This window comes from Oryx dammah, unplaced genomic scaffold (assembly GCF_014754425.2).
Source record: "Oryx dammah isolate SB20612 unplaced genomic scaffold, SCBI_Odam_1.1 HiC_scaffold_25, whole genome shotgun sequence".
In the NCBI taxonomy this organism is placed as follows: Eukaryota; Metazoa; Chordata; class Mammalia; order Artiodactyla; family Bovidae; genus Oryx; species Oryx dammah.
The window spans coordinates 48416576-48539472 of NW_024070209.1; the positions used below are offsets into that span (position 1 = coordinate 48416576).

At 45.0% G+C, this 122897-nt stretch overlaps 4 protein-coding genes, 1 non-coding gene and 1 pseudogene across 8 annotated transcripts; 4 read left to right on the forward strand and 2 right to left on the reverse strand.

Moving 5' to 3' along the window:
• Nucleotides 1-13979: 13979 nt before the first annotated feature.
• Nucleotides 13980-25105, forward strand: LOC120852265 (annotated as a pseudogene).
• A 5494-nt stretch (nt 25106-30599) lies between these two features.
• Nucleotides 30600-34962, reverse strand: LOC120851511 (antimicrobial peptide NK-lysin-like). The gene is made up of 5 exons (XM_040224330.1): nt 34911-34962; nt 33857-33960; nt 33282-33383; nt 31725-31893; nt 30600-30767 (listed from the first exon to the last, which is right to left on the reverse strand). Exons 1-5 carry the CDS (start codon nt 34960-34962, stop codon nt 30757-30759), a joined length of 438 nt encoding a protein of 145 aa, XP_040080264.1. The 3' UTR covers nt 30600-30756.
• A 23264-nt stretch (nt 34963-58226) lies between these two features.
• Nucleotides 58227-71546, forward strand: SFTPB (surfactant protein B). 4 transcript variants are annotated; one of them, XM_040224300.1, is made up of 11 exons: nt 58227-58307; nt 58885-59015; nt 59376-59447; nt 59787-59912; nt 61565-61717; nt 61929-62018; nt 66014-66197; nt 66320-66480; nt 67295-67375; nt 68138-68222; nt 68341-71546. In XM_040224300.1, exons 1-10 carry the CDS (start codon nt 58244-58246, stop codon nt 68198-68200), a joined length of 1125 nt encoding a protein of 374 aa, XP_040080234.1. In that variant the 5' UTR covers nt 58227-58243; the 3' UTR covers nt 68201-68222; nt 68341-71546. The 4 variants fall into 4 exon arrangements, with proteins under 4 accessions (XP_040080234.1, XP_040080235.1, XP_040080237.1 ...); XM_040224301.1 differs by having other exon boundaries at nt 70827-71546; XM_040224303.1 differs by having other exon boundaries at nt 66083-66197.
• Nucleotides 71547-83805: 12259 nt separating this feature from the next.
• On the reverse strand, nt 83806-120016 carry USP39 (ubiquitin specific peptidase 39). The gene is made up of 13 exons (XM_040224287.1): nt 119695-120016; nt 115552-115621; nt 112349-112443; nt 110788-110924; nt 108726-108878; nt 104069-104294; nt 102659-102736; nt 101562-101629; nt 100491-100679; nt 92484-92626; nt 86826-86961; nt 85243-85329; nt 83806-84293 (listed from the first exon to the last, which is right to left on the reverse strand). Exons 1-13 carry the CDS (start codon nt 119960-119962, stop codon nt 84246-84248), a joined length of 1698 nt encoding a protein of 565 aa, XP_040080221.1. The 5' UTR covers nt 119963-120016; the 3' UTR covers nt 83806-84245.
• Nucleotides 87525-87597, forward strand: TRNAG-CCC. Its single transcript has one exon. It is a non-coding gene; the product is annotated as a tRNA-Gly (tRNA).
• On the forward strand, nt 95909-96628 carry LOC120851504 (60S ribosomal protein L9-like). The gene has a single exon (XM_040224321.1). It carries the CDS (start codon nt 95944-95946, stop codon nt 96487-96489), a length of 546 nt encoding a protein of 181 aa, XP_040080255.1. The 5' UTR covers nt 95909-95943; the 3' UTR covers nt 96490-96628.
• Nucleotides 120017-122897: the final 2881 nt, after the last annotated feature.

Below are 122897 nucleotides of genomic sequence, written 5' to 3' on the forward strand. Positions count from 1 at the left end.
TGAGTGAACTCCGGGAGGTGGTGATGGACAGGGAGGCCTGGCAGGCTGCGATTCATGGGGTCGCAGAGTTGGACACGACTGAGCGACTGAACTGAACCGAACCGAACACTGCCATTACCTACAAGTTTACTGTACTTTCACCACGTTAGATATTATCATAGTCTTTCTTCTGCAAATGTAATGAGTAGAAATAGTAAATACGTTTAATCTCCACTTATGACCATAAATTGTTTAATATTTTCCCAAATATTTATTTACTGTTAATAGGATTTATTTACTGTTAATCCCTAGTAGGATTCCCTATTTTGGGGAGGAGGACTTTCCTAGTGGTCCAGTGGTTAAGAATCTACCTCACAGTGCAAGGAATCTGTGTTCGATCCCTGGTCAGGGAACTGTTGCACAAGCCACTGAGCAGCTGCTGCTGCTGCTGCTGCAAGTCGCTTCAGTCGTGTCCGACTCTGTGAGACCCCACAGAAGGCAGGCCACCAGGCTCCCCCGACCCTGGCATTCTCCAGGCAAGAACACTGGAGTGAGTTGCCATTTGCTTCTCCAATGCATGAAAGTGAAAAGTGAAAGTGAAGTCGCTCAGTCGTGTCTGACTCTTAGCGCCCTCATGGACTGCAGCCTACCAGGCCCCTCCATCCATGGGATTTTTCCAGGTAAGAGTACTGGAGTGGGGTGCCATTGCCTTCTCCGACTGAGCAGCTAAGCCCTCCCAAACACAACTAGAGAGTCCCTGCATAACAAAAAATGATCTCATATGATGCAATGAAGTTCCTGCAACTGAGACCAGAGGCAGCCAAATAAATAAATATCTACATATTTTTTTTTAAACTTTTTATTTGGGGGAATTATCTTTCTTATTTTGACTTTTGTCCCTTGACCATTATCTATTAGACTCTATTATTTTTTTTTAATTTCTAGGGATTCTTTATGTAATAAGTATATTAATGGTGTGATTAAAATACTCCACTTAAAGCAAGAGTAAACATTAAAAAAATAATAAAAAATAAAACACGCCAAATGCTGTGTCACTTCATAGCTTACCTTTAAATGTTGGTGACATTTTTCTTTTGTTTAGAAATGTTTCATTTTCTATAGTCAAACACATCTTTTCTTTATGACATGTTTTTTCAGTTTAGAAAGTTGTCATGTCATTACTGCCTTTTATCTAAAAAAATTTTTTTTTCAAATTTTTGCTGTTACCTAGGTTTTTAATGTGGTATTTTAATTCTCTGGAGCTTTAATAAGATATGTGAGAATCAAATTTTATTCTTTACAAAATGATATATTCAGTTAGTTTAAATTGTTGATGGTATATTTTCCCTGGTTTCCCTGATTTTCTGCTGATTTGAATTTATTCTTTTATCATATATCAAGTTACCTTTAATAAAATCAAATTCTGAGCTATTTCTTCTGTCCCACTGGTCTGAATATCTAGTGTCCTATTTAATACCACATTGTTTAACTACCGCAACTTTCTTTTCAGATTTTTCTTTGATAGTACTTTACTTTAAAAGTGTACTTCAAAAAACAAGAAAAAGTATCTTTTAAATATTTTATATACTTTAATACTTTATTTTCTAAAAGTATGTATAAAGTATATTTTGCATGTGTGTGTGTGCATAGTTGCGTCGAACTCTTAGCGACCCCGTGGCCTGTAGCCCGCCAGGCTCCTCTCTTCATGGAATTTTCCCGGGCAAGAACACTGGAGTGGGTTGCCATTTCCCACTCCAAGGGATCTTCCCGACCCAGGGATCAAACCTGAGTCTCTTGCATCTCCTGCACTGGCAGGCGGATTCTTTGCCACTGTGTTAATACTAAATACTAAAGATAACAATGTAGAAATTTTTTTTACTAATAAACTATCCAATGAAATTCTCATACCAAATTTTGTTAGAACTAAAAATTAATATGGGACAAATTCATCTCTTTACAGTCTCTTTTCCAACCATAAGCATACTATGACTTTCAGTTTTTCCATCTTCCTTTATACCACTCAAAAAAACTTTTAGGAATAACTCAGACTCAGGGACACTGAGCTCCATTGAGTGGCCAGAGATGGTGACTGCAAAGCACGACCCCCACCCCCTCATCCCCTCGGTCACAGTAGGGACCCACCACCTTCCGAGAAAGGTGCAGCTTAGAGGCACTGCGCTCGAACAGTCCCACACTTGACTCATGACTCTAAGCTTACGCATGGGGCATTTTCGTATAATGAAATGAAATGGTAGAAAAACAAAGAGATCATTAGAGGCAGTAAAGCTGAAATAAATGGACAGATCATCAGCCCACTGGAGAGAGTAGGTGGTGAAAAACAGAATGAAGCAAGGTTTTATATTTCACCAGGCCACCTGAAATTTAACTAACAAATGACTGCTGTACAAAACAAAAACAAAGAAACAAAAAACCTGCTCTTTCTTTAGAGAGCTGCTCTATTCAGTTCCAATTACATGAAATAAATCAGCCCCTTGAGGTTAACTGTCTGCTTTTCTTGATTATACTTGGAAAAATATTAAATAGCCTCACACTCGGAATAAGAAGGGAAAAAAATACCCACCAAAATTGTATGGAGTATTTTGCTTTTCACTGGTCTTCATTGATCTTTTTCTTCTGTAAACATTTCTATTGTATCTTATTTCAGGAATTTAGTACTTTAAGGCATTAGATTCACTGAGTACTATGTCTGCCTATTTATCCAAATTTTTTCCTTGACTAACAGCTTTTTGCAGCCACGAGTTCTCCAGTTTTCTTTTTATTTATTTATTTATTTATTCGTGAATTTATTTACTTGGCTGTGCCAGATCTTAGCTGCAGCATGTGAACTCTTAGTTGTGCCATGCAGAATCTTTAGCTGCAGCAAGTGGGATCTAGTTCCCTGACAAGGGATTGAACCCCAGCCCCCAGCATTGGGAGAATGGGGTCTTAGCCACTGGACCATCATGGAAGTCTCTCCAATTTTCCTGATAGCATGTATAGATTATTACCCGAATTTCTCTAAAGTCATCAAGTTTCTGTTTATGTCAACACTTTGTTTTATTTTTATCTACAGTATTTTAATTTGAATTTCAGTCCTTGCTTTTGTTTTGAGAGCTCCAACTATCTACTAAAACCTGAAGACACAGTGTGTTTAATCTTATCAATGTTATTTTGATTTCAGCATTTAGGGCTGCTGCTGCTGCTGCTGCTAAGTCGCTTCAGTCGTGTCCGACTCTGTGCGACCTCATAGACGGCAGCCCACCAGGCTCCCCCGTCCCTGGGATTCTCCAGGCAAGAACACTGTAGTGGGTTTCCATTTCCTTCTCCAGTGCATGAAAGTGAAAAGTGAAAGTGAAGTCACTCAGTTGTGTCCGACTCTGAACAACCCTATGGACTGCAGCCCACCAGGCTCCTCCATACTGCCTGTCATTTTCCATGGTGACGATTTTATTTATGACATAACCTCTGGTCAGAAGTCATAATCCTTTTATAGGCTATTTAAGGTAACTTCCCATATGAAGGAGACTATCTTATCTTCCCTTTTTATCCCACTCCAATTATAATGAGAGCTCTAAAAAATACTCTTGTCCAAGCTCATTATCTGTGTTCTTGGTACCTGGTAACCACCAGTGCTACTTCAAGTAGTCATCCTTTTACTGAAAGTATAGTCTCTAGCATATTTGAAGAGGAACATTCTTTGGTTCTACTTTGTCAATAGTTTTCTTACTGCTACAGTGGATTGGTTTAATTGTCACAAGCTTAACTTAGACATCATTTTGGGCTTCCCTGGTGGTCTAGTGGTTAAAAATTGGCCTTCCAATGCAGGGGGTGTGGGTTCAATCCCTGGTGACAGAATTGTGATCCCACATGAGGGTCAGCTAAGCCCCGAGCCACAGCTACTGAGCCTGAGCGCTCTAGGACCTGTGCTCCGCAATAAGAGAAGACTGAGCAACACACTTAGACAAAAAAAAAAAGACTGCACACCACAACAAAGACCCTGCACAGTCAAAAAATCCAGCACAGCCAAAACAAAGGAACACCACATTACTCGTGGTTCCATTTGTCAACTAGAAATGCAGCTTTGTCCACTTATAATTCATAATCTTGAGCAAATTGAAAATAATCAATAATATATCAGAGAAATGCAAATCAAAACCACAATGAGGTACCGCCTCACACTGATCAGAATGGCTGCTATCAAAAAGCTTACAAACAATAAATGCTGGTGAGGGTGCAGAGAAAAGGGAACCCTCTTACACTGTTGGTGGGAATGCAAACTAGTACAGCCGCTATGGAGAACAGTGTGGAGATTCCTTAAGAAACTGGAAATAGACCTGCCATACAACCCAGCAATCCCACTACTGGGCATACATAATGAGGAAACCAGAAGTGAAAGACACACGTGTACCCCAATGTTCATCGCAGCACTGTTTATAATAGCCAGGACATGGAAGCAACCTAGATGTCCATCAGCAGATGAATGGTAAGAAAGCTGTGGTACATATATACAAAGGACTATTACTCAGCCATTAAAAAGAATGCATTTGAATCAGTTCTAATGAGGTGGATGAAACTGGAGCCTATTATACAGAGTGAAGTAAGTCAGAAAGAAAAACACCAATACAGTATATTAACTCATATATATGGAATTTAGAAAGATGGTAACAATGACTCTACTTGCAAGACAGCAAAAGAGACACAGATGTGAAAAACAGACTTTTGGACTCTGTGGGAGAAGGCGAGGGTGGGATGATTTGAGAGAATAGCATTGAAACATGTATATTACCATATGTGAAATAGATCGCCAGTCCAGGTTTGATGCATGAGACATGGTGGTCAGGGCTGGTGCACTGGGATGACCTTGAGGGATGGGATGGGGAGGGAGGTGGGACGGGGGTTCAGGATGGGGGACACATGTACACCCATGGCTGATTCATATCAATGTATGGCAAAAACCACTACAATATTGTAAAGTAATTAGCCTCCAATTAAAATAAATTAATTAATAAAAAAGAAAATAATAATTTTTTATATTTTAACAACTTAGTTTTAACATTAAAACTAATCAAAACTTATAACAATAAGAATCATAATTATTACATGAGTTAGAATGATGACTCAGCACATACAAAAATGAACTGAACTGTAGTTTTTCCCCCATTAACTTTCATACCTTTTCATAATGCATCTTTTGGGGCCATGATACTATTTATTAAATAATGCTTTCCTTTAAAAACAAAATAATTTCAAGATAGTGTTTATATCCGTTCAGGAACATTGTACATTACAAATGCTAATTTGTTGTTAACGCAAAAGTAAAATGAGTTAACTTCTGTTAACTTTTAACTTTGCTGAAGTTAAATGAGTTGATTTCTGGCTATACTGATGTTTGTACTACCCAAAAAACTTGGATGCAAACTGTTCTGTAAATATGAGATTTATGCAAACTTTGGAAATGATCTTTTAAAACATTTTAATCAAAAATTTTATCATGGATCTACTGTATAGCACAATGAACTATATTCAATATCTTATAATAACCTATTATAGAAAAGAATCTGAAATAGATTGTATGTATATTTATAACTGAACCACTTTGCTGTATATACACAACATTGTATATCAACTAAATGTCAATTTAAAAAATCTTTTTTAAACCTCTCAGCAGCAGCTTACCACTCAAAATATAAACGTGAGAGAGGAAAACAAGACAAAGCCACCTTGGGTGGCTATTATGCTTAGACTCTCTCACCTTCTTTTTTTTTCCTTCCTTCTATCTGGAGAGGTTAGAAAGTTAGCAACACTTCCCAGAATTCATTGCAACTTGGGTCTGGATGCGAAACCGTGTCTACAGTTAGATGCACTGATATGGGATTTGGGAGGCTAACCCCAATACCATCTTTCTATTCTCTTTTGACTATTTTGGCTGCTGGCAAGCAAGGTCATGGAAGTGTGACAGTTGGAGGCAAGAGTATTTCCAGTATCAAAAGTCTTCTTGAATTTGGCTTTCTAATCCCTGGACAGCAATTTATTTCTGGATGTGGGTTCTTGAACTCTGAGCTTCAGAACCAGCTTCAAGTTGCCTTTAGCATCAACTATTGAGAATAACTTCTGAATTTTTCAAGGCCCAATTCAGAACCTACTTCTTTAGTCCTACATACGATTTTTAAGGATCTAATTCCCTGTGTAAAATCCTCCCAGAAAAGAAAGTAGGAGTGGGTGGGATCTAATTTATTCTGCCAAAGAGGGGCTTCTCTATACCTGTACCTGCACTGTGTCCTGTGTATCTTCAGGAAACCCTGAGAGTGTGGCACACACACACACACACTCACGTAGTTTTGTCCTCTTAACCCCATGGTTTAAACTGCCAGGTAGGCGGTTAACGAGGATGTGGCTTTAGCTTTGAAGAGTAGATCAGTCTTAGGGGTGACAAACTATCTCAGAAGCACAAACGCTCGTCCTTCCCACCACCTCCCCTATCTATTAATAGATGGAACTTCTCCGTGTCCTTTATTAATGTGTCTGCATTTTGCTCCCAGAAGCCCCTGACCCATGGAGCATTGTCTTCACGGACACCCTTATACAATAGGCTACAGAATCACTTCTATTTTCTATGTCAGCCCATGGCTATATTAGTTTTCTCTTGTTGCTGTGACAGTTATTACAAACATAGTGCCTTAAAACCACACCCATATAGACCCTCCAGGGAGCTCAGGGCTTCTAAGGTATGAGCCACCCATCTCCTTGCATGGCCCTTTAATAAACCTCTCTCTGCTCCAAACTCACAAACAAACAAGCAAAAAGCACCCCTTTAATGATCCGACAACTCTGTAGGTCAGAAGTCTGAGTGGGTTCAGTTGGTTCCTCTGCTATGGGTCTCATCAGGCCAAAATCAAGGCGTTGGCTGGGTGGAAGCTTTTCTGGAAAGAATCCACTTCCAAAGTCATTCAGGTTGTTGGCAGAATTCAGTCCCCCGTGGTTGTAGGACTGAAGTTTCCTTTTCCTTGCTGGCTGTCATCTGAAGTTCGTTCTCATCTTCTAGAGGCCACTGGCATTTCCTGACTCATGGCCTTCTCTGTCCAGATCAAGACTTTCTCACGCTTTGAATCCCTCTGAGGCTCTCTTTGCGTCATCTTCCAGTCTTTCACTTGACATGCACCTACTGACATAGATACACAGGCCATCCTGCCTGTTCTTTCTTCTTCTCTCCTTGGGTCCCCATTTCAGCACCTACAGTTGGGCAGTCCCTCCTTTGCTTTATTATCCATGAGTTCATGTTATGCGTTTTAATTTTATTTATAAACTGCATGAGGGAAGTTACATTTTTTAATGAAATGTATAAGGAAAACAAATAAAAGCTTCTACTGTCCCACCTTCACATAGACTCTCTCCTCAGAGTAAACTACTGCTAAAACTCTTTTTTCTATTTCCATACAAGCATAGCACATACACATTGCTCTATTCTCAATTATGAAATGTAAAGCATATTCATAAAAGTGCACAAAACAAAATGGACAATTGTTTATTAGGAAGCAGATAGGTGCATAATCACAACCCAGGCCAAGAATGCTGCCTGCACCCAGAAGCATCTTAACTTCCAGACCCTCTTCCCCTAAGCTAATACAACCCTAACCTTAATGATAATCCTATCCTTGCTTCTCTATAGTTTTACCATCTGGGCACATACTCTTAAACGCAATAGTTCTCTCTTCTCTGGTTTGGAAACATGTATAAATAAATCACAAACAATGGATCCTCTGGTGTGACTGTTCTGGGGGAGCATACTACATGGCATCCTAGTTCCCCAACCAGGGATCAGCTCCATCCACCCCCGCACCGGAAGCATGGGCAACCACAGGAACGCCAGGGAAGCCCCATGTCTAACTTCTTTTAATTAGCATTAAGGTATGTGAGATTTACCCACGCTGTTGTGTGTATGAAGAGTTTGTTCCTTTCCATTGCTGAGTACCATTCCCTTGCATGAATATGCCATACTTCATCCATTCTCCATTGATGGTTGTGTGAGTTGTCATCAGTTCTGACCTACAGATATACACTGAATTCCTTCCTTTTTCCCAACTTTATGAGATATAATTAAAGTATACTCACCAGCATACATCTGAAGTGCACACCTTCTATCACTTTTGACACATGTATATATGGGTGAAAATGTTATGGCAGTTGCGAAAGTGAATTTGTTCATCACCACCTTGTGTCCTTTTGGGTAGATGAATGGATGGATGGAGGGGAGGGATGGGGGGAGAGAGGGATGAATGGATAGATGGATGAATGGCAGACAGACAGGAAGGAGCCTCATGTGGCATAGTTTCCTTTTACTGTTTTGAATGTTGGCTTCCCTCGTGGCTCAGACAGTAAGAAATCCACCTGCAATGCAGGCAATATGGGTTCAAACACTGAGTCAGGAAGATCCCCTGGAGAAGGGAATGGCTTTCCACTCCAGTATTCTTGCCTGGAGAATTCCATGAGCAGAGGAGCACAGACCATAGTCCATGAGGTCACACAGGATCGGACCCAGCTGAGCAACTAACACACACAGTTTGGATGTACTTCCCTCAATATCTTCTAAAAATCGACGTTATAGTGACAGTTCATGCATAAGCTGACTCTGTGGACCCGTCCTGGTACCTGGGAAGCCTGTTGACACTGGAAGCTTGACTGGTGCTTGATAAATTACAAGCCTGCCTTGCTTTGTGTCTCAGACAGGAGCTCCTGAACACACCACTGTTGCCAGTGAAAGACAGATCAGATGGACAGGACAGACTCTGAAACCTCTCCTGCTTGTTGCTGATCAGAGCTCAGGACACACTCGCAACCACACAGCCACCACCATCTGAGTCACACTTCAGGGTGTGATAAAAAGAGAGATTAGCAATCTCTCACGGACTCAGCAGACCTCATCTGGATTGCCCATAACCAGTTTCTCAAGCTCCCAGGCTGTAAGAGGGGCCCAGTCTTCACTGAGGCCTCTCTTTCAGAAATTCATTTTCTTATCATCACCCTTCCTCCCTTGTAGCCACCTTTTACTCATCTTCATTTCACTTCACAGTCACTGGCAACTTCCATCTCTGGCTTCTAAGGTTGATGAGACCTTGGATCCAGAAACCATCTAAATGGGGTTCTCACAGTCCACTCTGAGCCCTCACCTGGACCCCTTCCCCATCCTCACATCTACTAGTTCCATCCCGGAATCACCCAGTGACCCCAGCTTCCCCTGCAGCTCACTTAAACAGTGACCTCTGCCATTGGGTGACCTGGTACCTGACCCTTGCCACACCCACCACATGTGGCAGGACAGGGGACGCTGCTGTCATTCTTCTGGAATTCTATTCCCCAGCCCAACCTTTCAGGTTTGGGCATTCAGTCTTCTTACCATTGACTCACACCAATCCTGCCTCACCACATAATTAAAATAGGTTAAAATCTACAGTAACTTGAATTGTTCTCAAATAGCTTCTTATTTGCTAGTATACCTGAGGAGTGAGGGAACCTTTCCTTTCTTTTGTTTCAATGTTTTTTAAGTATAGAGACAATGGGTGATGATCAAACATAACTCTACCAAGAAATAGCTTCAATCAGTACCATCAGCCAGTCGATACACTACTTGTCTTTAGATTTTTTTTTTTTAATTATTACTCACTGTGAGTAAATTTGAGAGGGTGACATTTATGCATCACAGAACTCCTACAAATTGCCCTCCAGCTATTTCTGTGACTCTATCACTTACAAGTCAGGCCAACTGCAGTGTGTGTGGCCACGCTGGGTATCACCTTTCCCTGAGGGTACTTAGTGATGGGTACTGTTCCTTCTGGGCGTTCCACGTGGCACTTGTTGTAAAGAACCCACCTGCCAAAGCAGGAGACTTAAGAGATGCTAGTTCGATCCCTAGGTTCTGAAGATCCCCTGGAGAAGGTCATGGCAACCCACTCCAGTATTCTTGCCTGGAGAATCCCATGGACAGAGGAGCCTGGTGGGCTACAGTCCATGGGGTTTCAAAGAGTGGGACATGGCTAAGATAATTCAGCACAGCACAGCTGTTTGTTCTGCACTGCTACCAGGACCTGCTGGCTGCCATCTATAGTATGCCAGGGCTTCAAAGCTGGGCCCCTGAGATCCCGAGGCACCAAGGGTTCTATCCTGAAGTGAGGAAAAGCTCTTGCACTACTACGGCTTCTCCATCTTTTAGGAGACATGAACCAGCATGTCCCAAGTCTTTTATGTTTTATTTTAATTTATTTGGCTGCATCAGGTCTTAGTTGTGGCATGCGGGATCTTCATTGCATCGGGTGGGACCTTTCGACACAGTGATCGTGCTCTTTAGTTGTGGCACACGGGCTCCCGAGTGCGGGGGATTCAGCAGTCATGGCGCACGGGCTTAGTTGCTCTGAGGCATGCGGGATCTTAGTTCCCTAACCAGGGATCAACCCAGTGTCCCCTGCACAGGGAGGCGTATTCTTAACCATTAGACCACTAGGGAAGTCCCTGTCCCAGGGGGTTTAGCTGAAGCATCTCTTCCAGTGTTTACTTACAGACATTCTGTCCCTGGGACTTGGACAAGGGTCCCTGGGGGCGGGGCTGGGCGCAGACCTGGCTGTTTTCAGATTTGTCTTAACATGGCACGCTGGAGCTCTGCTACAGACTAGAGTTTCCAGCTGCTTCCTTCTTCCCTGAGAAGGTGGACTCTCCCAGCAGCTGCTCAGGTAGCCTCTGGATAGTCCCCCCAACCAGTCAGTAGGACACACCCTGAACCAGAAGCCCTGCCTCAATCCCCATCAATGTTGTTGCTATTGTTTAGTTAGTAAGCCTTGTCCGACTCTTTCTGACCCCATGGACTGCAGCACGCCAGGCCTCCCTGTCCCTCACTGTCTCCCAGAGTTTGCCCAAGTTCATGTCCATTGAATCAGTGATGCCATCCAACCATCTCATCTTATGTCACCCCCTTCTCCTCTCATCTTCAAACTTTCCCTGAATCAGGGTATTTTCCAATGAGTCAGTCAGCTCTTCCCATCAGGTAGCCAAAGTATTGGAGCTTCAGCTTCAGCATCAGTCCTTCCAATGAGTATTCAGGGTTGATTTCCACATCCATTTTTCCAGCAAATACTAATGAATGTCTACTCCTTTCCACATGTCCCACCAGGCACTGAGGATAGGAAAGTGAGTAACCTGGGCCTGCCTGCATGGAGTTTACATTCTACTGGGAAAGAAGACAACAACCATGCATGTAAGTGTGAACAGAAGAAACAATATTTAAGATGCCATGAAGCAGGCTTCCCTGGTGGCTCAGTGGTAAAGAATTCACCTGCCAACGCACGAGACACAGGTTCAATACCTGGTCTGGGAAGATCCCACATGCCATGGAGCAATGATGCCCATGTCACAACTACTGAAGCCCGTGCACACTAGGGCCAGTGCTTCACAGACAGAAAAGCCGTGGCAATGAGAAAGCCACATACCACAACTAGAGAAATGCTCTCGCAGCAATGAAGACCCAGCGCAGCAAATAAACAAATAAACTTATTTTTTAAAATGCTGAGAGTCCCGGGTATCCAGTGTTGCAAGAAGTAACAGGAGGGAACTCCCTGGCTGTCCAGTGGTTAAGATTCAGCACTTCCACTGCAGAGAGCTTGGGTTTGATTCCTGGACAGGGAACTAAGATCCCACATTCCCTGTGATGTGACCAAAAAAAAAACCAAAGAGGCTTAAAAAAATATCTGCCTGCAGTGAAGAAGCACCTTCCTCATTAGGGCACAGCCACATGTATGGTGTGTGGAACCTGGGATGCACAGAGACTGAACCCCCTGGGTGCTCCATGTTCAGTGTATTAAAGCCACCAGGGAAGGTGTAGCGCCACCTCCGCACCTACTGGTCAGAGGTGGAATTGCATGCCATGTCCTCCTGTGTGGCTGGGGCCCTGCCAAGTCTGGACAGTGGTCAAGTCAAACAAGGGCAATATCAAAGCATGTCCAAACTACCGTACAATTGCACTCATTTCACATGCTAGCAAGGAAATGCTTAAAATCCTTCAAGCTAGGCTTCAATAGTACATGAAGAGAGAAATCCAAGGTGTCCAAGATGGATTTAGAAAAGGCAAAGGAACTAGAGATCAAATTGTCAACATTCACTGTATCATAGAGAAAGCAAAGGAATTCCAGAAAAACATCTACTGCTGCTTCATTGACCAAAGCTTTGACTGTGTGGATCACAACAAACTGTGGAGGATTCTCAGAGATGGATATATCAGACCACCTTACCTGCCTCCTAAGAAACCTATATGCAAGTCAAGAAGCAACAGTTAGAGCCAGTTAGAGCCAGACAGGAACAACGGACTGGTTCAAAATTGGGAAAGGAGAATGTCAAGGCTGTATATTGTCACCCTGCTTATTTAACTTTCATGCAGAGTCCATCATGGGAAATGCTGGGCTCAGTGAATCACAAGCTGAAATCAAGATTGTTTGGAGAAATACCAGCAATCCTGGATATGCAGATGATACCACTCTAATGGCAGGAGGCAAAGAGGAACTGTTATAAAAAGCCTCTTGATGAGGGTGAAAGAGGAGAGTGAAAAAGCTGGCCTGAAACTCAACATCAGTAAAATTAAAATCATGGCATCCGGTCCCATCACTTCATGGCAAATAGAAAGGGAAAAAGTGGTGGCAGTGACAGATTTTTATTTTCTTGTTCTTCAAAATCACCGCAGACAATGTCTGCAGCCATGAAATTCAAAGACACGTGTTCCTTGGAAGGAAAGCTATGACAAACCTAGACAGAGTATTAAAAAGCAGAGTCACCACTTTGCCAACAAATGTCCATTTAGTCAAAGCTATGGTTTTTCCAGTGGTCATTTACAGATGTAAGAGTTGGACTGTAAAGAAGTTGAGTGATAAAGAATTGATGCTTTTGAAATATGGTGCTGGGGAAGACTCTTGTGAGTCCCTTGGACTGCAAGGAGATCAAACCAATCAATCCTAAAAGAAATCAACCTTGAATATTCATTGGAAGGACTGATACCAAAGCTGAAATTCCAACACTTTGGCCACCTAATGCAAAGAATTGACTCATTGGAAAAGACCCTGATGCTGGGAAAGATTGAAGGTAAAAGGGGAAGAGGGCAGCAGAGGACGAAATGGCTAGATAGAATTACCAACTCAATGAGCATTAATTTGAGCAAATTCTGAGAGACAGTGGAGGACAGAGGAGCTTGGCGTGCTACAATCAATGAGGTCTCAGAGAGTCAGACACAACCTAGCAACTGAACAACAGCAAACCATCTGCCAGCTGACAACTTCTGATAAGAACACGGAAAACCTGAGTTCACTGGACAAAATTAGGCCACCTTTATGAAAAGAGAAGGGAGTGGTGGAATTTCAAGTGTTTACTCAACTCATAGGAAAAGCCTAGTGATTACCTACGTGCTTTTGCAACATTCTTCAAATTTGTTCCGGAAACCGAGTCGGGTCAAGCTCACTGCATCCTAGGATGGAGGAAATGGTCAACATGGTCAGGTTCTTCATTTTCCTATCACCAGCCATTTCTAGTGTATGCAGAACTTTCTCATCCTGCTGTTCCTAAGGACACATGCCCAGCTTATTTACTATGCTGGACATTTATCCTAAGTTACAAGGGAACCCAAACCTCCATCGCTTGAGAAAGGCAGCATTTGTAGAGATAGCTCAGACTGCCTACGTTCAAACCCCAAATCTGAAAAGGCTGTGGGAGCTTGGCATGTCTTTTCATCTCTTCATGTCTCAACCTCCACGTTTGCAAAACTAGCTTCAGAATCAATATGTGGGAAGCATTTAGCATTGGAAACACAGTTACTCCACGTCACTATCTTCCTGACCTTGCTGTGACATCAGCCACCAAACAAGCAACCAAACCCTAAGCAGCCAACTGCAGCTACAAGACCTGCCTTCTCTTGTTTATCTGCAGTCACACTTGTCCAGATAAAACACTGAAGGGATTTCAGCTTCTGGCCTAGCACCATGAGCTGCTCCCCAGTGAAACTGGTAAAAATTGTTTTAAAAACAACTATTTAAAGTCTCTAGAAACTGACCTAGAGAGCAAATGAAAAACAAAAATTCGTTCAAAAAAATCTATTGGACGTCCCTGGTGGTACAGTGAATAAGAATCCTCCTGCCAATGTAGGGGACACAAGTTCGATCCCTGGTCTGGGAAGGTTACACATGCAACAGGCAACTAAAGTCCGTGCACTAAAACTGTTAGGGAACGCACACTGGCTGAAACTGCCCACCATGGCCAGGCACTATAGTAACCATTTGCACAAGTTGTTTTACAACAGGAGGTCCTGGTAAGGAACATGGAACTAATAAGTCACCACCAAGCAAAGAGTTTGGGAAAGGTCAAAAAGAGACTCCACATGTCCAACCACCTCCCAGAATCATTCTCACTGTATCCATCTTGGATGAACAAGGCTTGCACTACCAGGAAGGGCTCTTGAGTCTGAATGATTGGCTAAAGACAAACGAGAAACTAATTGCATCACCATAAAACCCGAGACTGTGAGCCACTGTGGCAGAGCAGTTTTCCTGGGTTCGGTTACCCTACTGCTCTCCCCCCAGGTGCCCTTTCCCAATAAAATATCTTGCTTTGTCAGCACATGTGTCTCCTCGGACAATTTATTTCCAAGTGTTAGACAAGAGCCCAGTTTCGGGCCCTGGAAGGGGTCCCCTTTCCTGCAACAAAACTACTGAAGCTTGTGCACCTAGAACCCAAGTTCTGCGACAAAAGAAGCCACCGCAATGAGAAGCCTGTGCACCGCAATGATAGTAGCCCCTGCACATCACAACTAGAGAAAGCCTTTGCACAGCAATGAAGACCCAGCAGAGCCATAAATAAATAAAATAAATAAATGAATTAAATTCAGTTCAGTTCAGTCGCTCAGTCATGTCCGACTCTTTGTGACCCCGTGAATCGCAGCACACCAGGCCTCCCTGTCCATCACCAACTCCCGGAGTTCACTCAGACTCATGTCCATCTAGTCGGTGATGCCATCCAACCATCTCATCCTCTGTCGTTCCCTTCTCCTCCTGCCCCTAATCTCTTCCAGCATCAGAGTCTTTTCCAATGAGTCCGTTCCTCACATCAGGTGGCCAAAGTATTGGAATTTCAGCTTCAACATCAGTCCTTCTAATAAATATTCAGGACTGATCTCCTTTAGGATGGACTGGTTGGATCTCCTTGCAGTCCAACAGACTCTCAAGAGTCTTCTCCAACACCACAGTTCAAAAGCATCAATTCTTCGGCGCTCAGCTTTCTTCAAAGTCCAACTCTCACATCCATACATGACCACTGGAAAAACCATAGCCTTGACTAGACGGACCTTTGTTGGCAAAGTAATGTCTCTGCTTTTTAATATACTGTCTAGGTTGGTCATAACTTTCCTTCCAAGGAGTAAGTGTCTTTTAATTTCATGGCTGCAGTCACCATCTGCAGTGATTTTGGAGCCCAAAAAAATAAAGTCTGACACTGTTTCCACTGTTTCCACTATTTCCCCATCTTCCAATGAAGTGATGGGACCACATGCCATGATCTTCGTTTTCTGAATGTTGAGCCTTAAGCCAACTTTTTCACTCTCCTCTTTCACTTTCATCAAGAGGCTCTTTAGTTCCTCTTCACTTTCTGCCATAAGGGTGGTGTCATCCGCATATCTGAGGTGATTGATATTTCTCCCAGCAATCTTGATTCCAGCTTGTGCTTCCTCCAGCCTAGCATTTCTCATGATGTACTCTGCATAGAAGTTAAAGAAGCAGGGTGACAATATACAGCCTTGACATACTCCTTTTCCTATTTGGAACCAGTCTGTTGTTCCATGTCCAGTTCTAACTGTTGCTTCCTGACCTGCATATGGGTTTCTCAAGAGGCAGGTCAGGTGGTCTGGTATTCCCATCTCTTTCAGAATTTTCCACAGTTTATTGTGATCCACACAGTCAAAGGCTTTGGCATAGTCAATAAAGCAGAAACAGATGTTTTTCTGGAACTCTCGCTTTTTCGATGATCCAGAGGATGCTGGCAATTTGATCTCTGGTTCCTCTGCCTTTTCTAAAACCAGCTTGAACATCTGGAAGTTTACGGTTCATGTATTGCTGTATTCCCCCCAAAAAAGAAAATCTTGTAAAATTCAGTAAGAACTACACAAGTCTGTGGTATTTGAAGCAAAACTCACCTTCTCCCCCTTCTTCCCATCTCGGTAAGATGGTAGCTTCCCTAGCGGTACAATGAATAAGAATCCACTCCAGACTAAGAATGTTGCCACCAAAGCCTTGGCTTTCTCTACCCCTGACCGAGACTCCATGTTGAGTGTGGCATGAATGAAAATACTGAGGCCACAGTTTCTTTTGCTCCAGTTCACGGAAAGCAGGAAATTCCTAAAGGAGAGCAAAACCTGGGGCTGCTGCCCTCCTGCTCCACTGAGCACTCAGCTCCCAGAGTAGAGGTGTCACAAAGAGAGAAGCACATCCTTGTCCCCACCTCCAGCACCCAAGCCTTGGCTCAGAGATTTCTGCCATAAGAAAGAAGCAAGCTAGAAACAGAGAGCTCCAAATCCCACCCTAAAAAACTGACCTCAATACCCCAGTGTTCATTGCAGCATTATTTACAATAGCTAGGACAGGGAACAAACCTAGATGTCTATCAACAGATGAATAGATAAAGAAGCTATGGTACATATACACAATGGACTCTTACTCAGCCATAAAAAAGGAAAGCTGAATAATAGAGCTATAAAAAAGTTCTAATGAGGTGAATGAACCTAGAGTCTATTATACGGAGTGAAGTAAATCAGAAAGAGAAAACAAATGTCGTATATCAATGCATGTATATGGAATCTAGAAAGATGGTACTAATGAACCTATTTGCAAGGAAGCAATGGAAACACAGATATAGACAACAGACTTGTGAATACAGGAGAGGGTGGGACGAATGGAAAGAGTAGCATGGAAATGTATACACTACCATATGTGAAATAGATAGCCAGTGGGAATTTGCTGTATGACTCAGGGAGCTCAAACTGATGCTCTGTGGCAGCCTAGAGGGGTGGGATGGAGTGGGAGGTGGGAGGGAGGTTCCAGAGGGAGGGGATAGATGTATACCTACGGCTGATTCATGTTGATGTATGGCAGAAACCAATACAATATTGTAAAGCAATTACTTTCAATTAAAAATTAAATTTTTAAAAAGGAAGACAAACTGACTTCATTTGGAACCACGTGTGGAGAGATTTAAGCTTCAAAGTGCTCTTAAAAACAGTAGAAGTTGTGGTAAGAGACATTTGGAAGGAGAAGGAGAATGATAGCTTCCTTGGAGACATGAAGCTAAACTCTAAGTGGCTAATTTGCTGGAGAGAAAACACAGAAAAAGCTGTGAAGAGGCCTCCTTTGATCTGAGAAAAGTCTCCAACATTGACCTCTGGTACTATCAAAGGATTTGGGTTTGGTTAGACTTCACTGTAAAGCAATTTATCCCCTGGAGCATTGTTGAAAACAGTAGAGCAGTCAGCCAGGAGTTTGTGGAGATTCACAAGAGATGTTTTGAGAGAAAGAGACAGAGAACCCTGCCCAGACCTCTGTCATCACAGGATAGCCGTGGGCATGCTCAAGGTTGCACCCCTTGAGGTGCAACATCTGAGGCTTCACACTATGAGGGGTGGAGGTACCTCACTAAAATTATTCAGTCACTAAACAACAAGCAATTCATCTCTAAAAGACAATAACATACCTGGGGAGATGAGAGTGAACAGTATGAACAGTAGCCATATTTGCTATAATAATATGTAATATTTGCATGTTATCTAAGATACCCAGTTTCCAACAACAACAAAAGATTAAAAGACATAAAGAAATAGGAAAGAATAGGGAATTCCCTGGTGGTCCTGTGATTAGGTGCTTTCACTACCAGGGCCTGGATTCAATCGCTGGTCAGGTAACTTAGATCCCAAATGCCAAGCCTGTGTGCTGCAACTAGAGAAACCCTACATACCACAGTGAAGACCCAGGGCAGCCAAAAATAAATAAATAAATAAACAGGAGATTCCCTTATGGCTCAGCTGGTAAAGAATCCACCTGCAATGCGGGAGACCTGGGTTCGGAAGGTTGGGAAGATCCCCTGGAGAGGTGCAAGGCTACCCACTCCCAGTATTCTGGCCTGGAGAATTCCATGGACTATATAGTCCATGGGGTCGCAAAGAGTCGGACATGACTGAACAACTTTCACTTTCACAGACTTTAGAAAAAATAAATAAAGATTGTATAGAAATTGATTACATCAAGAATAGAGAATTCACATACTTATGGCCAATTAATCCACAACAAAGTAGGCAAGAATATACAATGGAGAAGACAGTCTCTTCAACAAGAGGTGCTGGGAAAACTGGACAGCTACATGAAAAAGAATAAAATAGAACATTCTCATTCTGTCACATACACAAAAATAAACTCAAATGAATTAAAAACCTAAATGTAAAATCAGATACTACAAAATTCCTAGAGGAAAATGTAGGCAGAATATTCTTTGACAATAATTGCAGCAGTACCCTTAAAAAACTAGCAATAAATCTACCACATGACCCAGGAACCGTGTTACTGGGCTTCTGCTCTGAGAAAACCATAATTGAAAAAAATACATATACTCCAATGTTCATAGCAGTACTGTTTACAATAGCTAGGACATGGAAGCAACCTAGACATCCACAACAGATGAATGGATAATGGAGATGCAGTACATCCATGGAGAAAGCAATGGCACCCCACGCCAGTACTCTTGCCTGGAAAATCCCATGGATGGAGGAGCCTGGTAGGCTGCAGTCCATGGGGTCGCTAAGAGTCGGACGTGACTGAACGACGTCACTTTCACTTTTCACTTTCATGCATTGGAGAAGGAAATGGCAACCCACTCCAGTGTTCTTGCCTGGAGAATCCCAGGGACAGGGTAGCCTGGTGGGTTGCCGTCTATGGGGTCGCACAGAGTCAGACACGACTGAAGCGAATTAGCAGCAGCAGCAGCAGCAGCAGTAGCAGTACATCCATACAATGGAATATTCAGTTCAGTTCAGTTCAGTTCAGTCACTCAGTCGTGTCCAACTCTTTGCGACCCCATGAATCGCAGCACGCCAGGCCTCCCTGTCCATCACCAACTCCCGGAGTTCACTCAGACTCACGTCCATCGAGTCCGTGCTGCCATCCAGCCATCTCATCCTCGGTCGTCCCCTTCTCCTCCTGCCCCCAATCCCTCCCAGCATCAGAGTCCTTTCCAATGAGTCAACTCTTTGCATGAGGTGGCCAAAGTACTGGAGTTTCAGCTTTAGCATCATTCCTTCCAAAGAAATCCCAGGATTGATCTCCTTCAGAATGGACTTATTGGATCTCCTTGCAGTCCAACGGACCCTCAAGAGTCTTCTCCAACACCACAGTTCAAAAGCATCAATTCTTTGGCACTCAGCCTTCTTCATAGTCCAACTCTCACATCCATACATGACCACAGGAAAAACCATAGCCTTGACTAGATGGACCTTAGTTGGCAAAGTAATGTCTCTGCTTTTGAATATACTGTCTAGTTTAGTCATAACTTTTCTTCCAAGGAGTAAGCATCTTTTAATTTCATGGCTGCAGTCACCATCTGCAGTGATTTTGGAGCCCCCCAAAATAAAGTCTGACACTGTTTCCACTGTTTCCCCATCTATTTCCTATGAAGTGATGGGACCACATGCCATGATCTTCGTTTTCTGAATATTGAGCTTTAAGCCAACTTTTTCGCTCTTCTCTTTCACTTTCATCAAGAGGCTTTTTAGCTCCTCTTCACTTTCTGCCATAAGGGTGGTGTCATCTGAATATCTGAGGTGATTGAGATTTCTCCCGGCAATCTTGATTCCAGCTTGTGTTTCTTCCAGTCCAGCATTTCTCATGATGTACTCTGCATATAAATTAAAGAAGCAGGGTGACAATATACAGCCTTGACATACTCCTTTTCCTATTTGGAACCAGTCTGTTGTTCCATGTCCAGTTCTAACTGTTGCTTCTTGACCTGCATTCAGATTTCTCAAGAGGCAGGTCAGGTGGTCTGGTATTCCCATCTCTTTCAGAATTTTCCACAGTTTATTGTGATCCACACAGTCAAAGGCTTTGGCATAGTCAATAAAGCAGAAATAGATGTTTTTCTGGAACTCTCTTGCTTTTTTGATGATCCAGTGGATGTTGGCAATTTGATCTCTGGTTCCTCTGCCTTTTCTAAAACCAGCTTGAACATCAGGGAGTTCACGGTTCATGTATTGCTGAAGCCTGGCTTGGAGAATATTACTCAGCCATAAAAAAGAACAAATTTGAGTCAGTTCTAGTGAGGTAGGCGAACCTAGAGCCTGTAATACAGAATGAAGTAAGTCAGAAAGAGAAAAATAAGTACAGTATATTGACACATATATATGGAATCTAGAAAAATGATATTGATGAACCTATTTGCAGGGAAAGAATGGAGATGCAGACCTAGATTGTGGACTTGTGGACACAGAGCTGGCGGGAGAGGGTGGGAAGAATGAAGAAAGTAGCATCAGCATGTATACACTATCAGGTGTTGCTGTCTAGCACAGAAAGCCTGGTCTGTCAGCCTGTGATGAGCAGGAGGGATGGGATGCGGGAGGGAAGGGACCCTAGGGAAGAAGGGCTTGTATGTGTCCTTATGGCTGATTTGCGTTGTTGTAAGGCAGAAACCAACACAGCACAGTAAAATTTTAAATAAAAAGAAAGAATAAAAAATTACAGCCCTCGTTTTTTGAATCCATCTCCTAGAGTAACGGAAACAAAAGCAAAAATAAACAAATGGGACCTAATTAAAATTGATTGCAGAGCAAAAGAAACCATAAGCAAAGTGAAAAGACAACCTATGGAATGGGAGAAAATATTTGTAAATGATGCAAACAACAAGAGCTTAATTTCCAAGATATACAAACAGATTATACAGCTCAAAAAAAAAAAAACTGAATCAAAAAGTAAGCATAGGACCTAAATAGACATTTTCCCAAGGGAGTCACACAGATGGCTAACAGGCACAAGGAAACTTGCTCAACATGACTGATTATTAGAGAAATGCAACACAAAACTACAGTGAGGAATCACCTCACACTGGTCAGAATTTATTGTTGATGTTCAGTTGCTAAGTCGTGTCTGGCGGTTTGCCACCCCATGGACTGAAGCATGCAAGGCTTCCCTGTCCTTCACTGTCTCCCAGAGTTTGCTCAAATTAATGTCTATTCAGTCTGTGATGCTATCCAACCATCTTATCCTGTCGTCCCCTCTGCCTCCTTTCCTGAATCTTTCCCATCATCAGGGTCTTTTCCAAGGCGTCAGCTCTTCACATCAGGAGGCCAAAGTATTGGTGTTTCAGCTTCAGCGTCAGTCCTTCCAATGAATACTCAGAACTGATTTCCTTTAGGATTGACTGGTTTGATCTCCTTGCTGTCCAAAGGACTCTCAAGACTCTTCTCCAGCACCACATATGAAAGTGTCAATTCCTTGGGTCTCAATCATTTTTATGGTCCAACAGTCATATCATACATGACTACTGGAAAAGCCATAGCTTTGACTATATGTACTGTCAGCAAAGTAGTGTCTCTGCTTTTTAATGTGCTATTTAGATTTGTCATAGCTTTCCTTCCAAGGTGGTAGTGGTTTAGTTGCTAAGTCGTGTCCGACTCGTGAAACCCCATGGACTGTAGCCTGCCAGGCTCCTCTGTCCATTGGATTTTCCAGGCAAGAATACTGGAGTGGGTTGCCATTTCCTTCTCCAGGGGATCTTCCCAATCCAGGGATCGAATACGGGTCTCCTGCATTGCAGACAGATTCTTTATTGACTGAGCTGCAAGGGAAGCCCTTCCAAGGAGCAAGCGTCTTTTAATTTCATGACTATAGTCACTATCCACAGTGATTTTGGAGCCCAGGAAAAGAAAATCTGTCACCGCTTCCACTTTTTCTCCTTCTATTTGCCACGAAGTGATAGGACCAGATACCATGATCTTAGTTTTTTGAATGTTGAGTTTTAAGCCAGCTTTTTTATTCTCCTCTTTCATCTTCATCAAGAGGTACTTTAGTTCCTCTTAACTTTCTGCCATTTGAGTTGTATCATCTCCATATCTGAAGTTGTTGATATTTCTCCTGGCAATCTTGATTCCAACTTATGATTCATTCAGCCCAGAATTTCCCATAATGGACTCTGCATAAAAGTTAAATAAGCCAGGTGACAATATACAGCCTTGATGTATTCCTTTCCCAATTTTGAACCAGTCTGTTGTTACATGTCTGGTTGCTAACCAGACAGTCCATATAGTCAAAGTTATGGCTTTTCAAGTAGTCATATATGATATGACTGTTGGACCACAAAAATGATTGAGAGCCAAGGAATTGACACTTTCATACTGTGGTGCTGGGGGAGGCTCTTGAGAGTCCCTTGGACAGCAAGGAGATCAAACCAGTCAATCCTAAAGGAACAGTTCCAAGTCTTAACTGTTGCTTCTTGACCTGCATACAGGTTTCTCAGAAGACAGATAGATGGTCTACTATTCCCATCTCTTTAAGAGTTTTCTAAAGTTTGTTGTGATCATGCAGTCAAAGGCTTTCTCACAGTAAATGAAGCAGAAATAGATGTTTTTTGGGAATTCTCTTACTTTTTCTATGATCCAATGAATGTTGGCAGTTTGATCTCTGCCTTTTCTAAATTCGCCTTGTACATCTAGAAATTCTCTGTTCACATACTGCTGAAGTCTAGCTTAAAGGATTTTGAATCTTACCTTCTAGCGTGTGAAATGTGCGCAACTGTACGGTGGTTTGAACATTTTTTGGCATTGTCCTTCTTGGGATTGGAATGAAAACTGACCATTTCCAGTCTTGTGGCCACTCCTTTTTCCAAATTTGGTGGCATATTGAGTGTAGCACTTTAACAGCGTCATCTTTTAGAATTTGAAATAGCTCAGCTGTAATTCCATCACCTCCACTAACTTTGTTCATAGTAATGCTTCCTAGGGCCCACTTGACTTCACATACCATGATTTCTGGCTCTAGGTGAATGACCACACCATTGTGCTTATCCAGGCCACTAAAACCTTTTTTGTAGAGTTCTTCTGTGTATTCTTGCCATCTCTTCTTAATCTCTTCTGCTTCTGTTAGGTCATTACCAATTCTGTTCTTTATTATGCCCATCCTTGCAAGAAATATTCCCTTGGTATCTCTAGTTTTCTTGAAGAGATCTTTAATCTTTCCCATTCTATTGTTTTCCTCTATTTCTTTGCATTGTTCATTTAAGAAGGCTTTCTTACCTCTCCTTGCTGGTCAGAATGGCCATCATCAAAAAGTCTACAAGTAATAAATGCTGCTGCTGCTGCTACTGCTGCTAAGTCACTTCAGTCGTGTCCGACTCTGTGCGACCCCATAGACGGCAGCCCACCAGGCTCCCCCGTCCCTGGGATTCTCCAGGCAAGAACACTGGAGTAGGTTGCCATTTCCTTCTCCAATGCATGAAAGTGAAAAGTGAAAGTGAAGTCGCTCAGTCATGTCCGACTTTTAGTGACCCCATGGACTGCAGCCTACCAGGCTCCTCCATCCATGGGATTTTCCAGGCAAGAGTACTGGAGTGGGTTGCCATTGCCTTCTCCTGGAGAGTGTATAAAAAAAAAAGGAACCCTCCTATACTGTTGGCTGGAATGTAAATTGGTATAGCCACTATGGAGAACATTATGGATGTTCCTTAAGAAACTAAAAATAGAGTTACCATATAATCCAGTGAACCCACTTCTGAGTATATATATCCAGAAAAGACAAAAACTCTAATTCAAAATATAACATGCACTCTAATGTTCATAGAACACTATTTACAATAGCCAAGGCATGGAAACAACCTAAATGTCCACTAACAAATGAATAAAGTAGATGTGATACACACACACACACACACACACACACTGGAATATTACTCAGCCATAAAAAAGAATAAAGTAATGCCATTTGCAGCAACATGAATGGACTTAGAGATTATCATACTAAATGTAGTAAGTCAAACAGAGAAAGACAAACATAATATGATGCCACCTATATGTGTAATTCAAAATATGATACAACTTTCTGCCCGTGAGTAATCATCTTTGAAGGTTCCCCTCTCCACTGCCATCTAAGTCAGAGTCAAAGTCTAAGTCAGTCTTCCAAAGAGCCAGAAGGAAGCTCTTCATTGGAGGATTGAGCTTTGAAACAACAAATGAAAGTCTGAGGAGCCATTCTGAGCAAAGAGAAACACTCACAGACTGTGTGGTAATGAAGGATCTGAACACCACGCCCTCCAGAGGCTTTGGGTCTGTCACATACATCACTGTGGAGGAGGTTAATGCAGCCAGGAGGGCAAGGTCACACAAGATGGATGGAAGATTTGTGGAACCAAAGAGGGCCATCTCAAGAGAACATTCTCAAAGGCCTGGTGCCCATGTAACTGTGAAAAAGATTTTTGTTGGTGGCATTAAAGAAAACACCGAGGAACATCACCTGAGAGATTATTTTGAACAGTATAGGAAAACTGAAGTGATTGAAATCATGACTGACCGAGGCAGTGGCAAAAGAGAGGCTTTGCATTCATAACCTTTGATGACCATGACTCCATAGATAAGACTGGCATTCAGAAATGCTACACTGTGAATGGCCACAACTGTGAAGTAAGGAAAGCCCTGTCTAAGCCAGAGATCGCTAGTGCTTCATCCAGCCAAAGAGGTCGAAGTGGATCTGGAAACTTTGGTGATGGTTGTGGAGGTGGTTTTGGAGGGAATGACAATGTTGGTCATGGAGTGGCCGAGGTGGCTTTGGTGACAGCCATGATGGTGGTAGATACAGTGGGGATGGCTAGAATGAATTTGGTAATGATGGAAGCAGTTTGGAGGTGACAGAAGCTACAGTGATTTTGGCAATTATGACAATCAACCTTCAATTTTGGACTCATGAAAGAAGGAAATTTTGGAAGCAGAAGTTCTAGCCCCTATGGTGGTGGAGGCCAATACTTTGACAAACCACAAAAGCAAGGTGGCTATGGAGGTTCCAGCAGCAGCAGTAGCTATAGTAAGGGCAGAAAGTTTTAATTATTGCCAGGAAACAAAGCTTAGCCAGAGAAGAGAGCCAGAGAAGTGACACGGAAGCTGCAGGTTACAACAGATTTGTGAACTCAGCCAAGGACAGTGGTGGCAGGGCCTCCCTGATGCAAAGAAGGTATGTTTTAGACAATACTCGTCTGTATGGGCAAAAAACTCAAGAACCATACTGTGACTAATCATGTGTGCATGCTAAGTTGCTTCAGTCATGTCCAGTTCTGTGCAACCCTACGCACTGTAGCGCACCAAGCTCCTCTGTCCATGGGGTTCTCCAGGCAAGAATACTGGAGCAGGTTGCCATGCCCTTCTCCTTGATCAAACCCATGTCTGTGGGCAGGCAGGTTCTTTACCACTAGCGCCACCTCAGAAGCCCTTTGGCTAATTGTTCTGTTCAGCTCAGTTCACTCAGTTGTGTCCAACTCTTTGTGACCCTATGGACTGCAGCATGTCAGGCTTCTCTGTCCATCACCAACTCCTGGAGCTTGCTCAAACTCATATCCATCGAGTCAGTGATGCCATCCAGCCATCTCATCCTCTGTCATCCCCTTCTCCTACCTTCAATCTTTCCCAGTACCAGGGTCTTTTCCAATAAATCAGTTCTTCGCATCAGGTGGCCAAAGTATTTTGGCTTCAACTTCAGAATCAGTCCTTCTAATGAATATTCAGGACTGATTTCCTTTATGATTGACTGGTTTGATTGCCTTAGGGTTCAAGGGACTTTCAAGAGTCTTCTCCAACACCACAGTTCAAAGCATCAATTCTTTAGCACTCAGCTTTCTTTACTCTTATATCCATATGAGAAAAACTGTAGCTTTGACTAATTGTATAATAGGTTAACTTAGTTTCTGTTCTGTGGAAAGTGTAAAGTATGCCAAAAAAGGATTTTAATGTGGATTTCTTTTCTTTTTTTTTTTTGCATCCATGCTGTTAATTACTAAATGTAATAGTCTGATCGTGACACTGAATAAATGTGTCTCTTTTTTTTAATGTGCCATGTAAAGTTAGTTTACCAAAAGCCAGTTTGGTAAACTACCCCAACAGTGTGAAGTTGGAATTCCTTCAGGGTGATCCCAAGTTTAATTCAAAATTTATTTACAACCTGCTTTGTTGGAGAAGTTGTTGTCTTTAGAACCTTGATGTAGTTGAACTGACAGTTACTGTGTTGTGACATGAGTTCACCATTAAAAGGTTCACCCACTCAAAGTCATGGAGTTTTTTGGTTGTTAATGATCATTGGCACATCCTATGCAATATACATAAATTGAATTATGATATCAGATAAAGTTATAGACGGGAATGAAGCTAGTGTATCAACCTTGTATCGTGTAATCAGTAAAACATTTAGTATCCTGTTGAAAAAAAAAATAAAAGAATAAAATATGATACAAATTGGCAGAATCCACCTGCCAATGCAGGGGACATGGGCTCCATCCCAAGTCCTAGAAGATTTCACATGCTGCAGGGCAGCTAAGCCCGTGTGCCGCAACTACGGAGCCTATGCTCTAGGGCCTGTGCTCGGCAGCAAGAGAAGCCCCTGCAATGAGAAGCCCATGCATTGCTACTAGAGAGCAGTCCACACAATCTGCAACTAGAAAAAGCTCATGTGCAGCAATGAAGACCCAGTGCAACCAAAAATAATTAAGCAAGAAATAATGAAAAATAAAATGTGGTACAAATGAACTTACAGAAATAGACCAAAGATAAAAAGAGAAGATACTCAAGTTATTAGACTCAGAAATAGAAGAAGGGACATTATGACTGGCCCTACAGAGAGGAAAAGGATTATCCCTACTATGAACAGCCTCCAAACACCTGGGTCCAGCCCGCAGGTCAAACTGGAGTCAGGTCTTTTTGATGACACCCTTACCACCATCTATGCATTTGCTAAGGCCAAATGACTACAAGCCATTTATTTTCACCTTTAAATAATTTCAAATTTAGAGAAAAGTTGCAAGACTAGTACAAAGAGTTTCTGTTAACCTTAACCGTATTCCCACTGTTCGCATTTTGCCACAGGTCTGTGGTGTGTGTCTTTCTGTGTGCTGCTGCTGTTGTTCCGACGCTAAGTGGTGTCTGACTCTTTTGCAGCCTCATGGACTGTAGCCCTCCTGGTTCCTCTGTCCATAGGATTTTGCAGGCAAGAATGCTGGAGTGGGTTGCCATTTCTGTCTCCAGTGGATTTTCCCAGCCCAGGGATTGAACCCACATTTCCTGCATTGGCGGGGAAGTTCTTCACCACTGAGCCACCAAGGAAGCCCCTTTTCTGTGTGAACATATCACGACTGCTTCTAAATCATTTGACAGTAAATTGTAGAAAATGGTGCCTTACATCCCCTCTTGATACTTCAGTGTGTATTTCCTTACAAGGACAATCTCATACATAACTTAGTACAACCATCAAATTCAGAAAACTAACATTAACACAATATTAGCATCACAGACTCCAGTCACATTTCATAGATTGTCCCAAATAGTGTCTTTTATAGGTCTGGATCCCAAACAAGATCATGTATTGCAATTAGATCAATGTATTTCTTAGTTTCCTTTGATCTGGAGCAGTTCTTCAGTCTTTCCTTGTCTTTCTTGATCTTGGCATTTTTGGAAAGTATAGGGCAGCTACTATGTAAAATATCAGTTTGAGCTCATCTAATCTTTCCTGATGATTTATGCTTATTGTCAGAAATGAGTTGTACATTCTTCTCATTGCATTACATCATGAACCCCATGATACTGACTTGTCCATTAGTAGCATCCCCTGTCTGCTAAGTTTCTCTGCTGTCAAGTTAACTAATAATGGAAGTTGCTTTCTTTCCTTGGCCATGCCTCAAGGTTTCCAGGATCCTATTTCCCTGACCAGGGATCAAACTCAGGCCCACTGGAGTGAAAGTGCTGAGTCCTAACCACTGAACTGCCAAGGAAAACCCAGAAATTAATTAATTCCAATAGACTCCATTCTTTCATTGCTGAGGGTGGGGGTTCTATCCCTCGTTCAGGAACTGAGATCCCTCAAGCTGCATGGTGCAGCCAAAAAAAAAAAAAATCTAATTAATAAGTATTTTGTGAGATAAACTTTATAACTATGTCTACATTTATTCATTGGCATTCTGCTATAGGGTAACACTTTCCATTTTCCCTTGCTTATTAAATTATCATTTATATGACTTCATTGGGCTTCCCTGGGAGCTCAACTGGTAAAGGATCCTCCTGCAATGCAGGAGACTCCCATTTGAGTCCTGGGTCAGGAAGATCCCCTGGCGAAAGGATAAGCTACCCACTCCAGTATTCTTGGGCTTCCCTTGTGGCTCAGATGGTAAAGAATTGGCGCATAATGCAAGAGACCTGGGTTCAATCCCTGGGTTGGGAAGATCCCCTGGGGAAGGAAACAGCTACCCACTTCAGTATTCTTGCCTAGATGGACAGAGGAGATTGGCAGGCTACAGTCCATGGGGTCACAAAGAGTCAGACATGACTAAGAGACTTTCACTTTCATGGATTCTAACTTATTCAGTGGGTTATAATCTATTATTGTCATTGTCTTTTTTGATACTCAAATTGCTCCAGATTTCATCATTTGAACTCTTTCTCTGATTGAACTCTTTATTTTCCCCTCTTTGAGCCTCAATCTCTTCCCAAAATTTCATGTCCATTCTCAACCAAATGATTTGGGTGGGCTGGACTCCATCTCAGCCACAGGCATGTACCCTGACTTGGCTTATGCTAACCATTGTATGCCATGCCCCTAGACACACTGGTTGGTTCAAGATGGGCAGCTGACCCCTTTGTAGATAAAAACCGGGAGATGTCTGATGGGATTTCTGGGAAAGAAGTTTCTTTTCCCTTCTAAGGGAGCTACTAAAAGAGAGGCTACTAAAGAACTCTCTGTCTCCTGTTGACACACTGGAAAAATGGCAAGTTTTGATCTAATGCAGCCATTCCTGCTGCCAAGAAGGAAGCTGGCCTGAGGTCAATTTTAGTATATAGAGGTGGGAAGAAAAAAGAAAGTGGTAGGACCACAGGAATGAAGCTCTGGTGACACCACACATTTCTGGATCATTCTGTGCCTGAAGCTCTGTGGACTGATTAAGTATTGGCGCTATTAAATTACCTTTTTAATTTAAGCCAGAATGAGCTAAAACTTCAGTTGCTGGAAGGCAAAAGTGCCCTAAATAATACACTCCCCTAAAACAGCAAAAAAAGGCTGCCTGGGAATTCCCTGAAGGCCCAGTGATTAGGACTCTGTGCTTCCACTGCAGGGGGCACGGGGTTTGAACCCTGGCTGGGGAACTAAAATCCTGCAAGCCTCAGTTCAGTTCAGTTCAGTCGCTCAGTCATATCTGACTCTTTGTGACCCCATGAACTGCAGCACCCCAGGCCTCCCTGTCCATCACCAACTCCTGGAGTTCACCCAAACTCAAGGCACAGCCAAAAAAAAAAAAAAAGGAGAAGGCTGCCTTCTGTGAGAAGTGAAAGGCTAAGTTTCAGTTCCTAATATCCAGAAGAACTCTAACCCTAAGAGTGAAAAACCTAGCTTGAAACGTAACATTCAAAAAATTAAGATCATGGCATCCCGGTCTCATCACTTCATGGCAAATAGATGAGGAAAAAAATGGAAACAGTGACAGACTTTATTTTCTTGGGCTCCAAAATCACTGAGGACAGTGACTGCAGCCTTGAAATTAAAAGATGTTTGCTCCTTGAAAGAAAATCTATGACCAACTTAGCATCTTAAAAAGCAGAGACATCACTTTGCTGACAAAGGTCCGTATAGTCAAAGCTGTGGTTTTTCCATTACTCATGTACAGATGTGAGAGTTGAACAATAAAGAAGACTGAGCACGGAAGAACTGACGCTTTCAAATAGTGGTGCTGGAGAAGACTCTTGAGAATCCCTTGGACATCAGGGAGATCCAACCAGTCAATCTGAAAGGAAATCACCTCTGAATTTTCACTGGAAGGACTGATGCTGAAGCTGAAGCTCTAATACTTTGACCACCTGATGCAAAGAGCCAACTTATTAGAAAAGACCCTGATGCTGGGAAAGACTGAGGGCAGGAGGAGAAGGGGACGACAGAGGATGAGATGGTTGGATGACATCACTGATTCAATGGATATGAGTTGAGCAAGCTCCAGAATATAGTGAAGGGCAGGGAAGCCTGGCATGCTACAGTCCGTGCGATGGCAGAGTCGAACACAACTGATCAACTGAACAACAGCAAAACCCTCTCCCGGCTGGTTTCCCCAGCTGGTCTGAGAGCTCCTGGGGGTATAGTCGTGGGGCACTCCAGGTTCTTGGACTGACTTGCAGCACAATAAGTATTTCGTGACCATATGCGTGAGAGCGGCTAAGCTGTCTTGTTCACCACTAAATCCCTAATATCTAGAATCACAGGTGGACATACAGCATGTTTACTGAATGAACTCATGAGTCAGATGAGCGTGCCCCTCCTCTGAAACCCAGCAAAGGAAAAGAAGCTGCAAAAATTCTTGCTTAATATTTTATTCTCCTGAGCGGGGAAGGCAGTAGAAGGAGTTAGATAAGAGAAACTAGACGGAAGACTCCTGGATTCAGGAAGGAAGGAGCCGATGGAGGATGCTGGAGTTTCTGTGCTTCTTCCCCAGGGTGGGGTTGGGGGACCCAGGGGCTCAGATGAGACCTGGTGTGGAGAGAAGAGACAGCAACGGGCAGGTGTGTGGGGTCTCTAGAGGGGATGGGGACTTAGAGCCACCTGTCCTTGTGGTACACATGCAGTGTCCCCTCCTGGAAGCCCTTCAGGAGCCTGTGTGGGTGGTGGGGCTTTGAAGGTAAAAGCCACAGGAAATGGTGGGGACCTCATACTAACAGGCGATCTGCAAGCATCAGGCTGCAAAGCATCAGGGAGAGTGGATGAGCTGCCAGATCTGAACTGAGGACCCCTTCCCCGGCCCATCTCTTGTAGCCATTGCCTGAAATCTCCAGGCATGGCCTGGGCAGCCCTAGCCCTCCCCCAACCCCATGAGACTCCTCCAGCCCAGCTCTTAGGCCCCTATGACATGGAGAAGGATGTGGCCTTGGCTCCCATTCTGGGGTCAGGGCTGGGCTGGGAGGTTGGAGTTCGATCAGGGCTCTGATGTCTCCAGTATCTTAGTCTCAGGCCATTTCCTTGGTGTCAACCTTGTCATACATGATGGTCTTATTCAGTCCTCACCCCAACCTCAGAAACAGGAGTCATTATCCCCCTTTCACGGGTGAGAAAACTGAAGCTCAAATAGGTTAAGCTACTTGCCCAAGGTCACGCAGCTGAGGAGAAATGGGGACCTGATTTTACTCCAGGACTGTTTGCGGGAGGGTGGGGAGCGGCAGGGGGAGGTTGCCTCAGGCTGTTAGGAGTTTTTCTCAAATGTTTGAGAAAGGACTTTGGTAGGAGCCAAAGTCCACCTACCCATCTGCTCCGCGCAGTCCCTATTGGGAGTGGTTGGAGTGATGTGTCCTGTGGCAAGAAAGCTGGGAGGGGCAGCTGTGAGCTGCTTAGGAAGTTCTCTCTGACAGGTGCCTTCCTGTGTTTTTAAACTCTATTGCACATTCATGGGGAGGCTATCAGGAAATAACTCCCTGCTGTTGCCTCTGCACGTACCTGCCTTGCCCTTGCACAGCATGATGTCCCTACAGATGGCCTGAGGCTTCTTCCTAGCTATGATGTCCTCAGAGATGCGATGGAGAAACTTCTTCACGATCTTTTTGCAACGCCTGCTCAGCAGCCCCATCTTGCTGCACACCTTGGAGGTCGCACGGATGATGACATTCTGGAGCAGCAGCGCCGTGGTAGGAAACAGGCCTCAGGTGAACGCTGCCTGGCATGGCCTTTCTGCAGGCCCTGGCAGCTTTGGTCCCCAGACGGGTCTGGCAATGGGACCAGTGGCCAGGGAGCTGGTGCCTGGTGGCCACCGGAGCGGGGACTGGAGAGACAAGTCTCAGCCCCTATTCCTCATCCCTGAGTCCTGGCCCAAGCCTAACCAGCAGGGGTTCCGGAAAAGACAATTGGTCCTGCCGAGTCTCAGCTCCTATATACCCGGGCCCTGTCTTCTGGTGGAGAGTGGTGCCCAGACCCACTTTAAAGGCTCTTCCTACATAGCTTCTGGGTTCAGGGCCTGACTGGTACTGGGTTGGGGGAGGGGGGTGCAGTGGGTTAGGAGGGAATCTGAACTTGAAGCCTTGGTTCATTGATTTTGGAATATCTTATCCTGCCATCCCAGTGGAAGAGGATAAATCTGAGGATCCCGGGATGAAGACAGAGGGCTGAGCAGGTCGAGGGAGCTAAGGGGGGCTGGGGGAGAGTGAAACTATGATTCTTGTGATGATACATCCACTTCTTAAGGATTAAGTTGGAGCTAGGTACATCCCACTTTTCGGCTCCTTTAAAAGACCTAGGCAGGATTTCCCTGGTGGCTCATGGTGAAGAATCCGCCTGCCAGTACAGGAAAGGATCTGAGATCCAGGAGGACCTCACATGCTGGGGAGCAAGGAAGCTGGTGCACCACATCCACTGAGCCTGTGCTCTAGAGCCCGGGAGCCACAACTACTGAGCCCACGCGTCTCAACTACTGAGGCCCGCATGCTGAGAGCCGCTGCTCCGCAACAGGCAGAGCCACCGCAGTAAGAAACCTGAGCACCCCAGTGACAGAGTAGCCCCCACTCAGAGCAACTAGAGAGAAAGTCTGAGAGGCAACCAAGACCCAGCACAGTCAAATAAATACATTAATAAAATCATCTGTTTAAAAAAAGCCCTAGGCAACTTGGGTTGCCTAGGTGAGAAAACTGATGCTCACAAAGTGTTTATGACTTGTCCAAACCATACAGCTCAGATGTGGGGAACCTGGGACTTACCTTTCCTGACTCAGGCTTGGTCTGGACCAACCTCCTAGAGCCATATCCTGGATATGAATGGGAGGTCCCTACCTTCTCTGGGGACAGGTTCCATTCAAGAACTTGATGGAAACCACACACCCTTCCTCCCACTTTCATACTCCCAGGATGCCACAAGTTGAGGGAATTCTCCAAAGTCCATTGGCACACATCTGAGGAGCCCACAGACCGTCAGCCATTCCGGCAGCCCTCCTCACCATCCCCCACCCTCCCCACCCCCTCAGGGGCACCTCTCCACCCACCAGGCTCCACAAGCCTCCAGTCTCACCTTGCTGGGCTTATTTCCCACGATGTACTTCAACTTCTGCATCATCTTCTGACAAAGACCACAGAATGGGTTCAGCTCCTCTCTTTGGAGCACCAGGTCACCCTATTAGGAAAGGAAGTCTCTCAGAGTGGTCTCTCAGACACCCCAACCTTGGAAGGGCACCAGGAAGGGGCCCTTGGGGGCTTTCAAGGCCAGTAGGATGACCCATGATCTGTCTGTCCAAATGAGGACCTGAGCCAGACTGGCTGGCCCTGCCCATCTCTCTGCCTGTCTTAGAGGGGCTGAGAGACCCCACGACCTGCCCCCACACCCACAGCACCGTCCCCAGCCCAGCATCTGCCCCTCTGCTGTTCTACCGTCAGACAAGGAGGAGGCTCTTGGGGAGGGCCCAGCCACCAGTGTAGCCCCTACCCCACAGTCAGGTACCAGTGTGAATAAAACCAGCATCTTCAGCTCCCAGCCCTGCCTCCCCACCCCCTGACCAGTTCAGTCTCCAGACCCTCGCCCCTGGGACCACCCAGGGAGGAGAGGAAGGAGAGGAATGGTGGGGGTGCAGCAGGAAGCCATCCGCATACCTGGGGATCCTCCGGGGCCAGGCCCTGGCACAACTCGTCTCCATCGCACAGATGGGCCGTCGCCTGGTCGTGGCGCTCAGGAGTCAGACCGGAAAAGGCCAGCCCTGGGGAAGAAACAGCATCAGCAGACCTCCACAGACAGAGGGAGAGGAGAAGTCACTGCTTCTGGCTGGGGAGAGCCCAGGAGGCAGCTGGTGCCCAGGATGGGGAGGCAGCCTTGTGAGGGGACCCCAGGGCCTCCTGCCCTGCTCTACCCTGGGGCTGCTCTGACCCACTGTCAGGAGAAACACACACTCTCAAGTTCCTTGGAGAGCAAAGAGGATAAGCTCCCCAGCCATCACCATTGCACCACCCTCTCTGTCTCTCTGTTTCTCCGTCTTGTCTGTCTTTCTCTGTGTGTGTGTGTCTCTCTCTCACACACACACACAGAGATTTAGGGCCCGTCTAAAAGGAAACTTCCCTCATCTTCTTTTAAGGGATTGTTTTTCTTTTTCTCTTTTCTTAAAAAATAAAAAAAACCCACCTCATGTCAGATGGCCCAACCCAACCAGCTTTCCCCTCCAGAAGGGTCCTTACGCTCAGCTAAGTCATTAGAGCTTACAGTGAGCCTGGGCACGGGGAGAGAGGAGGTATGGGGACAAGGGAGTGAATCTGAACAATGAGAGGTCCCCATTCACTCAGATACCCTGTCATCACCCTGGCCATTGTGGGCCAGAAGAAACGTCAGACCCACTGGTGGGTCAGTTGTCTTCATGACGCAGACGAAGAACCAGCGGCCCAGGAAGGGAAAGGGAGCCCCCTGGGCCCCATAGCCTGAGCAGGAGAGTTGGGACCAGACCCCTGGCTGGGGCTCCCTTCTCTCCCACTGGCTCTCTCTCCCCATTGGCCAGGTCACTGCCAGGCCAGGCTAAACCTGGCTCTGAGGGTAAGGCCCAGGCTCCGGTGATGGTGAGAAGGCTGTGGGACCTGAGGTGACCTTGGGTCCAAAAGCCTGAGAAAGCAGGGCTGGGAGCAGAAGCAACTGTCGGGATCTACCCTGAGGGAACATCCTCACCTGGGGCAACCAGGAGCACCGAGGCGATGAGCAGAACGGCCCAAGAGGTCATGGTGGGCAGCTGCCCAGGCTCCCTCCACAGCCTGTTTTATAGAGTCTGGGAACTTGGCAATCTGACCAGGCAGGGTCCTTTTCCTCTTATCAGCCATCTCCCATGTCACTGGGTTTACCACAAAAAAAGTGCCAGTCTGTGGAGAAGTGGGAGGAGGAGTGTACCTCAGAGCTTCCACACACCCCTCTCCACCCGCCCTGCCCAGTACTAGAACTTTCTGAGCAGAGCCGGGTGTTGATGAAGAGCATTGGCCGCCATGAGGCCCACCCTGCCCTGATGTGGTAACGGGAGGAGAAGTCCCCACTACCGAGGGGTCAGGTAGGGCCCTTGGCCAGGTAAGCATCCGTGCCCCCTGCCTCATCTCTCCCTCCCACCCCAGAGGCCCAGGCTGGTGTCACTACATCATCCTTCTCCTCATATCCCGGGTCTCCTTCCAGCCATTTAAGCCAGTGTAGCACTACCTGATTCAGATGTAGAAAAAAGTTGCCCTCAGAGAAGATCCTGACAGCTCCTCCTCCCAGCCCTGCATTCTCCAGCTTCATGGACCCTGATCATGAGCTCCATGGACACCCTGGGTCCCCTAGACCCACACCAGCCTTCTCACCATCATCAAGGAGGCCAGGCCTTTCCCTCAGAGCTGGGTTCAGCCCAGCCTGGCAGTGACCTGGCCCATGGGCAGAGAGAGCTGGTGGGAAGGATGAGAGCCCCAGCCAGGGTCTGGTCCCAACTTCCGGGCCTCTGAAGAGTCATCTGTGTCATAAAGGCCATTGGCCTTCATCTGTAAGAAAAATACAGGCTACCCAGTTAAATTTGAGTTTCCCTGGTGGCTCAGATGGTAAAGCATCTGCCCGCAATATTGGGAAGATCCCCTGGAGAAGGAAATGGCAACCCCCTCCAGTATTCTTGCCTGGAAAATCCCATGGACAGAGGAGCCTGGTAGGCTACAGTTCATGGGGTCACAAAGAGTCGGACATGACTGGGATTTCACTTTCACTTTCATCCAGTTAAATTTGAGTATTAGATAAAATTAATTTCTTAGTATCCATATGTCCCAAATACTGCATGGAATATACTTACACTGAAAAATATTTGCTGTTTACCTGAAATTCAAATTAAACTGGGCATGCCATAGTTTGTCTGACAACCTTAAGTCGACTTCTCCGTGGTTCAGATGAGGAAACTGAGTGAACGGGAGGGCCTGACAGGAGCCACAGGGCTGACAGGAGGCATTGTAGGGACTAGAAGCCCCCTTCGTCTCCTTCAGGCCTTTCACCTCCAGCTGCTGGAGTGGCAGAGGTGCCCAGCCAGGACAAATCAGCACCCCCTTCAGCACCTCCCACCCTCAATCCCCCTGTGCGTGCGTGCTCAGTTGCTTCAGGCATGTCTGACTCTCTGTGGCCCCATGGACTGCAGCCTACCAGGCTCCTCTGTCCATGGGATTCTCTGGGCAAGAACACTGGAGTGGGTTGCCATGGCCTCCTCTAGGGGATCTTCCCTGCCCAGGGACCTTCCCGACCCAGGGATCTTCCTGACCCAGGGATCAAGCCTGCGTCTCCTGCATCTCCCGCACTGCAGACGGATTCTTTGGCACCGAATTGTGGGGGAATCCCAACCCCCCTTTAGTGTAATCTCTAATAAGCCACCTCCTCCCACCTCCCTAGGAATCCCATCAATGTCTGAGTCCCAGGCATCAGCTGAGCCTCTTCCTCTAAAATGTTGTATGTTGGGACTTCCCTGGAGGTCCAGTGGCTAAGACTCCATGGTCCCAATGCAGGAGGGGCAGGTTTGAGCCCTGGTCCGGGAACTAGATCCCACGTGCTGCAACTAAGACCCAGCATAGGCAAATAAATAAAAATAAAAATAAATAAAATGTTAAAATGCTGCATATTTCCTGAGCCCATGCAAGGCCAAGCTCTCCACTGAGCTTCTACTGAGAAGAATAAGAATGGAGTCCCAAGGCAGGCTAGCCTCTTATGAACTTTGGGTGCCTTAAGCAAGATACTTCATCTCTTAGCTGCCCTGGCCCCTTATCTGTAAAAATGTATTTAGTGTTGTCTCCTCGGAGGGCCCCAAGGTGGTGTGTTTGTGTGTCTGAGGAAGCTTGGTAGCCTGAGATGTGCTGGCACGTACAGGCTGTTAATGTGAACTAGAGGATAACCCCAACATGGGTTCTGTAAATGCTGGTTCTGTGGGAGATTAGTAGGTGCTGTCAAGGGGAGTGGGAGGTGGGGCTCCAGTCCTCATGTGAAAATGCAGGGCTAGAAGATTCCACAGGTTTAGGTGCTTGCCATGGGACTTCTCAGCACCTTTACCATAATAGGGTGGGCTGTGGATCCTGAGCTGAGTTCTCAGCCTTTCCCAACAACTTTGGCCACAAAATCTTTTGATCAAGAAGGATTTGAGGGACTGAGTGATGGTAGCTGATCCAGCCACCTTCTCAGGCCTGTGTGACCAGGAAGGTCACTGGCCTAGCAGCTTCTGGAGCCCAAGCAGCAATCTTCATGAAAACAAGAAAGAGACAGACAGACATGCTCCACCGCAGATGGTGACTGACTCTCTGCAACTGTGAGTGACTGTGGGGGCCCGGACCCTGACTGTCCTCTCTGTGAGGAGAAGAGCTGGGGTCCTCCTCACTGCCACTTCTTTTCCTCTTGAAGAGTCGAGAATGGGGGAAGCACTCACAGTGCTGCAGCCCACGATGAACGGGACTGAACTGAGAAGGGTGGGGATCCCCTGAGTCCTTTCAGGTTGTTCACCCCAACCCCAGGGAAGCAGACACACTCACACCAACTCACACACTTACACAGGGTTACACAAACTGACAGCCACACACTCTCCAAAGCACTCACAAACTGATACACTCACACACACCCTCCTGGACACCCACATATTCACATATATTCACACTAATTCACAGCCACACACTTTCAAATACTCTAATTCACACACACACATAGAAACACACCATCTTTATTCCTACCTGTATGGAAGCCACTGAATGTCAGACTAAAGAGCAAGGAATTTAAGCATTTTCAGCACTTTTGATCTCTTATTTTTTTATTTTTTATTGAAAACACTTTACTCAGATAAGAAAGAAACAATTAATGAGACTACTTATAAGTTCACCAAGCAGATTTATAGGAATATTGACAGATGACAGATGACACTGGACTCATAGTGGGGATCATTCTGAAATTTATAGAAATATTGAATCTCTATGTTCAGTTCAGTCCAGTTGCTCAGTTGTGTCCGACTCTTTGTGACCCCATGGACTGCAACACACCAGGCCTCCCTGTCCATCACCAGCTCCCGGAGTTCACCCAAACCGATGCACATTGAGTCAGTGATGCCATCCAACCATCTCATCCTCTGTTGTCCCCTTCTCCTCCCACCTTCAATCTTTCCCAGATCAGGGTCTTTCAAATGAGTCACCTCTTCACATCAGGTGGCCAAAGTATTGGAGTTTCAGCTTCAGCATCAGTCCTTCCAATGAATATTCAGGACTGATTTGCTTAAGGATGGACTGGTTGGATCTCCTTGCAGTCCAAGAGGCTCTCAAGAGTTTCCTCCAACACCACAGTTCAAAAGCATCAATTCTTCAGCGCTCAGCTTTCTTTATAGTCCAACTCTAACATCCATACATGGCCGCTGGAAAAACCATAGTCTTGACTAGATGGACCTTTGTTGGCAAAGTAATGTCTCTGCTTTTTAATATGCTATCTAGGTTGGTCATAACTTTCCTTCCAAGGACTAAGCATCTTTTAATTTCATGGCTGCAGTCACCATCTGCAGTGATTTGGGAGCCCCCCAAAATAAAGTCTGACACTGTTTCTACTGTTTCCCCATCTATTTACCATGAAGTAAGATGCCATGATTTTAGTTTTCTGAATGTTGAGCTTTAAGTCAACTTTTTCACTCTCCTCTTTCACTTTCATCAAGAGGTTCTTTAGTTCCTCTTCACTCTCTGCCATAAGGGTGGTGTCATCTCCATGTCCGAGGTTATTGATATTTCTCCCGGCAATATTGATTCCAGCTTGTGCTTCCTCCAGCCCAGAGTGTCTCATGATGTACTCTGCATATAAGTTAAAGAAGCAGGGTGACAATATACAGCCTTGACATACTCCTTTTCCTATTTGGAACAAGTCTTCTGTTCCATGTCCACTTCTAACTGTTGCTTCCTAACCTGCTTACAGATTTTTCAAGAGGCAGGTCAGGTGGTCTGGTATTCGCATCTCTTTCAGAATTTTCCACAGTTTATTGTGGTCCACACAGTCAAAGGCTTTGGCATAGTCAATAAAGCAGAAATAGACTTTTTTCTGGAACTCTCTTGCTTTTTTGATGATCCAGTGGATGTTGGCAATTTGATGTCCGGTTCCTCTGCTTTTTGTAAAACCAGCTTGAACATCTAGAATTTCACGGTTCACGTATTGCTGAAGCCTGGCTTGGAGAATTTTGAGCATCACTTTACTAACCTGTGAGATGAATGCAATTGTGTGGTAGTTTGAGCATTCTTTGGCATTGCCTTTCTTTGGGATTGGAATGAAAATTTACCTTTCCTAGTCCTGTGACCACTGCTGAGTTTCCCAAATTTGCTGGCATATTGAGTGCAGCACTTTCACAGAATCATCTTTCAGGATTTGAAATAGCTCAACTGGAATTCCATCACCTCCACTAGCTTTGTTCGTAGTGATGCTTCCCACTTGACTTCACATTCCAGGATGTCTAGCTCTAGATGAGTGATCACACCATCATGATTATCTGAGTGGTGGAGATCTTTTTTGTACAGTTCTTCTGTGTATTCTTGCCACCTCTTCTTAATATCTTCTGCTTCTGTTAGCTCCGTACCATTTCTGTCCTTTATTGAGCCCATCTTTGCATGAGATGTTCCCTTGGTATCTCTAATTTTCTTGAAGAGATCTCTAGTCTTTCCCATTCTGTTGTTTTCCTCTATTTCTTTGCACTGATCACTGAGGAAGGCTTTCTTATCTCTCCTTGCTATTCTTTGGAACTCTGCTAACATAGTGTTGTAGGTCAATTATACTTCAAAAACAAACTGTTAGAAAAAAGAGATTAGATTTGTGGTTACCAGAGGCTGGGGTGGTAGGGTAAGGGGTGGGATTGGGTGAAGATGGTCAGAAGGTACAAATGTCCAGTTATAAGATAAGTAAATATTAGGGATGTAAGGTACAATCTGATAAAGATAATGAATACTGCTGTGCATTATAAATGAAAATTGTAAAGACAGTAAATCCTAAGAGCTCTTATTACAAATAAAAAATTTTTTCTATTTATTGTTGTATTTATATGAGATGATGGATATTCACTAACCTGTTGTGATAATAATTTTATGATGAATGTAAATCAAATCCTTATGTTGTATACCTTAAACTTATATAATGCTATATGTCAAATATATCTCAATAAAACTGGAAATTAACTAATTATAAAAGATTTGTAGAAATACCCATTTACACTTTTAAATGCATATATTTATACATAAATATATGTTTATATATAATTTTATACCATAAAATGGTTTTTAAGTAGCTTTCTTTAAATTTTCTTTTAAATTTTTTTGACAGCACGGGGTGTCCATTGCTGCATGTGGGCTTTCTCTAGTTGCAGCAAGCAAAGCCTGGTGCATGGGTTTCTCATTGCAGTGGCTTCTCTTGTTGAGGAGCACAGGCTCTAGGGCAGGGGTTTTGTGGGTGTGGCACATGGGCTTAGTTGCCCCCTGCATGTGGAATCTTTCCAGACCGGCGATTGAACCTGAAACTCTTACGTCTCTTGCATTGGCAGGCGGGTTCTTTACCACGAGCACCACCTGGCTTCTGCTGTCTGATCCGTCCTTAATTCCTAAGTCCATATAGTCATCTGATATCAAACTGGTTCACCTCATATAAGGAAATAAGGACTCAGAGAGGTCCAGTGAATTTTCCAAGGACACACAGCTCAAATCCAATAGGTCTGGGGATTTGAACTCAGACTCCAAAGTCTAAGTTCCTCCCCAGTCCATATTGGCCCTAACTCTAGGTTTCCAGGCTACAGCTGCTTCCCCTATGGCCAACAGGTCAGGTACTACCCCCAACCCCCACTCACAAGCCTCCTCTTTTCTCACCACATGAAGAGACCATGGTGTATGTGTGAAGACCACATTAGTAAAGGGGGAAAAGCCCAAGAAGGTGACTCATGTCTTTCTTTGCCATATTCAGTAAATACACATATCAGTAAATACACACATATACAAATATCTTTGGGGAATTCAGTAAGATCAGATATTCCAGCAAGTCCTTTTCTGGGGTGCTAAGGGGTATGGACAAGGGGTCCTGGGGTCCTAAGTGACAAGAACCTAGCACAAGTCCACAAGTCCTATCTGTTTGTGGTCGTGGGGGTCCCATGGACCAGCCCATTGCAAGTCAATTTTCTTCAAGAAATCTTTGCTTTCCCCAGTGTCATGAAGATATCCTCTTGTTTCTTCTAGCAGTTTTATAGTTTTCTACATTTAGGTCTATGATTCATCTCAAATGAGCTGGGTTGAAATTCTGTTGCTTCAGATCAATTTGTTGAAAAGATTTTCATTTTCCCATTGAATTGCTTTGACATCTGGGTCAGAAATCAGATGACTGTATAAATGTGGGTCTCTTCATAGGTTCTTTATCACAGCAAGTACTGCATTAATAATAATAGCAAAACACTCTGATTCTTTTAAACGGGCACAATATTTGAACAGTCACTTCATAAAGGAAGAATAGCCAATAAAAATTTGAAAAAGTGTTAAATACCATAACTCATGAGGGAATTCTATATTAAAACTACCATGAAATGATGGCATCAAAATGGCTACAATTAAAACAACAAGGTCTCTCTTACGTGTGGAATCTGGAAAGGAAACAATCAAAAGAAAACAAACAAACAAAAAAAAACAGAACTCATAGAAACAGAGAACAGATCAGTGGCTGCCAGAAGCACGATGTGGGGAGAGGTCAAAATAGGGACTTTGTACTTTTAAGCATTTAGTCAGTTCAGTTCAGTTTAGTCGCTCAGTCATGTCCAACTCTTTGCAACCCCATGAACCACACACACCAGGCCTCCCTGTTATCACCAACTCCCAGAGTCCACCCAAACCCAAGTCCATTGAGTTGGCGATGCCATCCAACCATCTTATCCTCTGTCATCCCCTTCTCCTCCTGCCGTCAATCTTTCCCAGCATCAGGGTTTTTTCAAATGAGTCAGCTCTTCACATCAGGTGGCCAAAGTATTGGAGTTTCAGCTTCAACATCAGTCCCTCCAATGAACACCCAGGACTGATCTCCTTTAGGATGGACTGGTTGGATCTGGTTGGCAGACCAAGGGACTCTCAAGAGCCTTCTCCAACACCACAGTTCAAAAGCATCAATTCTTCGGCGCTCAGCTTTCTTCACAGTTCAACTCTCACATAACCACAGGAAAAACCATAGCCTTGACTAGATGGACCTTTGTTGGCAAAGTAATGTCTCTGCTTTTTAATGTGCTGTCTAGGTTGGTCATAACTTTCCTTCCAAGGAGTAAGCGTCTTTTAATTTCATGGCTGCAATCACCATCTGCAGTGATTTTGGAGCCCAGAAAAATAAAGTCAGCCACTGTTTCCACTGTTTCCCCATCTATTTCCCATGAAGTGATGGGACTGAATGCCATGATCTTTATTTTCTGAATGTTGAGCTTTAAGCCAACTTTTTCACTCTCCTCTTTCACTTTCATCAAGAGGCTCTTTAGTTCTTCTTCATTTTCTGCCATAAGGGTGGTGTCATCTGCATGTCCGAGGTTATTGATATTTCTCCCAGCAATCTTGATTCCAGCTTGTGCTTCTTCCAGCCCAGCGTTTCTCATGATGTACTCTGCATATAAGTTAAATAAGTAGGGTGATAATATACAGCATTGACGTACTCCTTTTCCTATTTGGAACCAGTCTGTTGTTCCATGTCCAGTTCTAACTTTTAAGCACTAGGTTTACTAAATAGTATATCTGCCTCTTTACTCAAATTATCTCCTTGAGTTACAGCTTTTCGCAGCTGTAAGTTTTCCAGTTTTCCTTTTATTTAAAGATATATTTATTTATTTGCTTGGCTGTCTAGGTCTTCCTTGCAGCATATGAAACTCTAAGTTGTGCCATGAACAATCTCTGGCTGCAGCAAATGGGATCTAGTTCCCTGACCAAGCATCAAACCCAGGCCCCATGCGTTGGGAGAACAGGTTCTTAGCCACTGGACATAGTGGAAGTCCCTCCAGTTTTCCTGATAGCTTGTATTGCATTTCTCTAAGATCATAACGTTTCCATTTATGTCGAAACTTACTTTGATTTCTGTACAGTATTTTAATTTGGTTCTCAGTTCAGTTCAGTCCAGTTGCTCAGTTGTGTCCGACTCTTTGTGACCCCATGGACTGCAGCACATCAGGCCTCCCTGTCCATCACCAACTCCCAGAGTCTACTCAAACTCATGTCCATTGAGTCAGTGATGCCATCCAACCATCTCATCCTCTGTTGTCCCCTTCTCCTCCCACCTTCAATCTTTCCCAGCAACAGGGTCTTTCAAATGAATCAGCTCTTCACATCAGGTGGCCAAAGTATTGGAGTTTCAGCCTCAGCATCAGTCCTTCCAATGAATATTCAGGACTGATTTGCTTAAGGATGGATTGGTTGGATCTCCTTGCAGTCCAAGGAACTCTCAAGAGTCTCCTCCAACACCACAGTTCAAAAGCATCAATTCTTCTGTGCTCAGCTTTCTTTATAGTCCAACTCTCACATCCATACATGACTACTGGAAAAATCATAACTTTGATTTTTCTATTTGGTTGTTCAGTTCAGTTCAGTCACTCAGTCGTGTCCGACTCTTTGTGACCCCATGAATCGCAGCACACCAGGCCTCCCTGTCCATCACCATCTCCCAGAGTTTACTCACACTCACGTCCATCGAGTCAGTGATGCCATCCAACCATCTCATCCTTTGTCGACCCCTTCTCCTCCTGCCCCCAATCCCTCCCAGCATCAGAGTCTTTTCCAATGAGTCAACTCTTTGCATGAGGTGGCCAAAGTATTGGAGTTTCAGCTTCAGCATCATTCCCTCCAAAGAAATCCCAGGGCTGATCTCCTTTAGAATGGACAGATTGGATCTCCTTGCAGTCCAAGGGACTCTCAAGAGTCTCACAGTTCAAAAGCATCAGTTCTTCGGCGCTCAGCTTTCTTCACAGTCCAACTCTCACAGCCATACATGACCACTGGAAAAACCATAGCCTTGACTAGACGGACCTTTGTTGACAAAGTAATGTCTCTGCTTTTGAATATGCTATCTAGGTTGGTCATAACTTTTCTTCCAAGGAGTAAGCATCTTTTAATTTCATGGCTGCAGTCACCATCTGCAGTGATTTTGGAGCCCCCAAAAATAAAGTCTGACACTGTTTCCACTGTTTCGCCATCTATTTCCCATGAAGTGATGGGACCAGATGCCGTGATCTTAGTTTTCTGAATTTCTTTAAGCCAAATTTTTCACTCTCCTCTTTCATTTTCAAGAGGCTTTTTAGTTCCCCTTCACTTTCTACCATAAGGGTGGTGTCATCTACATATCTGAGGTTATTGATATTTCTCCCGGCAATCTTGATTCCAGCTTGTGTTCCTTCCAGCTCAGCGTTTCTCATGATGTACTCTGCATATAAGTTAAATAAGCAGGGTGACAATATACAGCCTTGACATACTCCTTTTCCTATTTGGAAGTAGTCTGTTGTTCCATGTCCAGTTCTAACTGTTGCTTCCTGACCTGCATATAGGTTTCTCAAGAGGCAGGCCAGGTTGTAGAGGGCTCTAAATAAAATTTTATTTTATTTAGTTCTTGCTTGTTTGGGGAGCTCCAATTATGTATTAAAATCTGAAGACACAGTTTTTTAGTCTTTGTCAGCATTCAAGGCTACTGCCTGTCATTTTCCATGGTGATGACTTTATCTATGACTTATAACCTCTGATCAGAAGTTATGATCCTTGGACAGGCTATTGAGGATAACTTCCTGTATATATGATGACTATTCTCTCTTTTCCCTTTTTATCCCTCTCCAATTATAATGTAAGCTCTAAAAAATACTCTTGTCCAAGCTTATTATCTGTTTTCTTGGTACCTGGTAACCATCTGTGCTACTTCAGGTAGTCATCTTTTTACTGAAAGTACAGATTCCAGCATATTTGAAGAGGAACATATTGGTTCTACTTTGTCAATAGTTTTCTTACTGCTACAGTCAATTGGTTTAATTGTCACAAGATTAATTTAAGAGACATCATACTGGACTTTCCTGGTGGTCCAGTGGTTAATAATTTGTCTTCCAATGCAGAGGATGTGGGTTCAATCCCTGGTCAGGGAACTAAGATTCCATGGTCTACAAGGTAACTAAGCCCTTGGGCCACAACTACTGAGCCTGAGCCCTCTAGAGCCCATGCTCCACAATAAGAGAAGCCTGAGCAACACAACTAGACAAAAAAAAGAAAAAACCACACACTTCAATGGTGACCCAGAACATTTAAAAAAAAAAAAAAAGAGGGAGAGAGAGAGAGAGAAACAAAACATTATTTGCAGTTCCATTTGTCAACTGGAAACTCTGCTCTGTCCACTTTTAATTCATAATCTTGAGCAAATTGAAAAGTCAGTAATAATTCTTTTATATTGTAACAACTCAGTTTTAATATTAAAGCTAATCAAAACTTACAACTACAACAAAATCATAATTTTTAAGTGAGTTAGAATGAAGACACAGGACATACAAAAATGAACTGAACTGTTGCTTTTCCCCTCTAACTTTTATACCTCTTTATAATTCATATTTTAAGACTTTGATACTATTCATTAAATAATGCTTTCCTTTCAAAACATGATAATTCCAAGAAACAGTCTATACCTGTCCAGGAACATTGTATATTACAAATGATAATTTGTAATGAGTTAAATGAGTTAATTTTGTTAACTTTTAACTTTATTAAAGTTAAATGAGTTAATTTTTGGATATACTGATATTTGTGTTACCCAGAAAACTACTGAATGCAAACTGTTATGTAAATATGAGATTCACTGCAGACTTACTGCAGCCCACCAGGCCCCTCTGTCCGTGGGATTCTCCAGGCAAGAACACTGGAGTGGTTTGCCATTTCCCTCTCAAAAGGAACTATAGAAAGAAAGAAAGTGACGTCACTCAGTCACGTCCATCTCTTTGTGACCCCATGGACTGTAGCCTACCAGGCACCCCAATCCATGGAATTTTCCAAGCAAGACTGCAGGAGTGGGTTCATTTCCTTCTCTGACCTACAGTATAGCACAAGGATTTATATTAAATATCTTGCAATAACCTATTACCAAAAAGAATCTGAAAAAATAGATATCTATGTATATGTATGGAGAAAGCAATGGCACCCCACTCCAGTACTCTTGCCTGGAGAATCCCAGGGATGAAGGAGCTTGGTGGGCTGCTGTCTATGGGGTCGCACAGAGTCAGACACGACTGAAGCGACTTAGCAGTAGCAGCAGCATGTATATGTATAACAAAAACTGCTGTACACCTGAAACACTGTATATCAGTTCTGACAAAGTGCAAGGGTTAGTCATTCAGTCATGTCCAACTCTTTATGACCCATGGACTGTAGCCCACCAGACTCTTCTGTCCGTGGGATTCTCCAGGCAAGAATGCTGGAGTGGCTAGCCATTTCCTTCTCCAGAGGATCCTCCCAACATAGGGATCAAACCTGGATTTTGTGCATTGCAGGTAGATTTTTTTCACCATCTGAGCCACCAGGGAAACCCATATCAACTCTATTTCAATTTAAAAAAAAAAAAAAACAACTTTTAAACCTCTCAACAGCAGCTTACCACTCAAAATATAAATGTGAGAGAGGAAAACCAGACAAAGACAGCTTTGGGTGGCTATTATGGTTAGACTCTCTCACCTCCTCTTTTACCTTCTTTTAACCTAAAAAGGTTGGAAAGTTACACCAACACTTACCAGAATTCACTGCAACTTGGGTCTGGGTGTGAAGCCATGTCTACAATTAGATGCACTGACGTGCATTTGGGACACTGACCCCAAGACCATCTCTCTATTCTCTTTTGACGATTTTGGCTGCTGGCAAGCAAAGTCATAGAAGTGTGACATTTGGGGGCAGGAGCATTTCCAGTACCAGAAGTCTTCTTAAATTGGCTTTCCAATCCCTGGATGGCAGTTTTTGATGTGTATTCTTGAACTCTGGGCTGTAGAACCAGCTTGAAATTGTCTTCAGAAACAATTGTTGAAGGTAAGTTCTTAAAGTTCCAGGAGTATTCCTTGAAGCCCATTTCAGAGCCTGTTTCTTCAGTCCCACAACCATTTTTAAGGATCCAAATCCCTGTGTTAAGTCCCCTACTCTCAAACTACGTGGGATGTTTCTCTTTCTGGCATTGAACACTGACTGACCTAACTTTCATAATCCCAGTAAGTCTTCCAGAGAAGAGAGGAGAAGTGGGTAGGGTCTAATGAACTCTGCCAAAGACAGGCTTCTCTGGACTTGCACTGTGTCCTCCATGTCTTCAGTGGACCCTGAAGGTGTGGTATACACACACACACACACACACACACACACACACACAGAGTTTTGTCCTCATAACCCTGTGGTTTAAACTGCCAACTCTTGACCACATGCTTAACAAGCATGTGGCTGAAGTTTTGAAGAGTAGATCAGTGTTTGAGGTGATAAATCATCTTAGAAGGACGAATGCTCATCCTTTGCACCACTTCCCCGTCCATCTGAGCCAGTGGGGTTGACAGTGCAGCCTCTCAGCCAATGTCCTTCATTAATCTGTCTCCATTTTGCTCCCCGAAGCCCTTGACCAATGGAACATTGTCTTCAGGACCCCCTTATTAGTTGTTGTTCAGTTGCTAAGTCGTTTCTGACTCTGTTACCCGTGGACTACAGCACATCAGGCTTCCTTGTCCTTCACTATCTCCCAGAGTTTGCTCAAACTCATGTTCATCAAGCTTGTGATGCCATCCAACCATCTCATCCTCTGTCACCCCCTTCTCCTCCTGCCCTCAATCTTTCCCAGCATCAGGGTCTTTTCCAATGAGTCGGCTCTTCTCATCAGGTGGCCAAAGTATTAGAGCTTCAGCTTCACAAAAGGCATTCTAATGAATAGTCAGGGTTGATTTCCTTTAGGATTGACTGGTTTGATCTCCTCGCTGTCCAAGGGACTCTCAAGAGTCTTCTCCAGCACACAATTTGAAAGTATCAATTCGTTGGTGCTCAGACTTCCTTATGGTCCTACTCTCACATCTATTTTCTTGGGCTCCAAGATCACTGCAGATGGTGACTACAGCCATGAAATTAATAGACGCTTGCTCCTTGGAAGAAAAGCTAAGACAAACCTAGACAGCATATTAAAAAGCAGAGACATCACTTTGCCATAAATGTCCATATAGTCAAATCTATGGTTTTTCCAGTAGTCATGTATGGATGTGAGAATCAGACCATAAGGAAGGCTTAGTGTCAAAGAACTGTTACTTTCAAATCGTGATGCTGGGAAAGACTCTTGAGAGTGCCTTGGACTGCAAGGAGATCAAAGCAATCAATTCTTAAGGAAACCAACCCTTAGTATTCATTGGAAGGACTGTTGCTGAAGCTGAAGCTCCAATACTTTGGCCAACTGATGTGAAGAGACCCTCGCTGGAAAAGACCCTGATGCTGGGAAAGACTGACAACAGGAGGAGAAGGTAGCTACAGAGGATGAGATGATTGAATGGCATCACAAACTCAATGAACATGAGTTTGAGCAAACTGGGAGATAATGAAGGACAGGGGAGCCTGGCATGCTGCAATCCATGGTGATACCAAGAGTTGGATACAATTTAGTGACTCAACAACAACAAGAGGTCAAGTGTGTTCCTTTCTGAGCTGTAGAATTTGCCAGCCAGTGTGAAATCCTCAGGGTTCTCTTTTCCTGGCATGGTGAGTGAAAATGTTCAAGATGGTGCTCTGTGTCAGCCTGTACCCCAGGGCGGGGCTGTGATGAGCTAGCCCCTGGCCACCCACCATGCACAAGAACTTGAACATGAAACAGACCTCTGTGGTCTTTAACCACTAAGCTTTGGAGTCTCATGGTCATAATTTCCTGAGCTTGAGGCTCCTGATGTGTGAAGAAATGCAGTTATCAGGGTTTCCTCCCAGTATCTGCTGTCTTCCTTTTGTGTCACTATCGTGAATTTGAGGGCTCTGTCCCCCGTCACTTCAGTCATCTACCAGGACAGAGCCTGACTGTTCCCAACCAATCACTGTGTCCCATTTTCATGGCACAATGATGGGCTGAGGGGTGGGATGTATCCCAATTTCAACTTTGCTTCCCAGGTGGCTCAGTGGTAAAGAATCTGCCTGCAACGCAGGAGACATGCATTCGATCCTCGGGTGGGAAGATCCCCTGGAGAAGGGAATGGCAACCCACATCAGTATTCTTGGCTGGGAAATTCCATGGACAGAGGACCCTGGCTGCCTACAGCCCACGGAGTCACAAAGAGTCAGGCATAACTTAGCAACTGAGCACGCACACACAATATGAGATATTTGCTGTGGTTTCAGAGAAGAAAGGCTTCTTCTGACCTGGCTCCCTAAACAGCACCCATTGGGTGGGAAGTTCCCTGAAGGTAAGAACAATACTGAATTTATTCACAGATGTATCTCCAGTGCCTAGAACAGTACCTGGCACATTGCCAGTTATGTATCACTGTCTCTTTCTTAATTCAGTGTGTGTGTGTGCTCAGTCACTCAGTTGTTTCCGACTCTTGGTGATCCTATGGACTGTGGCCTGCCAGGCTCCTCTGTCCATGGAATTTTCCAGGCAAGAATACTGGAGTGGGTTGCGAGTTCCTGCAGCAGGGGATCTTCTCGACCCAGGGATTGAAGATGTGTCTCTTACATCTCCTGCGTTGGCAGCTGAATTCTTTTACCGCTATGCCACTTTGGAAGTCCCCTTAATTCAGTGAAATAAATAGAGTCATTATTTCTTCAAATCATCCCATGCTTGGTTGCTCAGTTATGTGCCACTCTTTGTGACCCCATGGACTGTAGCCCACCAGGCTCTTCTGTCCATGGGATTCTCCAGGCAAGAATACTGGAGTGGGTAGCCATTACCTTCTCCAGGAGATCTTCCTGAACCAAGGATCAAACCCATGTCTCCTGCATTGCAGGCAGATTCTCTACTGTCTGACTCACAAGGGAAGCCCCAAGTCATCACAACACAGGCTTAAAAATGGAATCAATGCCAGCATAACTTGAACTTCCTGTATCTCTCCCTTCCAGTTACTGCAAGAATCTCAGCCCTCACAAAGTCTCTTCCACTCTGTATCTCAGGAGTTCCTGAGCTCACCCTGGTGTCCAGGAAGGCAGTGAGCATTGTGGTTTAAGCTCCCAGATCATTAACTGTTCTTTGGTCAAATGAATGAACAAACGAAAGTTCTTTCTAAACTCCAAGTTCCATTGTCCTCCCTCCCTCTTTTCCCCTCTCCCAAATAAATAAATTTCTTCTTTTGAAAGAAAGTAAAACACAAGAAAAAACTGTGCTGGGACTTCCCTGATGGTTCAGTGGTTAAGACTCCACACTTTACTGGAGAAGGTGCAGATTCAATCCCTGGTGGAGGAACTAAGATCTTGCATGCTCTGCTGCGCAGTCAAAAAAATAAGATAAAATAAGTAGTCAGAAGAAAAAGGGAGAAAGAAATGGCAACCCACTCCAGTATTCTTGCCTAGAGAATCCTGTGGACAGAGGAGCCTGGTGGGTTTCTGTCCATTGGGTTGCACAGAGTCGGACACGACTGAAGCGACTTAGCATGCATGCATGCATTGAAGAAGGAAATGACAACCCACTCCAGTATTCTTGTCTGGAGAATCCCAGGGATGGAGGAGCCTGGTGGGTCGCCATCTATGGGGTCACATAGAGTTGGACATGACTGAAGCGACTTAGCAGCAGCAGCAGCAGAAGAAAGGACTGTGCTGGGAAACACGGCATTTGCCTTGTTTTCTCCCATGGGTTCTACTCTAAACCCAGAAGCTATATTCAAATACACTCCACTAGGACTTCCCTGGTGGTCCAGCGGTTAATAATCTGCCTTTCAATGCAGGGAACAGGGGTTCAATCCCTGATCTGGGAAGATTCCATAGGCCACATGGCAACTTACTTTGTACATCAGAACTATTGAGCCCTTGTATTCTAGAGTCTGTGCTCCTCATCAGGAGAAGCCACCACAATGAGAAACCCAAACACTGCAACTAGAGAGCAGGCCCTGCTCTCCACAACTAGAGAAAGTCCACGCGCATAGCCTACCAGGCTTCTCCGTCCATGGGATTCTCCAGGCAAGAATACTGGAGTGGGTTACCATTTCCTCCTCCAGGGGATCTTCCCGACCCAGGGATCGAACCCCGGGTCTCCCTCATTGGAGGCAGACACTTTAACCCCTGAGCCACAGGGAGGCCCTAACAAAGACCCAGCCCAGTGAAAAATAAAGAAAGTAATTAATTAATTAATTTAAAAAGCACACCCCATAAAAGAACAGAGGTGGGAGAGGGGAGGAAAGTCACAGACTCTGATGAGTCACTCCCAGAGCAATGTTGGGGAAGTGCAGCCTGAAACCACAAAAGGAATTGATAGGAATTCTCCTCTTCCCTTTCATCTCTTAGAGGATATAAAAGTGATTTCAATATGCAATCTGTAACAACACTTGGCTGATCCTCTTGAGTCTCAGCTTTGAAGGCTCTCAAGTCCCCACTTTGGAGCCTCGTGTTTCTCACAATCAAAAGAAAAACAGGGGAAAAAAGACAAAAACAAAAGACAAAAAGAAAGAAAAGGGAAGTCCAGTAGTTAAGACTCTGTGCTTCCGTTGCAGGGTACAGGTCTGATCCATGGCCAGAGAACTAAGATCCCACATGCATCGGAGCCACAGAAAAAAAGGAAAATAGTTTTTCTCTCCTCCAGCTTGACTTATTTCTTGCCTTCTCTTCTCTCCACCCTACCCCATTTCTTTTTAATTGGGGTAAAACATTGAATTTACAATTTTAGCAATCTTTATTCTCTAGCCAGGGATTGACCCTGCACCCTCCAAGTTGGAAATAAGGAGTCTTAACCACTGGACCACCAGGGAAGTCCCATTGTAACAATCTTGAGCATTGTAGTTCAGCGGCATTAAGCACATTCACAATATTGTATAACCATCACCACCGTCCACCTCCAACATCTTCTATCTTGCAAAGCTGAAATTATGTCCCCATTAAACATTAACTCCCCACTTTTTCTCCCCTCGGCCCCTGGCAACCATCATTCTACTTTCTGTCTATGAATTTGACTGCTCTAGGAATTTCATATAAATAGAAACATACAATATTTGTCCTTTTGTGTCTGACATTTCACTGAGCATCTTGTTTTTAAAGTTCATCTATTCTGTAGCATACGTCAGAATTTTATTCCTTCATATGGCCACATACTATTTCATTGCTGGTTTCCCTGGTGGCTTGGTGGTAAAGAACCTGTCTGCCAATGCAGGAGACACTGGTTTGATCCCTGATCTGGGAAGATCCCAGATGCTGGCAACAGAGAAACTAAGCCCATGCACCACAACTACTGAGCCCGAGCACCCTAGAGCCCAAGCTTTGCAAGAAGAGAAGCCACCACAATGGGAAACCCTCACACTGCAGCTATTGATAGAGAAGAGCCCCTGCTGGCCACAACTAGAGAAAGCCCACTCAGCAACAAAGACCCAGCACAGCCAAAAATTAATTAATTAGCTAAATGAAAAAAATCATGAAATCAAAAAAAAACAAAAAGACGTACAGATGGCCAAGAGGCAAATGAAAAGATGTTCAACATCACTAATTATTAAAGAGATGCAAATAAAAACTATGAGCTATCACCTCACATCAGCTAGAATGCTTATCACCAAAAAATCCACAAACAATAAATGCCAGAGAGGATGTAGAGAGAAGGAACCCTTATACACAGTCAGTTCAGTTCAGTTCAGTTCAGTCACTCAGTCGTGTCCAACCCTTTGCGACCCCGTGAACCGCAGCACGCTAGGCCTCCCTGTCCGTCACCAACTCCCAGAGTCCACCCACACCCATGTCCATTGAGTTGGTGATGCCATCCAACTATCTCATCCTCTGTTGTCCCCTTCTCCTCCTGCCCTCAATCTTTCCCAGCATCAGGGTCTTTTCAAATGAGTCAGCTCTTCACCTCAGGTAGCCAAAATATTGGAGTTTCAGCTTCAGCATCAGTCCTTCCAATGAACACCCAGGACTGGTCTCCTTTAAGATGGACAGGTTGGATCTCCTTGCAGTCCAAGGGGCTCTCAAGAGTCTTCTCCAACACCACAGCTCAAAAGCATCAATTCTTCAGCACTCAGTTTTCTTTATAGTCTAACTCTCACATCCATACATGACCACTGGAAAAACAACAGCCTTGATTAGACGGACCTTAGTCTGCAAAGTAATGTCTCTGCTTTTTAATATACTATCTAGATTGGTCATAACTTTCCTTCCAAGAAGTAAGCGTCTTTTAATTTCATGGCTGCAATAACCATCTGCAGTGATTTTGGAGCCCAGAAAAATAAAGTCTGACACTGTTTCCACTGTTTCCCCATCTATTTCCCATGAAGTGATGGGACCACATGCCGCGATCTTCATTTTCTGAATGTTGAGCCTTAAGCCAACTTTTTCACTCTCCTCTTTCACTTTCATCAAGAGGCCCTTTAGTTCCTCTTCACTTTCTGCCATAAGGGTGGTGTCATCTCCATGTCTGAGGTTATCGATATTTCTCCCGGCAATTTTGATTCCAGCTTGTGCCTCTTCCAGCCCAGCATTTCTCATGATGTACTCTGCATATAAGTTAAAGAAGCAGGGTGACAATATACAGCCTTGACATACTCCTTTTCCTATTTGGAACCAGTCTGTTGTTCCATGTCCAGTTCTAACTGTTGCTTCCTGACCTGCATATAGGTTTCTCAAGAGGCAGGTCAGGTGGTCTGGTATTCCCATCTCTTTCAGAATTTTCCACAGTTTATTGTGATCCACAGAGTCGAAGGCTTTGGCATAGTCAATAAAGCAGAAATAGAGTTTTTCTGGAACTCTCTCACTTTTTCGATGATCCAGCGGATGTTGGCAATTTGATCTCTGGTTCCTCTGCCTTTTCTAAAACCAGCTTGAACATCTGGAAGTTCACAGTTCACGTATTGCTGAAGCCTGGCTTGGAGAATTTTGAGCATTACTTTACTAGCATGTGAGATGAGTGCAATTGTGCATTCTTTGGCATTGCCTTTCTTTGGGATTGGAACGAAAACTGACCTTTCCAATCCTGTGACCACTGCAGAGTTTTCCAAATTTGCTGGCATATTGAGTGCAGCACTTTCACAGCATCATCTTTCAGGATTTGAAATAGCTCAACCGGAATTCCATCACCTCCACTAGCTTTGTTCGTAGTGATGCTTCCTAAGGCCCACTTGACTTCACATTCCAAGATGTCTGGCTCTAGATGAGTGATCACACCATCGTGGTTATCTGGGTCGTGAAGATCTTTTTTGTATAGTTCTTCTGTGTATTCTTGCCACCTCTTCTTAATATCTTCTGCTTCTGTTAGGTCCCTACCATTTCTGTCCTTTATTGAGCCCATCTTAGTAGGAATGTAAATTCGTACATCCACTATGAAGAACAGTATGGAGGTTCCTTAAAAAACTAAACATAGAGCTTCTGTATGACCCTGCAATCCCACTCCCAGGCATATATCTAGAGAAAAACATGATCCAAAAGGGTGCATACACCCTAGTATTCATTGCAGCACTGTTTACAATAGCCAAGACGTGGAATCAACCTAAATGTCCATCGACAGAGGACTGGATAAAGAAGATGTGGTACATGAATACAATGGAATATTACTAAGCCATTGAAAAGAATGGAATAATGCCATTTGCAGCAACATGGCTGGACCTAGAGAATGTCATGATGAGTGAAATAAGTCAGACAGAGAGGAGAAACATTGTATGACATCCCTTATATGTGGAATCTAAAAAGAAATGATAGAAATGAACTTACTTACAAAATAGAGACTCACAGACTTAGAGAACAAACTTGTGGTTTCAGGGTTTGAGTGGGTGGGGAGGATAGGGGGAAGGGATAGTTAGGGATTTGGGGATGGTCATGTACACACCACTGTTTAAAATGGATACCAGCAAGGAATTCTGCTCAATGTCATTTTGTAGCCTAGATGGGAAGGGAGTTTAGGGGAGAAGGGATTCATCTATTTGTATGGCTGAGTCCCTTTGCTGTTTACCTGAAACTATCACAACTTTGTTAACTGGCTATTCCTCAATACAAAATAAATAGGTAAAAAAAAAAAAAAAAAAGGTGGGTCAGGACAACTAGCTGTATAGCACATCTATGCAGGCTCTCCCTCTAGAAGCCCAATATTATTTTGTTTCTTTTCTTTTATTTTTTTGTGTTTCTTTTCTCTTTTTTAATCTATTTTTCATTGAAGGAGAGTTGATTTACAATGTTGTGTTAATTTCTGCTGTACAACAAAGTGACTCAGTTATACACATGTGTACATTCTTTTTTATATTGTTTTCCATTATGGTTTATCACAGGGTGTTGAAGATAGTTCCCTGTTCTGTACAGTAGGATTTTATTTTTTTAATCCATTCTATATATAATAGTTTGCATCTACTGACCCCAAACTGCCCACCCACTCCTCCCTCCTCCTGAAAAGTAAAATTTTAATCAGAGATTGGGAAGCAGATAACATCAAAGCAAGAAAAACCAGAGACCCACCCAGGGACCAGGAGGCCAACAATCTCACCTCTGCCCTGGGCCAGTGACTGGCCAGCTCAGCCAGTGACTGGTTTTGTGTGTTTATTTTATCCTCTTGGATCGCAGCTCTAAAGAGTGGGGTGATCTGGATCTCTCTTTGAGGATTTGGGGGTGAATGGGGGGCTGAAGCAGAAGAAAATAGCTTTATTACTTTGCCAGGCAAGCGGGGGACGCAGTGGGCTCCAGCCTCAAAAAGTATGTGTCCTAACTTGGAGAAATTTTATAGTAATGGTTCATACTCTACATACAGTTCATACAATGGTTTATAGTAAAGGGCGTGATCAGCTCATGGACTTTCTTCTCATGAGTTTGTGGTGAAGCAATTGGGAGTCAGCATCTTTAATCTTCAGGTCCAACTTATCTGGGGTCTATGTGCTTAGGGGCAGCATACGAGTTAACTTCTCCCACTTGAAGGAGTTTCAGTATCTTTACTTCAAGGTGGTTGTCTGAGACATTTGGTCACCTTGTAAAATGGAAATTCTCTCTGTCCCCGACCCCGGCTCCACCCCCAGAAGCTGCCTAAGCCAACTTTATCCTCCTGCCATAGCAATTGGTTTGGAAACATGTGACCTAATTAGAGCCAAATGTAGGCTTCCCTGAGATTAATTCATGAACCCTGGAAGAGACTCCCCTTCGTCTGGAGTTACTGTGTCACGAGGATGTGAGTCCAGAGCAGCAAGCATCCACAGTGCCTAGTTTCAGGACTTAATGAAGCTCAGATTCTTGATGTCTCACTGCAGACAGAATTCAGTGAGAGACAAAGTGAAAGGTAAGAAGTGGATTTATTTAGACAGAGACATACTCCACAGATAGAGCATGGGCTATCTCAGAAGGTGAGAGCGGCTCTTTGAGGATTTGATGGGAGCCATGGACACACTATTCAGAAAACCCCCCCAGAACACACAGTGTTGTGTTTAGCGTGATGGATCTGAGACAATGCCATGTGTCCAACCCCAGGTCCCATTCCCCTGGGCGCCTGGGAGCCTGGGGTCTCCCAGCCTTCCCGCCATTAAGTGGGAAAGTGTGATGGAGTCCTGCCCCATGAACTGGGAGCAGAAATGAAGGCTACTCTTGGGCCTGATCCTCAACTCCCCACTCCCCGTCTTTCTGCCGTCCAGATACAGAGGAACCAGGGGAGGACCCCAAGGCCTGGGGAACAGCAGAACACGCGGAAGGATAGGCCTGGGCCTCAGAGCAACTGCATGAACCTGAGCCTCCCTGCTGAACCAGCCTTCCCTGCGGTGTGCTGTGAGCAAGAAGACAGACACCCTGACCATCACCCCGCAGGCAGCCCCCGCCCTCTGCGGCTAGGGCAGTCCTGAGTGTGCCCAGGGCAGCTTCTCTGTTAAACACTCACCAGCCCCACCTTCTTGGGAGGAATGCAAACCATGGGGACTCATCTTTGTCACATGTTTACACACACTCTTGGCCGACTCCCGTGGTAGCAACCATTTGTCATACTGATGAGGGCTTGAGCCCAACAGAAACTGCCCAAAACCCTGTGCAACCTTGAGAGTCATTCAGCTATCCTGAGTCCAGTGGTACTGATTCCCACCTGCCCGAGCCAGAAGTAGCACCCGTGATCCTCTGCTGGAGAGGGCACCCCAGGACTCAGCCACAGTGGTGGCCACGAGCCAGAGGCTGACTCCCTGCTCTCACCCCTTGTGTCTGCCCCTCATGGGTAGTCAGCTTATTCCTGGATGTGCGCTGCCCAGGGGGACCTGACCAGGCAACTGTGAAGGACAGTTTCTTCCCCCTGAGCTGCCAAGCTGTGCCCCTTGTCTCAGATAATTGGGATACTTTTTTTTTTTTTCTCTTTGCTTCATGTAAACGCTCTTCTGGCCAACACCAGCCATGTTCTCAGAGAAGCGGAGGAGTTTTCTAGAGGAAAGAATAAGGAGAAGGTCATGGTAGGTGGCCATCTCCAGGCTCGCCCCTCCAGGGCTTGCCCCTGGTCAAGAGCCAGGCAGGAAGCTCTTAAGAGTCATTGCTCAAGAGCAGAGGAGGCCAGAGAGGCCCCGGGTAAAGGGAGGGGACTCACCCCTGCTACTCTGGTCCTGTCTGTTCCCCTTCTGTAACCCAGGGGGATGCGATTGGATGTGAAGGATCAAGAGCCCCCAGGTTGGAGGGAATCCAAACCCCTGAGAGGAAGAATGTGTGTTTGGGAGTGGGAAGGCGGCAAAGGGAGCAAGGAAGGTCATCGGGAAGGATACGGCAGGGTGGGGGTAGCCAGGGGGGCAGGCAGGAGTGTCACTGCTGGGAAGAGGTGGGGATCAAAGCATCTGGAGGGCTCTCTAGGGCAAAGGCAAACACTGAGGTCATCGCTGCTCCCACAGAGCCCTGCCCCCACACCCCAGCCCCCAGCTATAAGGGCCCCCGCCCCAAGCAGGGTGTCCAGGCTGTGGAGGTGCCATGGCCAAGTCACACCTGCTGCCGTGGCTGCTGCTGCTGCCCATACTCTGTGGTCTGGGCACTGGTGAGTCCCCCCAGCCTCCCCTTGCCTCCCCACCCTCCAGGTCTAGGTATGGAGGGGGCATTGCAAACTTCTCCACCATTTGCTGAGCCCTGGCTCTGTCCCAAGCATTATCCTTAGTCTGGACATTACCCTCATTTTAAAGAAGAGGGAGCCTTGACTCAGAGACTCCAGGGCTTGTCCAAGGTCACACAGCTGGTAGGCACTAGAGCAGGTAGAGGGCTTCCCAGGCGATGCTATAGTAAAGAACCCACCTGCCAGTGTAGGAGATGCAAGAGACATGGGTTCGATCCCTGGGTCAGGAAGATCCCCTGGGGAAGGGCATGGCAACCCACTCCAGTATTCATGCCTGGATAATCCCAGGGACAGAGAAGCCTGGGGGGTTACAGTTCAAAGGATCTCAAACAGTCGGACACAGCTGAAGCAACTTAGCATATACACACAGAGCAAGAGAAGCCAGAGCTGTCTGACTCCAGCAAGTTTAAGAGCCATGCATCCCAGTAAAATTAGGTGTGGAGTTTAGGGGAGGCCAGTGCACCAGGCGTGGCATGGATCCCAGGGTTTCTCTGGCTTCAAACAGCAGCTGCGGGGACCACCTACTCCCTGGCCTGTGCCCAGGGCCCCAAGTTCTGGTGCCAAAGTCTGGAGCAAGCTTTGCAGTGCAGAGCCCTAGGGCACTGCCTGCAGGAAGTCTGGGGACATGTGGAAGCCGTGAGTACTACTCCCTACTAAGGATGTAGGGAGACAAGAGGGCTCAGGGAAAAGGGTCCTGGGTAGACTCTGGATGTGCCTGATGGATTGGAGCCCCTGTAGGGGATAGGACGGGATGGAGTGGAATGGGATAGAATATGATTTGGATAGGGTGGGGTGGGATGAATGGGATGGGATGGATGGGGTGAGATGGGATGGGAGGGGATGGATGGGGTAGGATGAGTGGGATGGAATGAATGGGATGGGATGGGATGGGATCATGGACACTTGCCTGTGTCTTGGAGTGCCCTGTCAGCCTTAGCCACCTGAGCTGGGAGCAGGCCCCCCATCACATGCTCCACCTTGGGGCCCTCTCCTCAGGATGACCTGTGCCAGGAATGTGAGGACATCTCCCGCATCCTCACCAAGATGGCCAAGGAGGCCATTTTCCAGGTAATGAGGCCCATACCCTGAATTGAAGTTTGGAGGTTAAGAGATGGAAGAAGAGGTGAGCCTCTTAAAGAAGCATCTCCAAGCTGGGGGTGATGCCTGGGTTTACCAGGGGTCTCCTGGTCCGGAGAGGGCTCTGGGAGTGATCTCAGCATCACAGTCTTTCCCAAGGGGAGCTACCCTTCCTGTGCCCAACCACGCAGCTCCTTTAGCACCTCCCAACTCCAGAGCCCTGGGCGAAGGCGACCAGTCAGCTGGGCAGTGGCCCCATGTCCAGGGGCTCAGATGGGGCAGGCCTCAGAGAGGCCAGGCTAACAGTCCTCTCTCTGGCCTGCCTCCCAGGACACAGTGCACAAATTCCTGGAGCAGGAGTGCGATGTCCTTCCGCTGAAACTCTTGGTGCCCCAGTGTCGCCACCTGCTGGACACCTACTTCCCTCTGATCATTGACCACTTCCAGAGCCAGATGGTGAGTCAGCCTGCCCACCTCGCCTCCAGGCTGCCTCCCTCACAGCCTCCATTCCTGACCTTTCCCAGAGTTACCCCGACATGTGGTACCCCAGCACACACACACAGACACACACACACACAGACACATACACGCACGCATCCTACCCACACCCAGTCCAGGAAACTCAGTGCCCCTCAGCTGGTGCCCAGATCACAGCCCCACCCACTAAGCTGTACACAGTGGGCCTGCACACTTGCAAACACCTACACACACCCTCACACTCTTCATACAAATACACACTGGGTCACAAATCCATACTACAGACACACTGCTGCTGCTGCTGCTAAGACGCTTCAGTCCTGTCCAACTCTGTGCGACCCCATAGATGGCAGCCCACCAGGCTCCCCTGTCCCTGGGATTCTCCAGGCAAGAACACTGGAGTGGGTTGCCATTTCCTTCTCCAATGCATGAAAGTGAAGAGTGAAAGTGAAGTCGCTCAGTCGTGTCCGACTCCCAGTGACCCCATGGACTGCAGCCTACCAGGCTCCTCTGTCCATGGGATTTTCCAGGCAAGAGTACTGGAGTGGGGTGCCATCGCCTTCTCCACAGTCTCAGGTAAAACTCACAGCATCCCACAAGAATAACAAATTCTACTTTGTGCTAACTCTGAGTAGGCTCTAAGCTTTAAGTCCTTAAAATACTGTAATTAAAGGAATCTTCCAACAACTGCTTCAGAGGAGTTAACACCCAAGAATGTTTGTCCTTAGTCACCCAGTTGTGTCTGACTCTTTACGACCCCGTGGACTGTAGCTCACCAGGCTCCTCTGTCCATGGAATTTTCCAGGCAAGAATACTAGAGTGAGTTGCCATTCCCTTCTCCAGGGGAAATTCCTGACCCAGGGATCAAACCCCAGTCTCCTGCACTGCAGGTGAATTCTTTACCACTGAGCCACCAGGGAAGCCTTGGTGGCTCCAGTGGTAAAGAATCATCCTGCCAGCGCGGGAGATGCAAGAGACACAGGTTCGATCCCTGGGTCAGGAAGATCCCAGGAGTAGTTAACGGCAACAAACTCCAGTATTCTTGCTTGGAAAATTCCATGGACAGAGGAGCCTAGAGGGGTACAGTCAGTCCCATGGATATGACTGAACACATAAATACCCAAAGATACACAGATAATAATTGGTCAAGTTTTGATTTTGACCCCTGTCCTTTGAATTCACAATTCACATTCTTGATTAAGGAAAGGCAGCGCCCATGTAGTTTAAAGGCTTATTACAGAAAATGCAAAAAGAATAACAATTTGTCTGATAAAATTTGAGTTTCTCCTCCAGAAAAAAAAAACAAAAAAAAACCTCACATCATCTGCACACTCACACAAAAGACACAGTCTCATGTACTTATACTCCTTCATTCCCACAAACATCCATGCTCACACTCATTCACACACATCCACAGACAAGTGCCCCAAAGCCCCCACATGACCTCCCTCTCTGCCTTTGGTCTCCCCCATCCCCTCCACAGAATCTTAAACCACAACCCCAAACCAGCCTGCTCCCCTCATTCCAGGCCAAAGACAGTGGCCTGGTACCTGAATCCTTGAGCCAGACTGAGCAGGAGTGGGGCTCCCTCCCCGACCCTAACCACCCCCTTACCCTGTGTTGTGCCCTAGAACCCGAAGTTCATTTGTCAGCACGTGGGCCTATGCAAGCCCAGGCACCCAGAGCCAGGGAAGGGGCCAGAGCCATGGGGCCCTCTGCTGGACAAGATGGCCCTCCCCCTGCTGCCAGAGGCCCTCCAGGCCAAGCCTGGGCCTCAGACACAGGTAAGGTGGGGGTCCAGAGCAACAGGGCCACAGCCGAGGCCCTGGAGGCCAGGAGCACTTGACCTGGGAGGGGCAGAGCCGGGAAGGGCACCAGCAACTACAGACAGGGCCTAAGACGGGAGCAGGGGGAGAGGAGAAGGAGGCTAGGCTGGTGAGCAGAGCCGGGGCGAGCCTGCTGTCCAGCCTGCCTCCAGCGTGATTCTTCCGCCAGGACCTCTCCCAGCAGCGGTTCCCCATTCCCCTCCCCTTCTGCTGGCTCTGCCGGACTCTGATCAAACGGATCCAGGCTGTGATTCCCAAGGTGAGTCATCCAGGGCACAGGGCTCCCCACTGCTCCACCTTCCCCATCCCTCCTCAGAGGTTAGGAGGGGGCCATTTGTGTGTTGTTCCCACCCAAGGCACCCTGCCCTCGGGCTGGGCCTCTAAGTGCCAGGACTAAGCTTCTTCAACAATTGTGAAGCCCTCACTGTGTGCCAGGCACTATGCGTGTGTTCTCAGTCACTCAGTCGTGTCTGACTCTTTGCGACTCCATGGACTGTAGCCCACCAGGCTCTTCTGTCTAAGGAATTCTCTGGGCAAGAATACTGGAGTGGGTTGCCATTCCCTTCTCCAGGGGATCTTCCTGACCTAGAGATTGAATCTGTGTCTCTTAGGTCTCCTGCAATGACAGGTAGATTCTTTACCTCTGTGCCACCAGGGAAACCCTCCAGGCACTATGCCAGGTGTCAAAATACAGAAAAGAATCTCAGTTGTCTTTGTGGAAATGCTGCTTTCAAGTTTTCTATTCAGAATCATATCCTCATATCCTAAGGGTAGGGATATGTATGTATCAGAAACAAAGTGAAACATTGTTCCAGTAAAATCTATACCAAATTGCTGGGAAAGAAAGAAAAAGAGAGAAAGAGGGAGAGAGAAAGGAAGAAAGGGAGGAAGAAAAAAAGAGACAGAGAAAGAAGGGAAAGGAAGAAAGAGAGGAAAAGGAGGGAAGGAAGAAAGCAAGAAAAGGTGCTTTAATTTTACAAAAGAAGAATTAGATGGACACCCCATCCTTGCCCACCCTGAACATGGAGTCTTCCAAACTTTGTAGTGACCATCACCCAACGGCCCTGCCTTGAAATGGGCCCAAGTGAGGAGAGACCTGCCCTGTTGACCCTTCCAGATGGGGCCAGTACGGCCGCCTGTTCACTGAGGGCGTGTCCACCCTCCTGTCTGCATTGCAGTGGGAGAGATTTTTTTCAGGTAGTGATGAGTTCAGAGCAGAGAATTAAGACAGATGAGGGAAGGAACAGTGACAGGAGAATGGGGGTGGGATGGTTGGTCAGGAAGAGCCCTGAGGTTGAGTTGAGAGCTGAGGGACAACTAGGACCAATGGGCAGAGTCTTAAGCAGAATGAGCTTGGGCTGCAGCTCGCAGCAGGGAGAGTTTGAGAAGAGAGCAGAGGGTAGGCCAAGTGAAGGGACACTGGGCTTTGTTCTGCTGCTTCTTTCTTACAGTTTTGTTTATTTATTCATTTTTGGCTACGCTGGGTCTTTGTTGCTGCACAGGCTTTTCTCTAGCTGCAGAGCTCAGGCTTCTCACTTTGGTGGCTTCTTGTGTTGCGGAGCACGGGCTCAATAGTTGTGGCGCGTGGGCTTAGCTGCTTGTGGGATCTTCTTGGGGAAGGGAGCGAACCTGTGGCTCCTGCATTCACATGGATTCTTTACCACTCAGCCACCAGGAAAGCCCTGGGCTTTCTTCTGAAGGCAGTACACAGCTGGGGCAGGGTTTCAGGCAGGAGGAGTCATGACTGGATTTACACTTTAGCAAGATCTCTCTCCTGGTGTTTGAAGATGGTATCAGGCAGAAGGGAGGGAACAATGAGAGCAAGGTGAGTCCTTAGGAGACCATGGCAGGAAGCACGGTGGGCCTGGGTCTAGCAGGGGGACTGGGGTCTGTCTGGGAGGTGGGCTCCGCAGGACTCGGTGACGGAGGGGACCAGGGGCATGAAGACAAGTGGGGAGTCAGCCATGATTCTATGGACTTTGGCTTGAGCGACAGGCTCTTGGGAATGCCTCCCACCCCCCACTGAAATGGGTGGATTTGAGAAGAAACATGTCTGGGCAGAAAAATTAGGACTTCTCTCCTGGCTGTAGTAAGTTCAAGTTGCCTGTATAACATACAGGAGGAGGCGACAAGCAGGCAGCCTGCCAGGTCACTGGCCAGGTCCAGAGACGTCAGTCTGAGAGTCATGGCTACAGACAAGATTTAAATCCAAGATTTAAATCCAGGGATATGGGGTGGACCAGGTGGAGGAAGAAGAAAAAGCCAGCAAAAGAGCCTGAGGAGGGACAGCCAGGGAGGTGGGGACGCCACAGCATGAGGGTGTGGAGCCTGAGAGAAGAAAGTACTTCAGCACGGAGGGAGTGGTCACTGGGGTGAAATCTGCTGAGGGGTCGACAAGACATGACCGGGGGGTTGCTGGTGACCTTGAAAGCTGTTTTGGAGGAGTTCCAGAGACAGAACTATAGCACTCAGTATCGACAACTCTTTCTTGAAGTTTTTCTGGGAAGGGAAGAGAAGATGGGTGAGACTTTGGGTTTGTTTCTTTTTTTTTTTTTTTTTTAACTTTTTGGCCTGTGGGCTCTTAGTTCCCTGACCAGGGGTTGAACATGCAGCCCCTGCAGTCGAAGCGCAGTCTTAGCCAGAGGACCCCCAGGGAAGCCCTAAGATGGGTGAGGGTTTTTAATGACAGAAGCTATTTTAGCATGTTCACATGCTGATGAAAGGGAAGGGCAAGAGGGAGAAGCAATGAAGCAGAACAGAGGGGGATGCAGCGTGGATCCTGTGCACAAGGAGATGGCCAGCCTTTGACAGAGCTGGGGCCCCTCATCATCGCAGGAGGAGAGGACGAGTTGGGGTCTGATGCAAGCAAAATGGGTCCTTGTGGTGAGATGTGTCATTTGGAAGGTGTTACATCCCCAAAATATACATGTCCCCCTGTTCTACTCCTCCCTTGGCTGTCCTGATGCTAAGGGACAGCGGGGGCTTCAGGCAGGAACAGGGCCCAGGCCAGCCTGCCACATACCGGTCCTTTTTTTAAAATTGAAGTATGCTGCTGCTGCTAAGTCGTGTCAGTCATGTCCCACTCTGTGACCCCATAGACGGCAGCCCACCAGGCTCCCCCGTCCCTGGGATTCTCCAGGCAAGAACACTGGAGTGGGTTACCATTGCCTTCTCCAATGCCTGAAAGTGGAAAGTGAAAAGTGAAAGTGAAGTTGCTCAGTCGTCTGACTCTTAGCGACCTCATGGACTATAGCCTACCTGGCTCCTCTGTCCATGGGGTTCTCCAGGCAAAAGTACTGGAGTGGGTTGCCATTGCCTTCTCTGAAAATTGAAGTATAGTTGATGTACTAGGCTTCCTGATGGCTCAGCAGGTAAAAATCTGACTCAGGAGGTGCAGGTAGGATCCCTGGGTCGAGAAGATCCCCTAGAGGAGGAAATGACAACCCACTCCAGTATTCTTGCCTGGGAAATCCCATGGATAGAGGAATCTGGCAGGCTACGGTCCATAGGGTCGCAAAGAATCGAACACAGCTGAAGCAACTGGGGACACACACACAAACATAGTTGATGTACAATATTCTATAACTCACAAGTGTACAATATAGTGATTCACAACTTTCAAAGGATATATTCCATTTATAGTTATTATAAAATATTGGCTATATTCCCTGAGATGTGCAGTAGATCCCTGTAGCTTATTTCACGTGTGAAAGTTCTTTACATGAATTGGCTGAATGAATAAAGGAGTGGAGGAATAAGCGTGCCTGCATCCTCTCTCCTTGCTCTTCAGCAGGGAGGTTGTGTTTGGAATCAAGGTGGCATGGGGTGGGGTGGGGATACTCCTTACTTCCCCATGGGGCTCCTGAAACCAGGGACTTCTTGACTCTGGGAGCGACAGACAGGAGCTTGTCCACCTGTGGGGGAAGCATGGCACCGCCCGGTCAGGAGGAAGACGACTTGGGTTGGTTCTGCCTCTGCCCCAGGCTGCCATGTGGCCTGAGCAATGTCCACTTCTCTGAGAAACTCTAGAATTTCAACAATTCCAGAGTCTTTGAAGTCAGAGTTGGGGTCTGTGGCCTGGTTCTCGCACCAGCTCAGTGACTCTGGACAAGTCCCCTGGACTCCCTGATGTTCAGCGTCTGTCTGCAAACAGCGTAATAATTCTCCAAGGCCTCCAGGGAAGGTCTGCAAAGCACCCCGAGCAGGTCTTTCGGGGGAAGGTCCCACCCTGTCCTTTCTCGGCCCCCACCCCAGGGTGTACTGGCCATGACTGTGGCCCAGGCATGCCACGTGGTGCCCCTGCTGGTGGGCGGCATCTGCCAGTGCCTGGTTGAGCGCTACTCTGTCATCCTCCTGGACGCGCTGCTAGGCCACATGCTGCCCCAGCTGGTCTGCGGCCTCGTCCTCCGGTGCTCCAGCGAGGACAGCGCTGGCCCAGGTGAGCCTGCCGCCCCAGCCCCTGCCCATCACCTGCTCCCATCCCCTCCCCTGCCAACCACAGCCCTGCACAACCCTCCCTGGGCCAGTGAGGACAGGAACGCGGCTGTTTTTTCTCTCTAGTCCTCCCTGCCCTGGGGTCCCTGCCTGGAGAATGGCTGCCGCAAGACTCTGAGTGCCAGCTCTGCGTGTTTGTGACCACTCAGGCAGGGAACAGCAGTGAGCAGGCCATGCCACAGGCCATGCGCCAGGCCTGCCTGGGCACCTGGCTGGACAGGCAAAAGGTGAGGGGCAGGGGTGCAGGGGTGCTCAGGACCCAAGGGCTGCCCGAGGTGGAGGGTTGGGTCCAAGACAGGTTTCCCAGGCAGAGATACACAGAGTGGGCTGGACCTCTGCCCTTAAGGTGCTCAGACACAGACAGGACACAGGACAAACAATGACGTCGTTGTAACTTAGGGCAAAAGGTCAGGAGACGTCTCTGACCCAGGGGCATGGGCTCAGCAGGACAAGCAGGCCTCCGTCATGGACCAGGAGAGAGGCCAGGTCATCTGCCAGAGATGAGTAATGCCGGGCCAGCTGAGCAAGAGAAGGCCTGGCCTCCTCTCCAGGTCCCAGTCCTGTCCCTGCCCCGGGGCTCTTCCTGGTGTGACTCAGTGGGGGCCAAGCCACCGGCAGGAGAGGCCTGGGCCTGGGGTCCCGGAGCCCTGGTGTTCCCTGAGAGTGGGCGACGCGCCTGCTGACTCCTGCAGAAGGCCGCTTTCCGCACAGTGCTCCCCTCATCAGGTCTCTAGGACCAGATGAACTTCAGGGTGGCTTCCAGAACTGAAATGGAGAGGGGAGGGAAGGATGCGGCCAAGATCCTGCCCCTCAGTCTCCATCTCTGAGGTCCCTGGTTTTCCTGACAGAAACCCCCATTTCCACCCAGTGGCTTGTTCAGTCTTACAGCCAGAGCTGCTCACTGGGGGCTGAGGGCTGGACCTACACCAGGCCCAGGAAGCTCTGAGGGGATCCACATAAGTGGGGAGGCCAGATGGTAAGGCAGGAGGGCCCTGCCCCGGGCCTGGGTCCACCTAGCCCTGTGTCTGTCTCCTCCCTCAGTGTGAGCGGTTTGTGGAGGAGCACGCGCCCCGGCTGCAGACTCTGGTGTCCAGCGGCTGGGATGCCCACGTGGCCTGCCAGGTATCCTCACCCCTTCCAGCTGGTTCCAAGACTTGTCTCAGCTCCCAGAGTCCTTCCCTACCCCCAGCCCCCAGCTCTAGTCCATAGTTCTCAGTGCAGGGCAGCCCCAGGAGCGCCGGCCCACGACTGGGAGGTGTCCTCCTATGTTTTCCTATAGACAAGGCAGTCTCAGAGAAGCCAAGAAAAAGCCACAAAAGGATGAAAAGGGAGGAGTGTGGGAAGGAAGGAGCTTCCCAGATGGCGCTAGTGGGAAAGAACCTGCCTGCCAAAGCAGGAGATCTGGGTTCAATCCCTGGGTCGGGAAGACGCCCTGGAGAAGGAAATGACAAGCCACTCCAGTACTCTTGCCTGAAGAATCCCATGGACAGAGGAGCTTGGCGGGCTCCAGTCCAGAGGGTCGCAAAGAGTCAAACAGGACTGAAGGGACTGAGCGCATGGGAAGGGGGCACAGCTTTAATGAGTGTGGTTTGATGTGTTTTCGGGGATGGGGGTTTTTCACTGAGCAGTGTGTGCTTAGTGGGGGTGGGGGCGGGTACAAATTGGGTGTCCTGGGGCAAGTATGCCCCTCCTCTGGCTCCACACCCTGAAGGCCTGTGTCTTGGAGGGTGGCCTGAGGGATCCACAAGGTCACACCAAGAACTCTCGAAAGGTGGCAGGTGGAGTGAGAGCTGCCCCTATGGGGGTGGGGGGAGCCTCCCCAACCTCTTAGAGCTGGGAATCAGGGGTGCAAGGCCTCAGGGCCCTAATACTGTCCCATGGTAGGCCCTGGGGACATGTGCGACTCCGTTCAGTCCTCTCCAGTGTATCCACAGCCCCCACGTCTGATGGGAACGCACAGCCATGGCAGGTGAGTCCAGACTCCCACTGACGGAAGCGGGGACGGCCCTGCCTCATCGGGAGGCGGGGGCTCTTCTGTCCCCAAGCAGGAAGAGGCAGCCTCCGATCTTCCATCCTCCTCCTCACAGGCTGAACTCAAGGCTCCTGAGGGCCCCAGCAGCACCATCTCGACTGTCCTCTCTCAAACCCGCTCACCCCTCTGCCCAGAATCCCCGTGGCGTTCAGTGCCAGGCCCGGCTCCCAGCTTGCTGGCCCTCCCCCAGCCCAGAGGGGAGCTTCCGCGCCTGACCGTGGCTTTCCCCTCACAGACCACCCTCTGCTTGCACTGATCCTCAGTACCAAATGTGCTTGCACCAAGCCCTACCTTTCCTGAAACTCAGGGGACACCAGACATTGCTCCCCAAAGATGCCAGGAGCTCCTCCATCGCCTGACTCCTCCTACCTGAGACTCTTCCCTGTCTCCCTCAATGTCTTTGGGTCAGAGGTGACCCCTTAGGACAGAGGGGTGGGTCAGAGGCAGACTCCATGCCAGGTGCCTCCGGAGAGGGAAGCGCCCCTGAGAAGAGACCTGGCAACTTCACAGTTCTGTCCAGAGCAAGCCCCCCAACATGAAGGTCACGTATTCATCTCTTTCACTCGTTTTTTTTACAATGCAATGAGTACCTGTGACCAGGCCGCATTCTTGGAGCAAGAGCTAGAGGTGTGAATAAAACAGTGAGCTCCCCCCCAACCCTCCTGGAGCTCACGCCCCAGGGCCCATCTGTGGGTGGAGGGGAGTCCAGCCTTCCCCAGAGACCCTCGAGAATCATGAGCCCCTGGGGGAGGTGGTGGGGAGGAAGTGTCTGTGACAATTCAGACCCTCCCTGCAGGGACAAGTTTAATGTCATCCCTCCCCATTGATGGCAGCTTCTGGGGTCAGGGGGTGGGGGTGGGGGTCAGGGAGCTGCCAGAAAGAGCTGGGCCTTCCAGCCCTATTGAAACAGGAAGAGGAGTGGTTGGCACAGAAGGCCTGGGCTCTGGTCTGAACTCTGCCAGCCCCTGGCTGTAGGTCCCCAGCCAAGACACACCACCCCTCTCTGGCCCTCACTCTTCTCAGTGACAAAGGCGGAGCTGGGTGAGGTGGTCTTCAGGACTCTCCATATGACAAGACCCCACCTCTGGCTTCCTGCCCTGCCCACACTGAGAAGAAGCGTGGGCTTCATTCCCATGCCCCCTTCCCCATCTCCTTTCCTCCAAAGGCTCTGAGGCTGGTAGACCACAGGCCTGCAGATTGTGCCTTCGGTCCTGGGTCAGCCTAGTATGTCTTATCTCTAACCACAGCCTGGAACCAGAGGCACTTCCGTCCACTTTGGGAATGAGGGGTGGTGAAGGCCTCGTCTCTGGACAAGGAATGCAGACGGGGCTTCCGGCCCAGGGCCACCTGCACGTCCCAGCAGAGCCAGCCCAACGCTCACAACACCCCCAGCACTGGGCTGAGGGGACCTTGTCGTGGGCTCTCAGTCCTTCTCCAAGTCCTGGCATCAAGAGGACAGCGGAGGGAAAATCCTGTCCTGGCATCACTCCCATCTCCATGTGCATGAGATACTAGCTTTTACAATCACTCTGCTAACACTTTCACAAAATTAAGAATTCAGAAGAATAAAAGTGGGAACAGAAAGTCCCAGAAAAGACAAGACAAATGAAATCCTTAAACTTTTTTTAAACATCAGGAAATCCCTGGTGTGGTCGAAAGTGGGCACAGCGGGGCTTAATCCTGGTGGAAGATAATTAGGCACGTTGTATGTGAATGTTTTCCTGTTGCTTTTTGTTAAGACATAAAAGGGGGTTTTCTTTTTATTTTTTTGTACGGTTGTTGTTCAGTTGTGTGTGACCCTTTGTAACCCCATGGACTGCAGCACTGTTGAACTTCCAACTTTTGTTAGAAATGTGAGGGCGGCTCGATTTCCTGCTGTGATTTATCTCCTCAAAGCTCGCGTGGGGCTGGGCACACTGAGGATTGGTTCCCAGGTAATACAGCACCTGTAACGATGCCAACAAAGTGCCATCTCCTTGTCCTGAAAGGAAACACACTGCCCTTTAAGATGCTGTGGAAGCCGCAGCCCCTCCCTGAAGGTAAGCCAGGCTGCGGGCTGCCTCACTCCGCTCCGTGTTGTCGAAAGAGATGCCCATGTCGCCTCTTCCTCCCCTCACTGCCTCCAGCCTGATCCCTACCTGTGACCCCAACCCCACCAAAGAGTCCTTCCACTGAGATGAGCTAGGGTGCCCCAAACTCCAAATATACCCTGCAGAATTAATCTTCAGCGTTACAGACCTAAAAGCCTGGAAGTGTCCCTTCACTTATAAAAGAGCTTTTGTCATTATGTCTCCTAGCATGGAAGAAATACACATTTTTAGAAAGGATCCTGATGCTGGGAAAGATTGAGGGCAAGAGGAGAGAAGGGGACAGCAGAGAATGAGAAGGTTGGATGGCATCACCGACTCAACAGACATGAGTCTGAGCAAACTCAGGGATATAGTAAAGGACAGGGAAGCCTGGTGTGCTGCAGTTCATGGGGACGCAAAGAGTCGGACACGACTTAGCAACTGAACAACAATAACCACATGTTTATTGTAGAAAATTCAGAAACTGCAGATGGAAAAAGAGTAGAAATCACCCACAATCCTACCAGTCCCAGGAGAGAGCTATAGCAGATGGAGACTTTGCCCATGAACTACAGACTTTTTCAGTCCATCTGGCTACACTTTTTGGTTCTACCCTGAATGGCTTCACTGTTCAAGCAGGGAAAGCTTATTATACAACCTGCTGTTGGGGCAGGGATGGACACAAACCCTTGGCCTCAGAATTTGAAGTTTTAAAGAAGTCTTTGTAAATCTATAGCAGACCTTCATCTTGAATGCCATCACTTCAATTACAAGTTCAAGCTCTCTGAGACAAAGAGTGTTTTACATTTTGAAAAAAGCTTGGTTGGGAAGATGAAGATCTACAGCCTGGAGGAGAGGAGGCATTAACTGTTAACCCTGGAAGCAAGCGTAAGAATGAGCTCCTGATAGTCAAAGAGGAGGCTTCATTCAAAAGGTCAGGAACTGGGACTTCCCTGGTGGCCCAGTGGTTAGTAATCTGCCTTTCAATTCAGGGGATGTAGGTTCGATCCCTGGTCAGGGAACTAAGATCCCACATGCCATGGAGCAACTAAGCCTGTACACTGCAGCCACTGAGCCCACACGCTCTGGAGCCCATGTACCACGACGAAAGAGCCCACATGATGAAATGAAAATTCCATGTGCCACAACTAAGACCCAATGCAGCCAAATAAATAATAAATAAATAAAAGTTTGGAAAAAAAGATCAGGAGCTGATCAGCTGTGGGAGGAGAAAATTGGCAGGAAGAGCCAATCTCTGTCTCCAGCTGAGATGCAGGAGTCCCTGAGATGTGTTCAGCACCCTGCATTCCCAAAGAAGGTGGGAAGGAGAAGCCCCAAGAGGGGTTAGGGCCCCAGTGCATGGGGGGCTTGTTCTTCAGTTGCCAGGGTATGGCCTGAGGAGGACACATCAGAGTGGGCTCTGGGAGGGACCTAGGTAGGAGGGCTTGGGGTCTACCTCAGAGGGAGCCCCTCAGTCAGTCACTTCAGTTTAGTCGCTCAGTCACATCTGACTCTTTGCAACCCCATGGACTGTAGCATGCCAGGCTTCCCTGTCCATCACCAACTCCAACACATCACTGCTAATTGCTCCATGCTTTTTTTTTTTTAATAAAAGCTTTTTGTTTTTTAAAGCAACTATTATCAACAATGTTGTGAAGAATAAAAATCCTGGCAGTAACATCTTTGTTTACCAGTTCAATTATTTCCTTAGAATCAATTCCAACTCCAGGAACCTGCTCAAACTTATGAGGTGATGCCATCCAACCATCTCATCCTCTGTTGTCCCCTTCTCCTCCTGCCTTCAATCTTTCCCAGCATCAAGGTCTTTTCCAATGAGTTGGCTCTTCACATCAGGTGGCCAGAGTATTGGAGTTTCAGCTTCAGCATCAGTCCTTCCAATGAATATTCAGGACTGGTTTCCTTAAGGATTGACTGGCTTGATCTCCTTGCAGTCCAAGGGACTCTAGAGTCTTATCCAATACCACCGTTCAAAAGCATCAGTTCTTCAGTGCTCAGTTTTCTTTATGGTCCTATACTCACATCCATACATGATTATTGGAAAAACTATAGCTTTGACTAGATGGACCTTCATCAGCAAAGTAATGTCTCTGCTTTTCAATATGCTGTCTAGGTTGGTCATAACTTTTCTTCCAAGGAGCAAGTGTCTTTTAATTTCATGGCTGCAGTCATCATCTGCAGTGATTTTGGAGCCCAAGAAAATAAAGTCTGTCATTGTTTCCATTGTTTCCCCACCTATTTGACATGAAGTGATGGGGCAGATGCCATCATCTTTGACTTGATACAGAAGAGCAAGCTCACCCCACAGCCCAGAGGCCATCAGGATGGGCTCTATGTTTTTTTCCTAACAAGATGGATGGGCTCACAAGAGCCCACAGTTGGTGACGAAGCAGTGAAAATTTCAAGGACCTGGAGAGGATTAGAAGGCATACTTGTGCAGCCAACGTGAGATAGCAAAGATATGCAAAATGAGTGACACGGGGGAGGGGGCCTGGAGGGCCCAGGAGAGCACAGTTGCCAACATTTCTCCTCAAGACAGTGTAATCTGTCAATCAATCTCAGGGGAAACAAAAGGAGGGCTCAGTGGGTAGTCACCCAAGATGAGCTGCCTGCATTTTAAACAAGAAGGGACTGGGTTGTTTTCAAATGGAAATATTAAATATGAAGAACTTACAAGCCAAAACAAGTTCAGTTATAGAGAAATAAAGACAATTATGGATATGTCCCCCTGCTTAATAACTGAAGTTTTAAATCTATAACACAATCATTATAACATTTATAACATATATAACATATTATTCCAAACCTTTCTCCACACGTGCAAAGATAGATATAACAGATTTACAAATATGGGAATACCCTATATACACTATTTTGTGAACTGCTTTGTTCATTTAAAATAATCTTTCCTCTAAAATTAACAACAAAGATCTACTATATAGTACAGGGAACAATATTCAATATCTTATAATAACCTAGAATGGAAAAATGAAAGAGTATATATACATGTGTGTGTGTGTGTGTGTGTATGAATTACTTTGCTGCTCACCTGAAATTGGCACAACATTGTAAATCAACTATACATCAATCAAGGAAAGTAAACAATTTAAAAAAAAAAAATCTTTTCATGTTAATAAATATAGATACCTGTCACCACTGCTCCATGCTTTTTTTGACAAAAACTCCTTGTTTTTTAAAACAACTATTATCAACAATGTTGTGAAGAATAAAAATCCTGGCAGTAATATTTTTGTTTACCAGTCCAATTACTTCCTTAGAATCAATGACAAGACATGAAATTCTGGGGACAAAAACCGTGTACATCTTTACTTCTAATATAGTCTGTATCATCAATCTGGCTCTGTGCCAGCCATACCAACTTCTGCCTCAACAGTAAATAAGGGCCTTTTTTCCACTCTCATCAACCCTGGATATTAGCAATCTTTCAAATCTTTGCTAAAGTTTAAAAGACCTCTAGTTATTCTAATTTGCATTTCTTTGGTTACTAAGTAAACTATTTTTAGAATGTTTTTTGGCCATTTATGTTTCATCTTTCATGAAATGCCTACTTGGGTTTTTGGCCTGATTTTCTGTTTTTTTAATTGATTGATTAATTGTTGGCTGCGCTGGGTCTTCGTTGATTCCACCTGCTTTCTCCAGTTGCTGTGAGCAGGGGCTACTTACTCTTCATTGTAGCGCACAGGCTGCTCAGTGTGGCGGCTTCTGTTGTTCCAGAGCACAGGGCTTCAGCAGTTGTGGCTCACGGGCTCTAGAGTGCAGGCTCAGTGGTTGTGGTGCATGGGCTTAGTAGCTCTGTGACATGGGGGATCTTCCCAGACCAGGGATCAAACCCATGTCCCCTGTATGGCAAGCGGACTCTTTATCTATCCACTGCGCCACCAGGGAAGTCCCTTGCCTGATTTTACACTGGGATGTTCTTTTTATTGTCTTGCCAGTAAAAATATATCAGGTGTATTTATTTATTTACTGTCCCATACACTGCAAATTTTTCCGTAGTATAGATCTTTCAAATTTGGGATGTGTTTTCCATGTGTTGTGACATCCAGCTAAGAAAGCATGGATTTCACTTCTTTCCCGTCTGCGATTCCGACGGGCCAGAGTTTGAGGTCTCCAAACAAGAAGCATCTGCTGAAATCACAGCTGTAAAGACACATGAGCCCAGACCCCTGTTCAGACAGTAGTGGTGGAAGCCAGCCACATATCCCTCACAAAGGACCACAAGCTACTGTACACAGGACATGACAGTCAGCCCGAAGAGTGGTCCCCAACATTTCAGACAACTGCATCTATCAACACCTTTGTTGCTATTGTTGTTCAGTTGCTAAGTCGTGTCCAACTCTTTGTGACCCCACGGACTGCAGCACCCTAGTCTTCCTTGTCATTTAGTATCTCCTAGAGCTTGCTTAAACTCATGTCCATTGGTGATGCCATTCAATGATCTCATCAACACCTTGGGAAGGGTGTAAAGAGATCAAAAAAAAAAAAATCATCTGTGCAAAAGAAGGCTACAGAGAACACAGACTCTCAGCACTATGCTATTTTGCTTAACGGACAGTATTAGTCATTGACTCCAAGGTGTCAAGCATTTCCCTAGAAAGTGAAAGTGTTCTTGGTCACGTCCGACTCTTTGCAACCCCATGGATTGTAGTCCACCAGGCTCCTCTGTCCACAGAATTCTCCACCAAGAAAACTAGAGCGGGTAGCCATTTCCCTTCTCCAGGGGATCTTCCTGACCCAGGAATCAAATCCAGGTCTTTCTTCATCGAAGGCAGATTCTTTACAGTCTGAGCCACCTATGACTAGGCACAAAAGAAATAGTTTCTGTCTGCTTTTTTGGAAGTTAGAGTCTAATTGAGGACACAGACATTAATCGCAGAATCACAGAAAACAAAATGGGAAGCTTCAGGTGCCCTCAATTAGAGCTATGCATGGTGTCGAGCAGACACAAGGGCCAGAGAGGTGAAAGAAGAGTGGCAAAGAGAGCACCCCATGCAGAGGAAGCAGATGGCACAAAGGCCTGGTATCTGGTGGTACATTTGAGCAACAGAATGAAAGCCAGTGAGTCTGGGAATCAAGATCAGGATAAAAGTCCCGAGAGGTGAGACTAGAGAGGCTAAGGATTTCAGTCTGTATTGTAAAAGCCAAGAAGTATCTTAAGAGGGAGATCAGGGTATGGGGAAGAAATGATTCAGTTAGACTTGTGCTTTAAAAGATCACCCTGACTAAAGTACATGTGGGGAGAAATTTGGCAGTAGCTTAGACAAGAATGACAGTGGCAGAGGGCCTGGGTGGAAGTCACAGGGATCTTAGGGAGTAACTTCAGACAATCATAAACTTAATCAGATGCTGACTCCAGTGGAAGATGTTGTCCCAGACGTATCAGCATCTTTGCTGACACAGAGTCATCTTTACTGATACTGCATATCTACTGACCTAGCAGCTTTACTGATACAGCACAGCCTCTGCCACTTTGTATGCCTCATTCTCCATGCTAGTTTATAAAGGTCCTCAGAAGTCATGTGCTTCTCCCTGGTAGGGCCAACAGTATACCTTCACATTTTTTCATAAGAATGATGTCAATTTTCCCGCTCTCTATCATCAAAAGTCTACAGACATCTTGATCATCTTGATATCCCACAAAACTTAACAGTAGTCCACTATATTGATGACATTGGATGTCATAACGTCCAATAAGCAGGAAGTATCAAGTATTTTATTATTTATTTCAATTTTATTTATTTTTGGCTGTATTGGGTCTTCATGGCTGCACAGAGGCTTTCTCTAGTTGTGGCGAGCAGGGGCTACTCTCTAGCTGCGGTGAACAGCACGGACTCTAGAATGCAGGACCAGTAGTTGTGGCAGGTGGGCTCAATAGTTGCAGCTCAAGGGATTAGGTGTCCTATATGGAATATTACCAGACTAGGGAACAAATCCATGTCCCCTGCATTGGCAGGTGGATTCTCAACCATCCTGTATCAAGTATTTTTAAATGTCTTAGTGAGACATACACAATGGCAAAACCCAACACAATATTGTAAAGCAATTATCCTCCAATTAAAAATAAAATTAAAAAAAAGACACACACAAACAAGAGAATGGGATTTAACCCCAATACAATTCAGGGACAGTCACCTCAGTGAAGTTTCTTGGCGTCAGTGGTTCAAAGTATGCAAAGTAGCTCCACAAAGGTGCTGTACCTCATATGACCTAACACACAGACACACATACAGGCAATTTAGTAGGATTTTTGAGTTTTGGAGACAACATATATCACATTTGAGTGTGCTATTTTGATCGATCTAGGAGTCACTTGCAGCTGTATAACTGTAGCTTCATGGAGACCAGAAAAAGAGAAGATTCTGCAGTAAATTTAGGTGGCACAGACACTCTACTACTTGGGCCTTATTACCCAGGAAATCTATGATATCCTGAAGTGTTCATGGCAAGCAGGAATGCTGTATGGAGCCTCCAGCAAGGTCCAGTGGGAGAATCACAGTGCAGAACTCCAGGATTTTGGAGAAGGCTATGTCCTCTTCTGCAAATACTTATTCTCCTTTAAGAAATAGTTTATGCAAGTGGTAGAGATGGAGCACCTAACAATAGGACATCAGGGGGCCATGCAGTCTGGCCCTCCTGTCATGAACTGGGTGCCGTCTGACAGCTTGCCACACTGGGCATGTACAGCTGCAACCTACCACTAAGTGGACCTAGCACACAACAAGACCAAGCTCAGACAGGGCCAAAGGCCCAAGTTAACATGAGAAGATCCCTTTTTAAAAGAAAAAAAAATTCTGCGCTGGTCTCCATTGCTGTTGCACAGGCTTCTCACTGTGGCAGCTTCTCTTGTTGCACAGCACAGGTTCTAGGGTACCCAGGCTCAGCAGCTGTGGTACACTGGCTTAGTTGCGCGGCAGCACGTGGAATCTTCCTGGACCTGGGATCAAACCCATGTCCCCTGCATTGGCTAGTGGATTCTTATCCACTGAGCCACCAGAGAAGTCCTTGAGCAGATTCCTGACACAACTGCTGCTCCATTGCCTCCTGGGGTGTTCTTTCAGGTCAGCTGGCCAAGAAAAGACAAAACTCAAGCCAGGTTTATGGATGGATCTGCACAGTATGCTGGGACAAGCAGTAAGAGGACAGTTGCAGCACTTCATCCCCACTCAGGGTGACACTGAAAGACAGAAATAAAGGAAAGTCCTCTAGTGGCCACACCTCAAGCGGTATATTTGGTTGTTCACTGTTTGGAGTGTGAGATGGCCAGAAGAACAGATCTAGACTAATTCAGAGGCATTTGCCAGTGATCTGGCTGGATCATCAGGAATTCAGAAGGCACAGGGTTGTAGCATTAGTGAAAAAGAAGGCTGGGGAAGAAGTATATGGATGGACAACTTGAGTAAGACTATTCACAATAATAACTGTGTTCCATATGAATGCCCACCAAAAGGCATCTGCTGCATTAGAGATCCTTAATAGTCAGAGGTACACAAGTGAGATGCTTTGTGGATGTCACCAGCAGCTTCTTCCTCCAGCTGTCCCTAGCACCTGCTCAGTGACCTCATGAGCTATGCTGGCAGGGACAGAAACTATGCATGGGCTCAACAATACAGGCTACCATGATCTGAGTTGTATTGTTGTTCAGTCACTCAGTTGTGTCCGACTCTTTGCAACCCCAAGGACTGCAGCATGCCAGGCTTCCCTGTCCTTCATCTCCTGGAGTTTGCTCAAACCCACGTCCATTGAGTCGATGATGCCATCCAACCATCTCATCCTCTGTTGTCCCCTTCTCCTCCTGCCCTCAATCTTTCTTTCCCAGCATCAGGGTCTTTTCCAATGAGTCAGTTCTTCACATCAGGTGACCAAATTATTGGAGCTTCAGCTTCAGCAACAGCCCTTCCAATGAATATTCAGGGTTGATTTCCTTTAAGATTGATTGGTTTGATCTCCTTGCAGTCCAAGGGACTCTCAAGAGTCTTCTTCAGCACCACAGTTCGAAAGCATCAATTCTTCAGCGCTCAGCCTTCTTTATGGTCCATCTTTCACATAACTACTATGAGTACATGACTACTGGAAAAATTATAGCTTTGAAGATACCTACCTTTATTGGTGAAGTGATATCTCAGCTTTTTAATATGCTGTCTAGGTCCGCAGATCTGGATCTAATTTGCAAGTCCAGCGATTAACACTGAGTGCCCAGTATGGCCACTATTCCTTATGGGGACTGGCCAGCCACCTGGTGCCAAGCTGATTACCATCTTCCATTATTGAAGGAGCAGAGGTCCAACCTCAGAGGAATAGAAATGTTGTTTTGGATACGGATTTACCTTCCCTGCCCATATTTCTACCAGCACCACCATCTATGGACTCTCAGAATGCCTTATCAACATGACATTCCACACAGCATTGTATGTGATCAAAGAATTCTTTATAACAAAGCAAGCGCAGCAATGGGCTCATACCCATAGGATTAACTGGACTTACCACATACACATCATCATCTGAAAGTGGGTAGCCTAATTGAAAGAATCACCAGAGAATTGCCTGGCGGTCCAGTGGTTTAGGACTTGGTGCTTTTACTGCCAAAAGCCTGGGTTCAATCCCCGGTTGTGGAACTAAGATCCCACAAACCACACAGCACAGCCAATTAAAAATAAATGAGCAAATAGGTCCTAAAACAAACAAACAAAAAAGTTATAGTACCGTAGCACTTGTTTTGGAGAAGGCAATGGCACCCCACTCCAGTACTCTTGCCTGGAAAATCCCATTGACAGAGGGGCCTGGTAGGCTGCAGTCCATGAGGTCGCTAAGAGTCAGACACGACTGAGCGACTTCACTTTGACCTTTCACTTTCATGTATTGGAGAAGGAAATGGCGACCCACTCCAGTGTTCTTGCCTGGAGGATCCCAGGGACGGCGGAGCTTGGTGGGCTGCCGTCCATGGGGTCTCACAGAGTCGGACACGACTGAAGTGACTTAGCAGCAGCAGCAGCAGCAGTGCTTGCTTTACGGGATGTAATATGTGCTTTGAATCAAAGACCACTGTATGGTGTTCTTTCCCCTGTAGCCAAAATATTAATACATGGGCCTAGAAAATAGGTGGATGTCAGAGTGACTCCTCTACTGCCCCTAATAGACTTCTCATTGAATTTTTGCTTCGAGTCCCAACAATTGAAAGCCCCACTGGTTTGGGAATCTTAGTTCCCAAAGAAGGAATTCTCCCACTAGAACATGTGATGGTTCCACTGAATCGGAAGATGAGACGACCACCTGGACATTTTGAGCTCTTTATGCTAGTGAACCAACAGATGGCCAGGGGGTGGGGGGTGTACAGTGGGAGAGTGTAACCTGTATTTGTCTGAATGACTGATCCTGATTACCAAAGGGAAACTGAGTTGCTTCTACACAACGGAGGCAAGATGGACTCTGTTTACTGTGCCTGCATGCTCAATTGCCAGGTCATGTCCAACTCTTTGCGACCCCATGGACTGTAACCCACCAGGCTCCTCTCCCCATGGTATTTCCCAGGCAAGAATACAGGAGTTGCCATTTCCTTCTCCAGGGGATCTTCCCAACCCAGGGACTGAATGGAGTCTCCTGCATTGGCAGACGAATTCTTTACCTCTAAAACACCAAGGAAGCCCATGTACAATAGCAAAGGTTAATGAAAAACTACAGCAAGCAAAATGGGGGAGGGTGGGGTGGACCGCATGATTAAGGAGCCAGGCCCTTAGAAACTGATGATTCCGGCCATTGCACCAGGTAAATAACCTGAATAGCTGCGGTGTGAACTAAGAGCAGAGTAAACACAGAGGTGTGCTGGAAGAAGCAAGCATTGGTATCAACCACTTACAGAAATGAGGACTCTAAGTAGCTTTATTCATTTTCTAATTGCTTGTTACATGTACATGATAACCTGTACTAGCCATTTTTTCTCTTCTTCCCATCTTTAAGTTACCCTGTTAACTCTACAACCAAAGTCTTTAGGGAACACAATATTCAGTGCGGCTGTGACTGATGTGTGGAGTAATATATATAACTAGCCCCTTCCATGGATCACAGCCTTGGTGGGGCAAAGAGGCTTGCATAACTCATTGAAGCTATGAGCCATGAGACGCAGGGCCACCCAAGACAGATGGGTCATAGAGAAGAGTTCTGACAAAATGTGGTCCACTGGAGGAGGGAATGGAAGGATTGAAGGCAAAAGGAGAAGGGAGCAGCAGAGAATGAAATGGTTAGATAGCATCACTGACTCCATGGACATGAATTCAAGCAAACTCAGGAGATAGCGGAGGCCGGAGGAGCCTGGTGTGCTGCAGTTCACAGGGTCAGAGTCGGAGGCGACTTAGTGACTGAACAACAACAAAAACATAACTATCAATGGATATGACTCTTGGAGCTGCACCTCAGTTTGAGAAAGGTTGATAACTGTTCTCTTGTAGGAAGGGCAGCTGTTTTTGTAAGGCATAAAGACAGTTGTCTTCATTGCAGTGGTAGGAGTATGCGAGTTCAAGGGTATTCCAAAACACATATGGTGGCTGAGTCATCAAAGGGATGGGCTGGGCCACTTATCAATGTAGTGGCCCTCAGCTGCAAATCCACCCCTTCTGCCTGCTCTGTGAATGGACTGGAGCCTTTAGATTCCCCCCACCAGCTGCCACTGAGGCTCTGTCAGGAGAGGGTGGTGGAGACACAGCACAGGAAGAAAGGGTGTGGCTTCCTGGTTCCTGTGGGCTCCCTTGCAGGCATTGTGTGCAGCTTTCTCAGCAGCAGGCTCTTGCTGTGCTTAGAGTCTCCAGTGCCTGGATCCAGTGGTGCACGGCAGTCAGCAGCTTCACCGGGCACATCCCTCCTCCCCAGGCAGTTCGGTAGCACAGCAAGACGCCTCGCTGTAAAGAGTTTCCCTTAGTGCACTAAAGAGAGCATTCCTGACAGGTTCCAGTGGACACATTTTCAGCAAAGTCTGGATTTCAGCCTTGGACACTTCATGTCACCCCTAGGGGCAGTAGCTGTTCCTTCTAACTGCTATTCCTATTCTTTCGTGGTGCGTACCAAGTCACTTCAGTCATGTCCAACTCTTTGTGACCCTATGGACTAAAGCCCACCAGGCTCCTCTGTCCATGGACTTCTCCAGGCAAGAATACTGGAGTGGGTTTCCATGCCCTCCTCCAGGGGATCTCCCTGACCCAGGGATAGAACCCACATCTCTTATGTCTCTTCATTGGCAGAAGGGCTCTTTACCACTAGCCCCATCTGTGAAGCCCTCCTATTCTCTAATTTCTAGCCAATTTTTCATTACTCCAGTCCCATTACAGTTAATTCCTGAAATCGAACTTCCCCTGATCAAATTTTTACACTGTTTCTCTCTCCTGATTGGACCTAGATTAAGCTGGGGCTTGCTGTGACTGCCGCTGCTATGACTTCAGTTGTGTCCGAGTCTGTGTGACCCCATAGATGGCAGCCCACCAGGCTCCTCTGTCCCTGGGATTCTCCAGGCAAGAATACTGGAGTGGGTTGCCATTTCCCTCTCCAATGCATGCATGCACGCTAAGTCGCTTCAGTCATATCCAACTCTGTGACCCTATGGACAGCAGTGCAACAGGCTCCTCTGTCCACAGGATTCTCTAGGCAAGGGACTGGAGTGGGTTGCCATTTCCTTCTCCATAGTTGTGACTAAACAGTGGGAAAAACTGAAACAAGTGGGGAGATTCAAGAGACACAAGTAGGGAGATTCAAGAGATACAAAGTAAAAGACAAGACTTTGTAATGGATTAGACAAGAAAAGTAGCTGTAGACAGAGGATGACTCCTGGGAAAATATCCAGTTTATAGACTAGATGAACAGGGGAACCCTTCACCTATATAGACTTTCAGAAAGGGGTCACAATTGAGAAGAAAACTTACAAGCTCAGTTTTGAACAATCCTGAGCTTGAGTAGACTTTAAGACACCCAAAACATACCAAGTAGGCAGGTGGCTCCAAAGTTCAAGAATTTAGTGCAGTCTAAGATTAAGAGTGGGTTTCAATGCTGGCTCAGACAGCGAAGAATCCGACTGCAATGTGGGAGCCCTGGGTTCAATCCCTGACTCAGGAAGATCTCCTGGAGAAAGAAATGGCTACCCACTCCAATATTCTGGCCTGGAGAATTGCAGGGACAGAGAAGCCTGGCGGGCTACAGTCCATGGGGTTGCAAAGAGTCGGACACGACTGAGCGACTTTCACTTTACACTTACTTTAAGATTAAGAGTACAGTCATCTGGAGTTTCCTGGTACTCCAGTGGTTAAGACTCCATGCTTCCACTACAGAAGGCATAGGTTAGATCCTTGGTCAGGGAAGTTCCACATGCTGTGAGGTGCAGCCAAAAAGAAAAAAAGAAAAGACTGGGATCATCTCCCTTAAATTGGTAAATAAAGCTGCAGACATAGCTGAAATGGCCCGGGGAAAAAGTAAACAGTGAGAAGAGGGGGCCTGGTGAACCTGCAAAGGGTTGCTGGAGCTGTAAGAGGTGGAGGAAAACAAAGACGGTGCAGTTGGTCCCCCACATCTGCAGGTTCTGCACCTGTGGATTCAACGAACCTTGACTGAAAAGATTCAAGGCGAAAAAATTCCAGAAGTTTCCAAAAAGTAAAACTTGAACTTGCCACATGCCTGATAACTATTTACCTATCATTTACATTGTATTAGGCATCATAAGTAATCTAGAGGTGACGTAAAGTAGACTGGAGGATGTGCGCAGGTTATGTGTAAACACTATACCATTTTATATAAGGGACTTGAGCTTCCTCAGAATTTGGTGTCTAGGGCTGCCCTGGAACCAAGGTCCCGAGGATACTGAGGGATGACTCTATTGTGTCCTGGAAGCAAAGAATGGCAGCCCAAGGTGCAGGGCTCTGACCTGCCACATAGAGAACTTGCTGCAGCTGACTGACTGCCCCCCACACTTGTATCTCCAGATCGCTGTATCTTAAGGTCTGCCACAGTGCCCAGCCCAAGGCCACACTTCCTCCAGGCAACTCATAATCAGTGAGTAAGCTTGGCCGAAAACCACTTCTGCTTGATGTTTCTGTGCTCCGAGCTCCCCGCTGGCCTGGCTGAGACGTTCTCAGAACTATACTGTGGTCAGACACTCTTCCTCCCTCCTTCCCTCTGCCATTCCTCACGGAGCCCTGCACTGCAGGCTGAAAGTGCCCACTTCCAGAGTTCCAGCTAAGACTGATAATGATTTACCTCTTTTAGTCAGATACTGTCTTACTTAGAGGACGGATGCATCCTAACTGACACACCATGCACAGGCTGACAGGAAGACAAGCATGATGTCCACCGGATGAAAGATCATAGGGGAGACAGTTTGTGAGGACTCTCTTTTTAATCCCCCCATAGGCAGAAGCCCAAGGGAATGATATGAAACAAGAGGCTGGTTTAAAAACAGGAAAATATTTAATCCATCCCAAAACACATATCAAGAAATGAAGAGAACCACAGGAAAACTACCTATGATGGAAGAAGGGTGTTACTGGCTTCAAGCTCTAATTCCTATAATCCTGAGGCTTTGATGCTTCAAAGAAACCCATCTAGTCCTTTAGTATTCCTGGCTATTCGGAAATAAATTACATACATCTGTAAAAGAGTTCTGGCCTGGTAGAAGGGAGCTAGCCAGGGAGGAGAAAGGGGCACCAATCTACTGCAAATGATCAAAGACCAGCTGAGTGACAGCACGGAGACATCCGAGGCAGATGGACCACTGATGCTCTGGTGAGAACCAGAACACAGGGCTGGCTCAGGGGCTTATGCCATACACCTGTGCTCAGGACAACGTCAGCCAAAGCCCCTGGGAGCAAAGTTCTAAACGCCTCCTTCATGCCCCCTGCTGGTTGGTTTCATCATTATCTCGCCTCTTCCAAATCTGTAAGAAATGAATACAATGGATACTTAGGAGCCTGTGTTCCATTCACAAATATTTATCATGCACCTAAATCTGTGCTAGGAAACGAGCAAACTATCACCCCAACTGTGTATTTGCTAAGTCCCCTAAAACTAACTCATAGTCTTTCAGAAAATTCCCTTTCATTTAATTTTCACTCTTCTACCCATCCTTCTCTTCCCATTCCAAACTCCTTTTCTGAAAAAGGACCAACAGTCAGGCCTGCAACTTCAGACAAAGAGTTCTCCTTGGAACAAGCAGTATCTCTCTCCTTTTTTATAAAGATGTGGCCTTCTCTTAGCCTCAGTCTTCCTTCTCTGCAGGGACTAGGACAGTTAGAAAGAGAAGACAGGGGGACTTCCTTGCAGGTCCAGTGGTTAAGACTCTGTGCTTCCACTGCAGAGGGCATGGGTTCGATGCCTAGTTGGGGAAATAAGATCCCATATGCTGCACGGTGTGGCCAAAAAGTAAAAATTTTTTTAAAAAGAAGAAAGAAAAGATAGAGCCCCTCAGTTCCATGAACTCCCAACACAGTGGAGAGGACAGTTAAAGCATGCAGCTGCTGCTCCATAGACATGGGACAGTGCTGTGGGGTCACAAAGAGCGCTGACTTTGCCTAGGGAACTGGGGAGAGCTTCAGAGACGACTCCAGATAATTCTGACCTCTTCCTCCTTGAAATCAGACCACATATTTGAAAAACTGACCTGGCTGACTGCACACAGAGAGAACCTCCTTGCTCACTCATAACTCGTCCATGCTTTCCTGTCCTTCTCTTCACTGAAGATCACTCCTGGCCCCGCCTCACTCCCCACTGCATGTCAAAAGGCACCCAAGCTAACTCAGTCCCACTCCCTGCCTTCACCCTCAACACTTCTCTCACCAGCCCCCACACCCCATCACCTCCACGCTAACTGAGTGAAGCCAACCCACCTGAATGTAAGCCTCCGACAGTGTGATCATCTGGGGAAGGATGTCGGTCACCTGGAGGTCCTGTAATTCATACCATTTGCCTGTCCCCTGCAAGGAGTATGAAGGGCTAGGTCAGTTTGCTCCTGGAAACCAATAGAGTTTTAGAGGTAAAGAGATGCAGCCAAAAGCTAGAAAAGTCAGAACAGTCACTAGACCATCACCCAGCAAGAGTTCTAAGAAAGAAAGTATAAGGCCTCTGCTGGGCATCATTCAATGTCAAGAGCTTTTAGGGTGTTGATCTTGACAAACAAATCCTGCTGAGGACTCCTTAAAGCACAGTAGAGTCTCAAACACTGTTCGTCTTTTAGGAACAGACTAGGAGGATAACACAGAGAAAGAAGAGGAAGCCCTTACTCCTCACCTGAGACGCCTGGATTATGGCAGAGATACTTCTGGAAGCTCACCTGCCTCATCCATCCAAACTTTCAAGAAATGCCAAAGACAAATATATTCTGGTTATTCTGGATATTCCAGTAGTTCAAATAGGATACACAACAAAAGCTCAGGATCCCATAATGAAAATCCCTATTCCTGGTGCGAGGACTGGTTAATAAGAACACAGTGAAACCTAGTATCCAGGTTCCAGCACCAACTCTTCTAACTTCAGATCAGTTACTCCAACTCTAAGCTAGGTTCCTCACTTGTAAAAAGATGGTATTAACACCTTTCTTGGAAGTGTGTTTAGGGATATAAACAAGATGAACATACATGAAGTATGTGGCGTACTATGTAGCACATGGCCAAGTGCTTGACAGATAGAAGCTGGTTATCATTAAACCCAGATTCTCAGAAGACTCATCAAGTTAGAACAATTTGTGCCAGTAATCTGTATGATACCAAATACATCCTAAGCACATTTCCCCCATTTTCAGCAAATTCACAAAATTTTTTTTGCTGAAAGGGAACCTCTCTACCAGTGCTTTGTAAACTTTAATTTCATACCCTTCAGAGGGTCTTGTTAATCGGTAGACTGTGATTCAGGAGGTATGTGAGGGGTCTGAGATTCTACGATTTCTAACGAGTTCTCATATGATGTCAATGCTGTGAATCCAAGGCACTTTAGGTGGCAGGTGCTAGTCTAGGACAGTGCTTCTCAATCTTGGCTACACACTGGAAATCTGAGAAATTTAAAACTATCAAGATGCCTGGTTCTCACCTCCAGATAATCTAATCAAGTCTTAACTCCAACATTTTGGGCCAGAAAACTCTTGGCTGCCTGTGGGGGCTGGCTGTGGACTGGAAGATATTCAGCAGCACCTCTGGCCTCTGCCCCAGTGGAAAGTCAACAGGCACAAATTACAGTTTTCACGTAACTGGTCTGGGATGGCCCAGGCTTCAGCAGTCTAAAACCTGCCCCCAGGGAAGTCCCACGTGCAGCCAAAATTGAGAACAGTTGCCTTAAACTGGTCACTGACAACTCTGTTTCTCACAGAATCCCAAAGTCAAGGACAAGAAAGAGCAAACTGAAAGGAGCTGCCTTCCAAAAGGCCAAGGGAACACCACCGGCTTCTGCCACTCTGCAGTGAGAAGTCAGCCCTACTCACATGATGGAGCACGTGGATCCGGTAGGAGCCCTCGGAGGGTTTGCCGTCGTGTACAATGTTGGCGATGAGGTCGTAGGTGGTATTCTTGTGCACTGCCTGCACTTCTTCAGACAAATACTCTCTCAGGTCCACATTTCTGAGGATGATGAAAATAAAGTGAAGATCAGACAAAGCCTACGAGGTTTGCCCTGTAGAGGTTAACTGTCCTCCCTAAATGGACCACGAAGCTGTGGAACCCTATTTCAGGAACTTGGATCTAGGTGGGCTTGAATAGCTAGGGAGCCCAGGTTTGTGGAAATTTATAGTTTGCCACAAAAATGGGTCAAACTAGGACTGGCTCTATGGGAAAAGCATGTTTTAAAAGCATGCCTAGGGCTTCCCTGGTGGCTCAGTGGGAAAGAATCCGCCTGTCAATGTAGGAGACACAGGTTCAATCCCTGGTCTGGGAAAATCCCACAAGCTGCAGAGCAACTAAGCCTGTGTGCCACAACTATTGAGCCCACAAGGCCTCAACTACTGAAGCCCAGGTGCCCTAGAGCCTGTTCTATGCAAGAGAACTACGAAAGTGAGAAGTCGGCCCACCGCAACTAAAGAGTAGACCCCCCTCTCACTGCAACTAGAGAAAGCCCACATGCAGCAATAAAGACCAGTGCAACCATAAATTAATTAATTAATTTTAAAAAAGCATGCTCAGAGACATTCCTGGTGGTCCAGTGGCTAAGACTCTGCACTCCCAATGCAGGGGGCCCAGGTTCGATCCCTGGTCAGGGAACTAGATCCCACATGTCACAACTAAGAGATTGCATGCTGCAGCTAAAGATCCTGCAACTGAAAGATCCTACAACTGAAAGATCCTGCATGCTGCAACTAAGACCCTGCAAAGCCAAATAAATAATATTTTTAATTAAAATTTTACAAATAAATAAATAAAAGCATGCCTAGGGGAGTCATGCCTGGTGGTCTTGTGGTTGGACTCCATGATTTCACTGCCGAGCGCCCTGGTTCAATCCCTGACTGGGGAACTACAATCCTTCAAGCCACGAGGCATGGACAAAAAATATTCAAAAATAAAAATTAATGCATACCTAGCAGTCTGAAGCACACAGCTTGGAGTCATTCAGACCTGAGCTGGAATGGAGGCTCTGTCACCTCAGAGCTGTGTGTTAAGTTTAAGCAGGTGACATAAGCTAAGGCTCTTCTATATGAGAATGAGAGTCACCATCTCCTCTGAGATGAGAACAAGGGTAACCGCCTCACCCTATGCTCTGTCAGGGAATCGGCTGCAGTGGCAGTGTTCAGGGGGTACCTGGTCTCTGGACTCAGGCTATAGAAGCCTGCTCACCTGATCATGTCAGTTATCACCGTATACAATCACTGTGACAATTTCAGTGTGGCAAAACAGGACTTCCCTGGTGGTCCAGTGGTTAAGAATCCGCCTGCCAACGCAGGGGACACGGGTTCAATCCCTGGTCCAGGAAGATTCCACATGTTGCCAGGCAACTAAGCCACCCCTAAGTTGTGATGTGCAGCTACTAAGCCCACGAGCTGCAACTGAAGCTCTAGAGCCCATGCTCCACAACAAGAGAAGTTACCACCGTGAGAAGCTCCTGCACCGCAACCAGAGTAGCCCCTGCTTGCCACAACTAGGGAAAGCCCACGCACAGCAACAAAGACCTAGCACAGCCAAAATAAATATATCAATTAGTTTTTTAACATATGGCAAACCAGGCAGATCATTCAGATGTGTTTTTTTCTTTGATTTTATGAGACTGTGTTTATTTGATTATTTTGCCTTTAGTCAAGTAGGCAAAATGGTTACAAGTAACAGAAATCTATCTTGGGCAGCCCAAGTACAAAAGGGGGATTAATTGACTCAAAGTTTCAGACTAGGAAATGCATCAGAAACCAGGCACTGGAGAAGCAGCAAGATCCAAGAGTTACCTGCCCTCTTTTCTGCTTTGAAAAGCTTTATCCTTTTCCCATCCAGCTTTCTCTCCTTTATGAAACACACCTTGACTCCCCCACAGCTTCCAAATTTCTCAGTTCTGGTTGTCAATAGGGACTACTGACTAGGTTCCTTCAATTGGGACTTAAAAACATCAAATTTATTTTTAACACTTGAACAGTCATTTTTTTAAACACAGGGAAGCATTCTTGATGTACTTGGAATAAAACCTCCTTTTGTGTTTTATTTGTTGAATTCTATCAGTTGATGTATAAATGTGGTATAAATTTATACCAGTTTTTATGAAGTCAAGGGCTATAATACAGGCTTACTGTGAAGACGGCAATCACAATTACCAAGAACTTTCAAACTGGGAAGTAGATTGACAGTTAACGTGACTATTAAGAGAAAGCTAACTATACTATTTTCAGGAAAAATATAACCTTTTGACACCTAAAATATTTATAAAAATGTAAATACATGGTAGAATAAGAGAGAGTGTGTGCTCAGTCACTCAGTTGTGTCCAACTCTGTGACCCATGGACTGTAGCCCACAGGCTCCTCTGTCCATGGGATTCTCCAGGTAAGAATACTGGAGTGGGTTGCCATTCTCTTCTCCAGGGGATCTTTCCAACCCAAGGATCGAACCCGCATCTCTTGCACTGTCAGGGAGATTCTTTACTACTGCGTCACGTGGGAAGCCCAAGAGAGATTATATCCTTTTTCTCATCTCTAGAACCGTCTGCTGTGCTACCACTCATAATATGAAACACAGCACTATCATCTCTAGAAAGATTTACAATAAATGGTAACAGTGATCACATCCAGGGATCATTTCTAGATATATATCTCCTTTTGAATTTTACACTATGAATTTATGAATATACCATCTGTCCAAAAATACAAAAAATTTCAATGTAAACCATGTATTAATAAGCAGGCAACTTTGTTCTAACTATATTATGCAGCTTTCCATGTGTTAAGGATAGCTACTTATTTCCAAAAACTGACAGCGACCCATATAGATTCCAATAAATAGTCGTTGTTTGGGGGCTTTGGGGATTTTTTTTGGCCCTGCCACGCAGCTTGCAGGATCTCGGTTCCCCAGCTGTGGAACACAGTGAAAGTGCTGAGTCCCAACCACTGGACTGCCAGGGAAGTCCCTAAACAGCCATTGTTAAAATACATTTTAGATATGAGTCTGAGGAAACCGATGAGGGCTCAAGAGAGCCAAAATGCCTGCCAGCTGCTAAGAACTGGCTTCTCATACTGTCTTCTCAGCTTTAACAACAGCTGTTTGGACTTCTTTGAACAAGTCCTAGAAAAGTCTTCAAAAGTATTTATACTCAAAAATTTCATGACTGAACCCAAACTGTCTCAGTGGCAAAAGGGAATAAATTGATGTTAAATCATTTTGCTTTAGAAAACAGTCAACGGGGAAAACCCTATTTGTCCCCCCATGAAACAGTCCAATGTTGAGACCACCTAACTAGCTGGAAGTGAAACTTTACACCTGTGCCCCAGAAACCCTATCTCCAAACAAGCAGGGGGCCGCCAAACACTGCACGTCTGATGGATCTCTACTATGAATAAAACATAGGAGAAGAATTAGATCTGACAAAGGGTTTTTCAAATGGGGACTTGAGCATAATGAGAACTGTATTAGTCTAAAAGTGATGACACTGCATTAATAATCAAAGTCTAGGTTTCCAGGATAGTCACACAGTGTGATGGTCTCCATCGGACTAGTGGAAAAGTAATCTTTTCCTCAACTTCTCCAAAGCTTTCTGACAGACAAGCTACCAAAGTCACAGTGACCAAAAATCCAAATGTAACTGGTGGCAAAATACACACACTCCAGGTCCATAATATAAAAGAAACTTCCCACCAGTGAAAGGAAATTTCTGTGCTGACTGAGCAGGAACTACCATCAACACACAGTCCTGCCTCGGGAGCTGCCCTAGAGTCAAGAGGGCTCCTTCCTTCCAGGAAGAGACTGGTGACTGCAGCAATTCACAGAAGTCCAGCTCTGAATTAAAACCCCTAGTCTTTCAGAGAAAGTTAGCAGACAGCTGGCCTTCATATCCCCAGATTTCATTCTACTTGTCACACAAATAAGATATTAGAGAAGAACAGGAAGAAAAGTGCATGAAAAGAGAGAAAGAAATTCTCCTGTAACCCTAACTACTACAAAGGTTTTCTCTCCTCATCCACCACTGTTCTCAGAGTCTTGGTGATGCTGGAACCAGAAATAATAAAATGTTACACTTGGAAGGATCCCTAGGGCTCGTCTAGTCCAGGCCTCTCATTTAATCCAGGAGAGGGTATACAGATGACCTGCACAAGGCCACCCGGCTAGGACAACACAGAACTCAAGACTTCTTTAAGTTGCTATCCTCTTAAACGCTACACAGAATTAAGAATTGGTACAATTTTCAAAGGAAAACACTGGCAGTTCAGTCTGGGCAACTGGAGGGGATGGAGGGAGAAAGACAAGAGAAGGAGATGACCATTTGCCCATTACAGCCCCCAGACTACCTTTTAAACCTTTCTGAGGTTTAAAAATAACCACACTTCTGAGCTAAACAGCATGGTAATCCTATCTTCTAACCGTTCAAATCCTTCCAGTAAGAAATACCTTATCTAACTGCCCACACACAGACGCACCTTTCTTCCTGCCAGCCCCACCACCAAGCCTCTCTGTGGTCTCATCTCTTGGGAACTAAAAACCAGCTGTCTACCCCCAAAAGGGTCTTGCAGGAGCCTTCTACAGCTCCTCCAAATTCCCCATTAAAATACTCGTAAACAGAGACACAGACGCAGAGAGCAGACATGTGGACGCGGGCGTTGGGGGAGAAGGGGAAGGAGAGGGTGGGATGAACTGGGAGATTAGGACTGATGATATAAATACACTGCCATGTGTAAAACAGCCAGTAAGAAGCTGCTCTACAGCACAGAGCGCTCAGCTCCATGCTCTGTGATGACCTAGAGCGGGGGATGGAGTGGGATGTGACAGGAAGGTCCAAGAGGGAGGGGATATATGTATGCACATGGCGGATTCACTTCATTGTACCGCAGAAACTAACGCAACATTGTAAAGCAAATGTACCCCAATAAAAAAAAAAAACAGAGGACACATATTGAAAAAAAAACTTATATAAATATCTGCAAAAAGACAACTGCCCGGTCAATTAAAAATAATACTATACATGAAAATGTATAACCTTCTCATCAATAGGCAGACATTGAACACATTCCAGACTTTATCCTCTAGGGAAAAAATAAGATAGTAGGGTTCCAAGAGAGTAAGGCAAATCTAGAGTCATCCCCACTGTCCACACTTAACTAATTATAGCACACAAGATGCAGTGATAGGCAGACAGACATACGGACTAACTATTCAAGATTTCCTTCAAAGCCAGGAGAATCCTACCTGTCCTACTTTTACCAACTGTTCATCCTTATACTGAAAGACTACAATGCCCAGCAGGCAACAGGAGAGAAGACAAAAGGGGAATTGCCTCCAAGTAAACATTCATCTTTGAGGTCCCTAAAATGTTTGTATCCTTCCCATAGAAACTTTAACTTACATAGTGTAGGTAGGTTCCTTACAATCTCCAACTAAGACGGTCCAATATTAAGAGTGGCACAAAGAAATAAAAAAGGAATGCAAGCTCATGCCCCTAATGGAAGCGAAGGAGGGGAACACTCACGTAATTGGGAAGTTGACAATAGTCGGATTCTTCTCCACAAAGAAATTGTTCTTAGTGAATCTCTTAATACAAAAGATTAGATATGGAGGCAGCTTGGTGAGCTGGAAGCGCTTCAGAAAGTTCTCCTTGTAGGTCTTATATTCCTAGAGAGAGAAAAGAAAATGATCAAGTTAGTGTTGGAGCATTAGAGCAGGAACACAAGTTTTGTTTTGTTTTGGCTTGGTTTGGGTTTTTTAATAGAATTTTGTCTTCCACTTAGAATCCAGAAGACACCTGACCCCAGCAACCACCTGCAAGGGTTAAGAACAGCTGTTTGGCCAAAGCTGAAATACCTCATCTGTGGGCTGTGTTTCAGCCAGCACATGACCAAACTGTTGAACTCTAACTGTAGTAATGTAGGTATCTGTTTCTATAAGGAAAACAAAAATGCCAAGTGAAAAAGAGGATTTGTTAAAAGTTCAGAATTTAAAAACCATGAGTTGTTTTTTGTTTAGTCCCTCAATCGTATCCGATTCTTTGTGACCCCAGGGACTACAGCCCACCAGGCTCCTCTGTACATGGGATTTTCCAGGCAAGAATACTGGAGTGGGCTGCCACATCCTTCTCCAGGGGATCTTTCTGATCCAAGGATCGAACCTATGTTTCCTGCATTGCCAGACAGATTCTTTACCACTGAGCCACCTGGGAAGCCCCTAAAAATATATATAAGAGTTTCACTTAATTCAAAATAAAGAAGAATGTCCTGACCATTTGGCCATCAGACACATGCACCATGGAACAGGCACCTGTGACCAACAAGGAGCCCTTTAACACTGAGGGTTTATCCAGAAGAGTTGTCAACTGACATTCCACGTTCCTTCCTCCTCCAAGGCCCCAAGACTCGTAGGTCAAGTACAGTCTGTTGAGCAACACTTAACTGAGGCCTCACTCAGGACTTGAATATCTCACTTTCAACAGTGGACAGACAACCAGGCAGAAGAAACAGAAGACCTGAGCAGCATTATAATTAGGCCTAAAGTTGCACTGCCATCAGCATAATGGACACTCTTCTCAAGTGCACATGGAATGGTCTCCAGCAAAGACCATATGCCAGCCCGTAAAAAAAACCAACAAACATAAAATATAGAAACAATACAAAGTATGTTCTCTGCCCACAATGGGATGAAATTATTAACAGAAATCAGCAACAGAAAGAAACTTGCAAAACTCACAAATATATGGAAATTAAACAATACATTCCTTAATGAGTTATCGGTTAAATAAAAAAGAAAAAGGGAAATTAGGAAAGAATTCAAGATGAATAAAAATGAAGACACAACATATAAAAACTTATGGGATGTAGCTAAAGTAGTGGTCAAGAGGTAAATTTAGTTATAAATACCTAGATTGAAAAATAAGATCTCAAATCAATAACCTTCCATCTTAAAACATTGGGGAAAAAGCAAACTAAACCTAAAGCAAGCAGAAAAAAGAAAAAAAAAAAATCAGACCACAAGTTAAAAAAACATAGAAGAGAAAAACATTTCAGAAAAATCAACAAAACCTGTTTCTTTGAAAAGACAAACCTTTAGTTAGTTGAACAAGAAAAAAAAATTCAAATTACTAGAATCAAAAATGAAAAAGGGAACATTACTAGGAACTTTACAGAAATAAAAATGATTATAAAGGAACACTATAAACAACTGTATGCCAAAACAGGAGATAAGTTAGATAAAATGGATAAATTCCTAGAAAGACTCAAACTACCAAAACTTAAAAAGAAACAATCTGAATAAACCTACAACAAGTAAAGAAATTGAATTAGTCATTAAAACCTACCCACGAAGAAAAGTCCAGGCCCAGATTTCTTCACTAGTATTTTCTACCAAACATTTAAAGAAATTGCACCAATTTTTCAAACGCTTTTCCAAAATATAAGGAGGGAATACTTTCCAACTCTTTTCATGAAGCCAGCATTACCCTGATACCAAAACTAGGCACAACTACAGATCAGTATTTCTATGAATATGGATGCAAAATTCCTCAACAAAATACTAGTAAACCAATTCCAACATAAACAACAAGAATTATACACCAATTATACATGACTAAGTATGATTTATCCAGGAATACAAAGATGGCTTAACATCCAAAAATAAATATAATGTACCGTATCATATAATAAGATAAGGCAATAAATAGCTAAATAAGACAACAAATAGCAATAACTGAAACACACAATCATCTCTGTAGATACAAAAAAGCATTTGACAAAATCCAACACCTTATCATGAGAAAAACACTAATAGAGACAGAAGGGAACTTCCTCAACCTGATAAAGGGTATCTATGAAAAACAGATATGTGATGTTATCCACAGCTAACATCAAACTTACTGGTAAAAGCCTGGATGCTATCCCTCAAGATCAGGTACAAGATAGGATATCTGCATTTTCCACTTCCATTTAACCCTGTACTAGAGATTCCAGCCAGTGCAATCAGACAACAACACTTAAATAAATATGAAGCATCCAGATTAGAAAGGAAGAAGTAAAACTATCTCTGTCTGCAGATGATATGATCTTGCATATGGAAAATCTTAAGAAATCCACTTTAAAAGTTTGGCAAGGTTGCAGGCTACAAAAATCAATATACAAAAATCAACTGCGGGGGCTTCCCTGGTAGTCTAGTGATTGAGAACCCACCTGCCAATGCAGGGGTCATGGGTTCAGTCTCTGGTCCAGGAAGATTCCACAAGATCACAACTAAGCCCATGAGCCAAAACTACTGAGCCCACGAGCCCTAGAGCCTGCACTCTGCAATTAGAGAAGCCACTGCACTGAGAAGCCTGCGCACCACAACGAAGACCCAGTGCGGCCAAAAATTAAAATAATAAAAATTTATATTAAAATAGTTCAAACTTATACTCCAAAAACTATAAAACACTACTGAAGGAAATTAAAGAAGATAAATAAATGGAAAAATAACCCATGTTTATGAATCAGAAGACTGCTATTATTAAGTTGGCAATAACTCCCAAACTAATCTACAGATTCAACACAATCCCTGTCAGAATATTAGCTGGCTTCTTTGTAAAAATCCACAAGCTGATCCTCAAATTTGAGAAATTGCAAAGAACCCAAAATAACCAGAACAATCTTGTAAAAGAATAAAGTTGGAAAATTCAGTTTATAATTTCAGAACTAACTACAAAGTAGTAATAATCAAGACTGTGTTCTAGACATATACATCAATGGAACAGAATTGAGAGTCCAAAAATAAACCCATGTGTCTATGGTCAAATGATTTTTCAACAAGGATGCCAAGACCATTCAATGGGAAAAGAATTGTCTTGTCAACAAACAGTGCTAAGACAACTAGACAGTCATATGCAAAAGAATAAAACTAGACTTTGTACTTTACACCATATACTAAAATTTAACTTAATACACTATTGACTCTTTGCCGCATCTACTGCGAGAATGAAGACCATTCTCAGCAATCAGACTGTCGACCTCCCAGAAAATGTGGACATTAACTTGAAGGGGCGGACAGTTATTGTGAAGGGCCCCAGAAGCACCCTGCGGAGGGACTTCAATCACATCAATGTGGAACTCAGTCTCCTTGGAAAGAAAAAGAAGAGGCTCCGTGTTGACAAATGGTGGGGAAACAGAAAGGAACTGGCCACTGTTCGCACAATCTGTAGTCACATACAGAACATGATCAAGGGTGTTACACTGGGCTTCCGTTACAAGATGAGGTTGGTGTATGCCCACTTCCCCATCAACGTTGTTATTCAGGAGAATGGTTCTCTTGTGGAAATCCGAAATTTTTTGGGTGAAAAATACATACACAGGGTTCGAATGAGGCCAGGGGTTGCCTGTTCAGTATCTCAAGCCCAGAAAGATGAGTTGATTCTTGAAGGAAATGACATTGAACTTGTGTCAAATTCAGCTGCTTTGATTCAGCAAGCCACCACAGTTAAAAACAAGGATATCAGAAAATTTTTGGATGGTATCTGTTTCTGAAAAAGGAACAGTTCAGCAGGCTGATGAATAAGATCTCAGTGATCCTGCTGCAGAAACAACAAGATAGCAGATGGTTCTATGGACTCAGTTGTGATCTTTTAAAGAGACAATAAAAACTCTTGATTTGAAAAAAAAAAAATACACTATTGAGCCCACGAGCCATATCAGTATTTTTCTAGAGAGTGATACAATAAATACCACCATGTGAAGTTGTTAGAGCTTAAAATTGATGAAGGGTTCATTATACAACTTATGATTGTCATTATTATTTATATTTTGCTGTTAGATATTCATTCCAATGAATGAAAAATTTTCAAAAATGATGCATTATGAAATTCTGAGTCAAGAAGAATTTTTCAGTGAATTTTATGAAGATATTTTCTCTGACTGCCTGAGGGATATATATACTAGTGTCTTAGAAGATGACAGTTCTTTGGAATATAGTTCTGATTCAGATGATGTGAATATTAGATCAACAAAAAGACAAAAAAACTTCGTCAATGATTCTGATACAGAAAGTGTAAATGAAACTCATGGTGCTAGAGAGGATTCCTTTGCTCCTACAGAAAAGTGAACTGAAGACAACATTTCAATTCAATTAGAAGATTCTACAGGTGTGTTAGGTGTAACTATTGAATGTAATAACTCAAAAGTGTTAGTGAAATAACATAATTAATTTCAGGTTAATCAAAATAAACTTACTGACCACATTAGTTAGTTTCTGCAAAAATCCCCCGATCAATGGAACTTCCTTGGTGGCTCAGATGGTGAAGAATGCACCTGCCAATGCAGGAGACTCCAGTTTGATCCCTGGGTTGGGAAGATCCCCTGGAGAAGGAAATGGCAACCCACTCCAGTATTCTTGCCTAGAAAAATCCCATGGACAGAGGAGCCTGATGGGCTACAGTCCATGGAGTCACAGAAGAGCTGGATGTGACTTAGGGACTAAACAACAACAACAGGAAAGGCCTGAAACATAAGAGCTAAAACTATGAAAGTCTTAGAAGAAAACACAGAAGTAAACTTTCATGATCTGGGATTTAAGAATGGATTCTTACATAACAGCAAAAGCCCACACTATAAAAGAAAAACTAAGTAATTTCATCAAAGTTAAAACCTTTATGCCGCAAATGATACTATCAAGAGGGTAAAAAGGCAACCTACAGAATGGGAAAAAAATATTCGCAAATCATACAATTTGATGAGTGACCGGTATTGAGACTATATACAGAAATCTTACAACTCAATAATAAAAAGATAAACTAATTTTTTAAATGCACAAAGGATCTAAACAAACATTTCTCCAAAGATGATATACAAATAAGCACATGAAATTAGCCACCAGGAAGATACAAATCAAAACCATATTGAGATACCATTTCACACCTACTAGGATGCCTAAAACCCGAAGATAAACAATAACAAACATTGGTGAAGATGCAGAGAAACTGGAACACTCGTACACTAGTGATGGGAATATAAGACAGTGCAGTCACTTTGGAAAACAGTTCTTCAAATGGCTAAATGTAAGAGTTACCACCCAGCAATTCCACTCCCCGATATCCAGCCAAGAGAAATGAAAACATGTCCATAACAAAAACTTGTAGACTGACCATGATCTCAAAGTTTGTTTCAAAATTTGCAAGCATCAAGTGTCATTCAAAACTGATTAGTTGCTGTCTAGGGCAAGGGGACACAAAGGGGTTAAAATGATACCTAAAGGGTGATTAAAAAAAAAAAAATCAATGATGAAAGTATTCTAAAGTTGACCAGATCTGTGGTAGCCCATATCTGTGAATATAGTAAAGCAAAAAAACAAACAAAAAAACCTGCACTGTAAACTTTGAATAGGTTAATTGTATGCTACTGTGTATTACATCTCAATAAAACTGTTCCTTTTTAAACAACTAAGTTCCCTGCCACTTGATGAATAATCTGAGAGCACTGGAGAAATAAAAACTTTCCATCTCTAGTACACATACCAGAGCCACACCTTCCTTCTGGTAAATTTCTCATCATCTGTGGGTATAAGCCCTAAGGAAATAAATGTCTTTTTGGTGATAGGAAGTAACTCATTTCCGTGTGGTTGAAATAAAATATTGTGCTAAATGCAAAAAAAGAAAAGAAAAGAAATGTTCTTAATCAAGTAAACGCCAAGAGATTTCACTGCCCACATCTGTGTCTATGAACAAGCTGGCATCATGAGGCACTATTTTTAATTATCTCAGAGTAGTGAAGGACAGATTTAACACTTAAATACCATCACAACCTAACATGAAAAGGTTTCTCTGAAATTTACAAGGGAACACTGGGAGCACGAGGTGGAAGGAGGGAAGGAATTTCACACTGGACATCAGTACAGCAAGGTTTTAGCTAAATTCACATTACAATAGTGCTATTAACCAGTTTTATTGATTTCAAAGTTTTGTTTACATAAAAGTCATAATTTAGTACTTTCCTTAAAAGCTATAGGTATGAAAAGTGTATACTAACATTGATGTTTACACTGATTTAAGTAATACTATCATAACAATAAATGTAAACCAATACTGAGGGTCCACAGGAATCTCAATATTACTTATATTTGAACAAACAGTAATAATAGGGACCATGTGGTATAGTTGAAAAAGTCAGAGAAAAATCTGACTTTAGATCCTCAGCTCTGTCACATAAAATCAGTATAAAATAAAGCCAAATAAAATAAACAGATCTAGATAAGCCCTAAGGTCTTTCACCTCCCCCAAATGAAATGAGTCTAAAAAAGAGAGGGAAAAGGGTTCAGAATGAGGCATCGAGGTAAAAAAAAAATTTTTTTTAAGTTTAAAAGAATGAAAAAGGATTAAATTTATCTAGGATGAAGAAAGGAATTAAACCAAGAAACAGTTAACTCTGCAGATAAAAAGAAACTTTCAACTTGATGAAAGGTAATGTTATAGTAAGAATAATTTTTTCATTTTATTTATATTTTAGTGATTTTCTTCTGCTTTAATATCTACATTATATTTTTTAAAAGATGGGAGTTTTTCATACCTTTGTGAGTTTCTACTCTACTAAATACCCTCTCCTTTCTCCATACTACCCAGAGGAACTTTAATTCAAGTTGAAGTGTGAAAGTGTTAGCTCAGTCATGTCTGACTCTTCATGACCCCATGGACTGTAGTCTGCCAAGCTCCTCTATCCATGGAATTTTCCAGGAAAGAATACCAGAGTGAGTTGCCATTTCCCTCTCCAGGGGATCTTCCCAACCCAAGGATCAAACTCACATCTCTTGCATCTCTTGTTTTGGCAAGTGGATTCTTTACCAGCTGAGCCACCAGGGAAGTCCCCAGGTAAAGAATCAACCTGCAGTGCAGGAGACCTGGGATTGATCCCTGGGTTAGGAAGATCCCTTGGAGAGGGAAATGGCAACCCAGTCCAGCATTTTCACCTGAGAAATCCCATGGACTGAGGAGCCTGGTGGGCCTCAGTCTATGGGGGCACAAAGAGTCAGAAATGACTGAACAACTAACACTTTCACTACACTTTCAATTCAAGCTGAGTTGAGGGTAAAACAGCAGAAAGTCTGGGAGGCTCAATAAACACCATACACTTTAAAATACACGCATTACACACAAGTGGCAATTTTCAAGTATAAAAAGAAAAACATCAAAGTGAAAAGGTTGGACTTTCATGGCGGTCAAGAATCCACCTGCCAATGCAAGGGACATGGGTTCAATCCCTGATCTGGAAAGATTCCACATGCCATAGGGCAACTAAGCCCACAAGCCACAGCTACTGAAATCCATACGCCTAGAGTCTGTGCTCCACAAGAGAAGCCACCACAATGAGAAGCCCACTCAACGCAACAAGACAGTAGCCCCTACTCCCCACAGCTAGAGAAAGCTCACAGGCAGCGACAAAGACCCAGCACAACCTCCCCGCCTCATAAAATGATATAGCAAAAAAAGAGAGAGGAAGAGAGAGAAAGGGCTATGAGCAGGGCAGGTGTGCAGATGGGTTACCTTCTCAGTGATGCCATTGAACTTGGCCAGGATGTTGAAGAGAGGCACCTGGGGGATAATGAGCTGCTCCTTCTCGTCCTTGTACAGGGGGGCGGTAGGCAGGTCCAGGGTCAGGTACATAAACGTGGACTCCACCATCGTCTCCTGGTACTCGTCATTATGCAGCAGCTGTTCTTTCTCTTCCGCTGGCTAGAAGTGAGGGAGAAGGAAAAGGGGAGAAGCAGTGTGAGCAAAATAGAACACCACAGCTGGAAAGAAACAAGGGTTCTGGGACGCTTATATTTACTTCATTTAATACTGCAGGCAGAAGGGGTACCCAAGAGACTGTGCAATTCCACAGGCACCTGCACAACCTGCTTGCATGCGTGGGTGCTCAGTCCTGTCCGACTCTTTGCAACCCTGTGGACTGTAGCCCACCAGGCTCCTGTGTCCATGGGATTGTTCCAGGCGAATGTACTGGAGTGGGTTGCCATTTCTTTCTCCAGGGGATCGTCCCAACCCAGGAACTGAACCCACAGCTCCTGGGTCGCCTGCACTGGCAGGCAGATTCTTTACCACTGAGCCACCTGGGAATCCCCATAGATTAATGCAAACACTGGTCTTTCATCTTCATAGAGATATTATTTAAATACCAGACTATTTGAAATCTAGAAAGTTTATCTGAGCTTTAGGAAAAAAACACACTAGCACCACCTAGCGGCCATAACACTGAAATCGGTCATCCCTCCTTATCTGTGGTTGCCTCCAGGACCTGCCTTGGATACCAAATTCCACGGATGATCAAGCCTCAACCAACTGCTAAATGTAAATAGAGTGCTTTTATATACTGAAGAAAATCTGTGTATAAGTGAACCAGTGCAGCTCAAAACTGTGTTGTTCGAAGGTCAACTGTACAATCAACCACCACCTCCCAAACTTAGCACACTGGTACACAGGAACCTAAGGGACACGCCACTTGGCAGGCACCCTGCAGAACCTCTTCCTGGAGCAAAAGGCTGTACCAGTTATCTAAGCATCTTTTTGTCAACTATGAATCCTCTCGGGCAATATAAACCAGTCCAAGCCACTCACCAGATCAGGATGAGGCAATTTTTTAGTGAAGATCCTCATGGATCCTTGGAAAACGTCAGTTACAATTGCTGTACAAACAAATCAAAATGCAACTTCTGTGTTGAAAGCATTTCCAAAATTCAGTCCTAACTCCTACATTTTTGAAATAAATCAGCATCTTCCAGCATAAGACCCAAAGCTCTCACTTAAAAACAGACATATACCACCAAATTATACCTTTTTACTTATTTGTGTAAATAATTACTCTAGGGGATCTCTAAGACTCTGTGCTCCCAATGTAGGGGCCTTGGTTCGACCCCGGGTCAGGAGACTACATCTCACATACCAAAACTAAGAGTTTGTATGCCACACACAACTGAGACCTAGTGCAGCCAAATAAATAAATATTTTTTTAACAATTATTCTATGTCTTTCTTCTCCCCAAGATGGATGGGACAGACTGGCTGAAGACACCTGAAGAGGGGGCAGGGCCACCTGGTAAAAAGAGCACCAGGCCACAATCCCACATCAAGAAACCAACACCATCAGAACACAGAGAGAAGAAAACTGCGTTAGGTCTCCAAAACAACTTACCTGGTTCAGCAGTCTCTAAGTTATTTAAGGCATTCATGAAAAATGTCCAACTACTGCTAAGCCAACCTGGATGCTAAGAACATAGGGACTCAAGGTCTGAGCCTCTATAAGAAGGCCAGCCTATCTCTCCAAATATAGGCTCAAGGCAAGAAACTAGCTTTTAGTCTGTTATTCCAAAGAAGCAGCCAGGCCTGAGGACTATCCACTAAGTCTTCACTCTGGGACCACCAGCCCACCAGCATGTCTACAACACATTTCCCAGCCCCTCAGTTTGAAACTAGGTCAGGATTTCTAGAGCACAATCATATCCATTTCTACTTATTAAAAATACCATTATATACAAGCATGCTCTAATAAAGAAAAATGGAAAGGAAACTATTCAGGAACAAGATTTAGCCCATGTGTACAGACTGTACCCTAACACAAAAAATACACAGGTAAGAAGAAAGGATGAAAAGTTGCAAAGTGTTTCCAAAAGGAAGCAAACGAAAAAGTGCTCTCCTTCACAAAATAACACGACTTACTCTTTTTTTTCTTCTTTGTGCCCCCCAGAGCTGAGTGTAGAGCATTCAAAAACCAGGACAGAAAATCAACTCCATCCCCTGGAAAAGGAGAGGTGGGACATCAGACTGAATGAAAGTCCAAACCACACGCTGCTCGGCATGACTCCACATTCTCAGTTTTCCTCCTTCCTCTCCGGCCATCCCATCCTGTGGGCAACCTCCTCTATCTGGCCACTACACACTGACACTCCTCAAGGCCAAGATCTTAGTCTTCTGACCTTACTCACCCCCCAGACAATCTGGCTCAACCAGAACCTTCACTTATCAGCTCTATTCCAACCCTGAGTCTCACCACCCATCAAAAATCATTACTGGGAGTTCCCTGGGGGCCAGTGGTTAGGAATTGGCATGTTCACTGCCATGGACCGGGTTCCAACCCTGGTCAGGTAACTGAAATCCTGAAAGCCACACAGCTCAGTCAAAACATTAAAATCATAATTATAGCCATTACTGAATTTCTAAGTCACTCCTCAACAAGAATGTTTTAAAACAAACATGTGACAGAATATCTTCACTTAAGAGCCTTCACTGACTCCCCACTGTTATCAGATGTAATCCAAGTTCCTTATAGCAGTGGAAAATAAACCCAACCACCTGGTCCATCTCGGCACTCATTGTTGGATCCAAAGGTCCAGCTAAAGCAGTCCTCTGTGCCAGGCACCTCCATGCTCCTGTCCAGTGTCCTCTCTGCCTGGAATGCCCACCCCCAGCGTGTCTCCCCACTACCTAAAACTCAGGTGTCTCTTCCTTCTCTCTGAACCTCCCATGTGCTCAATGGGCGTCTTTGCTCTACGCACCCTCCCACAGCATGCTGTGCTTCTGCTATCACAGCACTTAACACGTGTAATCATCTTTCTACAGAACTATCTTCCCCACTGGAACAGGAGTGCCTGGAAGGAAAAAACTGTATTTTTTAACCCTGCAGCATTAAAACCTAGCACCATGAGTGAATGGTCAATCAACTGACCTGGAAACTAGAGAGTATCATATCACACCCTATGAGCTACTCATGTGGCAATAAATCACTGGGTTTGGAGGGATAAAAATAGTCAGAATAGAACAGTCTGCGACATGACAAAATGAGAAGCAAAAATGGCAGGCACTTAATAATGGTTGGTGCCTTTTCCAGGCTCCTGGTTTTCCCAAGTCGTAGTTTAGTTCAGCAAATCAGACAGACTTCCTATCCAGCTGACAACCCCTGGGACTCTGGGCAGGGCAGGCTGATGAAGGAAGAATGAGGAACCTGAACACGCTATGCACTGGACACTCGCTCCAGCTACTGCAGAGTTCACTGCAAAGTAGCAGTAAATGTGCTCACCAAACTGGTGCTATTGCCCAAAAGTCAGAAGACACGAATTACTCCTTCCTTACCCTGTTTCGTGATCTGAAAAGTCTTCTTGCTGCAGAGGACAACAGCCTGCAGCATCTCATGGGGAGAGACATGTGCTTTGAAATTGCGAGGGTTCCAGAGTTTTCTCATCAGCTCTCCAAAACGCTGGACCAACAAGAACATGATATCCCCAGGAGGACGTTTGATGTTCTTATAATTGTCTTCTTCCAGGAAGTAGTTCCGGAGAGGAGGAACGTTAGACAGAGCCTGGAAATCAAACATTTCAATTCCGATTAATCCACAGCCCTTCTGCCGGACCCCTGGGACTTAGGCTCACCTACTTAGGCTCTTCTTAAAACTGTTACACCTTAAAGAATCAGAAGTAAAGGTGTCTTTCCCGCATGTGGTATTAAGAGGGTGGTAGCCACCTCATGCGAAGAGTTGACTCATTGGAAAAGACTCTGATCTGGAAGGGATTAAGTGCAGGAGGAGAAAGGGACGACAGAGGATGAGATGGCTAGATGGCATCACTGACTCGATGGACGTAAGTCTGAGTGAACTCCAGGAGTTGGTGACGGACAGGGAGGCCTGGCATGCTATGATTCATGGGGTCGCAAAGAGACAGACACGACTGAGCGACTGAACTGAACTGAACTGAACTGAATAAAGCCATACAACTGTATATAAAAATGAATGTACTCTGTTATGATAGAAATAGTCAAAGACTTTAAGAGAATAGAAATTAATTTTATCTCATTAAGCAAAAAGATAAAGACCCACCATGTTAGTTCACGAAGAAACACATGCTTATTAATGTGATACATGAAACTGGGAAGGAGACCACAGAACAGACCCTACATAAATAACAGTCTCAGGTCTTTTCTGATAGGGTCATGAATCCTCATCAGCGCTGTGCTTACCATGTGCACAACTTTCTTTGACAAGGTAATTCCTTTAGCAAGGAGTAAGGCAAGATGCTGCTAAATATATAAACCCAGGCATCTCTGGGGAAAACAATTCAGGGTGCAACTCAGGATAATGATACAGGTGATCAGGAAAGCCTTTACAAGTTTGGGGCTTCCCTGATGGCTCAAGTAGCAAAGAATTTGCCTACAACACAGGAGATGTAGGTTCAATCCCTGGGTCAGGAAGATACCATGGAGGAGGAATGGTAACCCACTCTAGTATTCTTGCTTGGAGCATCCCATAGACAGAGGAGCCTGGCGGACTACAGTCCATGTGGTAGCAAAGAGCTGGACATGACTGAAGCAACAGCCTGAAAGCCTACAAGTTTAGCTCAGCTAAAGAAACAAGGATTTCCTGCTGAGAAACTGAAAGTAAAAGTTGCTCAGTCGTGTCCAACTCCTTGTAACCCCATGGACTGTAGTCCATGGAATTCTCCAGGCCAGAATACTGGAATGGGTATCCTTTCCCTTCTCCAGGGGATCTTCCCAACCCAGGGATCGAACCCAGGTCTCCTGCATTGCAGGCGGATTCTTTACCAGCTGAGCCACAAGGGAAGCCCTTCCTGCTGCAAGTTACTCTCAAAAGGAAAAGCGTGTGGATAAAGTTTATCCTAGCTCTGTTATCCGTGCTCCACTGTGGACAGAGGTTGCTCCCTGGCTTCAGTGACAACACAAATAGCAGGTGTCAGAGAGAAATTAATCAGCCTCTGTGGAGTACTTGGTCCATTCAATAACATTTTAGTGGAAACATCACAGAGGATTTGTTCATCTAGTTACATGTATAAATAAAAAGAACTTCCTATGGGGGCTAAAACCCATTGCAAAGTCACAACTTCCCTGATTGAATTCAAAACCCTATCTGTCCTCAAACAGTCTTCACAAAACCATGAGAGGCTGGAAGAGGAAAAGTCAGCAAAATCTCTCTCCATCTAAGAATTCAACCTTTCCAGGGACCAGAAACATTCAAATACTAAGATCATGGAATCTGGTCCAAATACTTCGTGGCATATAGATGAAGAAACACTGGAAACAGTGCATGACTTTATTTTCTTGGGCTCCAAAATCACTGCAGACAGTGACTACAGCCACGAAATTAAAAGACACTTGCACCTTGGAAGAAAAGCTATGACAGACCTAGACAGCATATTAAAAAGCAGAGACATCACTTTGCCGACAAAGGTCTGTACAGTCATAGCTATGATTTTTTTTTCCAGCAGTCATGTATGGATGTGAGAGTTGGACCATAAAGAAGGCTGAGCGCCGAAGAACTGATGCTTTCAAACTGCAGTACTGGAGACTACTGAGAGTGACTGCAAGGAGATCCAACCAGTCAATCCTAAAGGAAATCAACCCTGAATATTCATTGGAAGGACTGATGCTAAAGCTAAAGCTACAGTACTCTGGCCACCTGATGCAAAGAGCCGACTCACTGGAAAAGACCCTGATGCTGGGAGAGATAGAAGGTAGAAAGAGAAGTGGACAACAGAGGACGAGATGATTGGATGGCATCACCGATTCAATGGACATGTCTGAGCAAGCTCCAGGAGATGGTGAAGGACAGGGAAGCCTGGTGTGCTGCAATTCACAGGGTCACAAGGAGTCGGACACAACTTAGCGACCAAACAACAAGTGACCAGGCATGACACCAACAGCAGACAGCAAAACTCAGAGATATGTTTTTGCAATGTTTTACCCAATTATTTATGCAAAAACACCATACACAAATTTTAAAGGCCAACCAAATAAGAACCAGAATATGTGCAACACGCACATATATAAATATATACATACTTTTAAAACTCAATATAGTGTAACACTAATAGAAAAATGAGCACATAAGGCCCACAACTCAAGAAAAAATATAAGAATCAACTTTAGAAGTGAATTTTTTAAAAGTAAGTTAAATGGAGATACCTATCAAAATGGAAGAACTTTTTTTTAATGGTAACAGTGACAATGCAACACCTCTTTGGGAATCCTCCTACACTGTTAGTAGGAATGTATCAATAAATGGGTGTAGCGACTAAGGAGAACAGCAAGAAGGTTCCTTAAAAATCTAAAAACAGAGTTACCATAAGATCCAGCAACTCCACTCCTGGGCATACATGCACCCTAACATACATGAAAGCACTATATACAATAGCCGAGATACGGAAACAACCTGAATGTTCATCGACAGAGGAATAAAGATGAGACACACACACAGAATACTACTCAGCCGTAAAAAAAAAAAAAAAAAAAAGAATGAAACAATGCCATTTGCAGCAGTATGGATGGACCTAGAGATTATCACACTAAGTAAGGCCAGAAAGAGAAAAATACCATATGATATCACTTACATGTGGAATCTACTACACAACACAATTTATCTATGAAACAGATTCACTGACACAGAAAATAAATTTATGGTTACCAAAAGGGACAGATTAGAAATTTTGGATTAGCAAATAAAATTTACTATATATAAAATAAACAATAAGGTCCTACTGTATAGTACAGGGAACTATATTCAATATCCTATAGTAAATCATAAGAGAAAAGAATATGAAAAGGAAAATAAATATCTATAACTAATTCACTTTGTTGTTTATCAGAAACTAACACAACATTGTAAGTCAACTATACTTCAATTTAAAAAAAAAAGAGCAGACTTTTCTGTGGCTGGTGGGTTTATAAACTACTACAACTTCCCTATAGCCTAGAATCAAGGCTCACAGTGCATTAATACAAGAAGTGAAGGTTGAATGAATCAAATTCAACAAAACAGAATGACATGTAATCATTAAGGATGCTGCACAAGAATATTTATTGATCTCACAATAGGCTTTTAAGTTAAAATATATACAAAGATACACACATATACTATGTTGCTTTCTAGACTAAAAATCCAAGTATTTGAAAAGTCTAAAAAAGAAATAAAACAAAATATAAGAATATAAGAATGTCACAAAAAGTGCAAGATGTATACACACTGCAACACTAGTAACAGAAAAAACCCTGAGACAAGTGAAATTTTAAATAAACCATAATATTGCCACATGACTCTGTGTGTGTGTGTGTGTCCACATGAGTGTGTGTGTGTGTGTGTGTGTGTGTAATACTTCTGGAGCTCTCTGTACTGTTAACTACCCCAGAGCAGAGCACTAGGGAAAGGAATAAAGCTCTCATGTTACTTTCTGTATCTTTCTTCCCCACTCTCCGCAATTTGTTTACAGTTTAATCATTTTTCTTGAGTGAAGCAGAACTACTATTAATATTCTTATTTACGCTTATCAATGTTTTCTACAATGTACACTATTACTCATGTAATGTTTTTTTAAAGCAAAACTTAGTTGCAAACAGGACAACTTTGGCTTTCTGCTTTTCCCATTTCAGGATTTACACACAGGGGCAGGACAGAGACACCTCAGAGCCAACATAGTAAACATCTACACCATGGAAAGAAAAGCATCACCTAGCATACGTGTCTCTTTTTGGGTCCTCCAGGCCACATGCAGATTCTACCCCTCACTCCCTGTACACTCCAGAGGCTAAAACAGGCCCACCATTTGGCAGCAGCCCTCAAGCAGACACAGGAGTGTTCTGCTTGGTGCACAACAAATAGGCCAGCAGAGTTCCCAGCAAAGAATCAGGATCTGAGGACCACTAGACTCCACCAGAAAGCAGTCACTTCCTGTCTGACCTTCAGTGTTCCTGGGTTGCCCCCTCCCACACAGTTCCCATTCTACCCTACCTGAAGGACGGCGTTGGCGTAGTCATTGGCCTTTATGTTATTCAGGCCCACAATACCTGGCAGGTAAGTGGTGCCGTCATATGCCCGGGACAACTTGGCTTGCTTGTCCAGGTTAGCGATCTGCTGCTTTGTGAAAGTCGGCTTCAACACATACTGCAAAACAAAAGAAAATTCGAAGTTGTTTTAGGACAACTATATCTATAGAGCTGACAAGACATATTTGCAAGAGCAATTTTTGCAAAAGCAAAAAATACTTTGCCATGAACAGCCACCCAAAGGGTTCCCAACAGTAGGTCTAAGGACGGAGGTGACACGGAATGGGCCCACTACACACTGCTCATCTATCAGTTCAGTTCAGTTCAGTTGCTCAGTCATGTCCGACTCTTTGCGACCCCACGAATCGAGCACGCCAGGTGATTATCAACAACCCAAAATCACTGAGTCCCAGGCCTTCCCTCAGAGAGCATGTCTGGCCAACCCCATAACAAACAACAGTGAGAAACTGCAGGATACTCAAGTCTGCAAGTGGTGGGAGTCTGAGTCCCAGGTAGGAGCTTATGCGGGGTCAGCATGTGGGCTGCTGCATAAGCAGGAATGTCATTCCCCCTCTCTGTGGAGGTCTGCGATGCTGTGATTCCCTGTGACTAGAGGGGCAGGATCAGACCCTTTCCAGTCCCAGAGCTATGAGGGTCATTAGGTCACAGGCTGGTCAGAGGGTACCACTGACCCACTTTGTTTCTGTTTTATGTTTTGCTGTTTTGGCTGCAAGGCATGTGGGATCCCAGCTCCCAGACCAGGGATCGAACCTGCACCCTCTTCATTGGAAGGCATAGTCTTAACCACTGGACCACCAGGGAAGTCACCACTGACTCACTTTGAAAGCTTGAATTTAAAAAAAAAAAAAGCTTGAATTCCTTTCAGTTTCTCCCTCTGTGCATAACCACTTAAAACTTCAATTTTAACAAGACTATGAAACTTATGGAAGTGGGGTAAGTAGTGTTTCAAACACTCTGAACACCAAGCTTTCCTTAAATAGAACATTCTACTCTACTGAACATGCAGCCCCTTGCTGAAAAGGAAAACAATAATCAACAGTTCCAATAGTAATCAAAGCCCAAGAGGACTTTCCAGGCTCCCCACTTAAGTACAAGGATTCCTGGCATAAGTCACAAATCAGAGCCTGCAGGTGGAACATGCTGGCCATTTTGGCTACATCATGTCAAAAGGAGCCGTGCATGCGTGCTAAGTCACTTCAGTTGTGTCCAACTTTTTGCGACTCTATGGAGTATAGAGTTGCAAAACTATAGCCCACCAGGCTCCTCTGTCCATGGGGATTCTCCAGGCAAGAATACTGGAATGGGTTGCTATGCATGGAATAACAACCCCACCCAGGGATCTTCCCCACCCAGGGATCAAACCCGTGTCTCTTAGTCTTCTGCATAGGCAGGCAGGTTCTTTACCACTAGGGCCACCTGGGAAGTCCAAAAAGGAACTGTGAGCTGGTATAAATCTCTGTCCTATACCTGGCTACACCAGGCTCAATTCACATCACTACACCAAAGTGTGGAAGGGTAATTTATTTCATAAAAATGCTTTCACCTCAATTACAAAGGTGCCCTATTTCTTCAGTCCTAACTAAAAACAGAAACAATAGCTAAGCTGCAGACCATGGGCCATGACTACAAATTGTGGGGCTTCCCAGGTGGCTCAGTAGTCAAGAATCTGCCTGCTAATGTAGAAGAAGTAGGATTGAGCCCTGGGTCAGGAAGATCCCTGGAGGAGGAAATGGCAACCCACTCCAGTATTCCTGCCTGGATAACCCCATGGACAGAGGAGCCTGGTGGGCTACAGTCCAGGGGGTCCCAGAGAGTCGGATACGACTAGGTGACTGAGCACACGTGACCTCTTTCTTCAGTTTCCCTGGTTCCTCCCAAAGGGAAAGGGGATTCTCCAAGTCCAAAAGCCTGAGACTCTCTCCTGACCTTGAGTGGGGAAGATCCCCAGGAGCCCTCGGGTAGCTCCCAAGAGAACTAGTTCCAGACCAACCCTCTTGGACACGCACCGTGATATCCTCTAGTGAGGAATCGATGATCTCATAGTTGTCAGGGAGGCAGTAAAACTTGAGGGTGTGGAGGTTGAGGAAGACATGGTGACTAAACTGCACACTGTGAATGTAGGCGTGAGACTTCAAACCCCGGCCTGCAGGAAGGAGGAAAGGCTGTGAGCGAAGCAGACTCCACAAGCGCACAGATCATGTGTAACTGTCCCTTCTTCATTTTGTGCCAGAACATGTTAATATCAGCAAAAACAAAGTACTACCCCACTCCTGAAAATTCATCTCCGCATGAATTCCTCTCATCATACAAGTCAGCAAGAAAGGATAGCACTTTATTCTCTAGATAACATAAAACATACGGGGACTAATTTCATATACACGAATATGGAAAATGTGTGGGTATCTGTGAGTATGTGCATATGTGTATGTATACATGTGTGAGTATGTATACAAGCTAGTTTCATGTGCTATCAGAAACTAGGGATATGCATGCATATATTAGAAATAATACACGTACATACACATATGTACGTATCTCCATCATCACTGAGTCCTAATTTTCCAGCTGCCCACATTCAGGACAATCTCATATCTACGTAACCTTTGTTCATGTTACCACTCCTTTCTAGAATATTTCACCCTTCACCCATTCAAACTGTATATCCTGCATACAGAGAACAAGTTCCTCCTTCACCTCCTCCATGAACTTGACACAAACATTCCAGCTAACAGTGATGTTTGCATATTTCAACTCCTACTGTCCTTATTTATTTACACTTGGTGCCACATGGGCCAGTAGTAATCTTTATGGTCTTAAGAGAGTTTGCTGATTGTTTTGTGTGTAACCCTTGACTATTTATCAGCTCCTTATAAGAGCAAGGAATGTACTTTACATTTCTTCTAAATCCTCCACTATACTGTGCAAATAGCACTAGCTTGGTCTAAATAAACTGATACAGTTAATTTTCAGAAAAGGACAGAATGAAAAAACTCCTTACAATAAAAGGATTCTCAGAAAAAGACACTGAGTACAGAAAATTATCAGAGATTCAAAAACCCAGTGCCAGTCAGCACCAGGGGCCAGCCAATCCCAGAGCTCTCCCCTGCGGTTGGTTCATAGGCCAAACAACCAAACAGAAAAGTTAAATAAATAGCAGCAGGGCCAGAGGCAGTAGAACTGGAGACAGCAGGGCTGCAGTGGCCTTGCCTGTCCTCCTTCACTGGCGACGACTAGCATTAGGCAGTGAAAGCCACCACCTTAAAAAAATAATAATAAAACTAGAACTTCTGAGATTTCCCACACAGTCTCACACGTGGCAAGTTCTTTCTCCCCTTCACATGTATTCAGATTCTTACAAATAGAGAACCTCCTATGGATTTTCTAAGAGTATTCCAATTTCCTGGGAACAAAGATAAAAGTTTATTAGACATGACTCTTAACAGCAACTTACTCTCTTAAAAAAAAAAACCACAACAACAAAAACCTGTGGCTAGCCAGCACACAGCACACAGTCAGCACACAGACCTGTGGCTAGTGCTGAAAACACAATGCAAAATATTTATTTACCTTGAAAGTACTTGCCACACACCAGACAAGCATATGCATTGATGTGCGAGAGGGAGATGGAACACAATTTCTCAAAGTCAAAGTCCAGCACACTCCTAAGAAGATGAAAACAAAACAGAAACAGTTAATGGTGATGGTGGCCCAGGCGAGCACCTGAGTAAAGCAGCACCATTGGCTCCATGCTCCCCAGCGTCATGCAGCATCCTTCCAAGAACAGGTCAACAAGCACATGCAAATTGTGGGGAACGTTAACTCTTCCTTGCTTAGACATTCGGGCTTTCCTGGTGGCTCAGATGGTAAAGCATCTGCCTGCAGTGCAAGAGACCCGGGTTCAATCCCTGGGAAGATTCCCTGGAGAAGGGAATGGCTACCCACTCTAGTATTCTTGCCTCGAGAATTCCATGGACAAAGAAGCTAGTGGGCTACAGTCCATGGGGTCGCAAAGAGTCAAGACACAACTGAGCAACTAACACTTTCACCTAGATATTTAATATAGTGCCCCAACCCACCAACCCCCAAAGTAGTGCAAAGGTATCTCTACCAATGACCCTCTTTGAGTATCCACAACCAGTTGAGAATCTCCCATTACTTTCTCTGGAGGAAAAGCCACAAGTAGGACTAAAGTAACAGGGTGCGAACAACATTCCAAAGTAAAAGACTTAAAATGAAGGACATAAAAGGAGTGAATAACCCCTTTCATAAAAGAAAATTTTATTTCTGTCCATTAAAAAAAGTCAGAAGCCTGAAGAATTGTAGGGGAATACCTCCAAAAAGATCTATCTGTTCAACTGCAAAGTCACAGTGAGTACCAGGCAAGTTAAGTAATTTAAAAAAAGTTACCTCTACTAAATCCACAGGTGCCAAGGGTTTTCCTTCTCAAGCATTAACTCTAATTAATCGTTAATGGTCCCTGGAAAGCTGCACTGCCCACTAAAGGGGCCACTAGCCACACACAGCTATTGATGTAAAATAATTAAAATAAACTTTAAAATTCAGTTCCTCAAGCCACATTTCAAGTGCTCAACAGCCACAAGTGGTTTGTGCCTACCACACGGACAATTCCACTGTCGCAAAAGCAGTCTAGTAGTCAAGGCGACACTAGAGCATAAGTGAAAAACCATCCTATAACGCATCTGGGGGACCAAAGAATGCACTGGGATGAGACGACCACCTCTGCTTTAGGACATGTCTTTGTCTGTTTTTCCTTTCCTGAATCCCAGGCACCAAGAGCAGTATCTAGCACATCATGTGTGTGCATGCTCAGTGGTGTCTGACTCTGCGACTCCATGAACCGTAGCCTACCAGGCTCCTCTGTCGGTGGGATTTGCCAGGCAAGAATACTGGACTGGTTGCCATTTCCCCCACCAGGACACCTTCCCAGTCCAGGGACTGAACCCAAGTCTCCTGCATCTCCTGCACTGGAAGGTAGACTCTTTACCCACTGAGCCACCTGGGAAGCCCAGGCACATACTGTTCAGTTCAGTTCAGCCGCTCAGTCGTGCCCGACTCTCTGCAACCCCATGAATCGCAGCACACCAGGCCTCCCTGTCCATCACCAACTCCCAGAGTTCACTCAAACTCACGTCCATCGAGTCAGTGATGCCATCCAGCCATCTCATCCTCTGTCGTCCCCTTCTCCTCCTGCCCCCAATCCCTCCCAGCATCAGAGTCTTTTCCAATGAGTCAACTCTTTGCATGAAGTGGCCAAAGTACTGGAGTTTCAGCTTCAGCATCAGTCCTTTCCATGAACACCCAGGACTAGTCTCCTTTAGAATGGACTAGTTGGATCTCCCTGCAGTCCAAGGGACTCACAAGAGTCTTCTCCAGCACCACAGTTCAAAAACATCAATTCTTCAGTGCTCAGCTTTCTTCACAGTCCAACTCTCACATCCATACATGACCACAGAAAAAACCATAGCCTTGACTAGACGGACCTTTGTTGGCAAAGTAATATCTCTGCTTTTGAATATGCTATCTAGGTTGGTCATAATTTTCCTTTCAAGGAATAAGCATCTTTTAATTTCATGGCTGCAATCACCATCTGTGGTGATTTTTGAGCCCAGAAAAACAAAGTCTCTCACTATTTCCACTGTTTCCCCATCTATTTCCAATGAAGTGATGGGACCAGATGCCATGATCTTAGTTTTCTGAATGCTGAGCTTTAAGTCAACTTTTTCCCTCTCCTCTTTCACTTTCATTAAGAGGCTTTTTAGCTCCTCTTCACTTTCTGCCATAAGCGTGGTGTCATCTGCATATCTGAAGTTACTGATATTTTTCCTGGCAATGTTGATTCCAGCTTGTGCTTCTTCCAGCCCAGGGTTTCTCATGATGTACTCTGCATATAAGTTAAAGAAGCAAGGTGACAATATACAGCCTTGATGTACTCCTTTTCCCATTTGGAACCAGTCTGTTATTCCATGTCCAGTTCTAACTGTTGCTTCCTGACCTGCATACAGGTTTCTCAAGAGGCAGGTCAGGTGGTCTGGTATTCCCATCTCTTTCAGAATTTTCCACAGTTTATTGTAATCCACACAGGCAAAGGCTTTGGTATAGTCAATCAAGCAGAAATAGATGTTTTTCTGGAACTCTCTTGCTTTTTCCATGATCCAGCGGATGTTGGCAATTTGATCTCTGGTTCCTCTGCCTTTTCTAACACCAGCTTGAACATCTGGAAGTTCACAGTTCACATATTGCTGAAGCCTGGCTTGGAGAATTTTGAGCACTGCTTTAATAGCGTGTGAGATGAGTGCAATTGTGTGATAGTTTGAGCCTTCTTTGGCATTGCCTTTTTTGGGGACTGGAATGAAAACTGACCTTTTCCAGTCCTGTGGCCACTGCTGAGTTTTCCAAATTTGCTGGCATATTGAGTGCAGCACTTTCATAGCATCATCTTATTGAGCACATACTGAGTGCTCAATAAAAATGTAAGTTGGTGATTGCCATTGATACCACATATGCTTTTATTTCCTCATACAAATTCAAAACAAGCTGAAACTCTTTCTGCATGTGCCACCCTAAAACAACATGCCCTCTGATGACACTTTAAACTGAGGGGAAAGATTAAAAAACTTGGCAAGAAGCACAGTTTTCTGGGCAGAAAGCTTTAGAATAGATAAAGTTTCTGAACATATCATACAATACAAAAAACTTCTACAAAGATTCCCTTGTATGTCGGCTGTCCCAGGCATCCATGTGCTACCCACCTGTTAATGGTATCCAGGTACGGGCAGTGGCGGCTCCTCCGGTCCTCAGAATCCACGCGGCCATTCTTTGCTGAAAGGAAAATCATCAAAAGCTCTGAAAATGGGAAACCCATACTCAGGGTCAACTACCAGTACAAACAAACACAAAAATGGGAAAAACAAATCAGGACGAGTTCCGTTACAAATACCCTTAAAACACCCCAAAATGCCCACTTTAACGGAAAGTGAAAGTGTTAGTTGCTCAGTCGTGTCCAACTCTTTACAACCTCATAGGCTATAACCTTCTGTTCATGGGATTCTCCAGGCAAGAATACTGGACTGGATTGCCATTCCCTTCTCCAGGGGATCTTCCCAACCCAGGAATCGAAGCCAGGTCTTTTGCGTTGTAGGCGGACTCTTTACAGCCTGAGCCACCAGGCTACAAACTGAGACAGTATACTTGAAACACATAAAACCAACAAAGAAATTGCTTGCAATTACAGAAAGAAATCTGGTGAAGAGTTTTATAAAAAGACAACCCAACAGAAAATGAGGAAGACAGCCCCACAAATATATGAAAAGATGCTCAATCTCACCAAGAAAATGCAAATTCCCTTGCACAATAATATACCACTTCACACCTACTGGAGAGGATAAAACAAAATCAAGCAATTCCAAGTGTTGGCAAATATGAGGATCAATGAGAAGGCTTGTAGACTGCTGGTGGGAATGTAAACTCTGACAATTTCTTAGAAAATAGTGCAGCTAGACTGAAGCTGAAAATACACAGACCCTTTGACCCAGCAATCTCTCTTCCATTAATACTTATATCTACCCTAGAGAACTTTTGCCCAGGTGAATCAAGAATATTTTACTAAACATTTATAGCTACAATATTTGAAAGAGATCCAACTGGAAACAAGCAAAATGCCTACCACATACCAAAAATGGGAGAAATCAGGTTTGATCCCTGGGTTGGGAAGAGAGGAAATGGCAACCTGCTCCAGGATTCTTGCCTGGAAAACTTCATGAAACTTCATGAACAGAGCAGCCTGGTGGGCTACAGTCCATGGGGTCACAAAGAGTTGGACAGGACTAAGCATACACACACATATCAACAGAACACTTTGTTGCCATGAACATCTACCTGAATGAACCTCAACAATATGACTAGTTAAAAAAAAAAAAAAAAGGCAAAACAGAAGACTATATATAGTATGATTTCACTTGTAATAAATACAAAATAAAATACAGTTCTACTCAGGGATATATATGAGATGAAACTATAATTTACCTCATATATACATGAGGTAAATATATATAAACTATACAAGTTTATAGTTTATATATATAGTTTATAGTTTTACATATATATAAACTATAAAACAATAAAAGTAGAAACAGAAAAACTTCAGAACAGTGATTACCCCAGCAAGCAAGGAAGGCAGATGCAACTGGAAAGGGGCCTGTTGGAACTTCTAAGGTACCGTCTTAAACTTCAACATTCAAAAACCTAAGATCATGCCATCCAGTCCCATCACTTCATGGCAAATATATAGGGGAAAAGTGTAAACGGTGGCAAATTTTAGTTTCTTGGGTTCCAAAAATCACTGTGGAAGGTGACCGCAGCATGAAATTAAAAGATGATTGCTCCTTGGAAAAAAGCTATGACAAACCTAGACAGCATATTAAAAAGGAGCGACATCATCTTGCTGACAAAATGCCTGTGAAGTCAAAGCTATGATTTTTCCAGAAGTTATGTACAGATGTGAGAGTTGGACCATAAAGAAGGCTGAGTGCTGAAGAATTAATGCTTTTAAACTGTGGTGCTGGAGAAGGCTCTTGAGAGTCCCTTGAGAGCAAGGAGACCAAACCAGTCAATCCTAAAGAAAATCAACCCTGAATATTCATTGGAAGGACTGATGCTGAAGCTCCAATACTTTGACCACCTAATGCAAAGAGCTGACTCATTGGAAAAGACCCTAATGTTGGGAAAGATTGAGGGCAGGAGAAGAAAGGGGCAACAGAGAATGAGATGGTTGGATGGCATCACCGACTCAATGGACACGAGTTTCAGCAAGCTCCGGGAGATGGTGAAGGACAGGGAAGCCTGGTGTGCGGCAGTCCGTGGGGTTGCAAGGAGTCGGACATGACTGAGCAACTAAACAACAACAAAGTACTAGTTAAGCACCACTTCTGAGGCTGAACAGTGTCAGGAGGCAATTCTGCATTGCTCTCTCCTGTTTCTGCATATACTGTGACCAGAGGTACAGACCGCCTCCAGACTATCTTGCCAAAGATGTTGGCATAGTGAAGTCTGTTTGTACAGCCTTGGAAGTCAGAGATCGTGTGTCCTTACAGAGCAAAGGCGAGGCAAGCTCAAGGCCCACTGTAGAAGATTCAGGTTCTCTAGGTTTGGAGTTGTTGTCTTGTACACCCACTCCCCGTGGGTATGGATTCTCATCATGTCGCACTATAGGAACTAACTTAGGAAACCATGACAATGCTATATTCTGGCTACTGTTATTGCTGCAGAATGCTGTCTGAGGCCCAGTAGTTCAATGTCTTCTAACAGCATCCATGAAACCATTAGCTACTACCATCCATCCATGTTAGCCACTACTAGGCTAACTTGGTAGTGTACAAATAGGGTCAGACCCTTCACAATCCTTGACAAGTGGTAGATTTAAGGCTATATACTCACACTCTTCTTTAAACTATACATGTGCATGACATTTAGTCTATCTTAGTACCTATGATCTATTTCACAATAAAAATAAAAGGAAAAAAAGAAATAAGACAGTAACCACAACTGGTATCCTAATCTGTCCCAGAGAAAACAATCTCCTGACCACAACTAAGCAAAATATCTGGAAAACAATTTCTCTTTCAGAGAAAGGGAAACCTGAGGCTGACAGAATATATAAGAAAAGAAACCAAAGAATACCCTGAAATTACTAGATTATTCAAAGAATGTTTATCAAGTACTTTTCATGAGCAAGGTGCGATCCTAGACTCTGTGCATAATACAAAAATACGTCAAATGCAAAACCTTGAGCAAGAAATTTAAGAGTTAATATGAGAGTATAATCTTGTATTTATTTTATTTATTTGGATGTGCCAGGTCTTAGTTACGGCACGCAGGCTCTTCGATCTTCACTGCGACATGCAAACTCTTAGCTGTGGCATGTGGGATCTAGTGGCATGTAGTTCCATGATGAGGGATCAAACCCAGGCCCCCTGCATTGGGAGGGTAGAGTCTTAGCCACTGGACCAGCAGGGAACTCCCCAAGAATATAATCTTATACAGATAAACAGGCACAGAGACAGAATTATAAAGTCTTGGTGAATGAACAATCCCGGAACAAAGAACACTGCCCCTACAGTGTAGCCTAGTGATACGTTTACCTGCTAACTCACCAGAAAACAAGTATATAGGAAACATGTTCAAATCAGAAGTTCCAAGTTCAGATATGGAAAAGATTAACTGAGCTTAAACAGGAAAAGCTTCAGACGTGATGGAAACCTACTTAGTGACTGGTAAGGTATCAACAAGTTGGAAAACAGTGTACACACTTCAGAGTACCAAGGCTGGGCCAAAAGATCTCCAGCAATTACCAGGAGAAGCACAATGAGTCCAGCAGAAGGCAGAGGGTACAGTCACAGAAGTGACTGACAGGGCTCTCAAAGCTTATGGGTTCCAGTACTCCTTCCATCGACTTAAAGAGGGACAGACACATGAAACCCACATTCCCAAACCAGTGACCCAGTCTCAGAGGCCGGACTAGAATCCAAACCTCCTGGCAGCTACAACCCCAAGTGACAGAGCAGTGTAGTCCAAGTGCCCAGAGTTCAGGGTCTCCACTCTGAATGGTCTGATTTCAGGAATTACAGCAGGGCTCATTCCTCAGGTGTTTTGTAAAAACTCAAGGAGATAACACCTGTAAAACAACGAGCCTGGCCCCGAAGCTAGGCATCCGATAAAGGAAAGCTGCTGTTATTATTAAAGTTGCTAGAAACATTAGAGCTACGATTACCAAGACTAGTAAAGTCCTCATTAAAAAGCAGTCGAGTCGGATCGCGTGGAAAGTGTGACTTTCCCGCGGGGAGAGAAGGTTGGAGAGAAAAAACGCGAGAGAGGAGCCCGCGCCCGGCCCCGCGCACCTCGCACCTCCCGCTCAGGTTCCGAGTCCTCGTCGGCCTCGCGCTCCCGCTTCACCCTCACCGCCGGGATTATAGGCGTCGGGGCCTCGCGCGCGCTCGCCGGCTCGACCTCCCGCTTCACGCGCACCGGGCTGCCTCGGGAGCTCGGCGCCTCGGGCTCCCGCTCCCGATCTCTTTCCCGTTTGACGCGAGCCGAGCTGCTCCGCGACTCGGACTCGCGCTTCCCGCGGGTGGAACCGCGAGACTCCCGCTTGGACCGGCTGGACATCGCCACTACCGGCCGAGTCGCCGGGCGCAGCCTCCAGACAAGACCGAGCGCGTGGCAAGCAGCCAATCAGAAGCGGCGCTGTTATGAAGGCCAAGGTTCTCTACGAGTCGCCGACGGGGACAAATCACGCCGCAAGGAACTTCGGGGAAGTACTGTGCCTTTTGTGGCTTCTTTGCTGCTGCGTGCGCACCGGAGACCGGTAGGCGGATCTAATGCACTTTACCGGTTTAAAGAGGCAAGAACCTTATACTGACTGGGGATTTCTGGATAACAGAAGCTGTCGTTGGACGCCCGGTGTCTTCAAGGCACTTTGTATCCCGAAACGAGAATAGGGAGGTCGTCTCCACAGTCTCCGCACCTCAAAGATCAACACCCTTGCACAGAACCAGGCGACATTCCCAAGTCATACCCTTCTTGGAGCAACCTGGCGACTCTTAATTCCACATTTAAAGGAATCACAGAAAAATGCGAATGACGAGCAGAGAGAAACTAGAGAGTGGAGCCAATAAAGCTGAAGCTTCAGGACCTGTGACTTTCATGACCCCTTCCACAACCCTGCATTACTTTACAGTTCTACTAGTGTGATTGATATACAATAAAAAGCGCGTTTAAAGTGTTCAGTTCAGTTCAGTCGCTCAGTCGTGTCCGACTCTGAGACCCCATGAACCACAGCACATCAGGCCTCCCTGTCCATCACCAGCTACTGGAGTTCACTCAAATTCATGTGCATCGAGTCGGTGATGCCATCCAGCCATCTCATCCTCTGTCGTCCCCTTCTCCTCCTGCCCTCAATCTTTCCCAGGATCAGGGTCTTTTCCAATGAGTCAGCTCTTTGCATCAGGTGGCCCAAGTATTGGAGTTTCAGCTTCAATATCAGTCCTACCAATGAACACCCAGGACTGATCTCCTTTAGGATGGACTGGTTGGATCTCCTTGCAGTCCAAGGGACTCTCAAGAGTCTTCTCCAACACCACAGTTCAAAAGCATCAGTTCTTCAGCACTCAGCTTTCTTTATAGTCCAACTCTCACATCTATACATGACCACTGGAAAAACCATAGCCTTGACTAGACAGACCTTTGTGGGCAAAATAATATCTCTGCTTTTTATTATGCTGCCTAAGTTGGTCATAACTTTCCTTCCAAGGAGTAAGCATCTTTTAATTTCATGGTTGCAATCACAATCTGCAGTGATTCTGGAGCCCAGAAAAATAAAGTCAGCCACTGTTTCCACTGTTTCCCTGTCTATTTGCCATGAAGTGATGGGACTGGATGCCATGATCTTAGTTTTCTGAATGCTGAACTTTAAGCCAACTGTTTCACTCTCCTCTTTCACTTTCATCAAGAGGCTTTTTAGTTCTTCGTCACTTTCTGCCATAAGGGTAGTGTCATCTGCATATCTGAGGTTATTGATATTTCTCCCGGCAATCTTGATTCCAGCTTGTGCTTCATCCAGCCCAGCGTTTCTCATGATGTACTCTGCATATAAGTTAAAGAAGCAAGGTGACAATAAACAGCCTTGATGTACTCCTTTTCCGATTTAGAACCAGTCTGTTGTTCCATGTCCAGTTCTAACTGTTGCTTCCTGACCTGCATACAGGTTGCTCAGGAGGCAGGTCAGGTGGTCTGGTATTCCCATCTCTTTCAGAATTTTCCACAGTTTATTGTGATCCACACAGTCAAAGGCTTTGGTATAGTCAATCAAGCAGAAATAGATGTTTTTCTAGAACTCTCTTGCTTTTTCCATGATCCAGCGGATGCTGGCAATTTGATCTCTGGTTCGTCTGCCTTTTCTAACACCAGCTTGAACATCTGGAAGTTCAAGGTTCACGTATTGCTGAAGCCTGGCTTGGAGAATTTTGAGCATTGCTTTACTAGCGTGTGAGATGAGTGCAATTGTGCAGTAGTTTGAGCATTCTTTGGCATTGCCTTTCTTTGGGATTGGAATGAAAACATCTTTTCCAGTCCTGTGGCCACTGCTGAGTTTTCCAAATTTGCTGGCATATTGAGTGCAGCACTTTCACAGCATCATCTTTCAGGATTTGAAATAGCTCAAGTGGAATTCCATCACCTCCACTAGCTTTGTTGTACATTTTGCTGAATATTGATGGAGATATGTATACACTCTGAAACCACCACCACGATCAAGATAATGAACCTAGGGATTTCTCTGGTGATCCAGTGGCCAAGATTCAGCTTTCAAAGCAGGGGGCCTGGGTTTGACCCCCTGATCAGGGAACTAGATCACACATGCTGCAATTAAGATTCGGTGCAGCCAAATATATATATTTAGACATATAAAACAAATTTAGTCACCATTCACCAAAAGTGTTTTCTTGCCCTGACCATTGATCTGCTTTCTGTTGCTACAGATCAGTGTCACTTTCCAGAGTTTTATACAAACGGAAGCATACAGCGAGTCCTCTTTTTAATCCCTGGCCTGTTTTTCTCCGCCTATTTGTTTTGCGATTCATCCACCTTGTTGGGTATATAACAACTCACTGCTTTTGGTTGCTCAGCGGCATTCCACTGTGTGGATGTACCAGTCTGTCCCTGTTCTATTCATGAACTCCCAGTTTTGTCTCTTTTTAAAGAGGATCCAAAAATGACACAGGCTCAGATATCTGAAAGGCCCCGGGGCCACCCACGGGGAGAGTTTAGACACCGATCCGGTGGGCGCCGAGATGAACCGGGCGGCGGGAAAGTACGCAGAAATCGGGCGTTGGGCGGGACGGGAGGAGTGTCAGCCGCTGGTGGTCCCTGGAGAGCCGGAGGCTGGGCTGCGCGGCCAGGGCGCCGCTGTGTGCCCAGCCCGGGCATTCGCCTCCTCAGGATCTCTTTGAAGGTAGCTGCTGTCAGTGCCCCCCACTTACAAATGAGTAAACTGAGGCACGGCTGGGTTCAACAGTCGGCCTATGCCACGGCTGGTGATAGAGTG

What these genes read in the sequence shown, in the direction of transcription:
- LOC120851511 (XM_040224330.1), bottom strand. Translation starts at nt 34,962, where the DNA reads ATGACCTCTTGGGCCGTTCTGCTCATCGCCTCGGTGCTCCTGGTTGCC. An exon ending in GGTGCTCCTGGTTGCCCCAG is followed by an intron (nt 33,961 to 34,910) that starts GTGAGGATGTTC and finishes TTTCTTCCCCAG; the next exon opens with GGCTGGCCTTTTCCGGTCTG. An exon ending in TGGCCCCGGAGGATCCCCAG is followed by an intron (nt 33,384 to 33,856) that starts GTATGCGGATGG and finishes CTTTCCTAATAG; the next exon opens with GGTGACCTGGTGCTCCAAAG.
- SFTPB (XM_040224300.1), top strand. Translation starts at nt 58,244, where the DNA reads ATGGCCAAGTCACACCTGCTGCCGTGGCTGCTGCTGCTGCCCATACTC. An exon ending in TCTGGGGACATGTGGAAGCC is followed by an intron (nt 59,016 to 59,375) that starts GTGAGTACTACT and finishes CCCTCTCCTCAG; the next exon opens with GATGACCTGTGCCAGGAATG. An exon ending in TCCAGGCTGTGATTCCCAAG is followed by an intron (nt 62,019 to 66,013) that starts GTGAGTCATCCA and finishes CCCCCACCCCAG; the next exon opens with GGTGTACTGGCCATGACTGT.
- USP39 (XM_040224287.1), bottom strand. Translation starts at nt 119,962, where the DNA reads ATGTCCAGCCGGTCCAAGCGGGAGTCTCGCGGTTCCACCCGCGGGAAG. An exon ending in ACGCCAACGCCGTCCTTCAG is followed by an intron (nt 104,295 to 108,725) that starts GTAGGGTAGAAT and finishes TTTGATTTCCAG; the next exon opens with GCTCTGTCTAACGTTCCTCC. An exon ending in AATTGCCTCATCCTGATCTG is followed by an intron (nt 100,680 to 101,561) that starts GTGAGTGGCTTG and finishes CCTCACTTCTAG; the next exon opens with CCAGCGGAAGAGAAAGAACA.
- LOC120851504 (XM_040224321.1), top strand. Translation starts at nt 95,944, where the DNA reads ATGAAGACCATTCTCAGCAATCAGACTGTCGACCTCCCAGAAAATGTG.